The 115857-nt window shown below is 33.4% G+C and overlaps 4 protein-coding genes and 7 pseudogenes across 4 annotated transcripts; 6 read left to right on the plus strand and 5 right to left on the minus strand.

Annotated features, from left to right (window-relative positions):
* The first annotated feature begins 25751 nt into the window (after nucleotides 1–25751).
* Nucleotides 25752–27132, plus strand: LOC120215166 (annotated as a pseudogene).
* A 9958-nt stretch (nucleotides 27133–37090) lies between these two features.
* LOC120215157 lies at nucleotides 37091–38493 on the plus strand (annotated as a pseudogene).
* Nucleotides 38494–42064: 3571 nt separating this feature from the next.
* On the plus strand, nucleotides 42065–42620 carry LOC120214570. Its single transcript, XM_039212440.1, has 2 exons — nucleotides 42065–42251; nucleotides 42424–42620. Exons 1-2 carry the CDS (start codon nucleotides 42065–42067, stop codon nucleotides 42618–42620), a joined length of 384 nt encoding a protein of 127 aa, XP_039068371.1.
* Nucleotides 42621–43817: 1197 nt separating this feature from the next.
* Nucleotides 43818–45778, minus strand: LOC120215176. The gene is made up of 3 exons (XM_039212914.1): nucleotides 45694–45778; nucleotides 45485–45604; nucleotides 43818–43989 (listed from the first exon to the last, which is right to left on the minus strand). The coding sequence occupies exons 1-3, from the start codon at nucleotides 45712–45714 to the stop codon at nucleotides 43873–43875; spliced, it is 258 nt and encodes an 85-aa protein (XP_039068845.1). The 5' UTR covers nucleotides 45715–45778; the 3' UTR covers nucleotides 43818–43872.
* Nucleotides 45779–47564: 1786 nt separating this feature from the next.
* LOC120215187 lies at nucleotides 47565–50281 on the plus strand (annotated as a pseudogene).
* A 2026-nt stretch (nucleotides 50282–52307) lies between these two features.
* LOC120215196 (signal peptidase complex subunit 3A-like) lies at nucleotides 52308–54437 on the minus strand. Its single transcript, XM_039212933.1, has 7 exons — nucleotides 54347–54437; nucleotides 53603–53792; nucleotides 53434–53481; nucleotides 53167–53229; nucleotides 52865–52918; nucleotides 52675–52761; nucleotides 52308–52582 (listed from the first exon to the last, which is right to left on the minus strand). The coding sequence occupies exons 2-7, from the start codon at nucleotides 53726–53728 to the stop codon at nucleotides 52457–52459; spliced, it is 504 nt and encodes a 167-aa protein (XP_039068864.1). The 5' UTR covers nucleotides 53729–53792; nucleotides 54347–54437; the 3' UTR covers nucleotides 52308–52456.
* On the plus strand, nucleotides 54211–69515 carry LOC120214578 (annotated as a pseudogene).
* Nucleotides 69516–71263: 1748 nt separating this feature from the next.
* On the plus strand, nucleotides 71264–71743 carry LOC120214590 (predicted GPI-anchored protein 58). Its single transcript, XM_039212450.1, has one exon. It carries the CDS (start codon nucleotides 71264–71266, stop codon nucleotides 71741–71743), a length of 480 nt encoding a protein of 159 aa, XP_039068381.1.
* A 427-nt stretch (nucleotides 71744–72170) lies between these two features.
* Nucleotides 72171–77549, minus strand: LOC120215205 (annotated as a pseudogene).
* An 848-nt stretch (nucleotides 77550–78397) lies between these two features.
* LOC120215214 lies at nucleotides 78398–82475 on the minus strand (annotated as a pseudogene).
* A 6232-nt stretch (nucleotides 82476–88707) lies between these two features.
* On the minus strand, nucleotides 88708–103873 carry LOC120215225 (annotated as a pseudogene).
* Between the last annotated feature and the right edge of the window lie 11984 nt (nucleotides 103874–115857).

Here is a 115857-nt window from a genome sequence, read left to right on the forward strand (position 1 = left end):
GTGAACTCTGCTAGGGGTAGATACTTCTCCCATGACTCTTTGAACTCAATTACACATGCTCTCAACATATCTTCCAAGATTTGAATTGTCCTCTCTGATTGCCCGTCAGTCTGAGGGTAAAAGGCTATACTAAAATTTAGGCAAGTTCTCAACGCTCTATGTAGGGATTTCCAGAATCTCGAAGTAAATCGAAGGTCTCGGTCTGAAATTATAAAAATAGGTTCTCCATGAAATCTAATAATTTCTCTAATGTACAGCTCCGCGTACTTTTCCATAGAGAAATCAGTTCTGATAGGAAATAAATGTGCTGACTTAGTCAAACGATCAATGATCACCCAAATTGAATCTATTTTGTTCGGAGTCAAGGGTAACCTCGAAACAAAATCCATCGCAACATTCTCTCATTTCCATTAAGGAATGAAAAGTGGTTGTAATAATCCTGACGAAACTTGATGCTTGGCTTTGACTTGTTGACACACTAAACACCTAGACACAAATTCGGTGATGCTTAGTTTCATCCCTGGCCACCAATATCGATTCTTCAAATCCATATACATCTTGGTTTCACCCGGGTGCATCGTCAATGGACTGCAATGAGCCTCTGTCAATAAATCTTTCTTCAACTCCTCATCGTCGGGTATCACTATTCTTCCTTTATAATACAAATTCCTATCCTACTTAACCTCAAAATCTTTAATTTCTCCCTTTTTCACTTGCTCTATTCTTTTCAAGCACAATTCATCTTTACTCTACAATTCTCCAATTCGATCCAACCATGCTGGTTTAAGCTTTAACTCTGCACATAAACCACCATCTCCAGTTAAAGATAATCTTGCATCCATAGCTCGTAAGGCTGCAAACGTCTTCCTACTCAAAGCATCTGATACCACGTTAGCCTTTCCAAGATGAAAATCAATAACGAAATCATAATCCTTTAAGAATTCTACCCATCTTCTCTGTCTCAAATTGAGCTCTTTTTTAGTTATTAGATACTTCAAGCTCTTAAGATCGGTATACAAATAACAACGCTCTTTGTACAGATAGTGACGCCAAATCTTGAGAGCGAACACTACAACAACTATTTCTAAATCATGAGTGGTGTAATTCTTTTCATGGGGTTTTAACTGTCTCGATGCATACACTACCACTTTCCCCTCTTACATTAATACACACCCCAACCCATTATGGGACGCGTCACTGAAAACCATAAAATTATTATCATACTCAGGTTAAACCAATACAGGAGTTTCTGTCAAAATTCTCTTTAAAGCTTCAAAACTCTCTTGACATTCAGGAGTCCAAACAAACGATACGTTCTTCCTCATCAACTTGGTTAGGGGAAACACTATCATCGAAAAATTCTTAACGAAATCTTCGATAATAACCGACAAGTCCAAGGAAACTCCAAACTTCCGATACATTCTTTAGAACCTTTTATTCCAAAATAGCTTTTATCTTTTGAGGATCTACCCAAATCCCATCTGCAGAGATCACATGCCCAAGGAAAATCACTTCATTAAGCCAAAACTCACATTTAGACAATTTGGCATAAAGTTTCTTATATTTGAGAATTTGCAAGCCTGTCCTCAAATATGCGTTATGCTCTTCATTAGATTTCGAGTACACCAGTATGTTACCGATAAATACCACTACAAACTGATCCAAATAAGGTTGAAATATCCTATTCATGAGATCCATAAAAGCAGCAGGTGCATTCGTTACTCTAAATGGCATGACGATACACTCATAGTGACCATATCTAGTTTTAAAAGCTGCTTTCGGAATGTCTTTCTCCTGAATCTTCAATTGATGATAACCGGAACGTAAATCAATCTTCAAGAATACCGAAGCTCCCTTTAACTGATCAAACAAGTCATTGATTCGAGGAAGATGATACTTGTTCTTGATTGTCACCTTATTAAGTTGTCGATAATCAATGCAGAGTCGCATTGACCTATTATTCTTCTTAACAAATAAAACTGGAGCTCCCCAAGGCGACACACTTGGTCGAATAAATCCTTTCTCTAACAAATCTTGTAATTGATTCTTTAACTCTTGCAGTTCTTTCGGAGCCATCCGATAAGGTGTCATTGCGATCGGAGCTGTTCCCGGTATTACTTCAATTTGAAATTCTACCTCTTTATCTAGAGGTAATCCTGGCAACTCAGCAGACAATACATCAGGGAACTCTCAAATTATTGGAATCTGCTCTAAACCTTTCTCTTTAGTTTTTATGTCGACCACATTTGCAAGAAAACCTTGACATCCTTGTAGCAACAACTTCTTGGCTGACATCGTTGATATTACGTTTGTTAAATGATTAATTCTTTCACTAATCACATTCACTTCTATTCCTTTTGGACTTCTCAGAGTTATCTTTTTCAATCTACCATCGACATTCCCATAATAACGAAACAACCAATCCATTCTCATAATCACTTCGAACTCGTCAAAGGGTAGTTCTATCAGATTAGCATGAAATTCAATTCTCTGAATCTTTATGGGACACCCCTTACAAACCTGATTTACCCAAGCACTATGCCCTAAAGGATTAGTTACTATCACTTCATTACTCATAGCTTCTAATGGGATTCTCAATTCTTTTACTAATTTACTGGTAATATAAGAATAATTAGAACCCGAATCAATCAACACCAATACTAATTTATCAAACAACTAGAAAGTATCTTCTATATTTTTGGGATCGTCACGGTCTTCACTTGTCTTTAGATTGTATACCCGTGTAGTTGAGCGAATTTCAGGTTGTGTAGATGATTCAGACTAGTTCATTCCTCTGCTTCTTCCTCGTCCTCTTTGAGAGGCAGAACCAACTCTCTCAGATGGTGCAGGCTCACCAACCATCAACGGACAATCCTGGATAAAATGTCAAGCATCTCCGCATCGAAAACAGGCTCCGGAAGCCCTCCAACATGTCCCAAAATGGTTATTTCCACAATGCTGACACTATCTTGCTTGACCTTGAGGGGATATCCTAGCACCAGATCCCACCGATTACGTCTGTTTAGGTCTCGTCTGACTTTCTCCTCTAACAGAGGATGCAACAGATTATGGTCTAGCTTGTGATCGAAATTTTGAATCTCTTCATCGTTTTGGTGGTACTGAGATGGAAAAAGCACATGTTCTCTTAGATGTCGGAACTCTCAAGTCCTTGAATCTCTTATTCTGAGCTCTTTCAAGAGTTTTTGCACGATTGATCACCTCTTGAAATGAGGACAAGTTCAATACTATCAACATCTCTTTCAATCTAGGGCGCAAGCCCTCCACAAACTATTCACAAGCATCTTTCTCTATGGGAACAAGCTCAACTACAAACCGACTCAACTTATTAAATTCACACTCGTATTCATATACTAAGCGATTCATTTGCTTCAAGTTCATAAACTCCTGCTTCATTTGCCGGATAAATTGATCTCCAATATACTTGTGTTTAAATTCTTCTAAGAACAATGTTGAAAACATTTTGATGTTTCGATATAACAAATTAAGTATAAATGAATTTTAAGATTTTACAAATGATTTTCTAAGTATATTCGATTTAATTACTCGAATATCAAAATATTACTTCAAGTCTTTCAAAGATCAATTTCAATCATTACTTAAGTGTAAAATTGTGTTTTAATCTTAAAATATTTTGAAATAATTTTCACAAAGTATTTTGAACAAAAAACGAGCCTAAAATCAATTTTTCAAAAGAGTGTACTGATGCACCAATCCGTGCATCGATGCACCATTGAATAAATTGAACATCGAATGCATTATATGCATTCGATGCGCATACCATGCATCGATGCACTCAAGTTTTTATGAAAACATCGAATGCATTTGATGCATCGATACACAAGCCATGCATCGATGCACTCGGGCTTGTTTGAAACATCGAATGCACTTCATACATCGATGCACTCTTAGTGCACCGATGCACTAAGGGTCCAACGATCGAAATATTTGAATGAGTATTTAAACAAGCTTACAAGCTATTGATCAATAACAAGAAACAACAAGAATCAAGAATTAATAGAGAATCAAAGAGAAAGCATCAAACCTCATGTTTGAGCATTTCAAGCCTATTTTTTATTCAATATTCATTTTGCTTTCAAGAACACTACTTGTACTCAATTGTATTCATTTTAAGTATTCTTTTCTTTATTCTAGAATTGTGCAAACAATCTACCTTGTGAGGATTTCCTTGTAAGTTTGCAAATTTGTAATCTTCTCTTTGAGAAAGAGTGTTCTCAAGAATTAGGGTATATTCTTGAGGGAGTTGTAAGGTTATCTCTTTGGCCTCAAAAGAAAAAACAAATTAGTGAATTTGTTGAAAAATCCTTAGTGTGGATAGCTAAGGTAGTGGATGTAGACTTTGGTTGAGAAAGTCGAACCACTCTAAATCGCTGTGCAATTACTTTCAATTTTCTGCAAAAGCTTCCACCAAAATTTTAATTGTCAATTCACCCCCTCTTGGTCGATTCCATCAATCGATTAACTCAATAATTGGTATTAGAGCCAAACTCATTTGAAGGTTTAATCACCTCTTGAGTCAATTCGAGAAGAGTTACATCGATAATCAAGTCATCAATGGCCTCCACTTCAAACTTCGACTCCGGTCTCGATTCGATGCCCATCAACAAGCCTTCTTTCTTCAATTGAGCTAACTATGCCTATTGGAAGAATAGGATGATGTATTTCATTCAAGCAAGTGACATGGGAGCATGAAATATTATAGAATACGGATATATCAAGCCTCTCACTCATCCAAGATTGTGGAGTGAAGGAGAGACAAAAATGTTCCAGCTCAACTCCAAAGCCATTCATATCATATTTTGTGCTCTTGGACCAGATGACTATGGAAGAGTTTCATCTTGTACAACTTCCAAAGAAATATGGGATAAACTACAAGTCACTCATGAAGGCACGGACGAGGTAAAAGAATCTAAAATTAGTCTTCTAACACATAGCTATGAAAATTTCAAGATGAAACCAAATGAAGATATCAAAGCTATGACGTATAAATTTTCAACGATTGTCAATGGTCTTAAATCATATGGAGATATCATTCCAAACAAAAAGCTTGTGAGGAAGTTAGTTTACTCACTTCCAAAATTATGGCAATCAAAGAAGACGACAATCATCGATGCTAAGAACCTAAAGTCCTTAACTCTTGAAGAGCTAATCGGTTCCCTCCTCACTCATGAAATGATGCTTGAAGATGAGGTGAACCTCGATAAGATTGATGAGACACCAAAGGAAAAAGAGAAAAAGAAAAACATTGGAGTTGCTATCAAATCCATAAAAGATGAGAGTGATGCGGATAATGATGAGGATGACGAGGAAATGGCATTGTTTGCCAAACGGTTCAGAAAAATGATGAGGCCTAACCGAGGAAGAAAATTCAAACGAAATGAAGGCTTCAAAAATAAACCAAAAGAGAAGGACCCGATCATTTGCTATGAATGCAAAAAGTTGGGGCATGTCCAATATGATTGCCCACAATTGAAGAGAAAGGGTCAATCAAAGAACAAGCACAAGGCTCATATGGCTATATGGAGCGATGAAGAAGGTTCCAATGAAGAGGAACAAGATGTAGCAAACTTGTGCTTGATGACATTTGGGGAAGATTCTAAGGTAACCTCTAACTCATTTAATTTAGATGATTTATCTTATGATGAGTTATTAGAGGAATATAATGGGTTGGCTTCGGATTATGAGAAATTGTTTTTAAAATACAAAAATGATATTTCAAAATTAAAAAATGAAAATAATCTCATATCCAAAACCAACTGTTGAGTTAATCGATTGACGGAATTGGCCAAGAGGGGGGTGAATTGGCAATTAAAAATTTGGTGGAAGCTTTTGCAGAAAATTGAAAGTAATTGCACAGCGATTTAGAGGGGTTCGACTTTCTCAATCAAAGTCTACGTCCACTACCTTAGCTATCCACACTAAGGATTTTCCAACAAATTCACTAATTTGTTCTTTCTTTTGAGGCCAAAGAGATAACCTTACAACACCCTCAAGAATATACCCCAATTCTTGAGAACACTCTTTCCCAAAGAGAAGATTACAAATTTGCAAACTTACAAGGAAAACCTCACAAGGTAAGATGTTGGCATAATTCTAGAACAAGAAAAGAACACTCACAAATAATTACAAATGAGCACAAATGGTGTTCTTTGAAAGCAAGATGAATATTGAAAGGAAAATTGGCTTGATTTGCACAAACTTGGTGTTTGATGCTTTCTCTCTTGTTTCTCTATAATTTCTTATTGATCAAGGGCTTCAGAACTTGTTTAAATACACCTTGAATCACTTCTGAACGTTGGGGATGATTAGTGAAGATCATATAGCCGTTTTAGTGTGAAAACAATTAATAAAACAGCTTGGAGCGTGGGGGGGATTGGTTCCCCCTCATAGGGAATCGGTTCCCTAAGTGTAAAATTCAAATATTTCGACCATTGAACAGGGGGAATCGGTACCCCCTATGGGGGAATCGGTTCCCTCCGAGCATTCTGGAAATCTCGGAGCCAAACCATTCAGGGGGGAATCGGTATCCCTTGGGGGGGAATCGGTTCCCTCTGAGCAATCTGGAATTTTTGGTTTTGAAATGGTTCGAAATACTTTGAAAGATTATTTTGAAATTGTTTTAAGATTAAAACTTAATTTTACACTTAAGTAAGGATTAAAAATGATTTTTGAAATATTTGGAGTAATGTTTTGATATTCGAATAATTATATCGAATATACTTAGAAAATCATTTGGAAAATCTTAAAATTCATTTAACTTAATTTGTTATATCGAAATATCAAAATGTTTTCAACAATCTCTCCCTTTTTGATATAACAAAACATTTTAGTAATTTTAAGATTTTGAAATCAAGTTTTGAAATTACTCCCCCTTAAATCAAGTTTTGAAATTACTCCCCCTTACTTTAACACTTCTCCCATTTATCATTTTTAAAACACACACTTCTCCCCCTTTTTGTTAAATCAAAAAGATTCAAAGAAACGTGAAAATCATTTAGCCAATTGATTAGGTATATGTATGCATAAGCTGCTAAGATCACAATCAAGAGAAACGTTAGCCATTAGTTCCATAATCAATATTCATAAACAATGTGATATGGCAAAATTGGTCATATTGCTAATAATGATGTAAATGATGCAATAATGAATAAATCACACCAAACATATAAGTTCACACCATCCATAAATCCAAACAAATTCACAATCCACAAATTCCAAAATATTCAAAATGTTAAAATAATAAGTTTGGAGTTCAAAGCAAAATATAGAATCAAACATCCGTAGGAGGATCGAGAGGAGGAAAACGAGCTCGCATAGCGGCCATCTCGTGTGAGAATGCATCAATACGTTCATTCATTGAAGCGTTGTTTGTGCGCATCTCTCGGAGAATCTCTAATTGTTGAGCTCCCATTGTGGATAAACGGGACTCTATAGAAGTAAAGCGCGAATCCATGGTCGCATATCGGAAATCAAATGTCTCCATAAAGGATTGAAAATATGGAGGTATTTGAGTCGATTGTTGTGCGTGCTCCTTTGGTTGCTCAGGCTCATCTTCGGTTTCATCGATATCCCTAATTAATTGTTCAAACTCTGGATCTTCGTCAGCTTCGAGTGGAGCTCGTGAAGAACTAGCTCCCGGAGTAGTTGCAGAAGAACGAACCCATTCACCGGTTTCTTTATCTTTGACCCATCCCGCTCTTGTTAAAGAAAGAAGATTGATTTATTTCTTAAGAGGAAAGGAGGCATCTAGACCAACTCAAAGCTCGGCTTTAGAAAAGAGATTACTAAGGATACAACCATAAACTAGTGAAGAACAGAGTTTCTTATTTGGCACTAGGTTAACGGTTTCAACAATCTCAGCAAAGATAATCTCGGAAAGGTTTATTTTTATATTGTGTTCAAAACAATGCAACCACAAAAGATCTAAAGCTCTGAGAGTAGAATAACGACCCCCGGATGGTCGAAACCACCAAGTGATCATGAGATGAAGAAAACGCTCATGAAGATCTAGAACACTTGCACTATCATTTCGTTTATATCGAGAGCCTAAAACTTGTTTTTCATTTGATAAACCTTCATTATCCAAGCCTAAGGCATTGGCTATGTAAGTCGGATCAAGATAGAAATATTGACCTAGGAGGTAGGAACGTACTCCTATGGTTTTGGTTTTGTCACGATTTTTGATACAAACGGCATTACAATAGAAGATACGAACAAGTTGATGATAGACAACGGGTTCAAGTTCGAAAAGTTTATCAAATTTCCATTCGTGCAAGATAGGGAGATATTTAAAGTTAATAGCAACCATAGCTTGAAGAGATGGGATACGTTCTTCCCTAATCTTATATGAGTCAAAATATTGGTAAAACCAAAAAACGATAATCTTTAGGACCCGGTTGATTGAAACAAGAATTTTGGATAGTCAAGTTAGGATCAAGATTTGGAATAGGATTTTGAGGAATAGGAGGAGGATTTGGAGGTGAATTTGGTTGATGACTAGAACGACTAGATGAAGACCTAGCACGTTTAGGATTGGACATGATAAAGGAAATCGGAATAGATTGGATAACCTGCAATTTTAAAAACAAATGTATGCAATTCAATTAATCCCAAAACTCAATTGAGTCCTCAATATTTCAAGGTTTGCTAAATCAATCCTATTGGGCAAAGTTTTTGAAATTTTTTTGACAAATATGGTTTTGAGAAACAATATATATATATATATATATATATATATATATATATATATATATATATATATTCATAACAACATAATTTAATCAAAACACAATAATTTGAAAATTAACATTTTTTTTAATTTCGAAAAATTTTAAAATTTTGTAAAATTCTTGTGTTTTTGATGAAATTAGTTGTAACATCTAGTTTCTAATCATTAAACAATCAATGCCCGATCACTATTTCAACCTCGAACTAATTAAAACTAATCATATGTTCAAAATCAATGAAATAGAGAGTTTAGAAAAATTTACCTTGAAAGATGAAGATTGAGGGGATTTAGATGTTGTTTGCACGATTTTAATGATTCCAATAGGTTTAGAAGATGATATTTGATTCGAATTCCGATTAATATCGTTGATTTGAGGCAAGAATGGAGATAGGGAAAGAGTTGAGAGGGAACGGCGGTAAGAAGAAAAATAAGAGGGTTTTGGGGTTTTGGGGTATTCTGCCGATTTTAACAGAACCCCAGGGGGTATCGATTCCCCTGTGTGGGGAATCGGTTCCCCTTCAAAGGGGGAATCGGTTCCCTCATGGGGGGGATCGATTCCCTCTGCACCAAAATGCTAAAATCCGATTGTTAAGCACATAAAATGCTAAATTAATCTTCTCTAGTGGTATAGGCAACTCATATATTGAAAAATAATTATGTTCAAACAATTAAATTAATCTTTAATCGATATTTGAACATAAAATTAATTTTTCATCAAGAATCATAAACTCCCCCTAACTAATAGCAATGAATGCAATCAAAAATTACTATTATGAGTATTTTTCAGTATTTATTAAAAGTGCTGAATTATTTTAAACACTAAGTGAAGATAGGTCAGTTAAACCTAATTCTCTCCTAAGTGTCCAAAACCTTTACTTATCTAAGGGTTTTGTAAAAATATCCGCTAATTGATGCAAAGTATCAACAAATTCTAGAACTACATCTTCCTTAGTGACATGGTCTCTAATGAAGTGATGTCTAATTTCAATGTGTTTAGTTCTAGAGTGTTAGATGGGATTTTTAGTGAGACAAATAGCACTAGTATTGTCATACTTGATAGGAATAGTACCTATTTCAATTCCATAATCAAAAAGTTGTTGTTTCATCCATAAAACTTGTGCACAACAACTACCAGCTGAAATATATTCCGCTTCAATGGTAGATAATGCAACACAATTTTGTTTCTTTGAAAACCAAGAAATCAACATATTTCCAAGGAATTGGCAAGTACCGGAGGTGCTTTTCCTATCTAATTTACATCCTCCATAATCCGCATCAGAGAAGGCATGCAAGCTAAAACTAGAGTCTCTAGGATACCAAAGTCCTAAACTAGGAGTGTCCTTAAGGTATCTAAAGATTCTCTTAACAGCTAGTAAATGTGATTCCTTAGGACATGATTGAAATCTAGCACATAAGCAAACACTAAACATAATGTCCGGTCTACTTGCAGTTAGATAAAGCAAAGAGCCAATCATTGACCTATATAATTTAACATCTACACATTTACCTCCTTCATCTAAGTCAAGCTTTGTTGAAGAGCTCATTGGAGTGTCATGAGGTTTTCCATTTTCCAGTCCAAACTTCTTGAGCATATCTTTGATGTACTTAGCTTGATTAATGAAGATGCCATCTTTTCTTTACTTGATTTGGAGTCCCAAGAAAAATGAGAGCTCCCCCATCATGCTCATCTCAAACTCACTTTGCATTAGCTTAGAAAATTCTTGGCAAAGAACATCATTAGTATAACCAAATATTATATCATCAACATAAATTTAAACTACTAATAAATCTTTACCTTTATGCTTTAAAAACAATGTAGTGTCAACCTTTCCTTTTGAAAAACATTTTTCAATTAAAAAATTTGACAATCTTTCATACCAAGCTCTAGGAGTTTGTTTTAAACCATAAAGAGCTTTTGTCAATTTAAGAACATGATCTGGAAATTTTGAATCTTCAAAACCTGGAGGTTGTTCCACATACACTTCTTCTTTTATAAAACCATTTAAAAATGCACTTTTAACATCCATTTGATATAATTTAAATTCATGAAAACATGCAAATGTTAATAATATTCTAATTGCTTCCATCCTAGCTACGGGAGCGTATGTTTCATCATAGTCTATGCCCTCTTCTTGAGTATACCCTTGAGCAACAAGTCTAGCCTTGTTTCTCACTATATTACCACTCTCATCAAGCTTATTCCTAAATACCCATCTAGTACCTACTGTAGATTTATTACTAGGCCTTTCAACTAATGTCCATACTTTACTTCTCTCAAATTGATTTAACTCTTCTTGCATAGCCATAATCCAATGTTCATCATTTAATGCTTATTTAATATTCTTAGGCTCTATGCATGAGATAAATGCAACATAATTACAAATATTTCTAAGAGAAGATCGAGTTATTACCCCTTTTGATGGATCACCTATAATTTCATCATCCTTGACATAGTTGTACTCTCTTGGATAAGATACTTCCCTTTCTTCAATGGTTGGATTCTCAAGAGGATCATGAGTTTCCTCATTTTTCGTTTCTTTCTTTGATGATGGTTCTCCAACTTCATGTCTAACATCATTTGTATTTATAACACCTACATCAACATTCACACAAGAATCCTTCCTTGAAAGGGGATTATCATCGAAAACAACATGTATAGACTCTTCTACAACTAAAGTTCTTTTATTAAATACTCGATAAGCTTTAGAATTTAAGGAGTAACCCAGAAAAATTCCTTCATCACTTTTAGCATCAAATTTGCCAAGGTTTTGTTTACCGTTGTTTAAAACAAAACATTTACATCCAAAATGATGAAAATAACTAATGTTAGGCTTTTTATTTTTAAAAATTTCATATGGAGTTTTCTTTAAAATTGGCCTAATCATTACTCGATTAACAACATAACAAGCAGTATTTGTGGCTTCCGCCCAAAATATTTTGGCAAATTATTTTCACAAAGTATGGTTCTAGCCATTTCTTCTAAAGTTCGATTTTTCCTCTCAACAACTCCATTTTGTTGATGGGTTCTAGGTGCTAAAAAATTATGACTAATACCATTAGAATTACAAAATTCAATAAATCCAAGATTTTCAAATTCAGTGCCATGATCACTCCTAACACTAGTTATTGAGTAACCCTTTTCATTTTGGATTATTTTTGAAAATGTGATGAACTGTTCTAATGCTTCATCTTTAGTACTTAAAAATAGAACCCAAGTATATCTAGAATAGTCATCTACCAAGACAAATGCATATTGTTTTCCACCTAAGCTAGTAGTCCTAGTTAGCACAAAAAGATCTACATGGATCAATTGTAATACTCTACTAGTTGATACGTCATTAATGGATTTAAAAGAAACACGCTTTTGTTTTCCTTTAGCACAAGCATCACATATTTTATCATTATCAAATTTAAGCTTAGGCAACCCTCGAACTAAATCACCTTGAATTAGCCGTTGCAAAACACTCATACTAGCATGTCCTAGTCTCCTATGCCATAACTAACTATCATGTTCTTCCTTAGCAACTAGGCATAAATTAGTCATATCAAAAGAATCTAAATGCACCATATATATGTTCCCTATTCTATGACCAACAAGCATAATCCGATTAGATGCAATGTCAATGACTTTACAACCATTAATTTCAAATAAGTCATTGAATCCTTTATCGCATAATTGACTAATACTCAATAGATTATGCTTTAATCCATTCACATATAAAACATTTTTAATTTGTATGGAAGAGGTATTACCTATTGTACCAATACCTTCAATGTGACCTTTTGAATTGTCTCCAAAAGTCACTTCTCCATTTTTGGCGTTAAGCTCAATGAACCGACTTTTGTCTCCGGTCATGTGTCTTGAGCATCCACTATCAAGGTACCATGAATTTGAATTTGTTTCCCGTGCCTTGTAGCAATGCTCTTTTCCCTACAAACATAGATTAATTTTTGATTTTTGGTACCCAAATTCTTTTGGGTCCATATTCATTAGTTTCCAAAATCCTAGTCCCCTTAGGTATCCATTTGTGTAGGATATTTTTATCTTTAGTAGTAATGAGTTCTTTAGGAACCCACATACTTCTAACGATTTTTCCATTAGAGGTTCTTTGGGGACCTCTATGATTGTAGTTTCTAAAACTTTTTCTAACAAAGTTGGATTTTGAATTTCCACCTTTTTCAAAATGTTTTGTTCCAACTTTATCAAAAGAAGTTTTAAGATCATCAATTTTCTTTTGATGATCATCATTGATCTTTGAAAGTAAATTTTGCAAATCTAAATTTTTCTTTTCAAACTCTTCTAGTTTGATTTGCAAATCTTTGATTTTACTTTCAAGATCGTTGTTGGTTTTGGATATGAGTTTGTTTTCATTTTTCAATTTTGAAACATCATTTTTTATATTCTAAAAATAATTTCTCATAATCCGAAGCCAACCCATTATATTCCTCTAATAACTCGTTATAGGATAAATCATCAAAATCGGATGAGTTAGAGGTTACCTTAGAATCTTCCCCAAATGCCATCAAGCACAAGTTAGCTACTTCTTGTTCCTCTTCATCGGAACTTTCTTCATCGCTCCATGTAGCCACATGAGCCTTGTGCTTATTCTTTGATTGACCCTTTTTCTTCAATTGTGGGCAATCATATTTAACATGCCCTGGCTTTTTGCATTCGTAGTAAATGATTGGGTCCTTCTCTTTCGATTCATTTTTTAGGCCTTCATTTCGTTTGAATTTTCTTCCTCGATAAGGTCTCATCATTTTTCTGAACCGTTTGGCAAACAATGCCATTTCCTCGTCATCGTTATTCGAATCACTCTCATCTTTTGTGGATTTGAGAGCAACTCCAATGTTTTTCTTCTTCTCATTCTCCTTTGGTGTCTCGTCAATCTTGTCGAGGTCCACCTCATCTTCGAGCATCATTTCATGAGTGAGGAGTGACCCAATTAGCTCTTCAAGAGTTAAGGACGTTAAGTCCTTAGACTCGATGATTGACGTCTTCTTTGATTGCCACGATTTTGGGAGGGAGTAGACTAACTTCCTCACAAGCTTTTCATTTGAAATGATCTCTCCATATGATTTGAGACCATTGACAATCGTTGAAAATCTATCCGTCATAGCTTTGATATCTTCATTTGGTTTCATCCTGAAATTTTCATAGCTATGCGTTAGAATACTAATTTTAGATTTCTTTACCTCATCGGTACCTTCATGAGTGACTTGAAGTTTGTCCCATATTTCTTTGGCGGTTGTACACGATGAAACTCTTCCGTATTCATCTGGTCCAAGAGCACAAAAAATGATATGGATGGCTTTGGAGTTGAGCTGGAACATTCTTGTCTCTCCTTCACTCCACAACCTTAGATGAGTGAGAGGTTTGATGTATCTTCTTCTACAGCATTCCATGCTCTCATGTCACTTGCTTGAATGAAGTACATCATTTTATTCTTCCAATAGGCATAGTTAGCTCCATTTAAGAAAGGAGGTTTGTTGACGGGCATCGAGTCGAGACCGGAGTCAAAGTTTGAAGCGGAGGCCATTGATGACTTTGATTATCGATATAACTCTTCCCGAATCGACTCAAGAGGCGATTAAACCTTCAAATGAGTTAGGCTCTGATGCCAATTGTTAAGTTAATCGATTGACGGAATTGGCCAAGAGGGGGGTGAATTGGCAATTAAAAATTTGGTAGAAGCTTTTGCAGAAAATTGAAAGTAATTGCACAGCGATTTAGAGTGATTCGACTTTCTCAATCAAAGTCTACGTCCACTACCTTAGTTATCCACACTAAGGATTTTCCAACAAATTCACTAATTTGTTCTTTCTTTTGAGGCCAAAGAGATAACCTTACAACACCCTCAAGAATATACCCCAATTCTTGAGAACACTCTTTCCCAAAGAGAAGATTACAAATTTGCAAACTTACAAGGAAAACCTCACAAGGTAAGATGTTTGCACAATTCTAGAACAAGAAAAGAACACTCACAAATAATTACAAATGAGAACAAATGGTGTTCTTTGAAAGAAAGATGAATATTGAAAGGAAAATTGGCTTGATTTGCACAAACTTGGTGTTTGATGCTTTCTCTCTTGTTTCTCTATAATTTCTTATTGATCAAGGGCTTCAGAACTTGTTTAAATACACCTTAAATCACTTCTGAACGTTGGGGATGATTAGTGAAGATCATATAGCCATTTTAGTGTGAAAACAATTAATAAAACAGCTTGGAGCGTGGGGGGAATCGGTTCCCCCTCATAGGGAATCGGTTCCCTAAGTGTAAAATTTAAATATTTCGACCGTTGAACAGGGGGGAATCGGTACCCCCTATGGGGGAATCGGTTCCCTCCGAGCATTCTGGAAATCTCGGAGCCAAACCATTTAGGGGGGAATCGGTACCCCTTGGGGGGGAATCGGTTCCCTCTGAGCAATCTGGAATTTTTGGCTTTGAAATGGTTCGAAATACTTTGAAAGATTATTTTGAAATTGTTTTAAGATTAAAACTTAATTTTACACTTAAGTAAGGATTAAAAATGATTTTTGAAATATTTGGAGTAATGTTTTGATATTCGAATAATTATATCGAATATACTTAGAAAATCATTTGGAAAATCTTAAAATTCATTTAACTTAATTTGTTATATCGAAATATCAAAATGTTTTCAACACCAACAATGATCTTGAAAGTAAAATCAAAGATTTACAAATCAAAGATTTACAAATCAAACTAGAAGAGTTTGAAAAGAAAAATACTGATTTGCAAAATTTACTTTCAAGAGTCAATGATGATCATCAAAAGGAAATTTATGATCTTAAAGCTTCTTTTGATAAATTTGGATCAAAACGTTTTGAAAAATGAGAAAATTCAAAAACCAACTTTGTTAGAAAAAGTTTTAGAAACTACAATAATAGAGATCCCCGAAGAATCTCTAATAGAAAAATCTTTAGAAGTATATGGGTTCCTAAAGAACTCATTACTACTAAAGATAAGGATATCCTACACAAATGGATACCTAAGGGGACTAGAATTTTGGAAACTAATGAACATGGACCCAAAAGAATTTGGGTACCAAAAATTAATCTATGTTTGTAAGAAAAAGAGCATTGCTACAAGGTATGGGAAACAAGCTCAAACTCATGGTACCTTGATAGTGGATGCTCAAGACACATGACTGTAGACAAAAGCCGGTTCGTAGAGCTCAACGCCAAAAACGGAGGAGATGTGACTTTTGGTGATAACTCAAAAGATCACATTGAAGGTATATGCACTATAGGTAATACCTCTTTCATACAAATTAAGAATGTTTTATATGTGAATGGATTAAAGCATAATCTTTTGACTATTAGTCAATTTTGTGATAAAGGATTCAATGTCATGTTTGAAACTAATAGTTGTAAAGTTATTGACATTGCATCTAATCGGATTATACTTGTTGGTCATAGAATAGGAAACATTTACATGGTGCATTTAGATTCTATAGATATGACTAATTTATGCCTAGTTGCTAAGGATGAGCATGATAGTTGGTTATGGCATATAAGACTAGGACATGCTAGTATGAGTGTTTTGCAACGGCTAATTAAAGGAGATTTAGTAAGAGGGTTGCCTAATCTAAAAATTGATAATGATAAAATTTGTGATGCTTGTGCTAAAGGAAAACAAAAGCGAGTTTCTTTTAAATCCATTAATGATGTATCAACTAGTAGAGTATTACAATTGATCCATATAGATCTTTTTGAGCCAACCATGACTACTAGCTTGGGTGGAAAATAATATGCATTTGTCTTGGTAGATGACTATTCTAGATATACTTGGGTTCTATTTTTAAGTACTAAAGATGAAGCATTAGAAAATTTTATCACATTTTCAAAAATAATCCAAAACGAAAAAGGTTACTCTATCACTAGTGTTAAAGTGATTATGGCACTGAATTTGAAAATCTTGGATTAACTAAGTTTTGTAATTCTAATGTTATTAGCCATAATTTTTTAGCACCTAGAGCCCCTCAACAAAATGGAGTCGTTGAGAGGAAAAATCGAACTTTAGAAGAGATGGCTAGAACCATGCTTTGTGAAAATAATTTGCCAAAATATTTTTGGGCAGAAACCACAAATACCGCTTGTTATATTATAAATCGATTAATGATTAGGCTAATTTTAAAGAAAACTCCATAAGAAATTTTCAAAAATAAAAAGCCTAACATTAGTTATTTTCATCCTTTTGGATGTAAATGTTTTGTTTTAAACAACGGTAAAGAAAACCTTGGCAAATTTGATGCTAAAAGTGATTAAGGAATTTTTCTGGGTTATTCTTTAAATTCTAAAGCTTATCGATTATTTAATAAAAGAATTTTAGTTGTAGAAGAGTTTATACATGTTATTTTCATTGATAATCCCATTCCGAGGAAGGATTCTTGTGTTGATGATGATGTAGGTATTATGCAAGCAAATGACATTAGACATGACGTTGGAGAATTATCATCAAAAGAAGAAACAAAAGATGAGGAAACTCATGATCCTCTCGAGAATCCAACCATTGAAGAAAGGTAAGTGTCTTATCCAATAGAGTACAATTATGTCAAGGATGGTGAAATTATAGGTGATCCATCCGAAGGGGTAACTACTCGATCTTCTCTTAGAAATATTTGTAATTATGTTGCATTTATTTCATGCATAGAGCCTAAGAACATCAAAGAAGCATTAAAAGATGAACATTGGATTATGGCTATGCAAGAAGAGTTAAATCAATTTGAGAGAAGTAAAGTATGGACATTAATTGAAAGGCCTAGTAATAAATCTACTGTATGTACTAAATGGGTATTTAGAAATAAGCTTGATGAAAGTGGTAATATAGTGAGAAACAAGGCTAGACTTGTTTCTCAAGGGTATACTCAAGAAGAGGGTATAAACTATGATGAAACATATGTTCCCGTAGCTAGGATGGAAGCAATTAGAATGTTATTAGCTTTTGCATGTTTTCATGAATTTAAATTATATCAAATGGATATTAAAAGTGCATTTTAAATGGTTTTATAAAAGAAGAGGTGTATGTGGAACAACCTCCTGGTTTTGAAGATTCAAAAATCCAAATCATGTTCTTAAATTGACAAAAGCTCTTTATGGTTTAAAACAAGCTCCTGGTCAAATTTTTTAATTGAAAAAGGATTTTCAAAAGGGAAGGTTGACACTACATTGTTTTTAAAGCATAAAGGTAAATATTTATTAGTAGTTCAAATTTATATTGATGATATAATTTTTGGTTCTACTAATGATATTCTTTGCCAAGAATTTTCTAAGCTAATGCAAAGTGAATTCGAGATGAGCATGATGGGGGAGCTCTCATTTTTCTTGGGACTCCAAATCAAGCAGAGAAAAGATGGCATCTTCATCAATCAAGCTAAGTACGTCAAAGATATGCTCAAAAAGTTTGTACTGGAAAATGGGAAACCTCATAACACTCCAATGAGCTCATCAACAAAGCTTGACATAGATGAAGGAGGTAAATGTGTAGATGTTAAATTATATAGGTCAATGATTGGCTCTTTGCTTTATCTAACTGCAAGTAGACCAGACATTATGTTTAGTGTTTGCTTATGTGCTAGATTTCAATCATGTCCTATGGAATCACATTTACTAGATGTTAAGAGAATCTTTAGATACCTTAAAGACACTCCTAGTTTAGGACTTTGGTATCCTAGAGACTCTAGCTTTAGCTTGCATGCCTTCTCTGATGTGGATTATGGAGGATGCAAATTAGATAGGAAAAGCACATCCGTACTTGTCAATTCCTTGGAAATATGTTGATTTCTTGGTTTTCAAAGAAATAAAATTGTGTGGCATTATCTACCACTGAAGCGGAATATATTTCAGCCGATAGTTATTGTGCACAAGTTTTATGGATAAAACAACAACTTTTTATTATGGAATTGAAGTAGGTACCATTCCTATCAAGTGTGACAATACTAGTGTTATTTGTCTCACTAAAAATCCCATATAACACTCTAGAACTAAGCATATTGAAATTAGACATCACTTCATTAGAGACCATGTCGCTAAGGAAGATGTAGTTCTAGAATTTGTTGATAATTTACACCAATTAGCGGACATTTTTACAAAACCTTTAGACAAAGAAAGATTTTGGACACTTAGAAGAGAATTAGGTTTAACTGACTTATCTTCACTTAGTGTTTAAATTAATTTTAGCACTTTTAAGAATAAATGAAAAATGCTTATATTAATAATAAATTTTTATTGCATTCTTTGCTTTTAGTTAGGGGGAGTGTATGATTTTTAGTGAAAATTGATTATATGTTCAAATGAAGTTCAAGGATAAAATTAATTGATTGGACATGATTAATTTTCGTTATATGAGTTGTCAATACCGTTAGAGTAGTTTATTTTAGCATTTTCAGTGTTTAAATACAAATTTTTGTCATTTTTGTGCTTAATGCATCGATACACTGAACAGTGCAAAACTAAACCCTCTCTAGCCGTACTCCTCTCTCCTTCTCTAAATTCTCCTTTTGCTAAAAATCAAAGAAAAATAGTCAGAATCTTCAAGCTTTTCATCTCCATATCCTGCTAACATCATTAAATCGTGCAAAACAACTTCTCATTCTCATCAATCCGAAATTTTCAAGGTATTTTTCTAAAAACCTCTATTTTATCATATTTTGATTTTAGAACTAGTTTAGATTAGTTCTAGAATGAACATTATATCGGGCATTGATTGTTTGGTGATTAGAAACAAGATTTTACAACAACTTTCATCAAAAACACACAATATTTTAAAATTTTCTTTGAAATTCGAAAAAAAAATCGAAAATCTTTTGATTTATTTAGATGTTTTTGACTCAATTATGTTGTTTTTTCATGAAAACTATACATATTATGATTTTTCAAAAATTATTTTCAAATAAGTTTACGAAACCTTGCCCGTTAGGATTTAGTTTAGAGAACCTTGAATTATTGCAGACTCAATTGAGTTTTGAGATTGATTAAATTGTATACATGTGTTTTTCAATTTACAGGTTACATTCCTTATTCTGATTCGTTAAACCATGTCAAATCCTAAACGCCCTAGGACCTCTTCTAGCCGTTCTACCCAACCTCCTAATCCTGTTCCTCCTCAACCTACAAATCTTATAGGATCCTGTTTTAATATGCCTGAACGTCGTAGAGAAGAATTGTACCATAGGTACATGAATTCTTTCCAATCTTATAGAATCCGGGAAGAGTGTATTCCTTCTGTTCAAGCCATGAATTATATTGACTTCGAATACCTTCTGATTATCAAAACATGGAAGTTTGATAAACTGTTTCACCTAAAACCTATCGTCTATCATCAGTTAGTCCGCATTTTCGACTCTAATGTGGCATGTATTCAAAAATGAGACTCAATGTGGGACTATAGGAATTAGATCCTACCTTTTAGGATAATATATTCATATTGACTCTAAGTCTATCGCTTCACAATTTGGGCTAGATGACGATGGTTTATATAATGAGAAAGAAACTATGGAATATCCCTATCTTCCTAATGCTAGTGTTAGTACTCTACGATCTCATCACGATCATTTTCTTCATTTGATGATCTCTTGGTGGTTTAGACCATCCGGATGTAGATACTTCACTCTTCGTATTAGGGATTTATGGTGGATGCACTGTATTAAGAATAAGAACAACATAAATTTGCCACATATTATATTTAGTGAGCTAGTGGATACCATAAACATTATTCATTCAAAACATGTCGAAACATTAGTTTATGGATGTATTCTTAGTAATCTTTTTATTAAACTCGGTTTTAACGTCTATCTCGATAATCTCATTCCTCTTCAAAACCAAATTAATCTTACCTCCTTGAAGAAAGCTGATTGGAAATAGGATGAGAAAACTGGTTAATGGGTTTATCGTCTAAGCAAACTCCGGGAGTGAGTTCTTCACGAGCACCTCCTGCTCCTAGCTCTTCTCATGCTCCTCCTCCTCCTCCGGCACCGGCTGCAGATGATGATCCCGAGCTTCAAGGATTATTTCAAGACATTGATGATCCCGACAATGCACCGGCACCACAAAATGATCAAGTTCCTCCATATTTTCTTTCATTTTTTGAGACATTTGATCTATGGTTTGCTTCCATCGAATCCCATTTGACTGCTAACAACGAAGCGGTGAATCATCGCTTAGATACTTTGGAAGCTCAACAAATGGAGTTTCAACGGCAGATGTTTGCACGTATGGATGCTCTCTCTCTTGAGATGCAAGCACGATTTCCTCCTCCTCCCGATCCTCCGATGGATTAGCCTTGTTATGCTTTCTTGGATTTAAAACTTGGATTGATATATATTTTGATGTTTCTGGATTGTTTATTTTGGATGATTGAATGTTTGGATTAATGTTTTGGTTTTCAAGCATATTTTTCATTCAATATTCATTTTTCTTTCAAGAACACTACTTGTACTCGATTGTATTCATTTTGAGTGTTCTTTTATTTGTTCTAGAATTGTGTAAACAATCTACCTTGTGAGGATTTCCTTGTAAGTTTGCAAATTTGTAAACTTCTCTTTGAGAAAGAGTGTTCTCAAGAATTGGGGTATACCTCTTGAGGAAGTTGTAAGGTTATCTCTTTGGCCTCAAAAGAAAGAACAAATTAGTGAATTTGTTGGAAAATTCTTAGTGTGGATAGCTAAGGTAGTGGACGTAGACTTTGGTTGGGAAAGTCGAACCACTCTATATCGCTGTGCAATTACTTTCAATTTTATGCAAAAGATTCCACCAAAATTCTAATTGCCAATTCACCCTCTTCTTGGCCGATTCCATCAATCGATTAACTCAACAAACAAAGACCATGTCAACTAGTTACATGACATCCTCATAGTGACGTTCGTCCACCATATCCTCGTTTGACCCCTTAGTAAAGACACATCTCCATCCAGTTTCTCCACTTCAGAGCAGTGTAGACCATCTAACATGATTTTCAAATCATTTAACGAGAGATCTGCCACAACTGGACCTTCTTCAGCTTCTCCCTTAAATTCGGGAGCACATAATCCACTTAACTCTTTCACTACATTCATTCTTTGGGTTGATGGAATAGGAGGTTGGAGACGCGTTAGAATAGCGTCCAACGTCCTGAAGAAAGTATCCTGATCTTGTACAGGCACTCCCTGATATGCATGTCCTTCACCTTGCCTGGTCAGGGCAGGTGAATTACTACTTTCAGCATGCCTATCTTCTCCCGCTTCACTTCGGGAGCTACTATGTCGGACATCTTATAAGAATAAACATATCGTTCTATTATCAAAACGGCATACTTATTACTATACCATATTAAAAGTTCTCACGATATGTTGGCATTTATTTAATTGAAGACACACTAGACTCTGGTTTATGCCTAGTATCGGCTAAAGCATAGCTCTGATACCATTAAATGTAACACCCCCAATTCGTACCCGACCAGGATACGAGTCCGAGATGTCACATTGACTTTTTAAAACTATATTATTAACAAAATAACAAAACATTTGGATTTATATTATTAAAATATGATAATATACATATGTTTATACAAAGTTTACCAAAATGTTCAGAGCATACACAACTTAACCATCTGATTACATGCCAACATTTATTTACATAACAAAATGACCTATTGCTTAAGTTGCTTCCGATCTAATAGTTGCAGGAGTAATGTTGTCCCAGCTTCTTAACATTGCTTATTTACTTTCTAGGATCCTACGTGTGAAACACTCACACGCTAAATCGTCAACTTAGTGAGGCATAATAATAATAACAATGAAATATAATGATAATGCCAAAATGATATGAAATGTAATGAAATCACGTATTTAATCAATGCAATTTACATAACCCTGTTTCTTACCCATAAGCTTGTCAAATTAACATTCATGAGTTCATATTAATAAGTTCACTAGAACATGATACCATATTGAGAACCTAAGGTATATAAGTATAGTGAGGTTGTGCACTATGTTGTCACCATAACTCATATAAATGCACCGAAGTGCCGCGTAGAAATGCACCAAAGTGCCATATAAGATGTCCCTAAGAACCACATACAAATTCCTTAAGAATCATATACATATGCTAAGGACCAAGTATGTGTCTCAAAAGACCTCACACATATTCCAAATAATACATATATGTCCCGAAGGACCGCGTAGATCCTCTACTCTTAGCATGCCAGCTATACTTACAGTTCTCATCTATATAACATGGGCTTTTCATAATTCACATAGTATATATCATAGACATATAATTTCTTACCTTTATCGCATAGTTCATGTAACCTTTCATGTATATTCCTTTAAAACATGTCACATAATGCATATAGTATGAATTCATATCATGTAACATAATATGGAATGAATCATGTATTAAGGTATTGAATTTAGACTTATCACAAGTCTAAAGTTGTAATATACTATTATAATCATGCTATGCACATGCACTCACCTAGATCTCTTTGCTTTTCCCTCGATCATTCTTACTTCCCAAATGTTCTCGAACTGCTTTAGGCTCAATATCTATATAAATATAAATTTTAAGCCAAATATCAGATGATTACACCTTGGTAATTTAATGCTCATAACTTAAACGAATTTAATAGACCATAATTCACTTTTTCGTTTAGGGGGTATCAATACATTACGGGTGTATCGGTACCTAAAATAGCTTTGAAATTCACAGGTATTGATACATGCATATGTGTATCGATAAATAGGTATCGATACACTCCTCAATATATCGATACATCCTAAAGATATCCTTCAAATTTAGTCTTAGTGTATCGGTACCTATTCATAGTGTATCAATACACCCTGCCCAGAACAGACTGTTTTCACCCGAAAATTACCAACACTTCACTCAATTCCATCATATACAGCTCCTTTCATACTATTAAACTCAACAAAAACCATATTAACTAACTTATATAATTTTAACTACTTATAATCTCCCATATCTCATCTAAAGTCTTAAAGCTAAGAATCTTACCAAATTTTCCATGTTATTCAAACTTAATTATAACACTTATAACTTCTTATTCTCATATATGACAAGTCAAATTCAACATCCAAATTAATTTAAACATTCTTATTCAAATTTTCACTTAAATGCTTCATATCTTCAATCCTCCATAACTTGCTATTCTTTGGATGTTAAACTACTTTAAACCTTCCTTTAGGTTTCCTAATCTTTCAAGAATCCAAAGCATATCAAATTTTACAAGAATTATTCAACTAGAGGAATTCTTACCTTAGCTCAGAATGCTTTACGTTTGGAGAAGAAGAATGAGGAAGAAAGGTCTGGAAATCTTTGTTCCTCCAAATATTTCCTACGCGGGTTATAAAATACCCACACAATATTTAATTATTTCCCCTTGCTAAAAGACCCATTTTCCCTTTTAATTTTTCATTCTTTGCTAAATCATCCTACATAAGTATTTACAATTAAGTCCTTAAACTGTTCAACCTATCTACTTTGGTCACTGAATTTTAAAATTTTACAATTTGGTCACTAACCTGGTATGGAGGATATTACACTCTTCACATAACATATATATATAAGATATCCACCCCACCTATTTTTGAATCAATAAACAGAGGAAAAACTTGTGTTTTCATTTATAGTTTTTCACATTTTTAAAGCCATTTTTCTTTTCATTCAAACAAACATACAAATAGGGGAAAGAGACTTTCGAAAAAAAGAAATTGAAATAAAAGAAAGAGATCAAAGTTTTCTTAAGTCGTTTATCTTTAATTGGAGAATAGTGAAGTCATCTTAGGTCGGTCGTAGTCTTGCATGTAGGTTTAAGTTATATTATACTAGGTCTCGGTGTTTTAAAGGAAAATAAATCTTATTAGGTTAGATCTCACCTGGTTTTGGGCGTTCGGAGGTAGGGATAGCCACCCAGATGCGGTAGGCGATGACGACGGCTTTATTTTCTCGAAGGTTGCAACCGTGGGTTAAAGAGATGAGGGTTAAAGAAAAGTGATGTTTAGATTTGATTTGAGGTCAGTTTTGGTTTGTTTAGCCGTCGAGATCAGAGTATGGCCACCGAGAAGTGGTGGCCGGTGGCGTTAGAGTAAAAGCCTTGGGCCGTTGAGGAGTCGGCTGAGAGAGAAGGGAGGTGAGATTTGAGATATTTCTCAAAAGCATGAGGCTTGTGAGAGTTGAGTTTAAGGTTAGGGTTTGCTAAATTTGGTTAAATGTGGTGTATATATATAAAAACTACATTAAAGTAGAGTATTTAGTGGCGTTTATATAAAAACGCCACTAAAGTACGAGTCTTTGGCGGCGTTTGTGCTTAAAACACCACTAAAGTATTGTATTTAACGGCATATAAAATGCTACTAAAGTACGAGTATTTACCGGCGTTTGTTAAAAAAGCGTCGCCAAATATATTCAAATTTAAATATTCTCATATATTATATATTAGGGTAAATTACATTGCATCAAATACCACCGAACTTTAGGCGTTATATCGTTTATACCATTGAACTTTCAATTTTTTCAATTATAGTATTGAACTTTGATTTCCGTTTCAATTATACCAATGAATCGTTAAATCATTAACGACACGATGACCTGCCTGACGACTCGACGTAAACACCTCACCAAAATGATGTTTTAATTTGTTTGTTAATGATTTAACAGCCCAATGGTATAATTGAAATGAAAATCAAAGTTCAATAATATAATTGACAAAATTAAAAGTTCAGTGGTATAAACGATACGATGTCTACAATTTGATGGTATTTGATGTATCCTAGATATTATAACAAGAATAATATCAATAACTCAACTATAAACCAGCCCAATTTGTTGTCATTTCTCAATGTTCAGGACTTGCATAAAGGTTAAATTGGTCATTCAACTGAAAAACCCTAGCTATATTATCCCAACTTTCACTCTTCCATATTTGAAACCCCTAGCCAACCTCTACATCGAAGAACACGCCCAACAATGTCGCCTAAGTTTGACCCAACCCAAGTCGTCGATGTGTTCGTCCGCGTCATCGGTGACGAGGTTGGAGTAGCAAGTTCTCTCACTCCAAAGATTGATCCACTTGGTCTCTTTCTCAAAAGGATTGGTGAAGACATCACCAAAGAAATCGCAAGGACTGAAAGGGTTTCCGCGTAACTGTCAAGCTCACCGTCCAAAATTGTCGGCGGCTCTTATAATCAAGGCCTTGAAGGAGTCGGAGAGGGATAGGAAGAAGACCAAGAACATCAAACATAATAGGAATATTAGCCTGGATGACGTCGTCAAAAAGTCTAAGGTAATGAGACTGAGGTCGATGCTAAGGATTTGAGAGGAACAGTGAAGGAGATTCTAGGAACGTGCGTTTCCGTTGGGTCTACGGTTGATGGGAAACACCCTAAGGATGCGTTTGGATGGGGTATGTGAGATTATCAGGGGAATATTTTTTTCGGAATGTTATTCCTTATTTGGATTGTAAAAATTATCAATCCCGGTAATAAACCATTCCCAACAGTGACATTTTGGGGCATATTACCAGGAATGTAATTCCCCCAATCCCTTAGGTATTGTTACATTTTTGGCGTTTTGGACTAAAATGCCATTAACAGATTTTTTTCTTCAAAAATATCATTCTTCTGTCGTTGAATAAAAAAATTGTACGAATGTTAAATTGCAAATTTATCCTTACACTATTTTAGATTTACAAAAAATCCATAATTAGAATTTTAGATTTACAAAAAAAAGTCCATAATTAAAATTTTATATGAAGTTCATGTGTTAAAATAAAACCTTTCATTAAACCTATTTATCTTTTAAATTTTGTAAAAAAATTATATAAATTTTATTAATTTAAATTTTAAAAGAAAATATATAAATTAAAAATAGTAAAATTATATATTTTCTATGAACTTTTATACAAATATTTTCATTTGAATATTTACAATTCAACTTGTTAAAAACGATATATAATAAGGACAATTTGGTAAAATATGCATTCTAATAATTTTGTATTCTTTTAACCAAACACTGTAATCTTACATTCCTGCTAAACGAACCAAACACAACAATGCAACATTCCCAGTAATGTGTTAGGTAATGTTACATTCCGATAATTCTATTGCCAGTGGTAATGTTACATTCTATGAACCAAACACACCCTAAGGATTTGTAGGAGGAGATCCATGATGGAGATGTTGATGTTCCTTTGGAGTGAGAAAGTTCGTTCTTTCATTTTTATGATTTACGATTATCCTCTTGTTCGTCTTTTTTAAATGTTATATTTTAAGATTTTGAACAACTTGCGAATATTTAATTCAGAGGTTGTTTTGAAGTTTAATTTAGATAATATCAAGTATTATGGATACTTTATGTTATTATTTTTTTTTTGTTCCTTTTGCTTATGTTGTCTATTTAAAATGCTAACATTGTGCTTGGTAAGTAAGAAAAGAACAGAAAATCCGTGCTTTGATAGTGCTTCAACTTAGTAAAGAGTCGAAAATGATAGTTTTGGTAGTATTTTTGTTGGACTAATGAACGATAATTGTCCCATATTTGTTGAGTACCGGTTGACGAATGATGAAGAGAGTCAAATACATTAGTCTTCTAGCTATCAATGTGCCATATTTTTAGCTTCTTTTTTTATATTGAGATGTCGTTAAATGGTTGTTTTTGGATATTGTATCTAAGAAGAGATTGGTTTCTTGATGAATGCTTAACTTATTGGATTCTGTATGTTGGGTTTGATTGTAGAATACAGAACAAGTATGTTGTGATGATGATGCCCAAGAATTACGTACTTTTTCTCGGTTTAGCTTCATGTCTCAGTTTCTTTATAAAAGTTTGAGGACAAAAGGGTTGAGTAAATGATGTGGGAAAAAATTCACAATATAATCCACCCGAGGATTATTTCTCCATCTAGGGTGAATTGCACAATATCATCTTATGACGCCAGGTGTTCTACGCGTCTTCAAGCTAAATATGAAGACTCTACAATTGCATGGCGTCTTTAGGCAAATGAAGAAGATCCTACGACTGCATGATATGTTCAGGCAAATGAAGAAGACCCAGGAGTGCACGACGTCTTCAGACCAATAAGAAACCCTAATTCAGAAAATAATATGGTGGATATCTTACGTAAGAAATCATTTTTCCCACAATCCTATATCGGGGAGGAAGCCAAAGTTTGAGACTATCCTATTTGTTTATGCTTTTGTGCTCAGCAATCAGCACTTGATGTGTCTGGCTCTCGTTTCACTTGTTTGGTGAAAACTTTGCTTCAATGTTCGTCATTCTTTCTTCTTTATATTTTGTGTTCAAAATGGTGTTTTCTTTATTCATGTTGCATCCAGAATATATGGTGGATAGAGACAGAGGCACGTTAAAAATTTTGGTCTAATGACATTTTAGGTCTTATCAGTTTAAATTCAAGTTAAATTAGATTTTTTGCCCCCTCCATTTTTTGAGATTAAATACTTAAATGAGTCCCTATTGTTTTGAGCCTAGGCAATTTGTCCTTCACAATCCATATAATGTATGGCACATGGTAAAATGTATGGCACATGGTAAAATGCATGTCTAGGAAAAAGTTCTCTTAAATTTTTGTTCAGTTGAGATTAAGGCCCGTTTATTTCTAGTTATATCTTTCTCAGTTTAATATTTGTTCAGTTGCTTTTGAATGATAATTGCAGCACTTTGCATAAGGTGTTTCAGCCTTAAACCTTCATGTAACTAGTTAAAAGTTTGTTCTTAAGAATGATTAACTTAAGAGTTTAAGTGTATTTCATTATGGCTTGAGGTTGTTTTTTCATTGTGCGTTGCTTGTTTTATGAAGAATGGTACTGTTGCTGTTACAGTGTTGCTCGATCTGTAGTTAATGCAGACTCAATCGTATAAGAAGTTGAGAACATAAATCAATATGCTCAGGGCCGGTCCAATGAGTTTTAATGCCCTGGGCGAGATAATAATTTTATACCCCTATACTTGTACCATATAATAGACAAAACATAATTTTTTAAAACAAAAATGTAATAGAAATTATAGTCAAACAATAACAATACTAATACAAACCAAAACCTAAAGGCTACAAATATCACCTAAAATGATGTATTCGTGCATTTTTTGAAGCAAAAACCTCTATTATTTTACAATAATCAAGACTTTGTAAAAATTGACTTTCGATGCTTAGAATTTCTAATCCGTTCAATCTATCTTGAGTCATTGTGCTTCGAAGATAGGATTTCAAGAGCTTCAATTTTGAAAAACTTCTTTCCGCGGAAGCAACCGTAACCGGTATCGTCAACAAAATTTTATATGCTATCAACACATTAGGGAATATATCCATTGTTCTTGCAAATTCCATTATTTGAATAGATGTTCATGGACTTTCACCTTTGTTTGCTTCATCCGGCAACATTTTCTGCAAAATTTGTAACTCTATAAATAAATATTTTCCATCAATATCAAATTCTTCACCATTTGTCAAATTAGACTCAAGATTTAAACAACATTTTTTTAGTTCGTCATCAAGTAATAAAATTAATTTTAAACCATCAAACAAAAAACCAAATATAGACTCGAAATGTTGCATTTGTTCAAATCTACTTTTCAATTGAACAAGAGCCATATCTACAAGAATAATAAAGTAATCTTTTCGAAATGCTTCTTGAGAAGATTGTTGTTCTCTTTCAGTATTTGGAATTTCATCAAATTGTTTTTTTTTCTATAAGAAATACATTTTTTAGGAAATTGAGGTTCAACCCCAATATTATATGCTATTTCTTTAGCTTCATTAATAGCATTGTCAAACCCAATTTCCCTATGTTCTTCAAAGTAATTAATTAATCCCTCTAAGTTTTTAACCGCAACATCAAGAAGCATATATTTGGATTGTAATTTCTTACTAACTAAATTAATTCTAAACAAAATTTCATGCCATATAACTAAACTTAAAATAAATTCAAAACTAGAAAGTTCACCATTTACTAGTGATTCAGCATCTCGACACACTTTTCCATCATCACTAATTTCGGCTAATCTTATTAAAGCTTCTCTTATTTGAGAGAATTGAGTTTTTATTGCTTTAACACTTTCAATATGACTTTTCCAACGAGTAGCAGATAATGATTTAAGTGTTAGTTCATTTACAAATTCAAGTAAAACACTCCATCTTTTTGTGGAACTAGAAAAAATATTATAAATTGTTTGACATGTACCAAAATGATTTTAGAGCATCTTGTAAAATATTAAAAAGTTTTAGATCGGATGTTTCTTCTACAATTAAAAACTCTAAAAAACTTCTTCTACTTTTATTGGAACACTTGCCACATCTACACATCTTATAATTAAAGTCATTTGTTCTTTGTGACTTGCATCCGGAGTGCAATCAAGAATTATAGAAAAATATTTTGCATCTTTAATTTTTTTAATAATTGCACTTTTTACATCCGATGCCAACATTTCGATTAATTCATTTTGAATTTTATGACTAAGATAATGATTATGTGTTTCTTTGTCTTGAATTAATCGAAAATGTTCTTTCATCACAGGATCAAACTCAACAATCATTTCAAGTATACCTAAAAAATTACCATTTGAATTTTCATAATTTTTTTCATTTTTGCCACGAAAAGCCAAATTATTTTTTGCTAAACATTTCACAACAGCAATAATTCTAACCATCACTTCTTTCCAATGTTCAATATCTTTTTTTATCATTTCTTGTAACTCTTTATCAAATGTTTCATTTTTATTTAACCTAATTCGTGTTACGGTCCAAGTTCTTAAATTAATCATATGATCATAACTATTTTCATGTTGTTTTAATGTTTCACCTAGATGTCTCCAATCATTTATTCCTTCAATTGCCAAATTACTTTTAGTCTGAGAGGTTTTAAATAACTTACAACAAAAGCAAAAAACTTTATCAAGTTCTTTTGAATACACTAACCATTTTCTATCACAACAATCACCATTTCTTAATTTACGAATAAAAAAATCACAAGAAAAATGTTTACCATGTGCATCTTTTGGAAAAATTTTATTAGGTTCAATTTCTCTATTAGGCCCTTTTTCTATAAGTAAATCTTTCATTTTTGAATCTAAGTCATCCCACACTCTAGGATCAAAAATATTAAAATCACTTGATTTATCTTTATCAACAAATTCATTATTCTCACAATCTTTAGAATTATCAATCGAATCATTAGGTGAATCATTGGAATTTCCAATATTATTATTAAAAGTATTAGGTGAATCATTGAAATTTCCAATAGGATTATTAGAAGTATTAGGTGAATCATTGGAATTTCCAATCGGATTATTAGAAGGTTTAACCGGTCTAAGAATAAATCTATCTAAATACCCATGTAAAGAATTAGCCATTTCTTGTTCTTGTTTTTTTCGTTTTCTATTTTGGGCACCCGATGGTTGTTTTTGAGGTAACATATTTAAAAGTAATCAATAAAACAAATATAGTAGCAAGTAAACAATAAAACAAATATATTAGCAAGGAAAGATACAACCTGACCAGTGACCGAAGTTTATGTTGTTGACTTGTTTTTCTCACAATCAATTGATCTGGAAAATTAATGATGAAATCAAAATAATCAGAAGGATTCACTCTAAAAAATATCTTGAACGAAAATATTTAGCCACTGTTTTTTTCATCAAACTAAGTTTGCCACTACACAATCAAAATTCAAATAATCAAACAAGCCCATAAACTCAATATTTAGCCACTGTTTTTTTTTTCATCAAACTAATTGGGGACTATAAACTAATTTACCATTCGACTTTAGTGACTAAAATTTAATTTACCCAAAAAAACTAAATATACTAAGTTTGCCGACTAAACATGAAAGAAATGAGTGTGCCGACTAAACATGCAAAAAATGAGTAAGTTGAAGCGGTGGAACCCCTTCATTGGTTCTTTAAGTTTCAATCCACTTTGATTATTGACTATCAACCCACCCAGCTCAGGTTTATTTTAGTAAAATAAATATATATTAAAAAAATCAAAGCCAGTTGGGAATGCAAAATTTCATATCGCCCTTTGAATTATTAAAAGACAAAACTTCTATATTTAAATAAACAAAACCATTTTGGATCAAACAAACGAGACTTCCGAACCTAAACCGAGCTTCTTTCTATCTCTTACCCTTTGAAAACCGTAAGTCTTTCCAATGAAGACTCCAACGATCCTCCAATAACCAGCGATTAACAGGTAAACAAGACTTTCGCTTCTCACTGTTACAATTGTTTTCCTTTCAAAGAAAAAATAAACCCTCCCCTCTCTGTTACAAGTATTTCGAATAGGATGAGAATTTTTAATCGAATAGTTGCCTTTGCTCACTTCTTTTTCTTGTATTTCTCTTGCTAATGATCTTTCTTTTCTTGAGTGGTTTTTTCAAATCCTCTTTCTTCCCCTTTATGTGCTCGAAATGGTTCCCATTTTTTATTTTTTTCCACCGAATCTGCTTGTCCTCTTATTGATTTTCTTCGTTATTTGGTGAAGTTAAATCCCGAAAATTTAGGTTGTTTTTTCTTCTTTGACTTTGGGGATGATTTGGTAGATATTGAATTTTGATGATTTGGGTTACTGCTTACAAATTTGGTGATGACGACAAGGATGGAGCTAGTGTGCGGCGCTGGCAGCTCGTTTCACTAGATTTTGGGCTAAAATTTTTAAGTCAAATATATATATACTGTATATATGTGCTTATAAACTGATGCCCCTCAATATTATGTTGCCCTGGGCTAAGGCCCATATGGCACATGTATTGGGCCGGCCTTGAATATGCTGCTGCCTGCTTTGATAGGAGCATGGTGGTATTTGTATGTAGATGTTCAATGACCAGAAAGCAGGTGAAAGCCTTGGGATGGAGTAGGATCTCTGGTTGAATTCGTCTTTCAGTACAACTTCCTTTTTTCCTGAATATCCTTGTGTTTGTGCTTATGTTCTCAGCCATTCATAAAGCTTATCATCTTTAGCTTGGACCTGAATCTCTTTCGGATATTTTGATGGACTTTTAGCTGAATACGTGTCGGTTTATATAGTCTTTCCCTTTCCCCTTCCCCATTCTGTAGGTAGCATCTAAATATGTAGAACTGTGTTGTCAATGCTTTAAATGTCAAGACAAATTTTACTTTTAGAGGAAAGGGATGGGATGTCGTCTTTACCTATTTAGAGTCCTGATTCTGCCACCTGGTGCGATTTCCCTTTTGGCTTGCTGTTTTGGTGCACCTTTTCACCCTATTGTACATCATTCTCATGTTTGATATTTCTCTGGCGCAGATTGTGTTGGAGGTGCCATTTATATTCCCCTAACACCTACATTAAAAATATTCGTTTGCTTATATTAGATTTTGAGCATCTTGTTGAACAATTTTGCATCTAATAATAGAATTAGCCCAACAAATTTAAAGATATGTTCGATTAAAAATAAATATCTTCTTCCTTTCCTTTTTTCCGTCAAAACTTGGGTTGTCAACTAACTTTATCATCGTCCACGCGGGTTAACTCCTTGCCGACCACTAAATAGTTTCGTTATCATCTCCTACATGTTTTTCTGTATATAAACACACATTTTCAACAAAATCATCTGTGCAAAACCAAAGTCTGCATTTGCCATTGTAAGTCTTGTTGTCTAACCTTAGCTAGCTCCCTCACTCTTTCTCGGTTGATTGCCATCGGAGGAAGAGAAAAGAGAGAATCTCGACTTTCAAAACTCCCATTTTTCGGGGGGTTTTTTTTTTAATATTTGGATTGATCATTGATGGCTAGAGAGCTGAGGTACATGATTAAGCCTTGGATCGAGGCTGCCCCTCCATCCCTCATTGATTTCCCGTCAAGGCCTTCCAGTATTCCAAAACTAGAGACGATCAGAGAAGGGCAAGCTGAGGAAGAATACGAGGAGGAGGAGGAGGAGGACAACGATGGAAGAGCGATTAGCTTTTTGGTTAAGGCTAGGTTGGAGTTGGCGTCCTGGTTCGGGAAAGGAACTTTTAAGAGCTGTAAAATGAAGCTCTCAAATGTTGATGACCATGTTATTATCATTATAGTGTATGTAATCACTTTTGCTTTGTGTAATAAATTATTTTTTGTATGATCTATAAATCAACCCATCTCATAAATTGTTAAAAAAAAGGTTTTATCCATAATGATAGAAGAATTCATTGAATGATTTCAATAAAAATACTCCCTTTTTGAGGTCTTGAGTTCAAATAATTATGTGTAATTAATGATTAAAACAATTATTAATAAATATTATCTTGTAATCATTTTAAATTATTCAAATAAATAAAAAATAATAAAAATTATAGTTATGATATAACTTAATAGACATAAATATGCGTTATTCATAATAGCAATTAGATCTAACTCAATTTAGAAAAAATATGCCAAAACTTTATTAATATTAGATTCTTAATTAATTTAGTATCATGATGTACCATCTTTGTTTGAAAACGATTAAAAATATATTTGAAATGTTTTTATAAAATTCCTAATATTTAATTTATTCAAATAAATACTATAATAATTTATTAGAAAAATTAATTTGATTTATTTTAATCATAGTATTATATAAATATTTTATCACGTAACATATCACTACTTATAAGACTATTAACATTATGTTGGATTACAAATAATAAAAGGATAAACTACACGTTTAACGTCAAAATTATAAATTTTGTTTTGTTTTAGTATTTAAATTTTTATTTGTTTTAAAATTATACTTAACACTTACTTTTTGTTTCATTTTAGTACCTCGCCGTTAAAAACTAAGCGGAAGTGTTACATGACACTTCTATATGGGTAAATTACATCATTCATCACTCAATTATCTTCTCGGTCCTTTTTGATCACTGAAGTTTATTTTTTTTAATTTAATTTAATTACTTAATTTTCAAATTACTCTTAATTTAATTACCCAAACTTTCAAATTTAATTATTTTATTTTAATTATATATTAATAAAATAATAAAAAAATGTCATGTCACAAAATTTATTAATAAAATAAATTAGAGTGATTAAAACATAAGTAATTTGAAAATTGAGTAGTTAAATTAAAAAATTTAAGTTATGAATGATGTAATTTACCCATAAATTTTAGTGATCAAAATATGATTGAGATGATAATTAAGTGACAAATAATATAATTTACCCATAAAAATACCACATGAAGCAGTTCATTAAATTTTTAATGATGAGATACTAAAATGAAATAAAAAGTAAATGTTAGATATGGTTATGAAACAAATGAAAGTTTAGGTACCAAACCAAAATAAAACATATAATTTAGGTACTAAACTTGTAGTTAGCCCATAATAAAAAAGACGGCACCGCCCTGCCAACGTGTCACCGTTAAGTGTCAACCCTTCAATGCAAGAGAGAAAGAAAAGAGATAATTTAATTTTATAATTGATGATTTCATGATTGTAATGATGACACGTGGCTTATTCATAGCCATAAATATTAAGCCACCGGAAAGACCAGAGACAACGAAAAATAAATAAAAGGAAAAATAGTCGGAAGCTTATTATTTTTTTAAAAGGAATATTTCAGATAATACGATACAGATGATGAAATTATGAGGTTGATGTTCGAGAAAATGCAAACTAATGGCTTGGTCGGTCCATTATTTTTACATTAATATTAGTGTCGGCACTCTATCAAAGAGGTCAGAATCGTAATTAGGAAGGTTGGTTGGCATTGCTAATTTGGTTATTTATAAAATTTTATATAAATATATATTTTTTTCATTTAGTAATTTTATTATACTGAGAAACTCTAGTTTGCTTATTTTGTACCACTAAATGACCATTCAATTTTCTTAATGGCTCTCCCTAAAAATAATATTATATATTTACATAATACAGATATTTGAAAACTCATGGTGGATGCAATATTCCTTCATCTAGCTGGTCACGAAATTTTACATGCTTCTGCTTTATCATCACATCCATGCATGCACATCGATCCTCGTGACTGAAGAAAACCAGGAAAAAAACGTCCAAACCCAGTATTTATTTAACAAAATGTAATTTCCTTTTAGGTATATCCAGATCACATGTCTATCTGGCAAAGCCGTCACCACGCCGCCCACGCGACAACAATTTCGCTATTTTTGTCAACAGATGATATCATTCTCGAAATTAATGTACTTATTAAATTAATATCTATAAGATCAAATGAATTTATCTTACATGCAATTAGATGGGTTAAAGAACTATTTAAATTCAATAAATATGTATTAAAAATATATCATTTAAATATAAATAAAATCAGAGAAAATATTATAATTTAAAATTGAAGGATGTTAAAATTTAGAAATTTTTTTCTTATGTGACCTAGAATTTTATAATATCAATATAGTTTAAGAAGATGTTTTAATTTGATATTTGAGTTACCATAATTTTCATTCGATATCGGATGGTATCTCGAATCTTTATGTAATAAAGGATCTGAAAGTATTGTAGGTCTAATATCACTCTGTCATTCTATTTTTCTTATTATTTTCGATCGAAGAAAACTTATACTTTGATACCTCAAAGAAAAAACACACACCATCCACGGATCTCTTAACATTAATGTAAATATATGAACATATGACTATAGAACATGAATACTTAACTGTTTGAAATAATTTGTAATTAGCATCACGGATCTTGTAGATTCACACCTAATATGAGTAAGTCATGACACCTTAAAATGGTCACACCCCCTTATAAAAAGAAAATTATTAGTTTTACGTTGACATCGTAGCATTTGCATCTCACGCTTGAATTATATATTTTCTAATATATACATTATTAAAATTAAATATCTTTTATATATCAAATTCATTTGATTTTTAGATAAAAATTATCCATTTAATAAATATATAATGTTTAAAAATTTATTTCATATTTTTAAATATATTTATGTCAGAATTACATTATTTTTTTATTAATTTAAGATATTTACAAGTAATATATGTTTTAAAAATTCTTAATTATTTCATAATAAAAGCTTTCGTAATTTTTTATATTTGAATATAAACCTTTAAAGTATCAAACATTTCTTTTATCATAACTTATGACAGAATTAAGTTAATTTTAAACGTTCGAGTTGATGGTTAAACTTGTGGAGCTACGTTTGGCAAGCAGCAGGTGCAATGGTGAAAAAAAAGCCATATTATAGCGAATGGTGGGTCCACCCAAACAAAGAAACTCAAAATCAAAGGTGGATTGACGGCTGGAATTAAATGTTTAATAATGAATTACACAAACCAATTCCTATAATCATTATTATTATATCCTCTCTCCTTCGATCTCGCTCCCTTATAAACCCTCCTCCCATTCAGCTTTCTTCATCCACAGCTTAATAATTAAGTACCAACCCAAAACTCCCAACCCATTTCCTTTTTTTTTTTTTAGGAAAGCAAGAAAATGGCTAAGGATATCGAGACTGCAGCAGAGCAACGTGGAGGGGCAAAGGACTACCATGATCCACCACCGGCTCCATTGATTGATCCTGAAGAGCTAACCAAATGGTCGTTTTACAGAGCAGTGATTGCCGAGTTCATTGCTACACTTCTCTTCTTGTATGTCACCGTGTTGACCGTGATTGGCTACAAGGTCCAAACCGACCCTGCACCCTGATTGCGGTGGCGTCGGTATCCTTGGTATTCCCTGGGCCTTCGGTGGCATGATCTTCATTCTTGTTTACTGCACTGCTGGAATCTCAGGTGAGAAACTCTTTCTTTCTTTCTTTTCTCTTGGTAACCAAACAAAAGTTACAGCAACATGATGGAAAAAAATTGTGTGAGCTGTGATATACAGGAGGACATATCAACCCGGCTGTGACATTTGGGCTGTTTTTGGCACGCAAGGTGTCCCTCATCCGAGCGTTGATGTACATGGTGGCTCAGTGTTTGGGTGCCATCTGTGGGTGTGGGTTGGTCAAAGCTTTCCAGAAGACTTACTACAACAACTACGGAGGTGGTGCGAACGAGGTCGCAGCTGGGTTCAACAACGGCACTGGATTGGGTGCAGAGATCATCGGCACCTTTTTTCTTGTCTACACCGTCTTCGCCGCCACTGATCCCAAGAGGAACGCAAGAGATTCCCATGTCCCTGTATGTACATAACTCTATTACTGTTACCATTTCAACTTAAGTTCCAAAATCACGAGTGATGAATTTCGTTTGCATATAAAATTTAAAATTAGGTGTTGGCACCACTCCCCATTGGATTTGCTGTGTTCATGGTTCACCTTGCCACGATTCCAATCACCGGAACTGGTATCAACCCTGCTAGGAGCTTTGGAGCTGCTGTCATTTACAACAAAGAGAAGGCCTGGGATACCAAGTAAATTGCTTCCTCCCCTATATATTACTCTATCTAGTTTCCATTTAATATTATAATAGTTGTTGATCATGTTTCATTGTTATTCAGTGGATATTCTGGGTTGGACCATTCATTGGAGCTGCCGTTGCTGCATTCTACCACCAATACATCCTCAGAGCAGCAGCCGTCAAAGCCTTTGGATCTTTCAGGAGCAATGCTTGATTGAACTCAGTTGAAGAAAAATAAATGGGGAACCATGAGTGAGCCATTGAAGTGTAAATAGGAGTATATTTATGAACAGGGTTGTCTTTCTGGTTCCTGTTTGCTCTTTCATTTTTGTTTCGCTTTGAATGTATTTATTTTCTCCTCTTCTTTTCTACGAGTGTCTTCTTCTTACCTGTGGGTCATACTTTTAAATGATTAAAAATAAAGGTTTGTTATGAGCATCCTTATCCTCAATCTCTTAAATTATTAAACCACACATTGACTATATTAATATTTTGCACCAAATAATTAATAGCTCATTCACACGATGATGTCACAAAAGAGGTAGATGAGTTGAATTTTGTTGTTGATGTTGTTATTGGAAATGAGAGATTTAAATGATGTATTGGATTCTTTATGTCTTGAAGTATTATTTAATATATGGCTAAAGATAAAATATATAATTAATCATTTTTATAGTTTTTCAAAATTTAATAATCAATATAATTATCTTAATATAATTTAACGAACTTTTAATATATTTTATTTAGAATTATAAAATAGGAAAATGAATAAAAATTGAAATGTGTTAGGTGGATGAAGGTCGGAGCCTCATTTACTTTTTTTCTAAGAAATGTACCACATATAACATGATACTTAATTAGTGAATTAGTATGGGTTGTCGTATCCTTATTTTGTGGCACTTTCTTTCTAGGGCAAAGTAGGTGATATGTTGGGATTAGAAGTATAGCTTAGCTGAAAGCATAATTAACTTTGCAATTAATTATTCTTTCAAAAATACTTCGCATTAATTATTGCCTCTCCAAGTATTCTACACTCGTCAAAGCTCCCATAAAACCTAAAACTTAATAAGCAAACCATATTTTATCATATTTTAATTAATCAAATGTCACGTCAATCATTGAACGCATATGATTAGAACGAGGGGTACGGTTTTTATTGTATTGGTTATAAAGAAAAAAAAATACTTTAATCTAGTCGCTCCCCCCTCCCCCTCCCTTTTTTTATTCTTTTCTTTAGATTTTATATATCATATTAATTTTTTATTAATTTTATTTAGTCGACAATGACAGTTTTGATGTTAGTTGTTGATAGTTGGTATTTTTTTTTTGTTTCTTATTTAATTTTTTTTAATAAAAAAAATTTTATCTTTGTGTCACGTTTATCTTTTTCTTTATGACACATTTTTGTAGTCTTTGTGACATATTTTTCATCTTCTTTTTCGATCGTTTGGTCTTTTTTTTATTTTATGTTTTCTTATAGTTAGATTTAACGACGTCATGACTTATCAAAATTGTGTTTATTTGTAATTCAGTTGATCTTTCATGTTGTGTACCCTCAAATTAAAGTTGAATATGCGATTTTGCATTCGTGGATAGTTTCTCAGGACGCTCGGCTCTGATTTACGATTCTCGATGGTTTTTCAATAGCTTAATCTCCTCTTGTGGTTCGTTTGCGATACAATCATATTTGCTTGTATCTATTTTTTGTTCGAGTCTTTGGATTGAGTTTTTAACATTTCTCATGTATGTCCTTGTATGATCTAAAGTGACTAGTTTCAATATTATAGGAAAATGTATAAATTATGTATTTAATTTACAGTGATAGTTTTAAATTGTTATTGTAATTTTGGATATTCACCTTTTAATAAGATTAGTAGCTTCTATTAAAAAATTAATTGATTATAAAGGAAATATATTTTATACCTACACATTGGAAAATATTTTACAAATAAATTATAGTAAATTTTAGAGTGTACTAAATCAAATTTAAAATTATTATTATACAACATTTTTAATATAACATGAAACAAATTATTTCAATAGTTAAAATTGTTATTATTTTTTGAAGTTCCGAATTTGAACATCATATATATAAGAGAACACGCATTTAATGTCAAATGATTGAGAGCCTTTGAATAGGTACTACCTTTTATTTACTCTAAATTAATAAAAAAACATTTTTAATATATCATATAATATTCAAATAGATATAATTGAAATATTACTTTTAATTATAAATATATTTACACAGGCCTTATAGGTCCAAAACAGATAGGGCGGGGTTTTGTTTCTCAGCCTTGGTGATCCAACCCAACTATAATGATTGAAGGTAAATTATATATTTGGTATTTATTTATTATCGTCATCAGTAATTTATATATTATTTTTTAAATATTTTTATTCGAATTAAGAAATCATTTTTAAATAAATACATATCCATGTGTATTAAAAAAAGATGAGATTTATATTTAAACATATACTGCTCTATATTTACCTTAGATTATCAAAAAAGGGGGGATTTAAATTCAAAATCCCTTGTATAAAAATTACCAAAATAATAATTATATTAATATCATCGTTTAATTTTCACTGATATGATATCAAAATAAAAGTAAATATAATATTTTATATAATTAATAAAATTTAAATAACTAAAATAAAAATATTAAAATAAATAAAATATCAAATAAACAATTTACCCTCGATAATATATACCCTTGAATATTTCCAGAGGTGATGTTCAATACATATGGATAAATCATGTGACTTTAGGGGTGCATTGCTTAAAACATGTGAAGCCTTGAAATCCCATTAACTCCATAACAAGAATCTCGCGGATATGTTGAAGAGGCCACATCATAACGAGAATAAAACAGGATATATCGATACTGCATGAAAGCTCACATGATTTAAATATTACTGCTACGAAAGGTTGTTCTTTTAATAATGAGTTTGAATAATTACGTTTTCCGGGTATGTATACGTTGTTAATTGACTAAAAAATTCTGAACAGATATAATTTGAAAAAAAATCACAAGTATAGGAACATATTCTATTGGCTAGTTGGAAATTTGTAGGTTAGAAAGTAATCCATGTTAGAGGAAGACAAAACTAAGGAAACTATTTAAGTTTATAAAAGATAATATTTAATGTAATGTAATTTAATTTTTTATTTATTTTTACGATCTTAATAAAATATTATTGTTGTAAATTTTTAAATTTTGCACAGAGAAAATTAAAAAAACCCCCTTTTATAATTTAGATTAAATATCTTAACATTAATTTATTTTTATATACAATGCATAAAAAATTATATAAATATGGATTATTCTAAATGTTTTTATGAAGAAGAAAAAAACAATATGAATATATGGATTACTAAATGTAGGTTTTGGGTTTGCATGTTTACCCCTCTTGCAATAATGGTGGAGGCAGGGTAGCCATTATTAATTAAATATATAAAATAAGCGTTTGAATGCCCTTTGCTGTTCTTTCAAGCTAAGTAAATCCCCCATGCTTCCCATTACTCATCTTTTCATGATAAAACAAAATATGATAACAAAATCATCAGAACATTGTTAACCGAGCATGTTTTTTTTTTATACGACATAATGAATTTTCTTCTCATTTGAGTGCATAATGGATAATGTGATTGAGTTATTATAATTGATTTTGTTCTCAATCAAGGGTGTCTGAGAAGCCAACCCTGACAGGCAGAAGCTTGGCTTCAGGAGTAAGTATATGGAACACAAGCAAAATGATGATATTAGTTGATGAAGATGAATTAATTTTTTAACTTAAAAATTCTTTTTTAATGAATGAATGGCTTTGCACCTTTGGAACCATCATTTATCTTCCCAATATTAAATGCCAAGCAACATCCACTTTAAAATGTCTTTATAAAAGCCATTAATTGTAAAGGCACGTCAAAGGCAACTCAACTTTATTTTTAAAAAAATGAGTTCAATTGTTACATTCTTGCTTCTCTTATCTTCGTTGGCTCTTTTGACTATTGCTTATGGTGAAGGCAGAGCTCCCCATGGAATTGCCTACGAGAATCCCACGGCATTCTCGCCCTCAGCATATGAATTCTTCCATCCCAAAACCCGAGTGCCGGGTTTGAGCCCCACCATCGTCACTCTTGGTGTGAATCTGTAAAGTCCTATGTAAATCCAAATTGGGTCTTAGGTATGCCCTGGCCCTGGATTGGGGGAGTCACCCCTGACCTAAACTTTAGTGTACCAAAAAAAAAAACCGAGTGCCGGACACCAAAAATCCTTGCGCAGCTACCAATTGCTCACCATTGCCTATTGCAGCTCAAATGGGCAGTGCTAAAGCACTTGAAAGCAAGGTATCGGCAAAAAAGGAATCTGGGCATCGACTCGGAGCCGGTGGGATCGCTGGCCTTATTTTTGGTTTGGCATTTGTGGTGCTTTTGGCAATGGGCGTTTGTTACGTGCTTAATGTTCGTCAAACCAATGCTAATAGAGCAGGCTATGTTCAATCTGCCTAAAACATGTCATCTTCAGTATTTTCCATTGTATAATGTAGGCTAAGGTTAGGGCTTTTCAGAATTAAGTTTTTCTTCTATGTTTTTAACCATCTTATTTGTTCTTGTTCTTGGTTTTCATTATCTTATTTTACGGTTCAATTTGTTGTATAATTGCGTGCTAGAGTATTCTCCACTGTTTGAGGTTTTGTGATCATCGCAATCATTCAAGGCAATGGCGGACACAAAATTTAAGACCTGAGAATCAAGAAAGATAACTGAGATTATGCCCATAATCATTAACAATAGTGGTAAAAAGATAAATAAAAAAAACATGGTACTGTAATTCTCTCATTATATACCCCAACTTGCATGGCTTAAAGAGTTGATAAAGTATCCATGTGAGACAACTGCTCAACAACTTGAGAGTAGTTGATGCTAACAACTTTACTTTCTTTTTCAAACGTTTGCATCACCGTTTAATATTTTAATTTTATGAACTGGTCAACTAAACCATAATGCACTAGGGGTAGATTTAGACGTTTGATATAAACAAAACCATTAAGTTGCATTTGGTTCTAAAAAACATCAGTAATAATTTTTTTTGAAATCACATACACATATTTGATTTTATTTCAAGAATCTTATTTTCAAATGTAAGATTACATTGCATGAATCAAACACAATCTTAGAGATTAGATTTGATGATTCTGGTCATTTTGGGGTAAGTGGACCACTTTAACCAAAATGATTAGTTTCAAGAGGAACGAGTAGTTTTAGCAGAATGAAACCATATAGAACCAGGTAAAAGATCAGAAATATGAAGATGAGGAAGTCGGAATAAATTTGCAGTTCAAATTTGCTGCAAGAAGATGAATACACAATTCTTTCCGTTCATGCTATCTCAGGTTAGGCATCTCGTACTATCTGGTACAGTTTCATTTTATCTTAAAAACCCGAAGATGCTGACTCCTATAGCCAGTATCGCTAACACTGATTTAAAACCCTAAATCCTATTTCTCAAATTCAAGTTTCCATAATCCAACCCTAGGGAAAGAGCTAAATTAGCAAGGGCAATAAAGCCTGGCTCCAAAGGCAACATTCATGATCCAATGCAGGTTAGAAAAAACAATATACTTCTAAGACATTTAAGTCTTAACGAAAAGAAAAAGGAAACTGAATATAAAAACAATCTTTTAAAAGCATGGCCCAGGATGTATGCAATGATATGCAGTAATAGACACATCAATAGTTGGCTCTAAACTACTTCAAATTTCTACCATCGACGTGAACTAATGGACTCAATTACTGGCACAAATATCTGGTCCACAGCTTTGTTCCATAGAAGTGCAAACTCTGAGCGAGATTTCTTTCCAAAGATCGGCTCTTTCATCTGGAACAAAAATAAAGAAAAACTATGGAAATTTAGTACCATGCAATGCAAATGATAAACAATGTTTTACTTGTAAATGTCAAATCTACTTGTATAGAAATTTTAGATAATGACAGGTTCATTTCAGTGACATTAACCATTTCTTTCAAATTCATATTTTCCTGTTTCCTATAATTCCACATGAGATATAACTCCAAAACCACATGCATAAGTCTCATCTAAAACCAAAGGTTTTATACTTTCTTCATTAGAGGTCTAATAGATAGCACAAAGATAGAAGTTTGAAGAAAATTGGTGTTCAGTAGGGTGACATCATTGCTGAAGCTATTTGATTGTATTTGGTCATTAGAAAACAGAAGAAAAAAAAAGGTTCAAAGACTGCAGAAGTAACCAAAATGTCTCCAGCAATTACAATCTCATTTTTAAACAGTTAACAAGATTGTTAATAACATCTTAGAAGAGAGTACTATGCATTTCAGACAGTTTAGTTTTGTTCATTTCTTAAGCAAAGCTAGGGAGCAAGATCAATGAGTTCAATCATTAATTTTTTAACCATTGGCAGACACTAAGAAGAAGACTTTGAATTTCAAACATTGAAGAATGTGACAATATGCCAAACTTCAAATGTTACAGGGTGTGATAATATGTCGCAATCTCTCTACATGTGACCATAGAAAATTTATACCAGAACACAAGACTTCTCATGATCAACCTCAACTCTTAGGAAGAACTATATAAAGGCGAAAGCTAAAAGAAGTTTATAAGAAATTCACAAAATGAAGGGGAAGAAAACATTATCCTTGTTCCTTCCGAGAAGCAAATATAAAACTAAGAATCTAGTTTTCTCATTACACATTTGATTTTTGCATTTGTACCAATCAAATTCCCATCTTCTATCACTTGATCTAAAAGCACCAGGATTTCAATCGACTTTGCACGCACTTTTACTGTGACAGTTTTTTTTTATAAATATCGGGGAAGTACAAGGCAATATCTGTTAAAAGATAACTCTCAACTATTTAACATTTAATTGCTTAGAACCCTAGCATTCCTGGTGCTCAAACCTAGGGAATAACAACAATTCATTTACCGGTCGCTTGGTTTGTGAAATAGTTACTTGTTCTGATGAGATTGGGGGCAGGCATTAACAATGACTTCCATTGAAGGATAATTTCTATAGCAAAAAGAAGTAACAAAATTATGGCAAAGGTATTATCCCTATAATTTCAAAGGTTAAATTCCTCAGAAATTCCAAATATTCTTCAAACACAAAAGCATTTTTTCCCTTTCATCAGAATCAGGAAAAAAAAAATCAATGACACCACAAATTAATAAGAAAATTGTTTTTCCTTAAAACTAATTCATGAAAAGAAGATTAAAATTTGATTTTTTTTTAATAAAATAACTATAATGACTTCAATCTGATACTTTTCCAGGGATTTCAGGTAGAAAATATAAAAGAAAATTTAACACTAGAAATAAAATTAAAAAGGACCTGAGATTCGGAAGCGAGTTGAGATTGATGATCTGAAATCGATTCATAGATTTGTTTCCGTTGCTCAAATACTACGATCCCTGTCAACGCGGTTCCGAGTGCGGCACCAAGCAAACGCTCCTGCATTTTCATCAAATATCACAAAATTAAAATAAATAAATAATTAAAATTACGCAGAGATTCCTTCTACATTTTTTTGGATTGGGAACCTGAGCGAGAATGCTGATCATTGTGAAAAATTTGGCGTCGGAATTTTGATTCTGATAAAGATTTCTGCACTTTCTTAATTTAACTAAAAAAGAAGAAATTTTGGACCTTTTTCCGATGTCCAAATTCATGAGATGCATAGCCCATAGTCAAATGGACTGAGGTCCATTTAAGTTCATTGTGTTTTGAAGCCCCAAACACTTGAATTAAGAAGGTTTTTGTGCTGTATTTTTGGTTAATTTAATTTCACAACTATAATCTGATATTTTGATCCTTCCCCGCCTCATTGCCAACAGTATTAATGTGTAATGGGCGATGGATGATGTCCATATTTGGAAATATAATAGTTGTGGAGCTTATATGAAAAACGGACCCCCCCCCCCCCACATAAGTGAGAGAAACGTTACGGCAATAAAGGTGTGCTTGCATTGCATGTGAGCGGCTGTCAGCGCCCTCTTTCACATTTTCTCTCACGTGATTGTCTGTCTCAGCTGCTAAATCCAAAAAAATGGTCCCACTCTCATTGCCTGCTCATTACAATTGTGTACCCAAACCCCCTCCTGATTAGGACCCATCATTCAAAACCCTGAATGAGGGCAAAAATTTAGTTACGGCTCTACCCTAACAAGACAAGACCAGTTTTACACCATCTTTCAAGTGTTTAAAAGAGATTTAAATGCTATGGGGTTGCCCATTGATTCTTTAAAAGTAAGAATAACTGTTGTTTTGCCTCAAAGGAAACACCAGGTCCTACTTAGGAAGATTTTGTGTGAGAGAATTTAATTATATGGTCTGCTTCTGTCCTTTGCTGCTTATTGGAAGTCTTCCATTCATTAATGCCTAGTTGCTTACCTACAAAAGAAGACCTCTGGGAACTGTAAAAAGTTGGGAAGAAATAAAAGCTGTTTCTTTTTTGTTCTTGACTTGATAACTCTGTCTGCAGGACCAGCTTTAATGGTACGTCTTCTATAATTGTTTTTGTTTCTGGTGTTGCTGGCTACTTTGTGTTGTCGGTATAGAGTATAGACATTCTGTCAATGGCGACTTCACCTTGGAACAGTATCCTGCAAAATAGTTTCGAGACACAATGTTGTGTCACTATGATTCATCGCTTTTTGTTTAGTTGCTCTTGCTTAGCCTTGAATATATAGGTTTCTGTCTGGTTATCCTTTAGCCAAATGCTATTGTTTTCTTCAGATTAAACCTATAAATTATTTGAAGATTTTGGTTAGATTATGTTTGCTGGAGAGATTATATCATTTCTAAGGATGGTCTCTGGCAAGCATTGTTCTTGGCTGACAGTTAACCACTTTCTTAGATTCTTTCAGGGAATCTTTTAAGCTTTTTGGCATGCCAAATGGAGATTTACAGACATGAACATCGTTGCCTAGCAGGCTAAGAAGAAAAAATAAACATAGATAACTGTATCTGTCCACTTCCATAAAGACAACCAATTAAACTGTTCTTTTACTAGCTTAGCTGGAATTTTCAGTAAAGAAAAGCATTATTGTTCAATTCAGTCGGACATTTTTTATGCAAATTTCTCAGATGAGAAAGCTTTACTAGTACTCAATCAGCTCATAATATTCTAAGTTTGAATTACTAGAAAACAACATAGAAATATGTGCTTGTCACCATGCAGATAGGTTATTGTTTTAATTTACTCTTGCTGAAGCTTTCTACCTTCCTTTCCTGCAAGCCTGTTCATATTCATGTGAACGGCCTTAATCTATTTGGTTACTTCTTGATGAAGTTTTACCCTTTTTTTCCCAACACATTTGTTTTTAGTGATTACAGAAAGGTCCTTTCTTGAGGGTTACCTCTGCTCTCAATGATATGATTGTAAATCCATAACAATAACTGATAGACATCAATGGTTTTGTTCTGGTGGCAGCGGCTGCCACTGCTTTTGCTGATTCAACTGTTCCAACTCTACTGTTTATGTCACAACCTCTTCAGTAAGCTTTCTTTCTTTTCTTTCAGAATAAGCAATTTTCACTTACAAGCTCTTTGATATAGTAACTTGATTCATATTCTTGAGTTCCTTGGTTCATTCCTCTCTTTGATATTAAAACTTAGATTCAACGAAGCTTTACTTATTTGCAAGAACACAGTTTGCACTCCTCAACAAACCAGCGGTAGATTTGGGAAGTTCCCCTGCTTGAGGCAATGGGTATATGTAAATTGCTATCGACTCGAAAATGCCGATGTTGTTTCCTTGTAAGCTTCCTTTTAAAACATACACTTGAATTGTTATCTAAGATATCCCTTCCAAGTAGATTATCTGAATTGTTGTCTTTTGCTCCGATTCAATATCGAGAGAAGTCCTTTAAATCAAGACATGGAAAGGTAGAAGCGGCTTCCGTTGATGTGGAAAATGGTGTTCCTACACTAACACCTTTGCAAACAGGCGATAAGAAACCGAGAAAACAGACGCTTGCTGCCATAATTGGCGGCACTAGTGCAGCTCTTCTTGTAGTGATCATTTTGGTGCTTTTGTATATCTGCTTGATGCGTGTTAAAAGATTCATGAGGAGGACAGCTGGGGCTGCATCTTCTATGCCATCTTCTACTGGTAAGCCGGCCTTCATAACTTTGACGCAGAATTCTACGAGGCTCTGATTCCAGTCAATAATTACATTGACAACATTACAATAATTGCATCATAGAACAATCTGTGTCTGAGCAGTTGAGCTGGAAAGAGTTAACACTTCCCACAATGCCGGTGTGCCGTCTCCGATCCATACACAAAATCTAAGGCAACTAACAATGTCAGAGCTGGAACAAGCTACACGCAACTTCAGTCAAAGTAATATAATCGGTGAAGGTCGATTCGGTTTAGTCCATAAAGGGTTACTTCAAGATGGAACGATTGTGGCAATCAAAAGATACTTAAATACCCCAATTCATGTGTTCCTTCACGAGGTAAAACATCTATTCCATACTGATGCTAGAGAGAACTTAAAGACGTTCAATTTCGGGCATTCAGGATTGCGGAAACAACATAGGTGAAAGAATAGGGCGATAGGGATGATTTTAAGATTCGTTTTTCACTTGATTTGAATCTTTGTGTCTGCATTACTGCAACTTCGCATTCAAGAACAGAGAAGATAAATGGAACCATTTTCAACGACTTAGAACCAAGAAAACATCGAATCATAACCGTTTAGAAAACCCTAGAAGTGAAATTCCTTGGCATCTAAGGAATAAGTTTTGTGGTGAAGTAGTTATAGTTATGATTTGTTTGGATTTAACGCAGGTAAAGCAAATAGCTCAAGTGAGACACAAGCATCTTGTCAAGCTGGTTGGTTTTTGTGAAGATAACTACCGACAGTTTCTTGTCTATGATTATATCCCTAATGGAAACGTTGGAAATAACCTATATGGTAATAATTTCATTTACATATATTTTCAAATTACCATTGTCCCTATGCAAATTAATTAAAGTTTTCTTTCACTTATCCTAATTTTCCCAGATAATGAAGGTTCACCAACTGGAAAACTGAACATGCGGCAAAGGTTATTGATTGCTCTAGGTGCAGCCAAAGGTACATTCACCGATCTCTATATGTAAATCTATATCATAAGTTTAATTATTACAGAAATAAAACTCGTAAATAGCGATTTGCGCCATTAGCTTTCTGAACCTACCTTTTAATTTGGATCAGGACTTGAATACCTTCACAGCTTAGCTCCTCCTCTGCTGCACATGCATTTCAGAAGTAGCAACGTTCTCCTAGACGAAAACTTTACAGCCAAGGTTTCTGACTATGGATTGTCCAAATTGTTGTCTGAGGATCAGTTTTATGCATCATCTTCAGCCATCGATTGCTTTCTTGACCCAGAGTATGCAAATCAATCCTTCTTAAAACCCATTATTTAGTCAATCAGATAGCGTGAAGACTTCATTACTTGTATCTAATTCATCCATTCTTTCTTAAGATTGTATCCATCAAAGAAATTTTCAGTGCAAAGCGATTTATAGCTATGGTGTCTTCCTCCTGGAGTTGATTAGTGGATGTGAAGCAGCTTGTGGAGATCTGTCAAACTCGGAAACAACGTTAATAATGCAGGTTTTGCAGTGTTTTTATTGTTCTCTGATACAGTTTTTCCTATGTACTTGTTGTATACGCAATCTTCTATTCTTATAAAAACATAATTTGTTTTGAAGGCCAAAGATTCGGACAATGTCGTCGATTTTGCCGATAGAACCTTAGGGAGCAAATCAATGCGTGGTGCAAAACAAGTAGTGGATTTGGCATTGCAATGTGTGGATATTAGATCGATAAGACCATCCATGAGAAGCATCGTTGAAGAGCTTCAACGAATTCAAGAGACAGAAATAGGTGGTTTGCAATTTGAAGCAGGAGAGGAGATTGAAGCTGTAACACTGGGGAGTGAGCTCTTTAAATAAGCTCTGCCCAGCCACTGTAGTTATCATTCTTTTTTATTGAATTTATTGACTGTACTTACCAATCTCATTATAAGCAAATTGATTTTGTAAAAGAATTGTGAGAAAGAAGTTGAGCAAATCAAGTGATTTACATTTTATTTTATTTTATTTTCTATTTGGAACTCATTGAAACTTTCTTACTTCAATTTAAGAGTGCGTTTGGTTTACGGAATGTAAGTGGGAATGTAAGATTACCAGGGAATAAGATTACTGAGAATGTTGTAATTTGTGCTTGGTTGGCTTAGCAGGAATGTAAGATTATCGTGTTTGGTTAAATGAATAAAAGATTATTGGAATGTATATTTGATCAAATTGTCCTTATTATATATTTATTTATTTAACAAGTTGTAAAATATTTATATATTTTCTTTAAAAAATTTAAATTCATAAAATTTATATAATTTTTTTACAAAATTAAAAATATAAAAAGGTTTAATGAAAGGGTAAAATTTTATTTTAACCCCTGAACTTCATATAAAATTTTAATTATACACTTTTTTTTTGTAAATCTAAAATAATTTAAGGATAAATTTGTAATTTAACATTAGTAGAATTTTTATTATTCAATGACAGAAGAATGATATTTTTGAAAGAAAAAAAATTAAGGGCATTTTAGTCCAAAACGCCGGAAATCCAACAATATCTAAGGAAATGGAGGTAATGACATTCCCGGTAATATACCCCAAAAAATCCACTATTAATAATCTTACATTACCGAGAATGAGATTCTCGGGCTAACCAAGAATATAGATTTCATTCATATGGGAATCCCATATTCCCCAATCTAAACGCCCCCTAAGGGTGCGTTTGGTTCACGAAATGTAAGATTACCAGTGGGAATGTAAGATTACCATAGAATAGAATTACTGAGAATGTTGTGTTTGGTTGGTTTAGCAGGAATGTACGATTACCGAGTTTGTTTAAAGGAAAAAAAGATTATTGGAATGTATATTTGATCAAATTGTCCTTATTATATATTTGTTTTTTAACAAGTTGAAAAATATTTATATATTTTCTTTAAAAAAAATTAAATTCATAAAATTTATATATATATATATATATATATATATATATATATATATATATTTACAAAATTGAAAATATAAAAAGGTTTAATGAAAGGATAAAATTTTATTTTAACCCCTAAACTTCATATAAAATTTTAATTATAGATTTTTTTGTAAATCTAAAATAGTTTAAGGATAAATTTGTAATTTAACATTCGTATAATTTTTATTATTCAATGATAGAAGAATAATATTTTTGAAGAAGAAAAAAATTTAAAGGCATTTTAGTCCAAAACACCGATAATTCAACAATACATAAGAAAAAGGAGGTAATGACATTCCCGGTAATATACTCAAAAAAATCTACTATTGGTAATAAAATATTACCGGGAATGTGATTCACGGCCAACCAAACATGAGAATGTGAATTTCATTCTCATGAGAATCTCACATTCCTTAAACCAATAAACCCCTAATAGAATCCACATTTTCCCGTTTTGTTAGCATGAGAATCTCATTCCCAGTAATGTAAGATTATCAATAGTAGATTTTTTGGGATATATTACCGGGAATTTCACTACATCACTTTCTTTAGGTATTGTTGGATTACCGACGTTTTGGAATAAAATACCCTTAATTTTTTTTCTTTCAAAAATATCATTCTTCTGTTATTGAATAATAAACATTCTACGAAAGTTAAATTACAAATTTATCCTTAAACTATTTTAGATTTACAAAAAAAAACCTATAATTAAAATTTTATATAAAGTTCAAAAGTTAAAATAAAATTTTACCCTTCCATTAAACCTTTTTATATTTTTAATTTTGTAAAAAAAATTATATAAATTTTATGAATTTAAATTTTTAAAAATATATATATAAATATTTTCTAACTTGTTAAAAAAACAAATATATAATAAGTACAATTTGGTCAAATATACATTCTAATAATATTTTATTCATTTAACCAAATACAATAATCTTACATTCCCGCTAAGCTAACCAAACATAAAATACAACATTCTCAGTAATCTTATTCTCTGATAATCTTATATTATCATTGGTAATTTTACATTCCGTGAACCAAACGCACCTAAAGGTTATTTTGATTCAGGGCTTTGAATTTAAAATAAATATCAAACCAAAAGCATAAAGGTGTTTAAAAAAGGTTGCGAAAAACCCATTTCCTCAAACATGACGTATTGGTATCAACGCTTCGAACTTTCTAGTTCAAATGAGGTTTAATGTCCTCAAACATACTGGCACTGCTTTTAGAGTAACCTCAAAACATAGGCCAAGAAAACATTATCTATATTCCTCTGGAAAACTATAGCCGGTCAGGACGATTTTGTCGGCGAACATCTTTCCGGTCTTAGGCATGACATGCCAATGCAATGTCAAGTTGAATTCTTTGCCACGGAGATTGTTTCCCTGTACAAGGAAAGATTAAAGAAAAGAGAAAAGAAATTCTCAATAGCCGGAAAGCCCTATTATATGCAATGTCAATCCCATAATGTGCATACCTGATCAACAAAACGATACTTGTTTGAGGTGTGAATCCAAAACTTCGCATGCTCTTTGGCAATTATTATAGCATCCCAGAGTGACACCTATAAAATATATGTGAAAAATATTCAAGGAGCTAACATATTTTCAAGTAAGGAAGTGAAATAAATAGCTCCAGCCTAAAAAGAGGCAATCAGAATGCCTCACCTGATTCAAGGAATTCTTTGGGGTTTCATACTCAGCTGCCACAAATATGAAAAGCTGTGGATCAACATGGTAGTTAAAATCAACATCGAGACCATGAATAATTGTGAGAAAAGAACTGACAGAAAAAGGGAGGCCTACAAATATTGCCATCACATAAAATTGAAATCATTCGAATATATCAAAATGAAATTCTTCTCAAAGTCCATTGTGAAACGGATTATCTCATGCACTGATATCACTGAAGAAGCAAATGAAATGAAGTTCTACAAATGTAAAACATAAATATCACTGAAGAAGCAAACCTGTTTTGTGTTCCATGTAAACAATGATTGCAAATCAGCCGATATATTCATAGTCAGGCTCACCTACACAAGTCAAAAGCATTTCCTAAGAACTACAGCAGAAAAATAAGAGAACATTAACCAAGTGAATAGATTAAAAGAAGGGGGAGGTGGAAGAAGAAAATGATATCCATTAGCAAGCAAGGACAATGTGAAACACAATTTAGTAGGTGACAAGAAACAACATTACAGATGAAACATAAAGTAGTGGAAACAAAACAATACTACCTCATCATTCCCCTGCGGCTGCTTCTGGAACCTATTTATGTTTATAATCTACAGTCATACCCAACAAACAAGAAATCAGAGATAAAAACAAGAAAAAGGGTTACGAGAAAGAGAAAAAATCATTGATATAAACACCTAGTAGACTACGTGAGTGTGAGTAAAGATAGACCTGGATTTCTGCAGAAGGAGAAGGAGTATTGAGGTTGTCCGAGAGAGATGCGATGGCACACATTATGGTCAGAATTGTCAAGGAAAATGTTAGCAGTCCATTTAATCTGTAGCCAAAAGAATGCATCTTTTCCTCTTCGTTTACTTCGTTCAATCTACTGCTTCTCAACTTTCAGTTAATTCCAGTTCCTCTGTTTACTAGAATTTAAGTATAATGAACCAAAGAAACAAAAAACAAAAGAGAAACATAAATCTACCAAAACTTTCCCTAGTACTACTACTCATTCCCCTATAATTCTTCCAGATTAATCCATCATAAATCTACCGGGGGGGGGGGCGGAAACAGCAACATTATCACCAAAAGGAAAACCCAATCTTAAATCAGTTTAGGGTTTTAATTTGTGAAAGGTCAAACAAGGGCAACAGGACAAAACATAAAAGAGTAAAATCAACTATAATCAAGATCTACGAAAACGCCTAAGACGTAAACAAAAATAAGATATATATAAAGAAAAGGAAAACAACAAAATGTAAAAAAGGAAGAAAATGATAAAATGGATACGATACAACAACAATACCGAGATAAATATACAAATCAGTCAATATTCAATGAAAACTAAAAAGGTATTTTGCAAGCTAAACAAAACTGAAATTAAGGAAATTCAATTAGAAATCTGAAATCTAATTGAAAATAAAGCAAACCAGTTCCACAAAAATTGAATAACAAAAAGTAAGCAAAATTTACCCAAAGTGAAAGGAGAGGGAAGGGAAAATGCAAAGTGGGGAAGAAAATGAAGTGAAACTGAAAGGTTTGGCAGCGGGTTGTATACTGTTTTAACTTGTAATTTCAAGGTAAACTATACCATTAACGTTTAGTTTGGAAGATTTTAATCTAGCCATTAATATTTTGAGAAGATAACATCAGTGACCAAAAATGCCTTATAATATATGATTTTAATCAAATATTTTTGGATTTGCCAAAATGACCAACTAAATCGTAATGCGATCGATAATTCGCAACGCGAACTTTGACTATCGCATTGCGATAGTCCAAGTTCGCGTTGCGATTTATTCCAAGTTCGTTGTGATAGACCAAAATCGCAACGACGGTATTGTATTTATTTCTTAAGAATTTTCTCTAAAAAGATAGTATTCGCGCGGACGTATTACCACGACCCGACCCGAGACGGACGGCGGCGGCGGCGGCGCGCGGAAATCTCCCTTGTTCTCTATCACTCAACAAGGAAGTGGGAAAGCCAAGCCTTAAATACCATTCCCAATAGTGTTTCCAATACTATGTGGGATTGAGCATTACCAACACTTGTTCCCAATACTATATGGGATTGAGCCTTAAATAGTGATATTATTTTTGAATGTTTTGCTTAAAATTGTAATAATCGCGATTGATTGTAGATTGACTTTTAATTATGATATATTTAATCGTATAATACTAATGCAATTGGTTTCTGATTCAGTTGTTTTAAGGTGCATGATTGTTAATTGTTTCCTGAATAATCACATTGTATTGGAAACAAGTGTTGATAATGCTCAATCCCACATAGTATTGGAAACACTATTGGGAATGGTATTTAAGGTTTGGCTTTCCCACTTCCTTGTTGAGTGATAGAGAACAAGCATGACTCTCGCAAGTTATTTTAATGGTTTTTTAAAGACTGTTACAACAAAAACACTTACAACTATAACATTAGAAATGTTAGACACCTTTATACACATAAAATTAATTTTAGATATAATTTAGACACTTATTTTTACATTAACTATTTTATCAATTAATCACTTAATTATTTAAATAATATTAAAAAGATAATCTATTCTTAATATTGTACAAAATAACAAACACAACTGTTAAAAAATTAATATAATTACACATTTTATTAATTAGATTCAAATTTTAATTTACTAAATTAGAGAATGTAAAGGTTTAGGGGTATCAAATCTAAGTCAGACATGTAAAAATTTCTTTCGAAGTTATTTAATTTAATAATTTAATTAAAATATTATTATAAATAAAATATTTGATTATTAAAATTGAAACATACATGTAATGTGATCTAGTATACTGTATAACAATAATCTTTGTTTTTAAAATTTATATGTTTTATCAATTAAATATTTATTTAAAATAATTTAATAAATTAAATTTTCACATATAAAATTTTTATCACTTTGATCCTATTTTTTAACTTAACTTTATTTTTTGATTAATTTAAAATAATACACCAGTATTTAAATTTTTCTCTACTTATAATTCGAATGATATTGAATATAATAAATCTCATATCCTCTTACATATTATATCAATAATACTTGTCTAGGATAATTATAAGGTAATATATTTAAAAAAATTCCCAACTACTTAATAATAAGCGTATCAATATTCATACAAATTATTCATATAAATGATTATTACAACAGGGTCCCGAGAGTGACGAGCTTGCTGTTGCTTCAAAACTATTAGATGATGTCAGCGTCTATCAGACTGTGAATCATGATATCGCAAAACTTTTCCACTTTGACCCTCAAGTTAAACGCCCAGCTTTGGTCTTGGTTAAAAGGGTGGCTAAAAAAACATGCCACTTTGGTTAATTTCTTGACGTGTGTAACATTGATTGGAATCTTGCTTTGAGGAACTTGCATATGCAAAAATCTTATTGTTGTAGATGGTCAGTTTGTTAAGACGGAAATATATGAGTTTGTAACTTCCAACAAGCTTCCTTTTGTTACGACATTTAACAGGGACAACGCTCCTTCAATTTTTGAAAGCTCAATTAAGAATCACGTATGCATGTTATATAATTTTGCTTTTCCTCATAATTATGAATTTTTGAATAACACATTCCTTGAATTTATGGCTAATCTTTTTTTATACTTGATAATCTTTTTGTTGTAAGCTGTTGTTGTTTGCCACATTAAACATTTCTGAGAAGTTTATCCCGGTATTCCAAGAAGCGACAAAACTTTTCAACGGAAAGGTATATAAGTCCAAATTGTCTAAAAGAACTCTGGTATCTAGTAAACTGATGATAATATCCCCTTCAATGAAGACTTCAAGAGTAGCTACCAAGTATTATGTTGTTAACTTTCTTGTAGCTTATTTCTATTTTCGTACAAGTGGATAGTGAAGATACTGGAAGACCTGTTGCAGATTTTTTTGACGTCAGTGGAGATGATCCCAGAGTCAGTCTCTCTTATCCTTTTTGATCTTCCCCAATTTGTTTTGTTTTCTTTGGATGGAAGACGTGGGGTGGTTGGGAGGAGATTTGTTGTATACTCTATGTGCATATTTGATGATCACATTTTTCATTTATCACGTAGATCCTTGCATACTCTGGAATTGATGCTAGGAAGTTTCCATGGATGGAGATGTGATTTTGGACAACATTAAGGTGCTCTCTCTCTCTTTCACTGCTTTTATTTGGTCGGTTGATATTGCTTATGTCTTTCAATAAACTTGTAAAAGTTAATGGTTTGAGTACACTTTTGTGTTCAAACCTTTCTGTATGCTTTTGCAGAGGATTCTCTAGAAGACATGCTTAAACCTTATTATAAGTCAGACTCAATTCCCGAAACTGTAAGCATATTCTTTTTAGTATGATTGACTTTGTCGAAGTTGATAGCGATCTAACTTCCCCAAAATTCTATTTGTCAAAGAATGAAGAAGATGTGAAACGATTGGTTGCCAATAGCTTCGATGAAATTATTTTAGAGGAGTCCAAGGATGTCCTTCTTGAGGTATTGTTGTCATCCAATATGAAAATACAGGTTATTTTATATCTTTCTTGACATAAGTTTATTCTATTGATGAATGCTATAAATACCAGATCTATGCTCCTTGGTGTGGCCATTGCCGATCATTGGAGCCAATGTATAACCAGCTTGCTAAACATCTTAGAGGAATTGACTCTCTGGTTATTGCCAAAATGGATGGGACAACAAATGAACATCCTAGGGCAAGGGTAAAATTTAAATAAATAACATGCTTAATGAAAAAGGATAAGATTCAAATGCTATTTTCAGTATTATAAGCCTGGAATGAGACATGGTAGTAAGAAGTTTATTTTTTGCAGAAAGTAGGGTTCCCCACGGTTCTGTTCTTCCCAGCAGGAAACTAGAGTTCTAATTCTGTAAGAACTATAGTCTGTAAAACCCCCCAACCTGGATCTGAGTCCGAGGTGTCACATTGACTTTTCAAAACGTTTTTATTATAAATGGCAGAAATTTAAATTCACAATTTAAGAAAATGAATACTTTACATTAATTAAAATCAATTGGTTTTACAAAACATATCAGAACATATTCAGCTCAAATCTATTAATACATGCCAACTACATTTAATATAACAACATACATATGAATCAAAATTCTTTTCTGATCTGAATTTCATAAAGGAGAGGCTGGACCTGTCTTGCTCCTCTTAGCTTCTCTTCTTGCTTCCCGAAACCTACGTGTGAAACATTCACACGCTAAGTCTACGACTTAGTGAGGCATGAAAAATTATAATGTAAACTCTAACTTCTAACAATGCATGAACATTTCATAAATGATATCACACCAAATCATACAATATTTCATATAATCAAATATATTCATACACAACAACTTATATTTTGTTATGGCATAATTATCCACCTGCACATTTATCATCAACCACATTCTTATCATTATCATATATTATTATCATTAATCCTTTTTAACATGTGATCCTGTACTTATTATTTATGTACCATATAACACACATATCATTTCACAAAGAAGCATACATAGCATCATATAATTCTTGTAACATGTTTCATAGCACAAAGCATATAAATCACATATAATTCTTATTTCTTTATTAGCCTGTAATATCCCAAAATCAGGGTGAGTGATTAAAATGTAATTTTTGTAACTTTGAAGTATGATTTCAAAAGATTGTAAATGCAGGGACTTATTTATAAATATTTTTGAGGGATTGTTGATAGTTATTAAATGAAGTAAAGGGTAAGATGGTCATTTGACAAGGAAGATTTTTATTTTCCCTTATAAGATAAGGAAACCACGTGGGAAGAGAGAAAATGTTACAGAGTTCTCTTCTCTTCTCTTCTTCCTTCTTCATATGAAGGCTTGAACAAAATGGTGAGTCTTCTATTTAGATAATTTCTGGTTAAATTTAAGGTTGGGTTATGATCATTAGATGATAACTAAGCTTAAGGAAAGCTTAAGTTATCTTAAAATCAAAAGATAAAGGAGTTAGAGAAGATTAAAGATTTGGAGTTCTTGAGTGAAATATTGAAATAGAGTTTATAATAAGAATTGAAAGTTGAATTTGACTTGCCATCAATAAGAATAAGAGATTTATGAAGTTAGAAAGGATTAATAAAAAAGTTGACAGTTTAGTAAGATTCTTAAATTTTAAGAATCATGATGAGATATAGAAGATAAATATGGTTTATATGGATATAAGTTGGTTTAAGTAATGGTAGTTGAGTTTAATGACATGATATGGGCTTAAAATAGAAGAATTGAGTGAAAAGTTGATGGTTTTTAGGCTTAAAATGCAAATTCTGAGCAAGGTGTATCGATTCACATTCAATGTGTATCGATGCACTCTTTAAAGAAGAAACATCGAATGTAATTAGTGCATCGATGCATAAGGAGTGCACTGATGCACCCCCTTAAAATGAAAACATCGAAGGTGATTGGTGTATCGATGCATGGGTAGTGCATCGATGCACATGTTAAAGAATGCATCGATGCACTGTAGAATGTATCGATGCACTTCAAAGGGGAAATAGAAATAGACCTTTCTTTTGGTCTAAGAAATGATAGATTAGAGTATATCAATTGGATATTGATATGTATCAATATGTGATTATGTAGATATCGAACATGAACAAGTTCCGGAATGATTATCAAGTTAAGATTCGATCGAAAGAGATGAAATCATAAGTGGATTGGAACGTAGTGAGGACAAGGTGAGTGCAGTTTATTTTTATAAGATTATATGGAAATTAGACTTGTGATAAGTCTATTTCCTATAGTAATAGCTCATTAAGTCTTGATCATAAGTATGTTAACCAATGTTATTAAAACCGGACCGGATCGACCGGTTCGATCGGTTGAACCGTGAACCGGTGGCCTGTCCGGTCCGGTTAACTCCCAAAACCGGATTAGCACAGAACCGGTAAAGAACCGGAAGAACCGACTGAAAACCGGTTTAAACCGCCGGTTCACTTTTTTTCTTTAAAATTTTTTTAAACCAAACGACGTCGTTTGTTCAACGAGCCGAGTCAAATTCGAGTATTGCTGAGCTCGACTCAAACTCGAAAACTTTAAAAGTAAGCTCAACTCAACTCAAAAACTCACGAGCTAAAAAGTATCAACTCGAAATATAATATTAAAACTTGAAATCGAAAAGGCTCGAACTCAAAAAAAAATTTAGAAGTTCGATTGAAGCCTAAAATTTGAGCTCAATTGAAGCCTAAAATTTGAACTCAATTGAAGCGAAAGAATAGTTCGCTTTGTGCTCACCAAAAGGCTCCATGATTTTGAATGTCAAATTACCTCTATTATTTATAGAAGTAAGTTATGATGCTCTTCTATGTTTCTTAGCCATGTGGGATTGTTTGTTCTCATATTTTTACTCTTTAAACTTTTGGGATCTTCTATGTTTCTTAGCCATGTGGGATTGTTTTTTTAAAACAATTAAACCAAATGACATCATTTGTTATGATTTTTTTAAACCCCAATTTTATTTTTTTGATTATAATATATAATTATATTATTATTTATATGTTTACCTTAAATATTATGTTGTAGTTGATTTGAATCATTTGTTTCACTTGATTTATGGTTTTTCATTTATACATGTTATGACTTACGATATTTTATACCTTTTAATATTGTAAACTTAAAAAAAGTGTTATATATATTAATATGCTTTGAATATTATGTAAAATTAAAATATATATTATTTTATATAAAATCCGGTTCAACGCGGTTGAACCGGTTGAACCAGTGAACCAATACCTTCACCGGTTCAATGTCGGTCCGGTTTTAAAAACATTGATGTTAACAACATGAAGTGTATATATGTTTGATTATATGAATTGATATGTTTTGTATGTGCTATGTAGTTTACGTAAAAACACTATTAAGTGTTAATGAGAGAATATAAAATAAGTTATGAAATTATAGGAATATAGAAGATAAGTCAAGTGATATATGGAAATGGAAATAGATGTCTATGAAGAGTTATAGGAGAACAAATATAAGTCATATGATAATGAAATATAAGACTATGTGAATATATGGTTATGAGATAAAATATGTAATAATAGGAAAATATGATGAAGTGAGTTCATGAGAAGTGATAGGAACTAGGTAAACATTTGTAACGGTATATGCTTAATAGAAACATGAGTTGGACAAGTACATAGTGGTATGATCTATTATGAGAATTAGTATAATAGAGCTTTTTGTTTAATAAGAGTTAAGGGAACTAAATAAGATTGAATTATAGAATGAAATGAGAATAGTATATCAATTAGGAAACTTGAATATAAAAAGGATGATACGAATATATAAGATAAGTTATATGCTAAAGATTTATGGAGCTATATGAAAAGGTTATAAGGAATATATGAAATTGAATTAAGTAAATAGATTAAATTAATATATAAATAAATACTATTAAACGATATATGTTTATAAATACGACAGAGTTTATGTAGTCTAAGGGAATACAAAGAAATGAAGATAAGGTAGATGATATGACATAAGTTATTATATACATATATGATATATGTTATCAACTAATATGAAAAGATTCGGAAAATTGATATAAGTTATGTGGAAGTGTTCTAGGTGTTTCAATGTGCTATATGAAGTATATATGATTATATGTGAACAAGATATGATATGTAGGTTTACATGAACATCTAAGAAATGATCTAAGCTATATGATATGATCTACATGATTCTATGCACTTTGGATATATGTTATATGACATGGATCTATGTGACTACGTGAGAAAGAATATAAGTTATGTGACATGTAAATGTGAATTATATGAAAATGTTATACGCGTAAGTGAACTATGTGTATATATGAATATGTGAAATGACATAAATGATAATGCCCATGTTATGTGTCATGAGAGCTAGGGGTATAGTTTCCATTCCAAGAGTCGAGGGTCTATGCGGTCCTTCGGGACATATATGTATTCTTTGGAACATGTATGAGGTCTTTTGAGACACCTACTTGATCCTTGGTATATGTATATGATTCTTAAGAAATTTATATGTGGTCCTTATGGACATTATATGGCACTACGGTGCATTTCTACGTGGCACTTCAGTGCATTTCTACGCGGCACTTCGGTGCATTTACATGAGCTGTGGTGACAACATTAGTGCACAACCTCTATAGACTAACATATCTATAGTTCTCACATGTGGTGACAACATTAGTGCATTTACATGTGACTTATATGTTTTTGTGCTATGAATTGTATTACATGTTTTATATGATTATATTTAAATTGTATGAATGAACGAGTCATATGTTGGTTAAAATGATAGGTATAAGAGGATATGTTTAAGTGATATAAATGATAATAATATTGATAGTGAAATAAGGTTAATGATGGAAATGAGAGTGAGATATGTGTGTATGTTCTTACATGTAATGATTTATTGTATATGTGTTCTAGGTATTTGTTACATGAATAAGGATATGAGTGATATGGTATGATAGCAGTGATTGTTACGACATTATTACAAGTTATAGTTTACATTATATGTTTAGTTGCATCACTAAGTCATAGACTTAGCGTGTGATTGTTTCACACGTAGGTTTCGAGAAGAATAAAGAGCAAAGTGGAGTAAGACAGGTTAATTGCTTCTTACCAAAGATCAGATCATAAAAGAGTTTTGAATTAGATATATTTTGTACATTGAAAATAGTTGGCATGTAATTAATGCTTTTGAATTGTAAATGCTCTGACAAGGTTTGCATACAATTTCTTTTGTTAATCAATAGAATCTTCATTATATTGTAAAAATAAATGTTTTGAAAAGTCAATGTGACACCTTGGACTCGTATCCGGGTCGGATATGGGTTGGGGTGTTACATAGCCCATTTACACCTGTGAGAACTAAAGATATGTGAGTACATTGCGTCATCTATGTCCCGAAAGACCTATAATAAGTCCTGAAGGTCCTATGAAACCCTCGATTCTTGGCATGCTAACTATACCTCTAGCTCTCATTCACATAACATGGGCATTTTCTTTCATATCATTTCCAATATTCATATAGACATATGGTTCACTTTCACATATCACATAGCTTATCACATATACTTTCTATATATCTCATATCATATCTCATACCTTGTGATCATGTAAGAACTTTACTTATTTTCATATAACTCATATCATTTCATTCATAATCACATATCGTATGTTCATATGATCTTTTATGTTCATATTATATATCTTATAAAAGATTCTTATATCATCATATATCATTTATACTCATTCATAATTACACTATCATGTACTCACATATATCATATAACATAGGCAATAACCAACACACATATATCATATCAAACATATGCTCATATTAATGAATTCATGTATTCTACTATAGAAAATAGACTTGTCACAAGTCTTATTTCCATTAAATATCATATACTATCTAATATGCACTCACCTGGCCTCACTAGTCAATTCGAGCACTTATAACTCTTTTCTGATCAATCTTATCTCGTTGACTCATCCGATACTTGCTTTCGTTTGATATCTACACAATGATACATTTAGTATAAATATTAGAACTCTAAACATCATGATTCGATCCTTAATTTCTTAGACTAAAGAAAGGCGTAATTCCATTTTCTATTTGGAGTAGTATCGGTACCCCCTATAGGGTATCAATACTTCCCTAGCTGTGGTATCGATACCAAGCCTGGGTATCGACACCTATTTTTCATTTGAAATCCTTATTTCCAAAAATGGTATCGATACTGATCTTATGGTATCGGTACCTTTGGTATCGATACTACCTTCCCAGGTATCGATACCCCACATGAACAATTTATAAATTTCTGCCTTATGGTATCGATACTCATTCATATGGTATCGATACCCTCTCCCAAATTTTGACCCTTTTCTCTTGGAAGTATCGGTACTGTGTTAGGTATGGCTCATAAATATACCAGTAAAGAGGACAGGAGATGGAGCGGAGTGAGCGAAGCGAACATCAACAGTCCTTACAAAGAAAGTCTCGTTGTGGGGTTACGAATTATGTGGGTTGGGGGTGCGGGGGCGCAGCCCTCGCGGTATGGTACAGGGTTAATTTTGTAATTATGTACCAGGGTTTTCTATTATAAATAGAGATGTAACCTAGACCTAAAATATCATAATTGAATAAAAACTTCTAGCGCCGCCTAGGCACCGAGGACGTAAGCACATTGCCGAACCTCGTAAAATTCTCGTGTTCTTTTGTTTTCTTTACCCGTTTTCGTCAACAATTGGTATCAGATGTCAGGAGCAAAATTCGAAGTCGCGAAATTCGATGGTCAGGGTAACTTCAGATTATGGCAAACGAGGGTGAAGGATCTATTGGCGCAACAAGGGATCTTGAAGGCTTTGCGATCTACAAAGCCGGCGTCGATGGATGAGGAAGATTGGGAAGAATTGCAGCAGCGAGCGGCAGGAACCATACGATTATGCTTGGCGGACGAGGTCATGTATCACGTCATGCATCTATCGTCTCCAGACGAAATTTGGAGGAAGTTGGAAAGTCAGTTTATGTCCAAATCCTTAACGACAAAACTGTATCTGAAGCAGCGACTGTATGGGCTGAAGATGCAGGACGATCACGATTTGGCGCAACACGTGAATGTATTCAATCAAATCGTTTCTGATCTGGCTCGGCTTGATGTGAAAATTGAGGATGAAGACAGAGCGATGATTCTGTTGTGTTCGTTGCCTCCCTCTTACGAACACATGGTGACTACTCTTACATATGGGAAAGAGACTATCAATGTTGAGGAGATTACTGCAGCCTTGTTGGCTCACAACCAGCGGAAGCAGAATGCAGGGGAAAGCTCTCAAGCCGATAGCTTATATGTCAAGGGTAATCGAGATAGTGGACGGAAGCCAGAGAAGGCAGGGTCCGGGAAGCGGAATTCCGGATCCAAATCCAGGGATAAGAAGAAGATTCACTGTTACAAGTGCAAGGAGGCGGGACATATGAAGCGAGACTGTCCGAAGTTGAAAAAGCAGACTGATGAGAAGCGTGATGGCTCATCCAAGTCTGTGAACGTGGTCGAGGATGATAATTCTGATTGCAGTGAGGGTAATATGCTTTCTATTTCAACGACACAATTGACGGATGCTTGGATTCTTGATTCTGGATGTTCTTATCACATCACGCCAAATAGGGAATGGTTTTCGACATACAGGCCGGTTAATTCTGGTTCGGTTTATTTGGGTGATGATCGATGTTGCAATATTGTTGGTATTGGTGATGTCAGAATTAAGATGCACGATGGCTCCGTTCGGACGTTGAGTGGTGTTCGACATATCCCAGACTTGAAGAAGAATTTGATTTCCTTGGGCACTTTGCACAAGAATGGTTTTATCCCTAAGGCTGACGAGGATAGGGAAACCATTCGGATTGTTAAAGGAGCATTGACTGTGATGAAAGGCAAGATGACTGTAGGGAATATCTATAGATTGTTAGGGAGTACTGTTGCAGGTGGAGTTCACTCTGTTGAGTCCTGTGATGATACGACAAAATTGTGGCATATGCGCCTTGCTCATCTTAGTGAACGTGGTATGGCAGAATTACACAAGAGAAACTTGTTGCATGGTGTCAAAAGTTGTAAGCTCGACTTTTGCAAGTATTGTGTTCTTGGTAAACAGACTAAAGTCCGTTTCAAGACTGCGAAGCACACAACTCAAGGGATTCTTGATTATGTGCATTCTGATGTATGGGGGCCTTCCACGACACGTCTTTGGGTGGATCTAGGTACTATGTTACTTTTATGATGATTTTTCACGGAAAGTTTGGGTGTATTTTTTGAAACAGAAATCTGAAGTTTTGAGAAGTTCAAGCTGTGGAAAGCTGAGGTAGAAAACCAAACAGGACGAAAAATCAAGTGTTTGCGGTCTGACAATGGTACGGAGTACACAGATTCACAGTTCCTACAATTCTGTAAGGAACATGGGATTCAGAGGCATTTTACAGTGCGCAAGACACCACAACAGAATGGTGTTGCGGAACGAATGAACAGGTCGTTGAATGAAAGAGCCAGATGTTTGCGGTTGAATGCGGGGCTTCCCAAACACTTCTGGGCTGAGGCTGTTAACATGGCGTGTTACCTTATCAACAGATCGCCAAGGGCATCGCTGGCTAGGAAAGTTGCAGAAGAGGTATGGACTGGTCATGATGTTAGTTTTGATAACTTACAGATTTTTGGTTGTCCTGCTTATGTGCATGTACCTGCTGATGAGAGATCTAAACTTGATGCAAAATCGAAGGAGTGCTTTTTTCTGGGTTACAAGAAAGGTGTCAAAGGATTCAAGTTCTGGGATCCAGTTGCGAAGAAAGTTGTGATTAGTAGAGATGTCGTTTTTGATGAACAATCCATGTTGCAGCAGAAGCAAGACACGACCGTGGTGGATTTCGAGCAGTTTCCAGTTGAGAAACCAGAAACTTCTCAACCGACTTCTGGTGGTTCCACTACGGATGATTTGCAGGATTATAGTCTCGCCAGAGACAGGGTGAGACGGACGAATATAAAGCCTCCGAACAGATTGGGTTTTGAAGACTTGGTATCTTTTGCACTTATTGTTAGCAGTGATGATCCGGTTACTTTTCATGATGTCGTTACTAGTCAGGAAAACGACAAGTGGATGGCAGCCATGGTTGAGGAGATGGAGTCTTTGAATCACAATCGCACATGGGAGTTAGTTCCCCTTCCTGAGGGTAAGAAGCCGATTGGTTGCAAATGGGTGTATAAGAAGAAACCAGTAGTAACAGAAAAAGAGGGGGAGAAGTTCAAGGCTCGTTTGGTAGCGAAGGGTTTTTCACAGCAGAAAGGAGTGATTATGATGAAATCTTTTCTCCTGTGGTCAGGCACACTTCAATCCGAGCAGTACTTGCATGGTGGCTAGTTGGGATTTGCATTTAGAGCAGATGGATGTTAAAACTGCTTTTTACATGGTGATTAGAGGAGCAGATCTACATGCGGCAACCTGAAGGTTTCACTCAACCTGGAAACGAGCATTTAGTTTGCAGATTGAAGAAATCTTTGTACGGGTTGAAACAGTCTCCGAGACAGTGGTATAAACGGTTTGACTCCTATATGATCAAGATTGGCTACAACCGATGTGAGTATGATTGTTGTGTCTATGTTAAGAGCCTTGATGATGGTTCTTTTATTTTTCTATTACTGTATGTTGATGATATGTTGATTGCTGCGAAGAACATGGATGATGTTATCGGTTTGAAAACTTTATTGAGTCAGGAATTTGATATGAAAGATTTAGGTGCTGCAAAGAAAATTCTTGGAATGGAAATTTGCAGGGACAGAGACTCAAGGAAACTGCGGCTATCTCAACGGGGTTATGTTGAGAAAATGCTAGAAAGGTTTGCGATGAGCAGCGCAAAACCAGTTAGCACTCCATTGGCGAATCACTTTAAGCTCTCATCAGAACAGTGCCCCAAGACAGATAAGGAAGCTGAAGATATGGCAAAGGTTCCATATTCTAATGCGTTGGCTGCTTGATGTATGCGATGGTATGTACTCGTCCTGATTTAGCTCATGCTGTTAGTCAAGTTTGTAAGTACATGTCTAAACCTGGTAAGCAACATTGGGAAGCAGTCAAGTGGATCTTTCGGTACTTAAAGGGTACTGTGGGACATGGAATTGTTTTTGGGAGTCAGCGGGATAATCCTTTGGTTGTAGGATATGGATTCAGACTATGCAGGTGACTTGGATAATAGAAGATCTACGACAGGGTATGTCTTTACTCTTGGTGGAGGGCCTATTTGTTGGAAGTCTACTGTTCAATCTATTGTGGCTCTATCTACAACTGAAGCTGAGTACATGGCAGCGGCTAAAGCTGCAAAAGAAGCTTTATGGCTTACTGGTTTAGTGAAGGAGTTGGGTGTTCAACAAGGTGGAGTTCAGTTGCTTTGTGATAATCAAAGTGCTATTCACTTGGCTAAGAATCAGGTGTATCGTGCTAGAACTAAACATATTGATGTAAGGTTCCACAAGATCAGAGAGTTGGTTGCATCTGGAGAGGTTTTGTTTCAGAAGGTACATACTGATGAAAATGCCGCTGATATGTTCACTAAGCCAGTTACGACAGACAAGTTCAAGCATTGCTTGGACTTGTTGAATGTTCCGAGTTGTTAAAGAATCAAGGTAACCCAACCCACATTGAATTTTCCAAGAGGCAGGATATTCGCCAAGGTGGAGATTTGTTAGGTATGGCTCATAAATATACCAGTAAAGAGGACAGGAGATGGAGCGGAGTGAGCGAAGCGAACATCAACTGTCCTTACAAAGAAAGTCTCGTTGTGGGGTTACGAATTATGTGGGTTGGGGGTGCGGGGGCGCAGCCCTCGCGGTACGGTACAGGGTTAATTTTGTAATTATGTACCAGGGTTTTCTATTATAAATAGAGATGTAACCTAGACCTAAAATATCATAATTGAATAAAAACTTCTAGCGCCGCCTAGGCACCGAGGACGTAAGCACATTACCGAACCTCGTAAAATTCTCGTGTTCTTTTGTTTTCTTTACCCGTTTTCGTCAACATACTGGATGAACAATATTGATACCCCATGCCTAGAATTCATTTTTTTAGCTTGAAAATTCATCCTAACTTACTTATATCTTATACTAGAACCTCATTTAAGTCCTTTAAGCTTAACTCCACTTATTCTAATCAACTTAGATCACTTTAACTCATCATAATATCCAATATTCCACATACATACTTGAATTCAGTAATCAAGCCAATAACTCAATATGTTCCAAATTCATTTCTAACACTTGGAGTTTCTTATTTCATCTTATGACAAGTCAACTTCAACTTCAAAATCCATTAACTCATTCTATTTCAATAATTCACTTAAAAATTCCTTTTACTTAATCTCTCATAACTTGTTCATCTTTGAGTTTTAAACCATTTAAAACTTCCCTTAAGCTTTCTATCACTCTAAGAATTAAAAGAAACCTTAAAATTAAAGAAACAATCAAGTTGAATCCAACTCACCTTACCATTGAATCCACGAGAGGAAGAATATGACCAAGCATCCAAAGTTTTCTTTCTTTCCCTCTTACTCCACGTGTTTACACCCTTAAATAAGGAAAATAAAAATCTTCTTTATATAATGACCATTATACCCTCTCATCTTTCAAACTTTGCTAATCAATCCAACATCAAAATTCTCTACTTAAGTCCCTGAAGTTTTAACTTGTTTCTAAATTGAACACAAAGTTTCCAAAATTTACAATTTAATCACTAGCCCTATTTTGGGATGTTACATAGTCAATTCTACTTCTATTTATCCAACTATGGCATACCCTTTGTCTTTCCAAAAAGATGAAGTGAAGATGTTTGAATGGTGGAAATTGGCAGATAAAGGTGAACACCGAACGCTCTATCGTGACATATTATAAGTTCCTCAAGAAACATAATTTGGTCCCTTTTAAGCTCCAAAAACCATTTTCAACTACAAAAGACAAACCAACTTCGGATCACGTAATCAAGCCTTCAGATTCCAAGGAGAGCAACAAGAACATCAGTGCAGATATAAAGGATGAGTTGTGACCTGATTAGAGGGATTCAAGGTGAGCATTTGAATGACATCCCAATTTATTTGCCTTGTTCTATATTTTATGAATAGGTTGGGTAAAAAGGGAATAGCAGCTATAATATAGGTTAGAGCCCGGAAATTATCATGGTCCGCATACCCGACCCATATTTTTTTGAATCGAGAACAAGCGCGAATCCATAATGGTTGTGACGGCTGTTAGGCATGGGTACCTATGCATCTCTATGAAACGTATGCTGATTGCTGAAGAATAAATGGCTCCTAGTTCCCCCCCCCCCCCCCCATATCTGTTGTTACTATCTTACTGTTAAGGCCTTTTTCGGTCTTACCGAGTTGGAAATATATGAGAAATTTTCCTTTCGATCCAAGTTGTAAACTATTTTTTGTTTTAGCGTGCAAGTAATGACAAATGAAATATGGAAGGCGGTGCATGTTAAATTACGTGACGTCAATGGCCCATGAGACTGGAATCCATCAAGTAACGCGTTTCCAGTAAATCTAACTGAAAGTGTAACGCCTACAAATATAATTAGGAGTTTAGATTACGAAAAAATCATTATTAGGAATATTCTTTTTAAGATTTGTATCTTTATCTTTAGTTCACATAATTTTATAACTTATTGGGTAAACTACGTACTTAATACTTAAACTATTAGTTTTGATTTATTTTAATATTTAATTTTTTAATTTTTTTCAAAATCATACCTAAAGTTTATTTTTTGTTTTATTTTAGTATCCCGCCGTTAAGTTTTGAAAAAAAAAATGAAAATCTAGGTACTGAAACACATTTAGTACCTAAATCATACTTAAGTTTTGAAAAAAAATTAAAATATTAGGTACTAAAACATATCAAAATTGACAATTTAAGTACTAAATGTGTAATTTATCCTAACTTGTTACCACCAATATCACTTTTTAATTAAAACAATGAGAATGCTATTACCTCGAAATTTATATATATTGTATAATTCATATCACTTTGGACAAAGATATCCTTAAAATAATGAATTTTTTTTATGAATCATTTTCAAATGATCAAATCTTAATTTTCATTTTTTTCTTCTAATTATAAACATAATAATAATATACAAAGAGTTTGATTTAGTAAAATTTTAATAAGTTTGAGTAATTAAAATTATTTTATAGTTTTGATATTTAATATTTATAATTTTATGAGGTGAAAAATTATTGTAAGTTATTAAAAAATGTATCTTATACATTGAAAAATAATATCTTTGACTACTCGAGACTACAACAATATTTTTTATATAATAAAAAAATCGATAATGTTAGTGACCATTTATTATTTTTGAAATTTAATTGAAGAAAAAAAATTACTCAAACATTAATAATCATTTATATAGTTTACCCTAAAAATAATTGACATCCTCATTTGACAATCACTGTTAAATTAAAAGTTCAATTTTTTTTTAAAAAAAAACTAAAATTATCATTAATATCTTAAATAAAATCAAATTCAAAACAAACTATATTTAATTACTTTTCTTTAGACTCCTTTAGATTCCCATACTTTTACCATATATGAAAATCTTTTAAAAATATTTTTCCTCATTTACAAATTTAATTACAGGATCTCAATTCTTTTGGGCTCCGTTCCAAACGCGATTACGTCCCGTCTGACGTGTACACTAAAATTTACATTGTTTCACCCCCTAAATTTCCGTTCCACTAGATCTACCCCGTTCTTATTCTTTGTTCTTAAAATCCATTCCTCCAATAAAGAAACTCCCTTGTATCAATTTTCGATTTCCATTTTTCAGATCTACTCAAAATGGCAAAATTTGGATTTCTTACCATTGTTTTCTTCTTAGTTTTAGAACTCACGTTCGCTACAGATTCTCCGGCGCCAACTCCCACACTTGGTGCAGACTCACCGCAACTCGTTCCTACTCCGGTGACTGGATCTTCTGATTCAACCCCATTAATCTCACCGGTAATGCCTGCTTCGCCTCCCGCGCCAATGGCGCCATCTCCATCAGATCTGGCGCAAGGAGACTCATCGCCTTCAAGTTCTCCTGCTCCTTCACCGAGCGATGCGAGTGATATCAACCACAGCAACATCAATGCGGAAGAAAGCGAAGACAAGACCGGCGGTGACGGAGGTCTGAGTGCAGGGACAAAGGCGGGAATCGCGGTGGCAGTAGTGGCAGCAGTGTGTTTGGTTGGCTTCGGTGGATTGGTTTACAAGAAGAGACAAGATAATATGAGGAGATCTCAGTACGGATACGCCGCGAGGAGAGAAATTCTGTGAAGAAGAGCGAGTACAGATTTTAAAATTGATTATAAGAGGTCACATAGATTATGGATTTTACCTCCTTTTGATTTGATTTGATTTTTGTAACAATTACTTTATGATTCGAAATTTATACCTTTGATTCTTTGCAAGGAATTGTCAACCATATTTTGCGAGAAATTTAGCCAGTCGTGTACTGTATTTACCCTGCGTTTCCATCAAGTAGTCAACGAATGTCCGTCTATTCATTTAGCATTTGAATCTACATTAGCTTTTCCAATGTCGCTTACTGGTGGCATTTTACTGTTTTTAGAACAGTTAGCATTCATCTTTCTTTAAGGGGTTCCTTTGGTGATTTCCATTGTTATGATGCAATGCAATTAACAAGTATTTTAATTAAATATTTAATCATAATCTTTTTATTAGTCTTAGATGTTGAAAATGATTGAGAACTCCAAAGTATCCTACTACTAATAGAACTGTCTTTAATATTACTCGGCGTTTAAATCTGTTGTATAACAATGCATACAGATTGAGATACAGTAAACACAGTGCTAATAGGCACTTTATCTAAACCCGAAAAATGTTGGACTCAATACGAACACGATACGACAATGTTGATACTTCTACTGCTGTTATTAACTGTATTTGGATTGATATGATAAGAAAACCGGTATGCGTTGACTGATGTCTACTCGAATATGCTAACTCGAACTTGAACCTATCAAATTTATTCTTCAGCAGCAGGGTCTACCCAGCGGCCATTATCTTTTATCAGTTGGATCAAAGCATCAGTCGCATGCTCCATTACAATTCCACGCTTCACAACAGTCTAAAAAGGTGATACAAATAGTCAAATATTAGCTAGGTTCACAATCACAGTATGTTAAGATTCGAAAAGACTTATTTTCGACGAATTAGAAAGCATGAAATGCTATGCTATAGTACCTTGCCAACATAAAGGTCAATTTTTCCAGGAGCACCACCAACATAACCGAAATCTGCATCAGCCATTTCCCTGGACCATTGACGATGCAACCCATGATTGCAATCTGAAAAAAAAGAAGAGGAATTATATACATATATATATATATCATGTTATTCGAAATAAAATGATGATTAACTCGAATACCGTTCAGTGTTAGATAGGAGAGATAGGTGAGTATAAGTGATTACCAAAACACCAGGTAACTGTGACGTTTTTTCACGTATTTGTGCACTTATTTCTTGAAGGTCAAACAAAGTTCTGCCACAAGATGGCCATGAGACATACTCCTGCAACCAGATTTTCAAGATGAGATTATTGTTGTTCTGTAATATTTTGAAGTTTAACCCCCCCCCCCCCCCAAAGCTAAGATTCATACTGTCTTGGTATTCCTCATTCTACAGCCCTGTAAGTTGACAGAAGTATCTCTGAGGAAATCGAAATTCTGGTCCAGGGATTCTAGCAAGACACCGTCTCCCAATCTGTCAACCAGAAGGGCTCCAGCATTGGTGCCGGCATTAATGACCAAGTCATCCCTGCATGTAGAGAAAAACACGTAATGAGCTAAAAATATTCGTACATTGACTTCTGTAACAACCACTATGGTATTAGTTACCTATGAATCCCATTTGGATACTGAATATGGTGGATTACAGGGAAATCCAGAGCATTCTCAGATAGATACACAAATAATCTGCAGCAACATAATGTTCAAATTTTCGCTAAGCAATAGGTAGCAAAAATGTAAAAAGCAAAAAACTCTGAAACGACAAAACAAGTGCGAGGCAATTCATAACTTGCATCAATTAGTTCGGGATGGAGTTCGCCTGCCTAACAAAATTGTAACGGGTCATAAGACAGGAAAAGCATACTTTATGAATGGTTCCACGCCTTGACTTTTGACAATGTTACTTTACAAGTTACATCCATAATCTATAAGTGTTGAACAAATTCAAGCCATTAACAAATTACCTCCTAGCTGCATGCACTCTGCCAATTTTATCTTCATTGTAGGGTATATTAGCATTGCAGCATCGATATCTTTGAGGATTTCCAACTCTTCAAAGGGCTCATCACCACGTACGGATACAACCAATCGTGTACCTGCAAGGTAATATTGATATCATATAAACAAACATCTATTTTCAAGAATTCAATGTTAAAAATGAGGAGCACATCAGCACCTTCTGGCAAAAGCTTGTAAGCGCCGGTCGACAGTTCCTTGGTTCACCAGAGCCATAGCATTAGGCAATGGCTTTGTCAGCTGCTCTGATAAAGGAGTAATGACCACCATGCTTATGTCTATCAGCCTTTTAAGAGCTAGCCGCTGGTTATAACACAGAATAATATCGACCATTTCATTTCAATTGTTTTTGTAGAGAGATAGAGATAAGAGGGAGTCGAAACAGAGACTTCATTCTCCAAGAAAACAAAATAAAAGAAGGCGGATTCTTACAGCATCACTGTCGTCTACAGGTGGAAGCTCCCTTAATATGATCGAGTCCACAGTTGCAAAGTTCTAAATCAAGATAGACGATTTAACTTTGATGAAAGTACACATAATGTAGCTAATTTATACAAGCATGGACTGAAAGTAGACCTTAAATGGCATGCCAACAACCAGCTTTGCTGCAAGTGACTTGTACAAGAGTTCTGGTGCCTGGAAAGGGGGAAAACGAATCAACAAAATTTTCTACATCTTACCAAAAAATAAGGAAGCAGAGTCTCAAGCGGTTACCTTCAATTGATCCAGGGAAACAGATATAAATACTGAGCCATCACGATGTAAGACACCTCTATAATCCACCTCTTCACCCTATAAAGAATGGATTCTCCATTTAAAAGAGCAGCACAGAACATAGAATGAGCTAACAGTATGTTTTTTTTATAGAAAGAGCTAACAGTATGTTATTGAGACATTTATGGTTAACCTCCTTTTGTGTTGGCAATTGACCAGAACGTCGCTGGAAATCAAAGTAATGTCTGTGCTTTTCCTCAAATGGGGCCTGATGAAATTTTGAGTTTGGGATAGAAAAGTTCTCAAAATGTCATTTTAAGTACCAAAACAAGTTGTCTAATTACTATAGTTGAATTATCCTACCACCCCTTGCTGGAGTTGAGTAGCTTTCATACCAAAGTTAGCCAACCTCCTGCAGGGATCTATCTCCTCCTCTGGTGGCTCAGTAAGTGAAACCCTGATTGTGTCACCTAAACCATCCTGCAAGTCGATAAAGCTCCACAGCATTGTAGTTATGAAATGATTTCTTATTAGTAAATTATGGCTACAAACATTTAAGAGAATTTGGAATCGCTTCTGTTGACTATACTATTTACACTATGGGGGTACCTGAAGGAGGGTCCCTATGCCAATAGCCGATTTCATCCTCCCATCCTCACCTTCTCCGGCTTCAGTAACTCCCAAGTGCAACGGATAATCCCAGCCATGAACATACATTTCAGCCACAAGCAGACGGTATGCCTGGACCATGATAACTGGATTGCTCGCTTTCATTGAGAAGACGAAATTATGGTAGTCCAACTTTCTACATATCCAAGCAAACTCAAATGCAGATTCAACCTGTTTGACAAAACCAATTAATGGGAATCCTATCAAGAGAAAAAAACACTTGAAAGCTGTAGGGCAGAATGAGATGAGATAAATGTTCACCATTCCCCTAGGAGAATCCCCGTAGTAGCTCATTATGAGGTCAGACAGGCTCCCATGGTTGGTTCCAATACGCCTTGCTCGCCCATACTTCTTGCATTTTTCGACCAAAGGAGTAAAAACCTGTAGTAGTGGGGGATTGAGCTCAGTATGCATACTGAAATTGATATATGCATAAAGTATCAAACAGCAAGACAAATAAGTTTATTGACTCTATGATTTGACCTTCTCGATATGCTCAAGTTCTTTATGATACTCCTCATCTGTATATTCTATTTGCTCAAACTGAGCCCGTCTATCAGCTGCAAATTAACCACCTTCATTGATTTAGAATTGCTTAAATACAAAACCTTTTTAAAAAAAATGACCACACAGCAAATTATTTACCAAAATTTCCTGGGTTGACTCGAATTTTGTCGAAGCACTCAGCAACTTTCAGTGCAACTGAAGGAGCAAAGTGGATATCTGCCACCAGTGGTAAGTTATAGCTGCATTTATAAAATGTTACTTACATGATTTAATTTCGATATTACATTACATGTGACTGAAACTTCAAATAACTGCTACATAGTTCTAAAATTCTTAAATAGAATAGGACATACTTCTTCTGCACCAGAGAGTTTTTTATTTCAAAACATGCATCTGCCTCTCTTCCCTTGAACAGTTATCCGGACAATATCTGCCCCTTGGTCTGCTATTCTCATTACCTAAAACCATCAGCAGCAATTGATTTCAAACATCAATAATTCATAACACTATTGCATACAAATTAGAACGCTACTTATAAAACTGGTTTGTAGTTGTGAACATTTGGCCACCTTAAGGAGGGGGGAAAACTGAGAGCATCAGATATATTGCCGATCCTTATCACTAGACAATGCAGGAAAAGAGAACAAATGCCATATATTGACCGGAAAAAAAAAGCTTAAGCAGATGCTAGAAGTCGATACCTGCTCCACTGTCACAGCCACATCCTTAGTATCAGTAGTAGTCATTGTTTGAATTCTTATAGGATGCTCGCTACCAAGAGCTACATTTCCAACCATCACTGTCCATGTTTTTCTCCTGACGGTTTTGTGTATCGATTCACAATACTTTTGCCTAGGAACTAAAAAAAACAATTAATCACAAGACATTGAAATAACCAGAATAAAGTACTAAGCTTGAATGAAAAATGAAATTTACTTGCACTTGGAAATGGTATACCTAAATGATATGGAGAAACCACACAGAATTAATCATGATCTGAAACTTAAGTTAAATGTTAAGGTGCGAAAAAGGGGAAAACGTCTCTTTTCAACTAAATTTCCCACATTAGTTTATATAAAGATCAAAACAGAATTCAAAATACAAATCCAGATGCTAGTTTTTTTTTTCTTCTTTTTCTTTGTTTGAGCTTTATACCTAAGAGAGGGCTCCCTTCTGATGCAGGCTCAAGTTCAGCAGTATCCTGATGTGGAGTCTGATTCTTAATCACTGAGATTCTTGTTCTACTAGGTTTAGTTCTCTTCAAATCACAAAATCCAGACCTTTTCCAAATCCTAAGTTTGATTCCTTGCTCTTCAAACCTGGAAAAGAGGCCGGTATAGTTCCAGTCGCCATTTTCAGACTGCACAGGTCACAGAGGCTTCACCTATGCTGTCTAAAGACATAAAACATCAATTAATCAAACCACCATGGCACCGTCCAATTTTTATGGCTAAAAATTTGATAAAAGTAATATCTAAAGAATATTTTCACTTGACCCAAAATTGAAAAATACAATTTTAATGAACTTTCTCATCAACCATACAGTAGCAGCTCTATTATTTTCATGATCATCAATTCAACATGTAAAGAGCAAAATCTACCTTAAAACCAACTTTATAACTGTATCAACCTTTGAAAAAGTGGGTCTTCAGTCATTTCCTTCAAATTGACATTTTTTTTTTAAAATTTTCTAAAAGCAATAATTTCCGCAAAAAAAGTGGGAAAAAATTAAGAGTTTTGGTGAACTATTGAAGTAGAAACTAGGCTTGTGGTTACCTTAAGCAGTGATTTGAACTTCAAATGACGGGTTGATGGTGGAAGGAGTTTACAAGGAGGATCTCCAATTTGTCATGATAAATATGTGAATGAATTATCTGAGAAATTTATGTAGAAGCTAAAAACCATAGATGGTAAGTGGGGCTCTGGTGGGAAATGGATATCATTGGCCATCAGACAAATTACCGAACAAAATGATTATTTGTTTTTGTGCCTTATGGGCTGTTTGTTTGACTCTAAATATAATTATTCAGTTTTAAACGTTAATCATTTAATATTTAACGTATTTATTTTATATCTTTGAATGATTTAATGTTGACTGATTTAATAAAATAATATTAAATGATTCATCACAGAAGTATATTTTAAATAATTTAGAGTCATTATCAAACAGTATGTCACAACTTCTTACTCTTTCAACATTTGAATCATTCAATATTTAATCATTTAAAATTTTTATCGTCTTCTAATTTTTGAGTTTCAGTTATACCTAAAAAAATATTTGGTTGCTCAGATAGCAAGGAAAAAAATTAAGAAAAAATCACCTAAACGAAGTATGCAATATGAATAGTTTTTAAGGAAAGTTGTACTTTTTTTTTTGGGAATGAGAAGAAAACAGCAAAACTAATGAGCAGATTGTTCCTTTAGACTATCCAGCACAAGTGTCGGCCTGGTTTACTTCAGGAGGTGGGTCATGGAAGACGTGAACTCCAAAAGGACAATACCAAACCAATGTCGCCAACAAACACGAACCGCAACTTCAAGCTCCGCTGTGTATGGATAACACATACTTTTAACTATTAATTAGGCTGAATACGTGACATAATTTTATAACTAATTCGTTCAAATTACTTTTAAATAAAGAAATATTTTAAATATATATTCTAAATACTCTCAACCATCTGATAATGAACGTTCAATCACTCTTGCACTCGAACCCATTAGCTCTAAGAAAAACAATAATTCCTTTAACAATAAATAACATAATATAGTGCTAGAGCCTCCGCCATATGGTTTTCAAGTAAGCAACCAATTCAGTTCCCCGTGGCTTCTGCATTTTGCTGATTTACAATAGGAGGTCTTTGAGTCTCAGGTGAATTAACACCTCCAGGGGATTCGACCTGCTGTCGAGTCATCGTTTGCGGACTATTTAGCTGCTGCGACCAGGCCTGCCATCTTAATCTCCATCGACGGATCTCGACAATGATAGAAGTCCCGCTCATCGCAATACTGAATCCTGAAAATGTTGACAGGAGAACTGATAGAATCGCCTGTACTTTCAGCTGCAGGTAACAAACATAGAAGGTGAATGGATACGAGTCAACTCTGTACTTCCAAACATATTTTACTTTCAGAATGTTCATAACCGGTTTCGGTAAAAGGATGAACATTGAATTTACCTATGGAATTATCATAACATATTTATATATAATATCTAGGACTGAAAAATTCCGGCTCAACGGTTTACAATCTTACAGTAAACTGAGTAAGTTGTTTTATATCCAAGAAAATCGGTGCTAAAATATGTAGACAACCACTTACCAAATTATAAAATATATGAGCAAAGATAACCACCAAAGAAAATTGAACTGATGCGTAAACCCAGACAAATCTCCGCTGCACTGAATATGAATGATCAAGAAGTTAAGTCAGAGAGTATTGAGAATAATTTGCAGGAATTTCCCGTAAAATTTCACGCTAGTGACTGTAGTCAGTGTGACAGCATTTTGCAGCCTAATCAACTATGGTTTCTCCTTATCCATTGCAAGTGCCTGCTATATATGCAAACATGTGTATGCATGAAACTAGAGTCCAGTTCAGCTTCGAACTTAAAACAGAAAATGGCGAAACCGAAACAGGGCTTCTAAATATAAAGTCTAAAACAATTGCTGCCGACCATGTTCCTACTTAAGATAACGAATAACGAAGGATGTTTCCGAGCCTACCCATTGTTGATGAAGTCATGGATGAAAGGAGGCCTAGCATACATGAAAATGGAAGAGATATAGCAATTGCTCCAGTTCCCATTTGTCCAACCTGCAGATGAACAGATATAAATATAGGTAAAGGATAAAACAGGGCAAATCTGAAAAAAGAAACAGCTTATCCTACCAGAAGCTGCTCAAGAAAACAAAATATGCAAGCATGCTGACAATAACAAGAACAGGGACCTCCTGCCAAACCCTGCAAACATCAAACTAATAAGTTCAGCAATTATATTTTGTTGGTATCCTACAAGTTTTAGCAATCACAAGTATAATTCCATCCATTAACAAATGGTTTGTTACCTATACCCGGGAGCGTCAGCCTGAAGACCTCTACTTATTCCACCATGAATACTTTGGAATCGTAAAAGTGTGACAGGTAGGTTCTGAACCTCTTGCTTGCACACATCACAGGTCTTGTTGCCTTTGATGCTGAACCATTTCACAACACAGTCTTTGTGAGCCAAAGCGAGCTCGCCTTTGCAGCTGCATTCCATCTTCAGTGTTTCACCACCTTCGCATAATTCAACCAGGCAAATCCTACAAACAGCATCTTCTTCAGGTATGTCCTCACCATCAGGATCACTGTTATCTGAATAATAAGTTGTCAATGAGACCTTGGCTTGTGATGATAGTTAATAGATCCCAAAAGTACAGTGTAATTATCTTAGAAAATGATTACTAACAGAAGTTCAAGGTTGAGCATCTTTAGATGCTCTGATTTCTTGCTAAATGCATTGATAGATATAAATTAGTCTAATCATAAAGAGTATGTTTAAGATTTCATTTCTGATGCCATTGGCATCTTCGAAACCGAATGGACTCTTGAGGGAAAAAAGGGTTCACATTTCTTGACAACAAACTTACGGGTGCTAAGAAGCCTGTATGGATTAAAATAGAGCAACTACTTCAAAACCTATTGTATGCCTTACAAAAACTTTCAAAATTGAACATACATATAAAAATAAAGGTAAAGACGATGGAATACCAGCATCAGGCCTCATAGAAGCATTTGAACTTATTTCTCCTTCCTTTACTCGTGGTGTTGAGGGGATCACTCGAAAAAATGAATCCATTCTCCTCAATTTTCCTTCTTTGTCATCTACTGGAACAGAAAATGACCGAGATATCTGCAACACATTTCCTTTTTTCTGCAAAGGAACTAATAACATCAACAAGTATGCACAGAATTGACTAACTTCAGAAAGGAGAAACAGAGAAAATATTTATAGACAAGTTTCGCTTCACATAAACACGCAGTTTCGGATGCTCATCATTTAACATTAAGCCCATCACTTGGTCAGGTCAATAGATTTTATAGATGTTACATTATGCAATGACTCACAATTAAATACGACGACTTATGCTTTAAAGTGAGAACTGCACGCCCAACTAGGCATGGTGATGTCCGTTTTATCCTAGGGAGTAAAATCACAAAACTTACATTAGAATTTACAGAGCCACCGAGGATTTCACTGCTCGTAGGCTCCAGGTTCGAATTAGTAATATGAGTTACAGGCAATGATGACGTCCTTTTCATCCTAGGAGTAAATATCTTTGAAATTGACAATGTCCTTGAGATGGAGGGCTTCTCTCTTTGTAAAGTAGAATAAGATGCTAGAGCAATGGCTGCAGCCTTTTCGATATCTAAATTAGCATTTCTCTGCTTAAAGCTTAGTTTTGGTAAAAGATTTTTCAAGGATGATTTGCCTCTACAAGAAGAGTGACCTGGGGAGCCACTAGTTCTTGCATCAGATGGACTCGGCGTCAAGAGAAAGTTCACTTTCCTGGGAGTCAGACTAGGTGTTGGGGGCATATTTACTACAACGGACTCTTGAGAGGAGTCTTGGATAGTTCTTGAGGGTATCTCTAGAGAGAGATTGTTTCGCCTCCAATGACGAGAGTGAGCTGTATCTTCAGATATTCTTGTTGAATCTTCAACCTGAAAAGCAAGCAAAAACAATTTATCATCGTGCAAGAAAAATTTACAGAGATACACTGCCCTTGGCAGTTCGTAACTAAGACAAGCCAACTGTCTTTCTTCCAAGTGCTCCAAAACAAGAAATTTACAAATGCTATGCAATTGTCACATAGACAAGCTCTGTGGTATAGATTCTCGGACTCACGGAAGTAAAACGTTAAATACATAAAAAATAGTTCATCTTTTCCGGGTAAATGAACCTAAAATCTCTATAAAAACCTTCATCCTCCAACAAAAGCTATGATCTAAGGGGGATAATGTCCCAAGAGAAAACTACTTCCATACCAGAAGACGACATGGCAGGGTGATTCGGCTCATGTTTAACTGCTTTTCTCGGATTAGTTGTGCAATTTCAAATTCAGCAGTAGAAGTATTGCTTTAAACATTAGAAGATCGATAACACAGTTCAGTTGGCCAGTCTAAAGCTAACAAAGTTATGGGCCATTGAAATAGTATTTAGATCAAGTAGACATGCATGATCTGCATCATAAGTGAACTAGACACGATCATTCATAGCAGTACCACATGCAGCAGGTACCGACCTTACTTTGTTATAAAATTAGACTGTATAAGATTAACCAGAGCTCAGCTGGCATAGAGAAAGAGCCAAAACTTCACCCAAGACATTAAAAAAAAAACTAAATCAAAAGTTGTCAGAAGCCATGCAGAGCACAAAAAAGGATGGCTAAACAATCATTTGTTCAAAAAGAGGAGAATCCATAAATAAAAAAAATCATTCGGTAGCATTAAAAAACCATTAAAATTCTCTTCAATTCTCCACAACACCATTCCTACTCTACCCACACACAAAAAAAAGGATATAAATGAAAACTTTGAAACAAAGAAGCTAGAAAAAGATACCTGATGAACTAGAAAAGTTCCTTGGCTTGGACCACCGCCAAGACCAGGTTCCTCAGTCACATGTTTCTCCTGATTCCCCATTTTTTTCACCATAAAAAGGAATTTCACAAAAACCAATAACCCAAATTAAACAGTCTTTTAAACAGATTTCTTTGCACGACTTTTAAAAGGATACAAACAAAGGAAAGGGGGGATAACTGATAAGAAAGGAAGTTGTAGGCTTGTGGGTTTATCTTTTAAAGTGTGTGAAACGAAGTAAGGAAGGAGTTGAAAAGACGTTTCCCATTTAAGGCAGCAAAACAGAAAGATTGTGGGCTAGCTAAACAATGGATTGCTTACTTAGTTACTCTCTCTCTTTCCCCACCACAACAACATCAACACATGTCACAAATTAACACACTTGTCACTCCATCAACTGGTCTAATTCCTTACACCCACTGTGCTTATGGACAAAATCACAAAAACCCTTTTTTTCCAATTCTTGGCTCAATCAAAAGAGAACTTGTTTATGCATCTACAAGCCCGCCTGCAACCATTGCTCCGCATTTTTCTTCTCCTGTTAAAAGCAGCTGAAAATCAGTGTGCATTAGTGAAGTTGCGTATGGTTCTTGGGCTTTACAGGTGTTTTTATATCTCGAATCTCTCCTTGAGCATCAACTTTTTTTCCTTTTGCGTGCAAATTTTCAATTTTGACTTATACAAGGAAATTCTCATATACCACACATCTATCTGGAAATAGAAGCATGTTGCCTTTTTAATACTGTCCATTCATTGGAAACTTGGAAGGTTTATAATTAATGCAATTTGTTAGTTTATTGGTTTCATGCACCCCTCAATACAAATTATTTTTTTCTTGAGCTAAACTTCTATATATCAAATTTCGGTGATAATTTTATTCCAATTATGATACCCCAAAAAAACAACAAAAACTAAAACAAACATGATTGAAAATAAAAATTTAAAAATTATAAATATAAACAAGTTATACAATCAAAGTTGTTAGTTTGAAGAAGGCGAGCGAAGCATCGAAATAACAGTGAAAACCAGACACTATGTCTTTGTGCCTTTCTTTAATTTTGTTCAAAAAGGAAAGAAAGATTTCTGCTTTATTTTCAAAGCGGTGTGTCACTATTGTATCTTACTCATCCCTTAAACTTTTGCCTTAGCCTAATCTAATCATACATTAATCGATCCACGTAGGCTTTAACGTTAGAAATAAAAACATGTCAGAAATGGCAATTTGACAGGTTTGCTAAAGGCACAGTTCGTGTCTGTAGATGTGTAGGGTTTGAACTTTAAATCATCAGTTACACACTTACTTATTCGAAAATTTCAGTTGATTAGTATAACGTGATATCCGGCAAATTTTAAAATCGAATATTACATTAAAATTTCTTTATTGACTGAAAGTGAAACTTTTGCGGCAGTGACAGAGTGGAAGGAGCGTCGACTCCCCCTAAGTGGTATAATTTCGCTTTACTCCTTTCAAAAATTATACAATTTTAATTTACTATAATAGTAAAATCATACTCTGACCCTTCCCAAAATTAACTATTCAATTTTGACCCTATTCACAATTTCTGCCATTGCCCCGCTTCCCATAATTGATTTTGATGTAACGATGTTTAACTCAATACATTATAGATTTTGTCAAGAAATCTATTTTGGGTAAGATTGAGTTGTCTTGGACCAAAACTAAAAGTTTGTGTGTTAGAATATCTTAAATTAAATTATTAATTTTTTGAGAACTAACATGAATTAACTTGAATTATTGGATGTATTAAAAAAAGAAGCAATTATACCATTAGTTGAGTGGGAAGATTGAAGCTGCAACAAAGGGTAGGTTCAGACAAGAATGAGAGAAAGGGTTAAATGATTGACGCTGCAACTAAGACCATCAGAATCCAAATGGTAGGAATGAAAGGACCCTACAAAGAGTGGGAAATGAGCGAAGTTGACATTACCTTTTTAAGGCTTTTAATGCCTTGTATTGCTAACCAAGTGCTAAATGCTTGAGGAAACGCCACCTCCACTAGCTACGGTTTTGCAATTATTTATTCCTTCGTATTATGCACGATTGCAGAGTGACGATGAAAACATGAAAGTGACATCATTCATATTATTTTTACATTTTTTATATGTATATTATCAGGATTTAATCTAAGGATGTTAATGGATGCAATTGACCTTTAAAAAATTTCAAAGTATCATATATATATATATGATAAATTTTAAACCTAATCTTAATCCCACCTAAAAAAAGAGGGACTCTAGGAGAAAAAATGGAAGTGCTTCTAATTCGCATATAATTTAGATATTATTTTTGTATTATTTATTGATAATCAATTTTTATCTTCTAAAATTATATAAATTCATCTCTTATCATGAAATTTGTTTCCGTCCATGTGTGTCGTAATTTTAATTTTGTTTAAAATTGAAACTATCGATTTAATTAGAATGGTATACTAAGATCTAAAAATTAAACTTATAAGATTTTATATGATTCAGTGAATTAAATTCCTGATGGTATGGTATACTTGCATGATTGATTTCTATGTTAACATAAACCTAACAAAGCGAGTGGGTGTGGGTGCACCAAAATGACTCAAAAGGATATAAAGCTAAGGCCCATGGAGGGATGGGATTTTTGGTGTTGAGGGTAAAAAATAATGAAACAAAAGTAATTAACAGAGTGGAGAAATAATAAACTCTTGAATAAAGGTAAAAGGTGAGACCGTGAGAACACGTTTCACGTTCGCTGAGTAGGATAGGATGGTGCCAACTGCAAATCCGGAAATGGAAAGATAAGAAAAATGACCAAGCGAATTAGATACTGTAATTACATCAAATAGAATTCAATCTTTAATCCAATCGAGTCAAAATAAATTAAATTATTTAAATTGATAAATTATATTTTATAATTTAACTTGCATTTAAATATTTTTAAATTAAATTATTTGAGTTTCCATTTAAATTTAATTGTAAATAATTATAATTTTATTATACTATTTGATTTTAATTTAGACAATTTTTTATAATCATATATAATACATAATCGAGTGATTAGACTCAAACTTTAAAATCAATTTACTAATTATTAAAAAAATTGAATTATTTAAATTATATTTTATAACTCAATTTAAAATAACTTTTTTAGAATTGAGTTAAATTTATAAATTATGATTCGAAATTCATTCGAATTGAATCAACTCAAATTCAAAAGATTAACTTTTTAAATTAAGTCTAATTCTACTTCTCCCTAACACCAAAAAAATATATCGTCCATTCAACTCTCGGAGAGCCTGTCCATGTGATGCGTCAAAGTTTGGCGAATTATTCACTTACACTTGCATTGGTTAGGGCGGAATTATGTAGGGATCAGTAGGAGCTATGGTGTTCTAAAATTTGGTAAAATAATCATTAATTTTTTTAAAAAATATTTTAAAATTATTCATACCAATTTATTGAATATTTTAAAAATCTTTTTTGTTAATTGACTTTGAAAATAAAATATATAGAAAAGATTAAATTGTTTTACATTAAAAAATAAAAAATCTATTAAATATGTAAACTTAAAAATTTGAAAAGAACAAAACTTTTATTTAAATAATATTCAAACATAAATATAACAAGTAAATATTTTACATTTATAAACAAAAAAATTAAAGATATTGTCATATTTAAGGGTGCTTATCGAGTGAGTCGATCGCGTGTTGGGTGGTGCTCAACCCGTACTCGTTAAAAAGTTTTATTGCTCGACTCGACTCGTTGCTCGTTAAATTCATTAAAAATTTACTTAACTCGTGCTCATTAAAAAAATTTATTACTCGAATCGTTGCTTGTTAAGCTCATTGATCGTTAAACTCACTATTTGTTATATTTGTTGCTCATTAAGCACGTTACTCGTCTCGTTATTCATTAAATTCACCAAAAAAAATTCTTTATTTTTTAACTATAAGTAAAATCTATTAAACTATGTAGAACTTAAATAAACATAAATTAATTAATTTAATCCATAATTGTCGAAAGAGTGTATAAAACAATTTTAAAGTCTAAACTCTAAAGCAACAATTTATATATATACTAAAATAATAATTTAAGGTTTAATTTTGAATGTAATAAAATAATAATTATTACTTAATAATTTAATTTTTTATTAAAAATATTAATAGATTAGTAATTTATCTTTTTTTACATTATCTATTAGTAGATTAATAATTTTTTAAAAATAATTACTAAAAAATTATAAAAAAAAAATTGGGTTCATTACCCCATTTATACATGAACTATACCTGATTCTCAGTTTCATACATAAAGTTAAAAAATTATCGATTAACTACATAATGTTTTCTGTCGTTAATGAGTATACCCATTTACGTCACGGAAGATAACGTGGAACCCTCTGACCTATAACAAACTAACACGTGTTACTTAAAAAACATGTTTTTTTAGGTAAATTACAACATTCATCATTCAACTATCTTCTCACTCTTATTTTAGTCACTAAAATTTAATTTTTTAATTTAATTTTTAAACCATAGAAGAACCCAATATTGATTGAAACAGTCTTATTTTGTTTGATCGTAATCACAATTCCAAAACGCATACAAATCAAACTAATCCAACACCCAAAAATCCCAGAGCTAAAGAACCTTTTATCCCAACCAAGCACCAACATTTCGACAACCCATAAGTCACTGAAGCTACTGGAAACGTTATCAACATGCAAAGAAGAAAGGTGGAGATATGGCAGGATTCAGTGTTGTTCACGGGTTCAATCTCCTACATTTCCTTAATCTTTCATCCACCAATGAATCTCTCCACCTTACCAAGCAAGCCTAAGCTCAAATCCTCTTACACGGGTTCACTCGAAACCCTTTTACAACATCAAAGCTCCTCTCTTTATGCGCCTCTTTTGGGCACTTAACCGAGTCGAAAATCGTTTTCGATTCGATAAAAGACAAGAATGTTTATTTTTGGAACTCGATGATCAATGGGTATCTCAAAACTTACTCATACGTTGAAGCTTTTGATTTGTTCCGTGAAATGGGTCGTTTTAGTGTGAAATCTGATGGTTTTACATTGGCAACAGTTTCAAAAGTTGATGGGGAAATCAGGGACTTGGTAGCGGGTAAATTGGTTCATTGCCATAGTATAAAAACTAGGTTCGTTGTGGATATTGTTGTTTCGAATTATTTGATTTCGATGTACGAGAAATGTGGAGAGTTTGAAGCGATGAAGAAAGTGTTCGACGAAATGTGTGAGATAAATGTGGGGTCTTGGAATGCATTGGTTTCAGGTTATTCGAATTCAGGGGATTAGAGATTGATAACCAAGTTGTTGTTGCTGATGCAGAGCAATTGTTCGTCGGTGGTTAGGCAAATGTCGACTGATTTACTCAAGGTTTTTCGGATTAATTCGAAGCATTGTTTATCTAGTTATGATACTAAGACCACCCATATTATGTTGTTTTGAAAAATTTTCCTGAGAAGGAGGAAAACCCAGGTTTGTAAATCAAAGAAAAATTTTTTATACCAAAATTTTATGTTCACTGTTACTTTTGAAATTAATTGGTTTGAAATTATGATAAGCTGAAAACTGATTTGATGTTAAACTGGTAAAAGGACAAAGCAGTGGTTCATTTAATTTAGGGTTAGGGTTTAAGGGGTTTTTGCAACGAAGAAGAGATTGCAACCTATTTTGGGGAATTTTCAAACTCTAGTTACAAATTAAAACAAATACATTAAAATAAAAAGTAATTTAAACTTTGAGTTATTAAAATATTAATAAAATAAATTTGAGTATTAATAGATGTCATGTCATTAAAAATTAATGAAATAAATTTGAGTTATTAAAATAAGAGTAATTCTATAGTTTAATAATTAAATTAAAAAAAATAGAATTTTAGTGACTAAAATAAAAGTGAGAAGATAGTTGAGTGATGAATGGTGTAATTTACCTAAAAAAAAAATTAAAATGCCATTTGTCATTGTCGTAGGGTTCCACGTCACTTTCCGTGACGGAAATGGGTAAATATGTTAACGGTAAAAAAACATCACGTATAAAATCGAGAATTTTTAAACATTATGTATGAAATTGAAAATCGGGTATAGTTCATGTATGAATGAAATAATTAACCCTAAAACATTTAACGAACTGCTAATGAACTTATCCAGTTGAGTTAACTTTTACTCGATTCAATTCATTAAGATCTCAAGTCGAACTTTGACCAAATTTTGACCGAATCGAATTCGAACTACTCAAACACCCTAGTCATATTGTATACCTATATTATATATAATTGATATATAGCCCTATTCGATATTCATTTTCGAAAATAACTCAACTTCTCAAAACTTTCCAAGGTTTGCAGAAGGGTTAGCCAAGAATTATTGAATGGGTTGGGTCATGGGCTTAAACTTTCCAAATTTTACAGAAAGTAACCAAAAATTATTGTAGCATATCCAAAGGAGCCCACTGATCCGAAAAAGCCACGAATTATTATAAAATACAATTCACGGCAGACTTTCGTTCTATTCTTTCAGGTTTATTAAAGCTTTAGAAGAACCAGACGAAGCAAAAATAGCATAACAGTTGCTTAACTTTCAAGCGCTAATAAAATGGTAAAAATGACACAATTTACAAAGAAAGTTGATGTTGTTCACGTTAAAATGTGTCGAAGCACGGTCTATAAAACAAGGTCCTTTCTTCACCAACAAATGTGAAAGTCACTTTGGTTTCTTTACAGAGTCAGGCATGGGGAAGTACGTATTACCTTTTGAGTGGCTTGTAGAGTACAACAGTCACGTATTTGGACTCGAACCTATGGGTCAATCCAAGGGCAACAACAGACTGCGATGCCCATCCTTTCTCTATGAAAAGGTGGTTAAGTACAACATGTTGAGGCTTCGAGGACGATGCTCCATCTTGGTTATCTGAACCCAGGACGGTTAAATGTAGATGGGATGGAACTACAGCAGGCTCCTTTGCAAAAATCTTCTTCGGTTGGAAGAGCCTGACCATAACTGGAATTTGGAGATGCTGGAGCCTCAAACTCGGTTACACTATCTAGTTTTTCAGGTACATAATCCTGCAAGGAACAGTGAGAAGTCATTAAAAATACGAAAGCAATAAAAAAAACTAATCACTGAGATCTTAGTTAAGGCTAAGGGAGGAGGAAGTAATAAAATAATCATTGATATGTTTTAGACATACATGATTCAAAAGTGAGCAACAGGAAATATAAGGAGATACGATACATACATGAACATCAAGAAGATTACAAACGTTGCCCATTTCATCAGATACAAAAGGCAGATCAGGTGTATATCTCCATTCACCATCAACAATGAACTTGTAATGGTATATGCCAGATGGAAGGACCAAAAGAATAGCGTTGTCCTTACCTGCCCTCTGCAGTGTCTTCCTGCAGAAGAATAACAATAGACTATATTATATGATGTCCATGGTTGGGTTTTGGATGAAAAGAGGAACAGCAGATTTCTCATGCATGAAAATGTGACTATAGACCTACCTTGATCTCCAGTTGTCCCAAGAACCTTCCACGGCCACATCATTACCACCATAATTCCATGTAATAATGACAGGGATTCCTTTCTCGGATGGACTATCAGGAACCACAGGAGACTCATGCTGCCAAGTTTGGTTGAAAAAGGAATGACCATCAGCCCTTGGTAAGGGAGCTACAGAAACCTGAAAATGCACCCACCGATCAGTTGAAAGGCCACTACTTGGACACAACTCTCTACTTAATAGGTAAACCATCAGCATACTTCTCCCTCTCCTCACTACGCAATCCAAACAACAGACCGCGGCATACATGTCAATAAATATGGCCAAGGCCCCAAATAATTTTTAAGAAATAAAAATGACTATCTAAATGGGACAGATAACTAACAAATTAAAAGAAACTTATTGAAATAACAATTTACACAATCAGTAACTTGCAAGCAATGCAGATAATCACCCCTAAAATATATATGTGTCTAAAGCTCCACAAGAATATAAGAAGGAATTAAAAACACACATGTAAAAGGGCAACAATTCTAATGGGTAAAAACCAATGACATTGGAGATTCCAACAGCAAAGAAGATTCTGTCGAAAAGTTTAATACTTTAAAGTATCAGCATCGGTTAGTCTTCTCAAACACTATTCCTCCTCCTCACCATTTGTCATATATGCGATTAGATTAATACAAACTTAGTAACCCCTCTTAAGCGTTACACATGTGCAAACACGGTAACTTAAACAAATTTTTAAAAAAGCAATGAACTGAACCAAATCAAAGCATGTTGTGGTAAAAGGATCCTACATAAGTATTAGCTTTTAGTTTCATCTTCAATTATAAGTCACTTTTCGTCTCAAGCTTATAACAATTTCTCAAAAAGCAACAAGCTTAAACTGCTTTTAGAAAATATCAACACCCTCATTGACCAAAATTTGCAGAATTTCCCAAATATTGACCAAAATACACGCTCCAACTCCATCTACCATGTCTCATTCAATGAAAGTTGAATTATTCACAACTTCTAATTTGTTCTTCAGTTAGTTATTTCCAAATTACAACGAAAGCTCAGATCTTCCTAATTCAAAAATCTTTATTTTACTTTCAGATATTTGACTAATTTAAATTACTGAAAAATTTCAAAATCCTGAAAAGATCATTAAAAATTGAAGATGCCAACCTGAGGAGCGAACAAAAGAGGAGACCGAGAGCGGCGAGGACTCTGCGGCGGCGTATTCACCATCGAATCAGACGATGGCACGCGAACTCCAACTGCAGCGGCTCCTCGAACTACAGGGTCGCCACCATTGGATCTTCCGGATAGATCGTCGACACCGCCGTTGGCTCCGTCTTCTCTTCCGTTTGCATTCCCCATATCTTCAACTTTTCTTAATATGTAAATTGTCAAAGATATCCAAAGAGAAGACGAAATTAGATTAAAAAGAGAGCGAAGGAAGAGAAAAACTTGTTCTGGTAGTTGAATGGAGACAGTGATAAAAAGAACACTGGTTTTGGGTTTATTTACGGAGATTGACACTATAACGTGTCCGAATGCAAGTCTGCAAGTGCCGGGAAACGGTTGTTCTGATCGAAACCTTGTGCTCTCCCGTTGTTTTACTTTTTTTTTTTTTATTTGCCTTCCTTGGGCAGACACACTATTTGGATAAAATAAAGGGAAATTACGATAAAACCGTTCCTATTTTTGTCTCGTGCACTTTCTTATATATTTTTAACTTTTAAAATGACCGACGGATCAGATCAAGTAGATTTTCCGTTGAAAAGGTCATCTAATTTCTTTCTTAAATTACTAAAAGTAATAACACTGATAAATATAAATTTTAAAATGAAAACAAATTGATATGATAACTTAGGATAAGATATGCTTCTAAAGTAAAAAGCACTAGTTAAAGTGTTGATAATCTATACAGATTTTATAATTAAACACAGATGTTTTTAAAAATTATTTATGAATAATCTTTTAATTTAGTTAATTATTCACCGACGAATCTGTCTTAGTTTAGATATGGATAGAATAATGGGATATTGTTGTTGAATACGCATTTTGTCAGATGATCGTGACATGATGTGTTGAACTTATCTTCCTTTTTTACTTTTGGGCCTTTTATTCTTGTCTTTTGTCCATAACTGATGATAATAACAATAAAGTGTTGGCCTCGGGATTAAACTTGGTTAAATGCAATCAAATATTTAGTGATTACTCAATCCTTTTTTAATGACTACATTTTTATTATTATTTAAAAAAAACTTTATTTAATCATTTAAAAAATATTAACTATTGTTTAAACATATTTAAGTTATATTTCATTATCTTAAAATGAGCAGTTTCTAAATAAATAATTCTAATTTTTGATTAATTGGTACGTTTATTTAAACTCTGTAAAAATAATATATGTCAAATATACGAGCCGAGATCGAATATTGTTGAACTAGCCGAGATCGAATATTGTTGAACTGTACTCAAACTAAAATGGTAAACTCAACTCAATTCGAAAACTCACAAACTAAAAATTATTAAACTCGACTCAAACTCAAAATATATTACTAAAACTCAATTAAAATTCAAAAAGATTCAAACTCAAAAAAAAATCTCACACTCAATTGAAACTCAAGACTCGAACTCAATTTAAGCTCGATTCAAGAAGCTCGATTCAAGAAGCTCGATTCAAGAAACTCAATTCAAGAAACTCAATTCAAGCTCAACAGGTTAATTTTCTTTTGCTGAAAACCCATCCCTTTTATACACTCACTTTACCCCCTTATTCCCCAAAGAGCACCGATATGGGATATCAACTCACAAATGGATAATCCATATATTCCGAGCTTCTTTTCACTCTCATCTTTGATCTCTATTTCAAAAACAAAGCTTTCTGAGGAATAAAAAACCAAACTGGTGGTTGAATTGATTGTTCTTTTAGTTCCTATTTCAACCGGTTGAAAATGAATTGCTCTAAAGTTTGGTTTAAAAGGCTGAAACTTTTTGGTTTCCAAACTTGATAATAAACAAAAATCCAGTTTCGTTGGTTTTAATAAGCTTTTTTGGTTTCCAGTTTTCTAGTAAGTTTGGTAGTTTTGATAGTAATCTGGTTCAATATAACCTTCTGGTCTTGTTCCTTCATATATTATTCATGTGAGTAAATTTTTCTGGAACGTGTATTATATATGTTCTTTGTGTTTTCTGCCATCTTTTTGTTTGTTCCCCTGTTAGTAAAAATGTGGGAATAATGACTCGAGGACATTGGTCTCATAATCCTTGAAATTGATTCAAGTTTAGTTTGAGGAGATTCATTTTTTATTAATTCCTTAGGTGATAATCTTCTTTGGTTATCAATTTTCCCTCAGTTCTACATTTGAAACGTCCGAGAACACAGTCAAATATACCGTCAAAGAAACGGTTGCGGTCTGCACAAGCTTTCAAATAAACAAAATTAACGAATAACAAGAAAAGCAGATTCTTAACCTTGTCCCAAGAAGCTTCTGGATCTAATAACTTGGCGAATTCGGAGAAAAATGACCGTCTTCGTGTTGTTGATGCTGCTGTGCATTCAATTTACCTGATTTTGCTTCTTTCATAGTCATTTTTTTCTTCAAAAAAGCTACAAATATAGTACAAGTAAAACAAAGAATTCAGCATAAAATAAGAACTCGGATTTAGATTAATTTGAGGTTAGAATTGAATTAGGGTATCGGATGTGGAGAATATTGAAACTTTTCGAAATCCTTCAATGTCGATCTGAAAGGCAATGGATGGCCAGATGGGATGTCGTGAAGAAGAAAGACTGAAAGAGCATATTATTTTATGTTATTTAGTAAGTTTCATAAAATATTTTATTTCTTATTAGTGCTCGGCACGTGATGCAATTTTCATCTCTTTTATTAGGTAAAGTACATAAATATTCACTCAATTATATGATGTTTTTTTGTTAAGTCTCTTGAATATTTAAAATTATAAAATAGTCATCTTATTATAGGGCGACGTTTTGTTGAGTCATCGACTATTAAAAGTTAAAAAATGGTCACTCAACTATTCATTTGTTCTAAACTTATCATTATTCATTAAAAACTTATGATCGTTTGAGTTGAACGTTAATATGTTGATTGAGATATGATAAAATATGATTTTGTAATTGTTTGAGCTATGTTTTGTGGTTTGACTCTCTGTTAAATATGAGTTTAAGTTATTAATAGTAGGTTTAATCTTATATTGTTTCATCTTAATGTATGTGCATTTGTATTTCATTCGTATGCACACATGTATCGTGTAAGCACACTTTAGTTTAGGTAATAATTTAGTCCCTGTTTAGGATTGTATTCTTTAAGTAGTTGTGTATATTTATTTTGCATGTTGATATGTTTATGTATAAGTATGCGAATGATTTATTTAGGAGTCACATAACATCATTTTGTATAATTTGTATGTTAGCTTCATGTGTATAACTTAAACCCTAAACCTTAAACCTGAATTATAAACCAAAAACCCTATACCTTATATCTAAAACACTAAACCATAAACCATAAAACCTTAAACCCTAAACCCTAAACCTTATTACACAATTATAAGGGTGAGATGTCTTAGTTGTATTATAGAATTTTTAATATATTTTTAAAATTTTATAATAATCAATAATGTATTTTTAATAATGTAATTATAAAAAATCTAAAATTATAATATAACATTTTTTTCAAGCTGCTCACAAACTTTTCGAGTCGAATATCGAGTAGCTCGTTTCGGCTCGTTAAGAAATCGAGTCGAGTCCATTCGATCCCAGTATTTATCGAGCCTTGATCGAGTCGATCTCGAGTAACTCGCGATCTGTCTCGTCTCATTTACAGCCCTAATGTCAAAACACAATATTTTTTTAATTTCAATAGTTTTTTAAATAAATATGAATACATCTGACTGCATCGGCAAACGAATCACAAAAAAATAAAGCTATTCGAAGAACATCGACATATTGCAAACACAAATCGTATATTTAAATTCAATCCAAGGATCCAAAGTATCATAAAGGCAAAATTATTAAGAAATAAAAAAACAAAAAACAAAAATACACTATAATAAAATAAAGGAAAAATAATGAATACCGACAATCGACAACCAGTACCAAGACTGGTGTTGCCATCGATCACAAAAATGAAGAAGAAAAAAGATTAACGATAGATATGAAAAAAGTGAGAAAAAGATAACAAACACTAAATATATATAAATATATATATATATTAATTAAAATGCAAATAGAAACTTTTTGCATACAGAATGACTTGACTAATCTAGACTGACACGTGTCACACACCTGATTTTGGTGGGTGAATCTCTCAATAGAAACTTTTTGCATACAGAATGACTTGAACTCGAGACTGTTGAGTTAATCGATCGACGGAATCGACCAAGAGGGGGGTGAATTGATAATTAAAATTTTGGTGGAAGCTTTAACAGAAAATTGAAAAGATTTGCACATTAATTTAGAGTGGTTCGACTTTCTCAACCAAAGTCTACGTCCACTACCTTAACTATCCACACTAAGGATTTTCCACAAATTCACTAATTTTTCTTTCTTTTGAGGACAAAGAGAAACCTTATAAATCCCTCAAGAATTATACCCCAAATTCTTGAGAACACTCTCTCCCAAAGAGAACAATACAAATTTTGCAAACTTACAAGAAAATCCTCACAAAGCAAGATGTTTACAAAATTCTAGAACAAAGAAAGAACACTCAAGAATAATACAATTGAGCACAATAAGTGTTCTTGAAAGCAAAAATGAATATTGAATGAAATATGCTTGAAAATGCTCAAACTTGAGGTTTGATGCTTTCTCTTTGATTCTCTTTTGATTATTGTTGATTGTTGTTTCTTATTGTTGATCAATGGCTTCTAAGCTTGTTTAAATACACCTTCAAAAGATTATGAATGTTGGGGATGCTTAGTGGAGTCAATATAGCCATTTAAGTGTGAAAACAATTAATAAATTCAGTTGGGAGCGTCAGTGCATCGATGCATACCCATGGTGCATCAGTTTAAAATTCAAATATTTTGACCGTTGGACCCTTAGTGCATCGGTGCACTAAGAGTGCATCGATGCATCAAGTGCATTCGATGTTTCAAAATAGCCAGAGTGCATCGATGCATGGCTGGTGCATCGATGCATCAAATGCATTCGATGTTTTCATAAAATCCTCAGTGCATCGATGCATGAAATGCATTCGATATTCAATTTAATTCATGGTGCATCGATGCATGGATTGGTGCATCGGTGCATCACTTTGATAATTTGATTTTAGGCTTGATTTTGGTTCAAAATACTTTATGAAAATTGTTTCGAAAATAGTTTAAGTATAAAACACAATTTTACACATTTAGTAAGGTTTGAATTTGAACTTGAAAGGCTTGGAGTAATAATTTGATATTCGATTAATTAAATCGAATATACTTAGAAAATCATTTGTAAAATCTTAAAATTCATTTAAACTTAATTTGTTATATCGAAACACAAAAATGTTTTCAACAATCTCCCACTTTTTGATATAACAAAGCATTTGTGTTATTTTAATATTTTCTAAAAATTTGAAATCAATTTTGAAAAATTACTCCCCCTTACTATAACACTTCTCCCTTTTAACACTTAATATTTCTTCCCCTTTTTGTTAAATCAAACAGATTTAAAAACCAATTTAAACAAGGTTTTGAAAAACATAGCAATTGAATATATATATATATATATATATATATATATAGCTTAAGCTGCTAAGATCACAATCAAAAGAGAGATTAGCCATTAGTTTCAGAAACAATATTCATAATTAAATGTGAAGTGGCATAATTGGTCATAATGAAACTAGTATGTAAATGATGCAAAAATAAAATTGAGCTCATAATGAAAATTCAAACCAAATATATATAAATATTAAGTTAAAAAATCCATAAAACAACAAATAAGTTCAAAGCATCCAACAACCATCAAATTTAAACATCCAGAAACATCAAAATCAATCCAAGTTTGAAAATCCAAGAAAACATATCAAGGAAACAAATTCACTCCATCGGAGGATCGGGAGGAGGAGGATAATGAGCTCGAACTTCAAGAGTGAGCGCGTTCATACGTTCACGTATCTCTCGCTGAAACTCAGTAATCTGAGACTCCATGGAGGTAAATCTTAGATCAAACGACTCCAAGAAGGATCGAAAATATGGTGGCATTTGATCTTCTTGTCGTGCCGGTTCCGGTGCAGGCTCATTGTCTGGAACATGATCGTTGATATTTGCATAAGTTGTTGAAACTCAGGATCATCGTCAGCAGCCGATGTCGGAGGAGGAGGAGGAGCACGAGAAGAGCTAGGAGCAGCTCGTGAAGAGCTAGCTCCCGGGGTTTGCTTACTGGGTCGAAATACCCAAAGACCGGTTTCCTCGTCTTGTTTTCAATCCGCTTTCTTCAAGGAAGTAAGATTGATTTGGTTTTGGAGTGGGATAGGATTGTCGAGAGAGACGTCTAGACCAAGTTTGATAAAGAGGTTACTAAGAAGACATCCATAAACTAATGTTTCGACATGTTTTGAAGGAATAATGATTATGACATCAACTAGTTGACTGAAGATAATGTGGGGTAGATTAATTTTGATCTTATTCTTGAGACAGTGCATCCGCCACAAATCCCTAATACGAAGAGTGGAGTACCTACCTCCGGATGGTCTAAACCACCAAGAGATCACCAGATGAAGAAAACGATCGTGATGAGATCGTAGAGTAGTAACACTAGCGTTTGGAACATAGGGATAATCTATAGTTTCATTCTCATTATATAACCCATCATCATCTAATCCAAAACGTGAAGCTATAATCACGGGGTCAATATTAATATATTGGCCTAAAATATATGATCTAATGGCTATAGTCCCACATTGAGTTTCGTTTTGAATACATATCGCATTGGAATAGAAAATACGAACTAACTGTTGATAAACGATAGGTTTGTGCTGAAACATTTTATCAAACTTCCAAGCTTTAAGAATCGGAAGGTATTCAAAGTCAATATCTATCATAGCTTGAAGAGAAGGAATACGCTCTTCCCGGATTCTATAAGTTTGAAAAGAATTTATGTACCTAGAGTACAATTCATCTCTACGACGCTCAGGCATGTTAAAACAAGATCCTAATAGAGATGAAGGTGGAGGAGGAATGGGATTAGGAGGTTGGTTTGAACGAGAACGACTCGATGAAGTTCTAGGACGTTTGGGATTATGCTTTAAAAACAATGTAGTGTCAACCTTCCCTTTTGAAAAACCTTTCTCAATTAAAAAGTTTGACAATCTTTCATACCAAGCTCTAGGAGCTTGTTTTAAACCATAAATTGCTTTTGTCAATTTAAGAACATGATTTGGAAATTTTAAATCTTCAAAACCTGGAGGTTGTTCCACATACACTTCTTCTTTTATAAAACCATTTAAAAATGCACTTTTAACATCCATTTGAAATAATTTAAATTCATGAAAACATGCAAATGCTAATAACATTCTAATTACTTCCATCCTAGCTACGGGAGCGTATGTTTCATTATAATTTATGCCCTCTTCTTGAGTATAGCCTTGAGCAACAAGTCTAGCCTTGTTTCTCACTATATTACCACTTTCATCAAGCTTATTCCTAAACACCCATCTAGTACCTACAATAGATTTATTACTAGGCCTTTCAACTAATGTCCATACTTTACTTCTCTCAAATTGATTTAACTCTTCTTGCATAGCCATAATCCAATGTTCATCTTTTAATGTTTCTTTAATATTCTTAGACTCTATGCATGAGATAAATGCAACATAATTACAAATATTTCTAAGAGAAGATCGAGTTGTTACCCCTTTTGATGGATCACCTATAATCTCACCATCCTTTACATAGTTGTACTCTCTTGGGTAAGATACTTCCCTTTCTTCAATGGTTGAATTCTCGAGAGGATCTTGAGTTTCCTCATCTTTCGTTTCTTTCTTTGATGATGGTTCTCCAACGTCATGTTTAACGTCATTTATGTTTATAATACCTACATCATCATTCAAACAAGAATCCTTCCTCGGAAGGGGATTATCATCGAAAACAACATGTATAGACTCTTCTACAACTAAAGTTCTTTTATAATACTCGATAGCTTTAGAATTTAAGGAATAACCCAGAAAAATTCCTTCATCACGTTTAGCATCAAATTTGCCAAGATTGTCTTTACCGTTGTTTAAAACAAAACCTTTACATCCAAAAGGATGAAAATTTCTAATGTTAGGCTTTTTATTTTTGAAAATTTCATATGGATTTTCTTTAAGATTGACCTAATCATTGCTCGATTTACAACGTAACAAGCGGTATTTGTGGCTTCCACCCAAAAATATTTTGGCAAATTATTTTCACAAAGCATGGTTATAGCCATTTCTTCTAAAGTTCGATTTTTCCTCTCAACAACTCTATTTTGTTGAAGGGTTCTAGGTGCTGAAAAATTATGGCTAATACCATTAGAATTACAAAAATCAGTAAATCCAAGATTTTCAAATTCAGTTCCATGATCACTCCTAACACTAGTTATAGAGTAACCTTTTTCGTTTTGGATTACTTTTGAAAACGTGATGAATTTTTCTAATGCTTCATCTTTAGTAATTAAGAATAGAACCCAAGTATATCTAGAATAGTCATCTACCAAGACAAATGCATATTGTTTTCCACCCAAGCTAGTAGTCCTAGTTGGCCCAAAAAGATCTATATGGATCAATTGTAATACTCTACTAGTTGATACATCATTAATGGATTTAAAAGAAATTTGCTTTTGTTTTCCTTTAGCACAAGCATCACAAATTTTATCATTATCAAATTTAAGCTTAGGCAACCCTCGAACTAAATTTCCTTGAATTAGCCGTTGCAAAACACTCATACTAGCATGTCATAGTCTCCTATGCCATAACCAACTATCATGCTCATCCTTAGCAACTAGGCATAAATTAGTCATATCAATAGAGTCTAAATGCACCATGTATATGTTTCTTATTCTATGACCAACAAGCATAATTCGATTAGATGTAATGTCAATAACTTTACAACCTTGAGTTTCAAACATGATATTGAATCCTTTATCACATAATTGACTAATACTTAAGAGATTATGCTTTAATCTATTCACATATAAAACATTTTTAATTTGTATGGAAGAGGTATTACCTATAGTACTTATACCTTCGATGTGACCTTTTGAATTATCACCAAAAGTCACTTCTCCTCCTTTTTTGGCGTTAAGCTCTATGAACCAGTTTTTGTCTCTGGTCATGTGTCTTGAGCATCCACTATCAAGGTACCATGAGTTTGAATTTCTTTCCCGTGCCTTGTAGCGATTCTCCTTTTCCTACAAACATAGATTAATTTCTAATTTTTGGTACCCAAATTCTTTTGGGTCCATATTCATTATTTTCCAAAATCCTAGTCCCCTTAGGTATCCATTTGTGTAGGATATCTTTATCTTTAGTAGTAATGAGTCCTTTAGGAACCCATATACTTCTAACGATTTTTCCAGTAGAGGTTCTTCGGGGACCTCTATGATTGTAGTTTTTAAAAAATTTTCTAACAAAGTTGGATTTTGAATTTTCTCCATTTTCAAAACGTTTTGTTCCATCTTTATCAAAAGAAGTTTTAAGATCATCAATTTTCTTTTGATGATCATCATTGACCTTTGAAAGTAAATTTTGCAAATCCAAATTTTTCTTTTCAAACTCTTCTAGTTTGATTTACAAATCTTTGATTTTACTTTCAAGATCGTTGTTGGTTTTGGATATGAGTTTATTTTCATTTTTCAATTTTAAAACATCATTTTTATATTTTAAAAACAATTTCTCATAATCCGAAGCCAACCCATTATATTCCTCTAATAGCTCATCATAAGATAAATCATCAAATTCAGATGAGTTAGAGGTTACCTTAGAATCTTCCCCGAATGCCATCAAGCACAAGTTTGCTACTTCTTGTTCCTCTTCATCGGAACCCTCTTCATCACTCCATGTAGCCACATGAGCCTTGTGCTTATTTTTTATTGACCATTTTTTCAATTGGGGCAATCATATTTGACATGCCCCGACTTTTTGCATTCATAGCAAATGATAGGGTCCTTATCTTTTGGTTCATTTTTTAGGCCTTCATTTCGTTTGAATTTTTTTCCTCGGTAAGGTCTCATCATTTTTCTGAACCGTTTGGCAAACAATGCCATTTCCTCATCATCTTCATCCGAATCACTCTCATCTTTTATGAATTTGAGAGCAACTCTAATGTTTTTCTTCTTCTCATTCTCCTTTGGTGTCTCGTCAATCTTATCAAGGTCCACCTCATCTTCAAGCATCATTTCATGAGTGAGGAGGGAACCGATTAACTCTTCAGGAGTTAAGGACTTTAGGTTCTTAGCCTCGATGATTACAGTCTTCTTGGATTGCCATGATTTTGGAAGTGAGTAAACTAACTTCCTCACAAGCTTTTCGTTTGAGACCATTGACAATCGTTGAGAATCTATCCATCATAGCTTTTATATCTTCATTTGGTTTCATCCTGAAATTTTCATAGCTATGTGTTAGAAGACTAATTTTAGATTCTTTTACCTCGTCGGTGCCTTCATGAGTGACTTGTAGTTTATCCCATATTTCTTTGGCGGTTGTACAAGATGAAACTCTTTCATATTCATCTGGTCTAAGAGCACAAAATATGATATGGATTACTTTGGAATTGAGTTGGAACATTCTTGTAACACCCCCAACCCGTATCCGACCCGGATACGAGTCCGAAGTGTCACATTGACTTTTCAAACATTTATTCGTATAAAATAGTGAGTAATTTAAAAACTTTGATAACATTTAACTCATTCAAAACGTTTACAAAATATATCAGAGTTCATACAATTTATATCTTTAGACTACATGCCAACTACACTCTATAACCAGTACATATATTTTCTGATCTGACATTTGGTAAGGAGAACTGACCTGTCTTGCTCCGCATTACTCTTTACTCTTCTCGAAACCTACGTGTGAAACAATCACACGCTAAGTCGAAGACTTAGTGAGGCATAAAAACTTATAAGGTAAACTGTACTAATAATCATACCTAAACAATTCTTACTATCATTTCATACTTTTACATGTAACGAATATATGCATACATATATGTCCTTATCATTCATATATCTTATCTCATGTTCCTATGATCTCTTATGTCCATATCATATAACATATACCATAACCAATTGCACATACACATACCATGTCATGTAAACCATATATATATATATATTATTATAAAACACGTACACTCAATCAATTATATTATCATCTTCATTTCTTTCTTATTTTATCACTATCATTGATTCCTTTCATCATATAGTCTTATAAGTTACCATTTGTACAATCAATATAACACATGAAATTCCACAAGGGAACAAACATGTTATCCTATCACTTTATTAATATTATCTATTTAATAGCCCATGATACTCATGTGAGAACTAAAGATATGCGAGTACATAGAGGTTGTGCACTAATGCTGTCACCACAGCTCATATAATTGCACCGAAGTGCCACGTAGAATTGCACCGGAGTGCCGCGTAGAATTGCACCGGAGTGCCGCGTAGAATTGCACCGTAGTGCCATATAATAATGTCCCGAAGGACCACATATCACTCCTTAAGAATCATATACATATACTAGGGATCAAGTATGTGTCTCACCAGACTTCACACAGTTCCAAAGAATACATATATATCCCGAAGGACCACATATCACTCATTAAGAATCATATACATATACTAGGGATCAAGTATGTGTCTCACCAGACTTCACACATGTTCCAAAGAATACATATATATCCCGAAGGACCACATAGACCCTCGAATCTTGGCATGCCAACTATACCCTAGCTCTCATGACACATAACATGGGCATTATCTTTATATCCTTTTACATATTCATATAACCATATCATATATCATATAAGCTCATGGTTTCATCATATATACATGTAATCACGTAGTTTCTTTCATGTAATTCATGTCACTTTTCATATGAATTCATATTCATATGTCACATAGGATTCACCCTCATGTATCACATATACTTTCTCTTTCATATGGCTCATAACATTTCTCATGTGTTCCTATGACATGTAACTTATTGTCATCTTATCATGTTACCACATAGACATATCATCTTACAATACATACAAAACATATCAATACCTATATTCACATATACCTATCACTTCATTATCCTTATTATTATTCTTATCATTACCATTAATCCCTTTTACTTACCATATTCATATCAATAACATATACCCATGCACACATATAATCATAACAAATACATCTTCTATGAATTCATGTTTTTCACTATTGGAAATAGACTTATCACAAGTCTTATTTTCCCTTGAACCTCATATACTAGAGAATGTGCACTCACCTTAGCTTTGCTTTGATTCAATTATAATCCTTCAATGATCCGGAACGGGATCACGTTCTACATCTACATCATCATACATAGATCTATATAGTATTAACTAATATACTCTAATGGTTCACTCTTTAGACCAAGAGAAAAGTCAATTTCATCTTTTAATGAAGGTATGCATTGATGCACTACTGAGCATCGGTGCATAAAATGTATTCGATGTTGTATTATTACTGGGTTGCATCGATGCATACCTTATGCATCGATGCACTAATTGCATTCGATGTTTCCTTATTAATGGGATGCATCGATGCACTACTTATGCATCGATGCACAATTGCATTCGATGTATTTATTTTAAAAGAGTGCATCGATGCACTACCAATGCATCGATGCACCTTCAAACAATTTCTGGGTTTTAATATTGATGCATCGGTGCACTATGAATATGCATCGATGCACTCTGCCAAACCTCTTTTTGAACCCGAAAATCCTTCTTTTGGATTAAATCCTTCATATTTCCACCCCTTTCATATTCCTAACTTTCATATACATAATAAACTCATTAATATTCACTTATCTCATCTTTAACCTTAATATCCTCTCCTCTTTAAGAATTTCAAGAATCATACCCTATTTTCCACATGTTTCAAATCCAATTCTAACACTTAATACTTCTTAATTAAGCTGATGGCAAGTCAAATCCAACTTTAGAACTTCAAAAACCTTTCTATAACAAAAGTTCATTTATAAACCCTTAATAGAAATTCCTTTCTAATTCTATCTCTTTGGTGTTTTAAACTTATAAGCTTTCCTTAAGCTTATAACCCTCAAAGACTCAAATCCAACTTAAAACTTCAAGAAATCAAAAGCTAAATCAAACTACCTTTGCTCTTGGCTTCCACGTGAAGAAGAAGAAGAAAGGAGAAGAGAATTCTGGAGAATTCTCTCCCTTTCCACGTGTATATAATTCCATTTTTTCCTTAAATGATCAAATGACCCTTTTACCCTTTATTTCCTTTAATAATTACTAAATAACCTTCATCATATATATCCAATAATCATTGAACTATTTCATTCTTCTACTTTAGTCATCAAATTCTGAAACTTTACAATTTGGTTACTAATCCATAATTTGGGATGTTACAATTCTTGTCTCTCATTCACTCCACAATCTTGGATGAGTGAGAGGCTTGATATATCCATATTCTACAACATTCCATGCTCCAATGTCACTTGCTTGAATTAAATACATCATCCTATTCTTCCAATAGACATAGTTAGCTCCATTGAAGAAAGGAGGCTTGTTGACGGGCATTGAATCGAGACCGGAGTCGACAATTGAAGTAGAGGCCATTGATAACTTGACAATCGATGAAACTCTTCCCGAATCGACTCAAGAGATGATTAAACCTTCAAATGAGTGAGACTCTGATACCAATTGTTGAGTTAATCGATCGACGGAATCGGCCAAGAGGGGGGTGAATTGGCAATTAAAATTTTGGTGGAAGCTTTTGCTGAAAATTGAAAAGATTTGCACATCGATTTATAGTGGTTCAACTTTCTCAACCAAAGTTTACGTCCACTACCTTAGCTATCCACACTAAGGATTTTCCACAAATTCACTAATTTGTCTTTCTTTTGAGGACAAAGAGTAGCCTTACAAATCCCTCAAGAATTATACCCCAAATTCTTGAGAACACTCTCTCCCAAAGAGAACAATACAATTTTGCAAATTACAAGAAAATCCTCACAATGCAAGATGTTGCATAATTCTAGAACAAAGAATGAACTCAAGAATAATACAATTGAGCACAATAAATGTTCTTGAAAGCAAAAATGAATATTGAATGAAATAGGCTTGAAAATGCTCAAACTTGAGGTTTGATGCTTTCTCTTTGATTCTCTCTTGATTCTTGTTGATTGTTGTTTCTTATTGTTGATCAATGGCTTCTAAGCTTGTTTATATACACCTTCAAATGATTCTGAATGTTGAGGATGATTAGTGGAGTCAATATAGCTGTTTAAGTGTGAAAACAATTAATAAATTCAGTTGGGAGCGTCAGTGCATCGATGCATCAGTGTAAAATTCAAATATTTAGACCGTTGGACCCTTAGTGCATCGGTGCACTAAGAGTGCATCGATGCATCAAGTGCATTCGATGTTTCAAAATAGCCAGAGTGCATCGATACATGGTTGGTGCATCGATGCATCAAATGCATTCGATGTTTTCATAAAATCCTCAGTGCATCGATGCATGGATTGGTGCATCGGGGATCACTTTGATAAATGATTTTAGGCTTGATTTGGTTCAAAATACTTTATGAAAATTGTTTCAAAAATAGTTAAGTATAAAACATAATTTTACACATTAGTAAGGTTTGAAAATAGCTTGGAGAGTGATCGATAATTTGAATATACATCATGTATCAAATTCATCTTATGTTTTCAAAACAAAAATGTTTTTCAACGATGCAAGGATTCTGCTCGGGGCATCACTTTGATAAATTGATTTTAGGCTTGATTTTGGTTCAAAATACTTTATGAAAATTGTTTCAAAAATAGTTTAAGTATAAAACATAATTTTACACATTTAGTAAGGTTTGAATTTGAACTTGAAAGACTTGGAGTAATAATTTGATATTCGATTAATTAAATCGAATATACTTAGAAAATCATTTGTAAAATCTTAAAATTCATTTAAACTTAATTTGTTATATCGAAACACAAAAATGTTTTCAACAGAGACATTGCTTAAGCGATATCTAGCTACTTAACACTTGAATCAACTTCTGTCAACTATTAATAAATATTATTAATACTAGTATAAAATAATATTTAATAATATTTTGTTAATTAATTTTATTATAATTTTAATTCAAAATATTTCAGTAATTATGAATATTTATTCATATGAGAAATTTAAGAGTTTAAATTAAAAATAAATCAAAAAATAATTAAAAGAACACGAATTAAAGAAATAATTATAAATTAATTTCAAAATTTTAAAAGTTAAATTAAAGCATATTATAGAAACAGAAAAAGTATTTGACATTTTTATAGAAAAATGGAAAATTTTTATTTAAAACAAAACAAATATACAAAATAATGTTTTTATTAACCTAATGATGATCACAAAATAATATTAATTCCTAATACTCTAAATTATTTGATAAAGAACACTCAATCATCATATACTTATTTATATTCGAACTTATGATCCCTAAAAATAATAATAATTATTTTAATTAGAGATAAATTAATTCGTATTACTAAACAAGGCGATTTTCCCCAAAACTCACCTTTTCGTTATATATTTACCTGTCAGACACCCTTTCACATATATTTCTCGATCTAACACTCTTTGAAGAAAAACACGATCCATGCACCGCACCTTACACCACGTGTTGAAAGTCGAGGCCTATGTACCGTGGCGTGTAAAGGGCCGGATGTTAATTTCGTAAATTATTTTAAAATGGTGCATAATATGTAATTAGTTTCTGTTAGTGTGATTTTGTTGAGTTAATCGATCGATGGAATTTCCCAAGAGGGAGGTGAATTGGCAATTAAAATTTTGGTGGAAGCTTTTGCAGAAAATTGAAAGTAATTGCACAGTGATTTAGAGTGGTTCGACTTTCTCAATCAAAGTCTACGTCCACTACCTTAACTATCCACACTAAGGATTTTCCGACAAATTCACTAATTGTTAATTTTTTGAGGCCAAAGAGATAACCTTACAACTCCCTCAAGAATATACCCCAATTCTTGAGAACACTCTTTCTCAAAGAGAAGATTACAAATTTGCAAACTTTCAAGGAAATCCTCACAAGGTAGATTGTTTGCACAATTCTAGAACAAAGAAAAGAATACTAAAAAATGAATACAATTGAGTACAAGTAGTGTTCTTGAAAGAAAAATAAATATTGAATGAAAAATAGGCTTGAAATGCTCAAACTTGAGTTTGATGCTTTCTTTGATTCTCTCTTGATTCTAGTTGATTGTTGTTTCTTGTTGTTGATCAATGACTTCTAAGCTTGTTTAAATACACCTTCAAATGATTCTTAATGTTGGGGATGCTTAGTGGAGTCAATAGAGTCGTTTAAGTGTGAAAACAATTAATAAATTCAGTTGGGAGCGTCAGTGCATCGATGCATACCCATGGTGCATCGGTGCATCAGTGTAAAATTCAAATATTTTTGACCGTTGGACCCTTAGTGCATCGGTCCAATAAGAGTGCATCGGTGCACTAAGAGTGCATCGGTGTATCAAGTGCATTTGATGTTTCAAAATAGCCAGAGTGCATCGATGTATGGCTGGTGCATCGATGCATCAAATGCATTCAATGTTTTCATAAAATCCTCAGTGCATCGATGCATGGTACGTGCATCGATGCATGAAATGCATTCGATATTCAATTTAATTCATGGTGCATCGATGCATGGATTGGTGCATCGGTGCACCACTCTGAAAAATTGATTTTAGGCTTGATTTTGGTTCAAAATATTTTGTGAAAATTGATTCAAAAATATATTAAGTATAAAACACAATTTTACACATTTAGTAACGTTTGAATTTGATCTTGAAAAGACTTGGAGTAATTGATTTGATATTCGAATAATTGTGTCGAATATACTTATAAAATCATTTGTAAAATCTTAAAATTTATTTAAACTTAATTTGTTATATCAAAACACAAAAATGTTTTCAACAATCTCCCCATTTTTTATATAACAAAACATTTATGTTATTTTAAGATTTTCTAAAAGTTGAAATCAATTTTGAAAAATTACTCCCCCTTACTATAACACTTCTCTCTTTTAACACTTAATATTTCTCCCCCCTTTTTGTTAAATCAAAAAGACATTAAAATGTTTTAAACAAGGTTTTGAAAAGCATGGCCAATTGATTTTAAATATATATATAGCTTAAGCTACTAAGATCACAATCAAAAGAGAGATTAGCCATTAGTTCCATAACCAATATTCATAAACAAATGTGAAATGACATAATTGGTCATAATGTAACTAGTATGTAAATGTTGCAAAAATAAAATTAATAAACATTAAGCTCATAATGAAAATTCAAACCAAATATATATAAATATTAAGTTCAAAAATCCATAAAACAACAAATTAGTTCAAAACATCCAACAACCATCAAATTTAAACATCCAAAAACATCAAAATCAATCCAAGTTTGAAAATCCAAGAAAACATAACAAGGAAACAAATTCACTCCATAGGAGGATCGGGAGGAGGAGGATAATGAGCTCGAACTTCAAGAGTGAGAGCGTCCATACGTTCACGCATCTCCCGCTGAAACTCAGTAATCTGAGACTTCATAGAGGCAAACCTCAGATCAAATGACTCCAGAAAGGATCGAAAATATGGTGGCATTTGATCTTCTTGTCGTGTCGGTTCCAGTGTAGGCTCATCTTCTGGAACGTGATCATCGATATCTTGCATAAGTTGTTGAAACTCAGGATCATCATCAGTAGCCGGTTCCAGAGGAGCTGGAGGAGCACGAGAAGATCTAGGAGCAGCTCGTGAAGAGTTAGCTCCCGGGGTTTGCTTACCGGGTCGAAATACCCAAAGATCGGTTTCCTCATCTTGTTTTCAATCTGCTTTCTTCAAGGAAGTAAGATTGATTTGATTTTGGAGTGGGATAGGATTGTTAAGAGAGACATCTAGACCAAGTTTGATAAAGAGGTTACTCAGAAGACATCCATAAATCAATGTTTCAACATGTTTTGAAGGAACAATGTTTATGATGTCCACTAGTTGACTAAAAATAATGTGGGACAGATTTATTTTGATCTTATTTTTAATACAGTGCATCCACCATAAATCCCTAGCACGAAGAGTGGAGTACGTACCTCCGGATGTTCTAAACCACCAAGAGATCATCAAATGAAGAAAACGATCGTGATGAGATCGTAGAGTACTAACACTAGAATTTGGAACATAGGTATATTCCACATTTTCAGTCTCATTATATGACCCATCATCATCTAACCCAAAACAGAAAGCTATAGTCTCGGGGTCAATATTAATATATTGGCCTAAAATAGGATCTAATGGCTATAGTCCTACATTGAGTTTCGTTTTGAATACATACCGCATTGGAATAGAAAATGTGGACTAACTTTTGATAAACGATAGGTTTGAGCTGAAACATTTTATCAAACTTCCAAGCTTTAAGAATCGGAAGGTATTCAAAGTCAATATCTATCATAGCTTGAAGAGAAGGAATACGCTCTTCCCGGATTCTATAAGATTGAAAAGAATTTCTGTACCTAGAGCACAATTTGACTCTACGACGCTTAAGCATGTTAAAACAAGATCCTAATAGAGATGAAGGTGGAGGAGGAAAGAGATTAGGATGTTTGGTTTGAACGAGAGCGACTCGATGAAGTTCTAGGGCGTTTGGGATTAGACATAGTTTAGGAATCGGAAAAAGGAATATAACCTGCATATTGAAACACATGTATGCAATTAATCATCCCAAAACTCAATTGAGTCCTCAATAATTCAAGGTTCTCTAAATCAAATCCTAATAGGCAAGGTTTTGAAAACTATTGAAAATAATTTTTGAAAAATCATAATATGTGTAGTTTTTATGAAAACAACATAATTATATCAAAAACATCAAATTTAAAAATTAAATTAAATTTTTTGATTTTTTTAATTCGAAAATTCAAAAATTTCTTTGAAAATTTGTGAGTTTTTTATGAAATTGGTTGTAAAATCTAGTTTGTAATCATCAAACAATCAATGCCCGATAAAATGTTCATCCTAGAACTAATTAAAACTAGTCCTAAGATTAGAATATCATAAAATAGAGGTTTTTTAGAAAAATACCTTGAAAATTTTCGGATTTGAGAGGAATGAGATGTTGTGTTGCACGATTTAATGATAGTAGCAGGATAAGAAGTTGAAAAGCTCGAAGATTCCAACAATATTTCGTTGATTTTGAGCAAAATGAGATTTTTGAATGAGAGAGGGACGAACAGTGGGGTGTTTTGAGGTTTAGATATTCGAAAAAAATGAGAAAAATAAGGTTTTAATGCCTAAAACCCGACGGAAGCATCGATGCACATTCAAGGCGTGCATCGGTGCACCTTCATGGTGTATCGATGCACATTCAAGGATACATCGATGCACTGTTAGGTGTATCGATGCATGAAGCACAAAAATGTCAAAAATCTATTTTAAACACTCAAAATGCTAAATTAATTGGCTCTAGTGGTATTGGCAACTCATATATTGAAAATTAATCATGTTCAATCAATCAAATTAATCCTTAAACTACTTTTGAACATAAAATTAATATTCATCAAGCAACAAAAACTCCCTCTAACTAATAGCAAAGAATGCAATCAAAAATTATTATTATAAGCATTTTTCATTTATACTTAAAAGTGATAAGATTATTTTAAACACTAAGTGAAGATAGGTCAATTAAACCTAATTCTCTCCTAAATGTCCAAAATCTTTCTTTGACTAAAGGTTTTGTAAAGATATCCGCTAATTGGTGCAAAGTATCAACAAATTCTAGAACTACATCTTCTTTAGCGACATGGTCTCTAATGAAGTGATGTCGAATTTCAATATTCTTAGTTCTAGAGTGTTGGATGAGATTTTTAGTGAGACAAATAGCACTAGTATTGTCACACTTGATAGGAATGATACCTACTTCAATTCCATAATCAAAAAGTTGTTGTTTCATCCATAAAACTTGTGCACAACAACTACCGGCTGAAATATATTCCGCTTCAGTGGTAGATAATGCAACACAATTTTGTTTCTTGGAAAACAAAGAAATCAGCATATTTCTAAGGAATAGGCAAGTATCAGAGGTGCTTTTCCTATCTAATTTGCATCCTCCATAATCCACATCAGATAAGGCATGCAAGCTAAAGCTAGAGTCTCTAGGATACCAAAGTCCTAAACTAGGAGTGTCCTTAAGGTATCTAAAGATCCTCTTAACAGCTAGTAAATGTGATTCCTTAGGGCATGATTGAAATCTAGCACATAAGCAAAACACTAAACATAATGTCCGGTCTACTTGCAGTTAGATAAAGCAAAGAACCAATCATTGACATATATAATTTAACATCCACACACTTACCTCTTTCATATATGTCAAGCTTTGTCGATGAGCTCATTGGAGTGTTATGTAGCTTCCCATTTTCCAGTCCAAACTTCTTGAGCATATCTTTGACGTACTTAGCTTGATTGATGAAGATGCCATCTTTTCTTTGATTGATTTGGAGTCCCAAGAAAAATGAGAGCTCCCCCATCATGTTCATCTCGAATTCACTTTGCATTAGCTTAGAAAATTCTTGGCAAAGAACATCATTAGTAGAACCAAATATTATATCAAAATAAATTTGAACTACTAATAAATCTTTACCTTTATTCTTTAAAAACAATGTAGTGTCAACCTTCCCTTTTGAAAAACCTTTTTGAATTAAAAAGTTTGACAATCTTTCATACCAAGCTCTAGGAGCTTGTTTTAAACCATAAAGCGCTTTTGTCAATTTAAGAACATGATTTGGAAATTTTAAATCTTCAAAACCTGGAGGTTGTTCCACATACACTTCTTCCTTTATAAAATCATTTAAAAATACACTTTTAACATCCATTTGATATAATTTAAATTCATGAAAACATGTAAATGCTAATAACATTCTAATTGCTTCCATCCTAGCTATGGGAGCGTATGTTTCATCATAATCTATGCCCTATTCTTGAGTATAACCTTGAGCAACAAGTCTAGCCTTGTTTCTCACTATATTACCACTTTCATCAAGCTTATTCCTAAACACCCATCTAGTACCTACAATAGATTTATTACTACGCCTTTCAACTAATGTCCATACTTTACTTCTCTCAAATTGATTTAACTCTTCTTGCATAGTCATAATCCAATGTTCATCTTTTAATGCTTCTTTAATATTCTTAGGCTCTATGCATGAGATAAATGCAACATAATTACAAATATTTCTAAGAGAAGATCGAGTTGATACCCCTTTGGATGGATCACCTATAATTTCACCATCCTTGACATAGTTGTACTCTCTTGGGTAAGATACTTCTCTTTCTTTAATGGTTGGATTCTCGAGAGGATCTTGAGTTTCCTCATCTTTCATTTCTTCCTTTGATGATGTTCTTCAACGTCATGTTCAATGTCATTTATATTTATAATACCTACATCATCATTCAAATAAGAATCCTTCCTCAGAAGGGGATTATCATCGAAAACAACTTGTATAGACTCTTATACAACTAAAGTTCTTTTATTAAATATTCAATAAGCTTTAGAATTTAAGGAATAACCTAGAAAAATTCCTTCATCACTTTTAGCATCAAATTTGCCAAGATTGCCTTTACCGTTGTTTAAAATAAAACATTTACATCCAAAATGATGAAAATAACTAATGTTAGGCTTTTTATTTTTGAAAATTTCATATGTATTTTTCTTTAAGATTGACCTAATCATTACTCGGTTTACAACATAACAAGCAGTATTTGTGGCTTCCGCCCAAAAATATTTTGGCAAATTGTTTTCACAAAGCATGGTTCTAGCCATTTTTTCTAAAGTTCGATTTTTCCTCTCAACAACTCCATTTTGTTGAGGGGTTCTAGGTGCTGAAAAATTATGGCTAATACAGAATTACAAAAATCAGTAAATCCAAGATTTTCAAATTCAGTTCCATGATCACTCCTAACACTAGTTATAGAGTAACCTTTTTCGTTTTGGATTACTTTTGAAAACGTGATGAATTTTTCTAATGCTTCATCTTTAGTACTTAAGAATAGAACTCAAGTTTATCTAGAATAGTTATCTACCAAGACAAATGCATATTGTTTTCCACCCAAGCTAGTAGTCCTAGTTGGCCCAAAAAGATCTAAATGAATCAATTATAATACTCTACTAGTTGATACATCATTAATGGATTTAAAAGAAATTCGCTTTTGTTTTCTTTTAGCACAAGCATCACATATTTTATCATTATCAAATTTAAGCTTAGGCAACCCTCGAACTAAATTTCCTTGAATTAGCCGTTGTAAAACACTCATACTAGCATGTCCTAGTCTCCTATGTCATAACTAATTATCATGCTCATCCTTAGCAACTAGGCATAAATTAATCATATCAATAGAGTTTAAATGCACCATGTGTATGTTTCCTATTCTATGACCAACAAGCATAATCTGATTAGATGCAATGTCAATAACTTTACAACCATTAGTTTCAAACATGACATTGAATCCTTTATCACATAATTGACTAATACTTAAGAGATTGTGCTTTAATCAATTCACATATAAAACATTTTTAATTTGTATGGAAGAGGTATTACCTATGGTACCTATACCTTCGATGTGACCTTTTGAATTATCACCAAAAGTCACTTCTCCTTCATTTTTGTTGTTAAATTCTATGAACTGGTTTTTGTCCCTGGTCATGTGTCTTGAGAATCCACTATCAAGGTACCATGAGTTTGAATTTGTTTCCCGTGCCTTGTAGCAATGCTCATTTTCCTACAAACATAGATTAATTTCTAATTTTTGGAACCCAAATTCTTTTGAGTCCATATTCATTAGTTTCCAAAATCCTAGTCCCCTTAGGTATCCATTTGTGTAGGATATCCTTATCTTTAGTAGTAATGAGCTCTTTAGAAACACATATACTTCTAACGATTTTTCTATTAGAGGTTCTTCAGGGACCTCTATGATTGTAGTTTTTAAAACTTTTTCTAACAAAGTTGGATTTTGAATTTTCTCCATTTTTCAAAATGTTTTGTTCCAACTTTATCAAAAGAAGTTTTAAGATCATCAATTTTCTTTTGATGATCATCATTGACCTTTGAAAGTAAATTTTGCAAATCCAAATTTTTCTTTTCAAACTCTTTTAGTTTGATTTGCAAATCTTTAACTTTACTTTCAAGATCGTTGTTGGTTTTAGATATGAGTTTATTTTCATTTTTCAATTTTGAAAAATCATTTTTATATTTTAAAAACAATTTCTCATAATCCGAAGCCAACCCATTATATTCCTCTAATAGCTCATCATAAGATAAATCATCAAACTCAGATGAATTAGAGGTTACCTTAGAATCTTCCCCGAATGCCATTAAGCACAAGTTTGCTACTTTTTGTTCCTCTTCATCGGAACCTTCTTCATTGCTCCATGTAGCCACATGAGCCTTGTGCTTATTCTTTGATTGACCCTTTCTCTTCAATTGTGGGCAATCATATTTGACATGACCCTACTTTTTGCATTCATAGAAAATGATTGAGTCATTCTCTTTTGGTTCATTTTTTAGGCATTCATTTCCTTTTAATTTTCTTCCTCGAAAAGGTCTCATCAATTTTCTGAACCGTTTGGCAAACAATGCCATTTCCTCGTCATCTTCGTCTGAATCACTCTCATCTTTTGTGGATTTGAGAGCAACTCCAATATTTTTTCTTCTTCTCCTTCTCCTTTGGTGTCTCGTCAATCTTATCGAGGTCCTCCTCATCTTCAAGCATTATTTCATGAGTGAGGAGGGAACCAATTAGCTCTTCAAGAGTTAAGGATTTTAGGTTCTTAGCCTCGATGATTACAATCTTCTTGGATTGCCACGATTTTGGAAGTGAGTAAACTAACTTCCTCATAAGCTTTTCGTTTGGAATGATCTCTCCATATGATTTGAGACCATTAACAATCATTGAGAATCTATCCGTCATAGCTTTGATATCTTCATTTGGTTTCATCTTGAAATTTTCATAGCTATGTGTTAGAAGACTAATTTTAGATTCTTTTACCTCGTCGGTGCCTTCATGAGTGACTTGTAGTTTATCCCATATTTCTTTGGCGATTGTACAAGATGAAACTCTTCCATATTCATCTGGTCCAAGAGCACAAAATATGATATGGATGGCTTTGGAGTTGAGCTGGAACATTTTCGTCTCTCATTCGCTCCATAATCTTGGATGAGTGAGAGGCTTGATATATCCGTCTTCTACAACATTCCATGCTCCCATGTCACTTGCTTGAGTGAAATACATCATCCTATTCTTCCAATAGGCATAGTTAGCTCCATTGAAGAAAGGAGGCTTGTTGACGGGCATCGAATCGAGACCGGAGTCGACATTTGAAGTAGAGGCCATTGATGACTTGACAATCGATGTAACTCTTCCCGAATCGACTCAAGAGGCGATTAAACCTTCAAATGAGTGAGGCTATGATACCAATTTTTGAGTTAATCGATCGATTGAATCGGCCAAGAGGGGGGTGAATTGGCAATTAAAATTTTGGTGGAAGCTTTTGCAGAAAATTGAAAGTAATTACACAGTGATTTAGAGTGGTTCGACTTTCTCAACCAAAGTCTACGTCTACTACCTTAGCTATCCACACTAAGGATTTTCTAATAAATTCACTAATTTGTTCTTTCTTTTGAGGCCAAAGAGATAACCTTACAACCCCCTCAATAATATACCTCAATTCTTGAGAACACTCTTTTTCAAAGAGAAGATTACAAATTTACAAACTTACAAGGAAATCCTCACAAGGTAGATTATTTGCACAATTCTAGAACAAAGAAAAGAACACTAAAAAATGAATACAATTGAGTACAAATAGTGTTCTTGA

This window comes from Hibiscus syriacus, unplaced genomic scaffold, assembly GCF_006381635.1.
Source record: "Hibiscus syriacus cultivar Baekdansim isolate YM2019G1 unplaced genomic scaffold, ASM638163v2 tig00000764_pilon, whole genome shotgun sequence".
NCBI classification, from domain to species: domain Eukaryota; kingdom Viridiplantae; phylum Streptophyta; class Magnoliopsida; order Malvales; family Malvaceae; genus Hibiscus; species Hibiscus syriacus.

Excerpts from the sequence above, each read along its gene's own strand:
- LOC120214570 (XM_039212440.1), top strand. The coding sequence starts at position 42,065 with ATGAGTTCAATTGTTACATTCTTGCTTCTCTTATCTTCGTTGGCTCTT. Across the intron at positions 42,252-42,423 it reads CCCCACCATCGTCACTCTTG|CTCAAATGGGCAGTGCTAAA; the intron begins GTGTGAATCTGT and ends TGCCTATTGCAG.
- LOC120215176 (XM_039212914.1), bottom strand. The coding sequence starts at position 45,714 with ATGATCAGCATTCTCGCTCAG. Across the intron at positions 45,605-45,693 it reads TGATCAGCATTCTCGCTCAG|GAGCGTTTGCTTGGTGCCGC; the intron begins GTTCCCAATCCA and ends ATGAAAATGCAG. Across the intron at positions 43,990-45,484 it reads AACTCGCTTCCGAATCTCAG|ATGAAAGAGCCGATCTTTGG; the intron begins GTCCTTTTTAAT and ends TTTTTGTTCCAG.
- LOC120215196 (XM_039212933.1), bottom strand. The coding sequence starts at position 53,728 with ATGCATTCTTTTGGCTACAGATTAAATGGACTGCTAACATTTTCCTTG. Across the intron at positions 52,919-53,166 it reads TTACATGGAACACAAAACAG|CTTTTCATATTTGTGGCAGC; the intron begins GTTTGCTTCTTC and ends GTTGATCCACAG. Across the intron at positions 52,583-52,674 it reads AGTATCGTTTTGTTGATCAG|GGAAACAATCTCCGTGGCAA; the intron begins GTATGCACATTA and ends TTCCTTGTACAG.
- LOC120214590 (XM_039212450.1), top strand. The coding sequence starts at position 71,264 with ATGGCAAAATTTGGATTTCTTACCATTGTTTTCTTCTTAGTTTTAGAA.